The following is a 144179-nucleotide window of genomic DNA, read 5'->3' as shown; positions in this document are numbered from 1 at the left end:
CTCCAGAATAAAGCGCAGGTTATTTAATGGTAACTTCGGTCTGTAAAATGCCCCAACATTGGTGCAAAGGTGGGGCTTGGGGAGTGTCCCGCGTCCGGGTGGAGCGGGATGGGAGGGCTCTTGATATTTGGATCTAACGGGATGTCCGTGGCCGCTGTCGGGGTGGAGGTTGGGGTAGTCTGCGTCCTGGGGAGGGGCTTGCAGTGGGGGCTTGTCCCGGGCTGACGCACACACCCGGGGTATAAACAGGATGCAGGGCGCCGAGAGAGGTCCACTTGAAGGGGCACTTTGCAGGACACAGGGTGAGTACCAGAGATCGGGAACGGTCAGGGCAGAGGGAGAGGGAACCCGTCCCCCCACGCACCGTCACCTCCCCACACTCCCCACCCCACTCCCTCTGAGCTCCGGGGGATCTCGGTGCAGCGCCCCGGTTCTCTCCGGGAGCGGGCTGAACCGCTGGGTACTGGAGAGCAGAGGAACTCCTCCTGCGGCAAACGCCCGACCTTTTGGGTCAGGGGGCCGTGGTTCAGGGACAGAGGGAGCCACCGGTCACTTTGCCGCCTGTAGATTTGCCGTCTGTTAGATAACGTGCGCTGCATATTAGCAGGCAGAGATTCGAAGTTTGTAGTTGTGCAGTGTGTATGTGAGTGTGAGTGTGTGTTAGAGGGTGTGAGCGTGTATGTGTGTGTGTGAGTCTGTGTGTATATGTGTGTGTGTATATGTGTGTGTGTATGTGAGAGTGTGAGTCTGTGTGTGTGTGCATGTGAGTTTGTGTGGGTCTGTGAATGTGTGTGTGAGTCTGCGTATATGAGTGTGTGAGTCTGTGTGTGAGTGTGAGTGTGTGTGAGTGTGTGAGTCTGTGAGTGTGTGTGACTGTGTGTCTGCGTGTGTGAGTGTATGTGAGTGTGTGTGATTGTGAGTGTGAGTCTGTTAGTACGTGTGTATGTGAGTGTGTGTGAGTGTGCGTGTGTGAGAGAGAGAGTGTGAATGCCTGTGTGTGTGGATATTTCTGGGTATATTTACAAATGAGAACAGAAGAAAATAAGAAACAGAAGAGAGAGTAGGCCATTCGGCCCCGTGTCTGATCTAGAACATAGAACAGTAGAGCACAGGAATGGGCCCTTTGGCCCACGATGTTGTACTGAACTAGTAATTAAAAGCCTAATTATCTAAATCCCTTCTGCCTGCATAATGTCCCTATCCATCCATTCTCTGCACATTCACATACCTATCTAAGAGCCTCTTAAACACTTCTATTGTATCTGCCTCCACTACCACCCCTGGCAGCACATTCCAGGCACCCACCACTCTCTGTGTAAAAAAAAACTTGCCCCACACATCTCCTTTGAACTTACCCCTCTCACCTTAAATGCATGCTCTCTGGTATTAGACATTTCGACCCTGGGAGAAAGATACTGACTGTCTACTCTATCTAAGCCTCTCATAATCTTATAAACTTCTCTCAGGTTCTACCAGCCATCCAGTCTGACCATGGCTTTTGGAGGATGTTGCCAGGACTTGAGTTATAGGGAGATGTTGGTGAGGCTAGGACTTTATTCCTTGGAGCATATGAGACTGAGGGGTGATATTGTAGAGGTGTATAAAATCATGAGGGGCATAGACAGGGTGAATGCGCACCATCTTTTTCCTAGAGCTGGGGAATCAAGGACTAGAGGACATAGGTTTAATGTGAGGGGGGGAAAAATGTAATAGGAACCTGAGTGGCAACTTTTTCACCCAGAGGGTGGTCAGTATATGGAACGAGCTGCCAGAGGAAGTGGTTGAGGCAGGTACATTTAAAAGGCACTTGGACAGGTTCATGGATAGGAAAGGTTTAGAAGGTTATGGGCCAAGTTTGGGTAAATGGGACTGGCTTGGATGGGACATCTTGGTCAGCATGGACCAGATGGGTTGATCTATGGACCTGTTTCTATGGTTGATTTACCTCAGCACCACCTTCCTAGACTAACCCCATATTCCCTGATCCCCTCACACTCTGCCTCAGTGACAGAGTCTCCACATCCCTCTTGCGACAGAGAATTTCAGTCACTCACAACTCACTAGGTGAAGGAGTTCCTTCTCATTTCTGCCCTGAAGAGACAAAGGGCAGGAAGAAGTGACGAAACAGAGGGAGAGCTACAAAAAACGAGTGAGGACAGGAAGGGAAAAAGGTAACGACACCCACGTGAACAGAAGCGGTATGCACTTTGTACAGGACAGGAGGGTAACATGTCAAAGGTGTCCAGAATAGGAACACTGCTGGGCTGCAGTATAGAACATTACAGTGTACTGGTATTACTAGTAGGTGCATTAGTCTCCAGCAGTCCACACCATTGATCTGGAGCCATGAGTTCCAGTGCTCCCAATGGCAAGTCAAAAGAGTCAAATAGCACAGAATCAGGCCCTTCGGCCCATTAAGTCCATACCAAATATCAAGTACCCATCTGCATTTTGGAGCAGCTATTGTAAGAGTGGGCCAGTGTAGGAGTGGGAATTCTTTGGCTCGAGGCTTTGTCGAGGAGGCGCGGGTGAGTAGCAGGTAAGAGCAGGTGAGGTTTTTTATAGTAGTTAAGTAAAAAGACATCAAGTTATAACTAATTAACTAAAGTAGGGATGCAGGATCAGGTGATGTGTTGTAGCTGCTTGATGTGGGAGCTGGTGGACCCCATTGTGGTTCCTGGTGACCACAGTTGCAGCAAGTGTTGGTTGCTCGAGGAACTCAGGCTCAGAGTTGATGACCTGCAATCTGAGCTTCAAACACTGCGACACATCAGGGAGGGGGAAAGTTACTTGGACACTGTATTTCAGGAGGCAGTCACACCCATTAGATTAACTACTTTGAATTCGGTCTGTGGTCAGGGACAAGTAGGTGTGACTGTGAGTGAGGCAGGTAGGGGGATCCAAGAGGTAGTGCTGGAGGAGCCTCAGCCCTTGAGCTTGTCCAACAGGTCTGAGATTCGTGCTCCCTGTGCGGATGAGAGTGGGGGCTGTAGGAAGGATGAGCAACTGAACCGTGGCACCGTGGTTCAGGGAGCCTTTCAAGAGGGGCAGGGAAGGGAAATGTAGTTGTGATTGGGGATAGTATAGACACGGGAATAGACACAATTCTCTGTCGCAAGCATCAAGAGACCTGAAGGCTGTGTTGCCTGCCTGATGCCTGGGTTCGAGACATCTCATCTGACCTGCAGAGGAATTTGGAATGGGAGGGGAAAGATCCAGTTGTCGTGGTACCAACAACGTGGGTAGAACAAGGAAGGAGGTTCTGCTGAGAGAGTTTGAGCAGTTAGGGACTAAATTAAAAAGCAGAACCAAAAAGGTAATAGTCTTTGGATTGCTACCTGAGCCATGTGCAAATTGGCGCAGGGTCAATAAGATCAGAGAGTTAAATGCGTGGCTCTGAGATTGTCGTGGGAGAAGTGGGTTTGAATTCGTGGGACATTGGCACCAGTACTGGGGAAGGAGGGAGCTGTTCCAATGGGACGGGCTCCACCTGAACCACGATGGGACCAGGGTCCTGGTGAATCGCATAACTGGGGCTGTGGATAGGTCTTTAAACTAAATAGTTGGGGGGGGGGGGTTCAACAGATTGGAACAGTACGTATAAAGTAAAAGGGAAGGAGAGTGCAGGAGAGGTTACCAAAGTCTCCAGAATAAAGAATAAAACAGAAAGTTTAGGAAGGAATAAGAATTTAACTTCAGGTAACATGGAGACAAATTTGAGAAGAAGGGTAGTGAGTACAGGACTGAAGTGTTGTATTTGAATGCACGCAGTATACGAAATAAGGTTGATGAGCTCATAGAGCAGTTAGAAATTGGCAGGTATGATGTTGTGGGCAGCACGGAGTCGTGTTTGAAAGAAGATCAGAGCTGGGAGCTAAACATCCAAGGATACACATCCCATTGAAAAGACAGGCAGCTGGGCAGAGGGGGCATGGTGGCTCTGTTGGTAAAAAATAAAATCAAATCCTCAGCAAGAAGTGACATGGGATCAGAAGATGTAGAATCCTTGCGGGTAGAGTTAAGAAAAACAAAGGACTGCAGATGCTGGAATCTAGACCAAAAACACTATGATGCTGGAGGAACTCAGCAGGCCAGGCAGCATCTTCACGGAGGCTGCCTGGCCTGCTGAGTTCCTCCAGCATCATTGGGTAGAGTTAAGAAACTGCAAGGGTAAGAAGACCTTGGAACAGTAGCCAGGATGTGGGGTACAGATTACAACAGGAGATAGAAAAGGCATGTAAAAAGGGCAATGATACGGTGGTCATGGGGGATTTCAATATGGAGGTAGACTGGGAAAATCAGGTTGGCACTGGATCCCAAGAGAAGGAATTTGTAGAATGCCTATGACACGGCTTTTTAGAGCAGCTTGTGGTCGAGCCCACCAGGGTAATGGCAATCCTGGATTTGGTGTTGTGCAATGAACCAGATTTGATTAGGAAGCTTGAGGTAAAGGAACCCTTAGGAGGCAGTGATCATAATATGATAGAATTCACCCTGCAGTTTGAGAGGGAGAAGCTAAAATCGGATGTTTTGGTATTACAGTAGAGCAAAGGTAACTACAGCGGCATGAGAGAGGAGCTGGCCAGAGTTGATTGGAAGAGGACCCTAGCAGGGGTGACGGTAGAGCAGCAATGGCAGGAGTTTCTGGGAGTAATTCGGAAGATGCAGGATCAGTTCATCCCAAAGAAGAAGCAGCATTCCAAAGGGAGGATGAGGCAACTGCGGCTGACAAGGGAAGTCAAAGAGAACATAAAAGTAAAAGAGAGGGCATACAATATTGCAGAAATTAGTGGGAGGCTAGAGAATTGGGAAGCTTTTAAAAACTAACAGAAGGCAACTGAAAAAGCAATAAGGGGACAAAAGATGAAATATGAAGGTAAGCTAGCCAATAATATAAAAGAGAATACCAAAGGTTTTTTCAAATATATAATATAAAGAGTAAAAGAGAGGCAAGAGCAGACATCAGACCACTGGAAAATGACGCTGGAGAGGTAGCAATGGGGAACAAAGAAATGGCGAACGAACTGAATAAGTATTTTGTGTCAGTCTGCACTGTGGAAGCCACCAGCAACATGCCAGAAATTCGAGAGTCAGAGGGCAGAAGTGAGTGTAGTCGCTATTACTAAGGTGCTTGGGAAGCTGAAAGGTCTGAAGGTGGATAAGTCACCTGGACTGGATGGACTACACCCCAGGGTTCTGAAAGAGGCAGCTGAAGAGATTGTGGAGGCATTAGTGGTGATCTTTCAAGAATCACTAGAGTCAAGAATTTCTTTAGCCAGAGGGTGGTGAATCTGTGGAATTCATTCCTACAGATGGCTGTGGAGGCCAAGTCATTGGGTGTATTTAAAGCGGAGGTTGATAGGTTCTTGATTAGTAAGGGTGTCAAAGGTTACGGGGAGAAGGCAGGAGAATGGGATTGAGAGGGAAAAATAAATCAGCCATGATCGAATGGTGGAGCAGACTCGACGGGCCGAATGGCTCCTATATCTTATGCACTAATCCCATTTACCAGTACTTGGTCTGTAATCTTCTCTGGTGATTTTCAAGTGCTCATCCAGATACTTCTTAAATGTTGTGAGAATGTCGGCCTCCAACACCCCATCAGGCAGGGCATTCTAGCTGGGGAAATTAAATGCAAGTAATTGAATACAACTGGGATTATCAAGTGGTGTTATTAGTGGTATCAATGAAACTAATGTACTGGCATTATAAAAACTATTTGCTTCATTAATGTCCTTAACAAATAAAGTCTGCTGCTCCTTCCTGGTCTGACCCATTTGTATTTACTGTTACCTTCTGAAGGAAATAACTTCTCTGGTTCGAGAGGCAATGAGGGCTGTCCAATAAATGGTGGCCATGCCAGATGCTCACATCCTTGAGAAATAAGATATAGTAGCAATGAATCGGGGATAGTGACTCCCCAAAGTTAACACAAGGAGAATAGCAGCAAAGAGAAAAATACTTGCAAATGCCTAGGACAGATGATGTCCATTAAAGAATTTTCCAGATAATTCTGAGAACATTACAGATACCTGAGCTGTAATCTTCCAACGTCCCCACGTTGGAAGCCATTCCTCTGCATTAGAACATTGTGGATATCACCTAAATATTGAAGAAGGGTGAGAGATGGAAAGCAAGGGTTTATACATCAGTTTACTGGTCTGTAATTGATCGAACAACTTGAAAATTTTCAGATGATCAGAGACAGCCGACACGGATTTATAAGGGAGAGAGCAAAACCTAATAAATTAATTGAATTTTTTGAAGAATTGATTGAATTATTAGGTAAGGGAATATCTATGGTCATTTGTATGGAGATCCAGGAGTTATGTCATAAAACTGCTCTAAGACACTGTTAACCAAAGTCATGGAATTGAGGGCAAATTATTAACAATTATAAAATTGCTTGAGTGACAGGAGGAAGAGAGTCGAGTTAATGGGTACAATGTCACTGGTGACGTCCCGCAGAAAGCTACGTCAACCCTTTACCGTACAATAACAGCTTGGATCATGGGATAGAAATACTAGTGAGTTGATAGCACAAAGATTAACGTCAGCATAAACTCCATTCTGAGGAGCGTTTGATGTCTCTGGGACTGTACTCGATGGAGTTCAGAAGGATGAGCGGAGATCTCATTGGAATCTACCGGATACTGCAAGGCCTGGATAGAGTGGACGTGGAGAGGTTGTTTCCATCAGTGGGAGAGTCCAGGACCAGAGGGCACAGCCTCAGAATAAAGGGGCGTCCCTTTAAAGCTGAGATGAGGAGGAATTTCTTCATCCAGAGGGTGGTGAATCTATGGAATTCGTTGCCACAGAGGGTTGTGGAGGCCATCTTTGGGTGTATTTAAAGCAGTGATTGATATGTTCTTGATTGGCAAGGGAGAAGGTGGGAGAAGAGGTTTAAAAAAATCAGCCATGACTGAATGGCGGAGCATACTCGAAGGGCCGAATGGCCTAATTCTGCTCCTCTCTCTTATGCTCTTATTCTAGAAGCATAAAATGGCAAATAAATCTTAATAGATTGATTGGGAAAAGCCATGATAAATTAAAGGTAATGTAAATAACTTTAGCTGGACCTGGAAAAGACAGAGGATTTTCCAAACGGATAAAGTCTAGAAGATGTTGATCTCTAACAAAACTTTAGAGTCCATGTATACAGGTCATTACAATATCAGGGGCAGGCACAAAATGTAACAGTTTAATGAATACTGAGCAGGCTAGAAAACGAGGAAGAGTTTTAAAATTAGCAGTTAGCGTAACACTATTACAGCGCCAGAGACCGGGGTTCAAATCCCGCCGCTGTCTGTAAGGAGTTTGTACATTCTCCCCGTGTCTGCGTGGGTTTCCTCCGGGTGCTCTGGTTTCCTCCCACATTCCAAAGACGTACAGGTTAGGAAGTTGTGGGCATGCTATGTTGGCGCCGGAAGCGTGGCGACACTTGCGGGCTGCCCCCAGAACACTCTACGCAAAAGATGCATTTCACTGTGTGTTTCAATGTACATGTGACTAATAAAGATATCTCAATAAAAGTCAAGGTTATTTCCAAACAAAAGCCTAGTTAGAGCATCACTGGAACACTGTGGGCAGTGCTGGACTCCACATCTGAGACACAAGAGATTAGACTCGGTGGGTGCTGAAGATAGATTTCCCCAAGTGACTCCTGGACTCTCAAAGGTTGAACTACAAAGCCAGCCTTGACAAACTAGATTTGTACTCCTCGTGAAGCGGAAAGTTGTGAGATGATTTAATTGCAGCTGTTGAAGTGTTAAGGTAAATCAATAGAGTAAGCAGAGAGAAACATGAGTGTCAGACCAAGTTGTCTAACTGAGTTAGTCCCATTTGCCTGCATTTGACCCATATCTCTTTAAACATTTCCTCTCCATGTACCTGTTCAAGTGCCTTTCAAATGCTGTAATCGTACCTGCCTCTAACACTTCCTCTAACAGTTCACTCCATATATACACCACCCTCTGTGTGAAAAACTTGCCTTTTAATTTCTTTCCTATATCACTTTAAACCTGTGCCCTCTAGTTTTGGACTCCCTGATCTTGGGGAAAATACTTTGGCCATTCACCTTATCTCTGCCCCTCATGATTTTATAAACCTCTATTAGGTCACCGACTCTAAGAGAAATGGGAAAGGATGAGCGAATGGAGTTAGCTCACAGACTAACTGTGGGTGATTGTGTGCCTGTGTCTGTATGCACAGGGATGTAATAAAAACAGAGAACGCTGGAAACATTCAGCAGGTCAGGCAGCATCTGTAGAGAGTGAAACAGAGTTAATGTTACAGGTCAAAGACCCAGAACTGATACAAGTCCGTCTATCAGTGCGCTCTGGAGCACACCCTAGACACTTGATGAAATATGCGTAGACTGGCGCCTTGCCCGTACTGAGGGGGTGCTGCACTGCCAGGGGTGATTCAATAAACCGGCTGCAGATAAAGGATTCTAACACATCATTGTGGAGGAGAAAGTCCCGCCCGATGTTCTTGTTCATAGTTAAAATATCATTAAACTGGATTGCCTTTCATTGTCACTGGGTGGGATCTTGCTGTGCCCAAATTGACTGCTGTTTCTTTTATTACAAGAGTGTGGACACTTCAAAAAGAACTTTATTGGCTTTAAAACTCTGTTCTGATGGGTGCTCTTTAAACGTAAGTCTTTCTCTGTGTGTGGGTGTTTTTGTGTAGCTGTGGGCATGGTGTGCTGTACAATGGTCAGTGTTAACTTCCTGTGTCTAAAGAATAGGTCTTCCTCCAAGTGGAGATCGAATGACTGCTCTGCCTCCACATTATGGTAAGACCCGTTTATCCTTTCCCTGTACAATCTGGGCCAGTGGCTAAGACCCAGGATGGTTTGATCCTAATTTAGTTTTGTTATTTAGAACCCAAATGTGGAGGATCTGGAAGTGATAATGGAGTTTTTGGACGAGCAGCAGAGGACACTTGTATTGGAGCAGGAGGCTGCCTCCGGGTCAGGTGAGTGCATGAGCCACCGCCGGAAAGCTTGCCCTGCGTCTCACTCTGTTGCTGTAAAAATGTGCTCACACGCAGGCGTTCAGGCCCCAAGCCCCGTACAACACAGAACAGTACAGCACAGGAACAGGCCCTTCGGCCCATCACGTCTGTGCCGATCCAAACAATGAGAGAAAGGAAAAGAGAGATAAAGACACAAGAGCCGGCAGATGCTGGAATCTGGAGCAACAAACAATTTGCTGGAGGAACTCAGCGGGTCGAGCAGCGTCTTTGGGGGGGGGAGAGGAATTGTTAACGGTTTGGGTCGAGACCCTGCATCAGGACTCAACAATTCTTTTCTTCCCACAGACGTTGATCGACCCGCTGAGCTCCTCTGGCTGAATATTTGCTGGTGTGAGAGCAAGGAATAAGATCTTGCGTGATTCATGAATTCAGAGCTTTGATTGGCCTCTCACAGTGGAGAGGATGGGATGGAGGGAAGAGGAAAGTCCTGTGGATGAAAGGACCAGTATGGACAATGGGGCTGAATGGCCTCTGAGTTGTGTGAACCCCAATAACTGGCGAGAGAGGGGGCAGATTAACTGAAAGGACTCTTAGACTGACATTTAGACATTAAATCACTCTTGTCAAAGAGAGTGGAATAGGTTGTCCAACAAAGCAAAATAATCAACAAAGGAATCACACAATGAACAGAATATAGAATTGTGTGTCACCAACTTCTGATGAACAGTGTCCATGGATCTCTGTGCCAGGTGGGGAAGAAAAACCTTCAAAGGAAATCACATCCTTCCCAACCTCCATTTGCTCCCGTTGTCTATTCAGCTGATGTTTTCTGCTTCCTCCAGGGGCCTGTGCTTTGGGATTCTCTATGGAAAGTTGGCACCCTGGTTCCAACATCAACAGGAACTCAGCCTTTCAAGACATATTCCTTCCTTCGCAGTATTACAGCTTTAATCCGGTAAGGGCCTTGGAAAATGGAACAGTGGCAGAGTCAGGGAATCAGGGCTGGAGATGTAAGGATGGGCTGGCACGTTATCAGACTGGGGAAAAGGTATCGGAGAGAGAGAGAGAGAGAGAGAGGGAAAGAGAGTGAGGGTCAGAGAGAGATCGAGTCGGGGGGGTCAGGGAGAGAGCATCAGAGAGAGAGAATCAGAGAGAGAGAGTCAGAGAAAATTTGAGAGGGAGAGTCAGAGAGAAAGAGAGAGTCAGAGAGAAAATTTCAGAGAGAGTCAGAGAGGGAGGGGAGAGATAGGCAGGTAGAGAGAGAGTAAAAAAAGAGAGAGAGAGACATAGAGAGACAGAGGGAATCCAAGAGAGAGACAGTGTGAGAGAGAGGCAATGAGAGATAGAGAGAAGGTGACAGAGAGGGAGAATATGGAGAGAGGGAGAGTCAGAGAGAGAGAGTCAGAGAAAGACAGTGAGAGATAGAGTGGCAGAGAGGGAGGGATCAATATGTTGCTCGAGGGGTTTTCATAGACAAGGTGCTACAAAGCCCCCGAGAGCCAATGAAAGAGTGTAGAGATGCAGTCACTGATCAGCAGAGGAGCCTCCACAGCCCACATTGAGCTCCCACAGGCGGACAAGTGACGGTGAGCAGAAGATTTGCTTTATAGATGATGGTTGGGGAGAAATCTTGGTCCAGGGCACAGACGGCCACACCCTACCTCCGCTATCTCCATTCCCCCCCCCCCACCCTCAGCCCCCGCAATGCCTACCCACCCCAATCCCCACCATCCTCCACCCCCACTACTCTAATCCACCACCCTATCACCTAACCCCCCAATCCCCATCACCCCTATCCCCCAAACCCCCAATCCCCACCACCCAAATCCCCACCACCCCCATCCCCAACCACCCGTCCCCACCACCCCCCCACCACCCCAATCCCCACTACCATCCACCCCCACTCCCCCAATCCCCACCACCCCATCCCCCACCCACCCCAATCCCCACCACCCCTATTCATCAAATAGTACTTGGGATTCATTACATCTACCCCAAAGGGCCTCAGTATAACCCCCCATCCAGAAGATGTCACCTACAACAGTGCTGCAGTCCATCAGTACTGGGCTGTGGGGTGTCAGCCTGGAATATGCACTCGTGTCTCTGACCCTGGGGAGATGGAGAGGCCACACTATCAACAGCACTCTGACATAAATGGATGTGAGTTACTCTCCGTCTCCCTTCCAGTGATCAAAACATAATGTGTGCATGAAATCCTCTGCACAAAAGAAAGACTTATATTTCTCTAGCGAGGTCAGATACAAGCGTGGAACACCGCAGTGCAGACACTATCAGAGCAGTCCTTTTGAAGGACAGGGAGAGAACCAGGGTCAATATTAAATAATGTGACAGCACTGCAGAGGGTGCAGAGGAGGTTCACCAGGATGTTACCTGGATTGGAGCAGTTCAGTTACAAGGTGAGACTGGATAGGTTGGGTTTGTTTTCCCTGGAGCAAAGGAGGCTGAGGGGGTGACTTAGTAGAGGTGTACAGAATTATGTTGGAGATGGATCCGGCAGATAGTACAAAATCTGTTTCCTAAAAGCCCCTGGAGAAATGCATTTACCTCCCCTGCTTTCAAGAACAAGAGAGCATAAGATTAAGCTGAGAGGTGAGAGGTGTGAGGTGCAGCTAACTTGCGACCAGCAAGATCCTACGCACAACAAGGTAATGAAACCGGGATAACCTAATGTTTAGTGACCTTCTTCTTGTTGTTGCAGTGTGGGCACTCTATCAATGCTGAGTGTGTGTACAACGCTGGCTGCTCTCCACTGCCTGAATTCGGTCCGAGCTTGCCTTCAGAGTATGTGTTGAGAAGCACCAACAGCGACAAGAGTAAGGACTTTAGCACAAGAACGTGTAGTAGTTAGCACAATGCTATTACAGCACCAGCGACCCGGGTTCAATTCCGGCCTCTGTCTGTAAGGAGTTTGTACATTCTCCCCTTGTCTGCGTGGGTTTCCTCCAGGTGCTCCGGTTTCCTCCCACATTCCAAAGACGTACGGGTTAGGAAGTTGTGGGCATGCTATGTTGGCACCGGAAGCGTGGCGACACTTGTGGGCTGCCCCCAGAACACTCTACGCAAAAGATGCATCTCACTGTGTGTTTCGATGTACATGTGACTAATCTTATCTGGTAAGAATTCCAGAGATTCACCACCCCCTGTGAGAAGTTCTGACACAATGCTCCCTATTCTTGAATGAAGACACATAGAATCAAGATTCTACCCTTTCAGTATCGTACATGTTTCAATGAAATCAACCCTCATTCTACCCAACACCAAAGAATATAGATCTTTAGCTGCTCATGATAGGACAACCCTCTCATCCCAGCAATTAGCCAGTGAATCTCTGTTAAACTGTCTCCAACACCAGTATATCCTTCCAATCACAAACACAACACAGGCACCAGGAGCTGGATTGGATTCTCCGTGAAACCGCTAACTGAATCCCTCTTTCTCTCCCTCTTTCTCCCAAACCCCTGCAGGGAAGAGGAGGGTGAGGCTCTTCCAGTTCCTCTTCGAGATGCTGGAGGACCCACAGATGAGACACTGTATCTGGTGGATCCAACCCTCTGGTGGACTCTTCCAGTTCTCTTCCCAAAACAAGGAGAAGCTGGCAGAGATCTGGGGGAGAAGGAAGGGCAACAAGAAGACTATGACCTACCAGAAGATGGCTCGGGCACTGAGGAACTACTCTCGGACCGGTGAGATCACCAAGGTGAAACGCAAACTGACCTATCAATTCAGCCAGCAGATCATCAGCCGACTGCGGGGAGGCAGCAAGAGGTCTTTCACCTGCCCCTTCATCAACTGAGCTGCTTCCCGAGGGGCTCCCACCCCTGGAGGCATGGTGCCTCCTGAGTTCTCCCCTCCCAATGTTGAAAGGCGCTATATAAATGCAAGTTACCTTCTTTTCCCTTCTTCAAGAAATCTAGCAGAACTAAAAGGGCAGGGACAGAATCTCTTCCCACTGGTTGGGGATTCCGGGCCAGAGTCAAGGCTTTTGGAGTGAAGTTTGGAAACGCTTCCATATGCAAGGGGGTGGGGAGGTTGGGAGTTCTGTACCACAGAAGGCAACTTCTGCTGAGCAAGTTATTCATCCTCAAGCCAGGCAGTTCATACTTGGCCAAAACACCTTGAAACCAGAACATCCAGCCTTGAACCATAGAACACAGAACAGTACAGCACAGGAACAGGCCCTTTGGCCCACAATGTTTGTGCCATTGCAATTTGTGGGAGCTTGCTCTGCACAAAATGGCTGCTATGATTTCCATGCAACAACAATAGTAACAGGTAAAAATCCTCTCTTCCTCTTCTCTTTTTGCTCTCTTCTTTTCCTTCTCCCTACGAGTGGACTCCCGTGACATTCCTGGTCAAGATTCCATGTTTTTACAACAACAAATATTTATATAATGCTTTCACCAAAGTGAAACATCTCAGCACTGCAAAGAAAAGAAGTGCAGGACTTTTCTTTTAGCATTGGATTACTTTTGCAAAGGTTTGTCAGAGGATTCAAGGGTCAACGTTCTTCTTCCTGTGCTTTGAGAACCCGGTTGTGTTCTGCACCTAACCCACCCTGCTTCAGGAGAAGGTCTCAAAGAGATAGATAAGCACTTTGAAGTTCGTCGCCTGTACAAAAGGAACCAGGTGGGACGGGAAAAGTTGCCCAGTCCCACATCCTGAAACATGAAGAGGCTCAGAAAGGAGACCTTTCTTTCTCTGAGGCTTGGTTAAGGTATTGACTGGGGCAACCTTCTCTGTCAGATAATGGAGCTCAAATTTTAACTGGGAATGAGGCAAGTTGAAGAGCTTGAACTAACCTGTTGATCTGAGCTCTGTACCATTTTAACCATTGCCTCTGGATGAAGTAAGTTCCCAGCTCCCTTACAAACAATCACCTGGCATTGTGGACAGGGGGTGTGATTGGGGGGAGAGCAGGTTCAATGAAAGTGATTGCCAACCAGACAGGTGAATAGGGTTGAGGAGGGTTTGTGGTGATTGCAGGAGGGTGAGAGCAGACAGAAACTTTTCCTTCACTGGAATCTGAAATAAAAACACAGAGTGCTGGGAGTGCTCAGAAGGTCATGGGAAGAGGGAGCTAAAGCTTCAGCTCAGCAACCTTCCGTCGGAGAGTGGGGGGAAGGTGCTAAGATGCAGAGGAAGTGGGGAGGGGGAAAGGAAGGGGACAGTTTGCAACTGGGAGGGAGGCAGGAAATTGTCAGTGATGAAGGGTAAACGGGACACTTGGACGGTGAATGGAACCAGTCAGACACTCACAGTGGGTTGGTCCAACTTCTGGTGGTATGAGCAAGAGTTTCACGGGCACCTAACAGTGCCAGACCCATGGAACCTGCAGTGACCACCTCCCCTGAGTTTAACCCCCATCAGCAACCATCTGGTCAGCTCCCTATGCTCTGACTTTAACCTGTGACCTCCTTACACTTTCACCAAGCAAGGTTTATACCTCAATTCGTAACTAAACCCAAATCAACTGGGTCTATTGAACAGGTGGATGCCACTCTGAAGCAAAGGGTCCAATTTAAGGACGGCATCTCCTGATACGTTGAGCTAAGTCCTGGCTTTGAGGAAGTACGATCTATTTTTGGACTTGCTGACCGTCCATGGATTTTACAGCATGTACTGTCCATAACTTTCTGGAAATATAATAAATATTTTTCAAAACCCGAGTGTCAGATTTGAATGCATAAGGACTTGATTTGTCAAGGTGGACGGGATCTCCTGAGCTCAGGGATGGCAGTGGCACTCTGCATGTGGGAGCTGTGTCTGGATTTGTGCAGACGTTTGAAAGTCTGGAGACCCTTTGAACAAAATGAAAGAATTGTACTTGTCCACTGTTCTTCACATCTCCACATCCAATGAGGAGCAACTCTGAAATGCCACAATGTGGAAAATGCAGCAGCCTTATAAAAGGTTCCTTTAGATAAAGCTAGTTCCTAATAGTCATACAGCACGGAAGCAGGGTCTTCGGCTCACCAAAGCTAGTCCCATTTACCCACATTTGACCCATATCCCTCTAAATCCTTCCTACCCGTGTTCCTGTCCAAACGTCTTTTGAATGTCCTAATTGTACCCACCGCTACCACTTCCTCTGGCAGCTTGTTCCATACACCCACCACTCTCTGCGTGAAGAAGTTGCCCCTCAGGTCCCTTTTAAATCTCAGGTTTGCCAGCTCCTGGCCCTAACGACAAGGCCCCATCCTGAAAAATGAATCAAAATCAAAATTATTGTGTAAACATGTGTTGTATATATTTGAGGAAATCATTTTAAAATTCATACTTCCAAGTCCTTTCAGCTTCTCTCCTCTCCCTGTCCCTGTAATCTACCACAGACCTGTTCCCAAAGTCAAAGTCAAGTTTATTGTCATCTGCACAAGTCCTTGTGTGCACAGGTGCAATGAAAAACTTACTTGCAGCAGCATCACAGGCACACAGCATTAGAGACACAACATTCACAAAAAAAAGATAAATTAAACATAAATTATACAAGAAAGAACACAATTAGAACCAAAAAAAGTCCATTGTAGTGTAAAGTCATCACAGTGTTGCTATACTGAGGTAGTGATCAGGGTTGTGCAGGTTGGTTCAAGAACTAAATGGTTGAAGGGAAGTAACTGTTCCTGAACCTGGTGGTGTGGAACTTCAGGCTTCTGTACCTCCTGCCCGACGGTAGCTGTGAGAAGATGGCATGGCCCGGATGGTGGGGATCTTTGATGATAGATGTTGCCTTCTTGAATCACCACTGGTGGGGAATCAGAATCAGGTTTATTATCACTGACATATGTCGTAAAATTTGTTGTTTTGCAGCAGCAGTACAGTGCAAGACATAAAAATTACCATGTTACCAAAAAATAAATAAAATAGTGCAAAAGAGGTATAACGAGGTAGAGATAAGATAAGTCAAGATAAGATATCTTCATTAGTCACATGTACATCAAAACACACAGTGAAATGCATCTTTTTGCGTAGAGTGTTCTGGGAGTAGCCCGCAAGTTTCGCCACGCTTCCAGCGCCAACATAGCACACCCACAACTTCCTAACCCTTTCTTTGGAATCTTTTGGAATCCTAGTCTTTGGAATGTGGAAGGAAACCGGAGCGCCCGGAGGAAGTCCACGCAGACACTGGGAGGATGTACAAACTCCTTACAGACGGCGGCCGGATTTGAACCCGGGTCACTGGCGCTGTAAAGCGTTACGCTAACTGCTACACAGACCGTTCGGAAATCTGATGGCGGAGGGGAAGAAGCTGTTCCTGAAACGTTGAGTGTGGGTCTTCAGGCCCCTGTACCTCCTCCCTGATGGTAATAACGAGCAGAGGGCATGTCCCGGGTGGTGAGGGATGTGCCCTTCAATATCTCAGCTTTCACCATTTTGCTTCATTCCACTGTTGGTGACTGTGCGTTCAGTTGCCTGGGCCCTGAATGCTGGAATTCTGCCCCCCACCCCCCAAACCTCTGAATCAATCCCTCCATCCCTCTCTTTCTCTCTCTGTCGTCCTTTAAGATAATCCTTAAACGCTTTTGCCATTTTCCCTCAGATGCGTTGATAATATTCCGCTGAGATGACTAGAAATTTTTTTACGATTTTTTTCACGGTCTCCCTGTGACCACGTGCGTCTCCCCTGGGTGTTCCAGCTTCCTCTCACATCCCAAAGATGTGCGGGTTGGTGAGTTTGTCACGAACCAGCAACAAAAGAAACACACTGAGCATGATTCAGTGTTAAAAACTACTTTATTAATTACTACTTATGATAATACGTCAAATAAAAGTAAAAATGTTAGTATGTTAGAATTCAAAAATGTTAAACCTCGAACGTTAACCCCAAAACTAAACTTGTCGTGTGTGTGTGTGACAAAGTCCAAAACTCCCAGTTCCGGAATGGTTCTTAAAGTTCTGTTCCGCAAGCCATAAGGTGAAACATGAGCAAGGGCTTCTTCAACAACCACCGTTGTCTGAAGATAAGATGTAGATGTAGAAAAACATAGAGAGAGTACATACGAAATCCAAATGTTCCACGATGGAACCCAAACGACACTTCAGTGTTTACTCGGTAGTGACTTCCTCACCCCGAAAGCATCCGAATCGTGGTCGTCCACACACAAATACCTGTTTCCTTCTACAGGTCAGCAACAAAGTGAACTCCACCGGATTACTTCCAACTTCCATACATGGATTTCTATGGCAAACACAGTTATTGTTTCTCATCCATCGATAGAGAAAACAAGCAGGCTGGTGTCTCTCTCCCTTCTCTCTCTCTCCTCTTCTTCTTCTGACTTCTTCAACAACGTCATTACGTCCTTTATCTTCTATTGACGTAAGCACGCCCCACACACACATACACACACACTCTCTATCTTAAAGGGACTTTCACTGAGTCCGTAACAAGTTAATTGGCCACTGTAAGTTGCCCCCAGTGTGTGGGTGAGGGGTAGAATCAGGAGGGAGTTGATGGGAATTTGGGGAGAATAAAATGGGATCAGTGTAAATGGGTATTTGATGATCAGTGTGGACGGAGGAGCGAAGGACACATTTCCACCGTGTGTTGGAGAAAAGGCCCATAGCATTTATTTATTCCTTGAGATATAATCTGCATTATTCCTCTTTGAGCAGCGGGTGGCGCTGGTGAGTCATTTTCCACCTAGTCTGCTTTCAACATTTAATGGAACGTTTCCATTATATTCCATCCTTAACTTCAGGAACTATCTCAAAGTTTCAACATACCAGAATAGGCAGCTTTCTACAGCCTTAGACTTATAGTTTTGATTCCCTGAGGATTATTAATTAAGAATCTGATTCAGATATTCAAAATGATTACAATAGTGGTGTTTAAGAGGCTTTTAGACAAACACATAAAGATACAGGGACTGGAGGGACGTGGACCATGTGCAGGCAGAAGGGATTTAGTTTAATTTGGCATCATGGTCAGCACAGATATTGTGGGCTGAAGGGCCTGTTCCTGTGCTGTCCTATCCTATGTTCTACTGAAGGATTTAATTATTTCCTCCAATGAGAGCAGTGGGGGCAGTGGGAAGGGTGGGAGCCCAGAACAAGGGGGATTCACTAACATTCAGGCTAGGCTGAGGGGTGAAATCAGGACCCATTCACTCACCAAGTGGAGTGGGAATCTGGCACTCACTGCTCTCACCACCCCCCAGGTCAAAGGGTAGGGGTTAAGGGTACCAGAACCCTGGTGCTGAGATGGAGGTAGGATACAAGTCATCATGGACAGAAATCAATGCTGAAACAGGGTAGAAGGGCTGAATGGCCCCCCCTTCCTTTCTTGCGAGAGCTGCTGGTTTTTCTACAGTCGGCATTTCTTGTTATCATTTACTGCAGTCTCGATCCGTCTGGCTGCCCACACACGGTCCTCCTGAAGCCAGCTTTCTGGTGTTACACTGTTGCCCGTGGCAATGGACCACTTAGTCTGTCCAAACTGGCGTTTACCCCTCACCCAACCACCTACCCTGGATATCCAATGGCATTAACATCACCAAGTCCTCCTCTATCTACATCCTGGGGTCACCTTTGACCAGAAACTCAATTGGACCAGTCACCCAAACACCGTGGCTACAGGTATTGGTATTGGTTTATTATTGTCACTTGTATCAAGGTACAGTGAAAAACTTGTCTTGCATACCGATTGTACAGGTCAATTCATTACACGTTAAGTTAGTACAGAGTGCATTGACGTAGTACAGGTAAAAACAATAACAGTACAAAGTGTCACAGCTACAGAGAAAGTGCAGTGCAATAAGGTGCAAGGTCACAACAAGGTAGATCGTGAGGTCAGAGTCCATCTCATCATATAAGGGAACTGTTCAATCGTCTTATCACAGTGGGGTAGAAGCTGTCCTTAAGTCTGGTGGTACGTGCCCTCAGGCTCCTGTATCTTCTACCTGATGGGAGAGGAGAATGACCGAGGCAGGTGGGGTCTTTGATTATGCTGGCTGCTTCACCAAGGCAGCGAGAGGTAAAGACATAGAGTCCATGGAGGGGAGGCTGGTTTCTGCGACGCGCTGGGCTGTGTCCACAACTCTCTGCAGTTTCTTGCGGTCCTGGGCAGAGCAGTTGCCATACCAAACCGTGATACATCCAGATAGGATGCTTTCTATGGTGCATCGATATGTTATTAGCTCGTCGTGAGAATATTCAGCCAGCTGGCCTACTTGAGTTTCTGATCGCTGGTGACCGCCAGGATGTTTAGTGCTGGGACCCAGTGATGGGAAGTGCATTGAATATCAGGAATAGCTGGTCAGACTGCTCTTCCAGAACCTCAATGCCTGGCACCTGCAAGGCACAAAGTGAAACTCTCACTTTTCAGCCCGTGCCTGAACTTTGAGCAAAAAATACAAGATGCTGGAGGAACTCAGAAGGTCAGGCAGCATCTGTGGAGGGAACTAGACAAGCTATAAGCTCCAGATTCCAGCATCTGTGGTCTCTTGTTTCTCCATACCTGAGTATTAGAACATAGAACAGTACAGCACAGTATGGGCCCTTCGGCCCATGATGTTTTGCCGACCTATATAAACCTACTCCACGATCAATCTAACCCTTCCCTCCTACACAGCCCATAACCCTCCATTTTTCTTACATCCATATGCCTATCTAAGAGTCCTTTAAATGTCCCTGTTGTATCAGCCTCTACCACCACTCCCGGCAGTGCGTTCCATGCACCCACCACTTTCTGTGTGAAAAACCTACCTCTGACATCTCCCCTAAACTTTCCTACTCTGACCTTAAACAGATGTCCTCTGGTATTGGTCATTGCTGCCCTGGGGAAAGTACTGGCTGTCCACTCTATCTATGCCTCTCATAACCTTATACACCCCTATCATGTTGCCTCTCATCCTGCGTCGCTCCAAAGAGAAAAGCCCTAGGAGCCTACTGTCCAATGCTGGCTACTTCATCATCTGAGGTCTTAGAAGGTTATGTTCACATTCCACTTGAAGCACCAAATTCCAGAATTGAACACTTCACTCCCTGTGGAGTCATCCTCTTTGGACAGAAGGAGCTAGCTTGCCCCATTTCCATGTAATCAGCAGTCGGAGCACTCACGGAATCCAATACAAATGCCACGTGAAAGCCCTGAGCGGGAGTGAGACACCTTGGAACCTCACACTGCATCATTCCACAGCCGGCCAATAACACATTGTCCCACAGAGTTAAACAACTGTCGTTACCTCTTTGGCCCTGCACCCACCCAAATGAAGGCAGCCACACCAGCAAACTGCGACCATCAATTCACACAAATAGATCCGCGCTGGTCTATTTTAAACCGAGGCTATCCTGGTAACTGTAGCCAGCCCTGCATAAACACAGCCAAAGAGACTGCCTGCCACAGTAATGAGGCAGGTCCAGCAAATCCTTCGGCGCTGTACTGAGGGAGGGATGCCCCTCTGAAAGTGCCATTTCTCGGATAAGATGTTAAACAGACCCCATCTGCTTTCTCGGGTGATAGCGAAGGATCACCCAGCATCACTGTGAAAACAAGTGCGGCAGTTTCCCTTTTGTGTCCTGAGGCCAATATTTATTCCCCAACCAGAACGCCAAAACAAAATGGTCGCTACTGCATTGTTTGTGGGAGCTTGCTGTGCACTAATCAGCTGCTGTGTCCGGTATTGTCAGTGACTACACTTCAAAAACATGCTTCAGGAACCATACAGCAGAGGAATGGGTCCTTTCGGCCCAACTTATCCATGCTGACCACGATGCCTATCTACATTAATCCCATTTAGTCCAAAGTCAAAGTTGAGTCTATTGTCATCTGCACAGGTGCAATGAAAAACCTACTTGCAGCAGCATCACAGGCACAGAGCATCAGATAAGCAGCGTTCACAAGAAAAACAAACATAAATTATACACAACTTTTCCAAGAAAGAACACAATTAGAACCAAAAACAAAGTCCATTTTAGTGCAAAGTGATCAAAGTGGTCACAGTGCTGCTAAACTGTAGTAATTTGGGTTGTGCAGGTTGCTTCAAGAACTGAATGGTTGAAGGGAAGTAACTGTTCCTGAACCTTGTGGTGTGGGACTTCAAGCTTCTGTACCTCCTACTTGAGGGTAGCTGCGAGAAGGTGGCATGGCCCGGATGGTGGGGATCTTTGATGATGGATGTTGCCTTCTTGAGGCAGCGCCTCCTGTAGATACTCCCGATGGTGGGGAGGGATGTGCCTGTGATGTATTGGGCTGAGTCCACTGCTCTCTGCAGCTTCTTATGTCCCTGCACATTCGAATTGCCGTCTCAGACCATGATGCAACCAGTCAGGGCCCGTATCTCTCTACACCTTTCCTATCCATGTACCTGTCTTAATGCCTTTTAAACATTGTAATTGTACCCGCCTCCACCACCTCCTCTGGCAGCTTGTTCCAGATACTCACCACCCTCTGTGTGAAAAACATACCCCTCAGATCTCCTTTAAATTTCTCCCCCTCACTTTGCACCTGTGCCCTTGAGTTCTAGACTCCCCTGCCCTTGGAAAAACTCTGACCTATCCTACCTACACCCCTCATAATGTTATAAACCTCTTATAACGTCACCCCTCAGCCTCCTACATTCCAGTGAGAACAAACCCAGCCTGTCCAATCTCTCCTTGTAACCACAGCCCTCTGTTCCAGGCAACACCCTGGTGAGTCTATTTTGCACTCTCTCTATTGCTAGCACACCCTCCCCGTCGTGTGACGACCAGAACTGTACACAGTATTCCAAATACTTCATTGGGTGTTACTGTTATGGGCATCCTGTAAGGGACACAAAAGATGTCAGATGTTTGCAAGAGATCTTCCCAATTTGGAGTGACAAACAATGGAAAATTGGTAATTGGTAATCGGTTTATTATTGTCACAGGTACTGACGTACAGTGAAAAACTTTGTTTTGTATTCCCTCCATACAGATCATTCCATACACAAGTACATTGAGGTAGTACAAGGGAAAACAATAACAGAATGCAGAATAAAGTGTTACAGTTACAGAGAAAGTTCAGTGCAGGCAGACAATAAGGTGCAGGGTCATGACGCACGACGAGGTAGATTGTGAGGTCAAGAGTCCACCTTATCATACTAGCGGACTGCTCAATAGTCTTACAGCAGTGGGATAGAAACTGTCGAGCCTGGTGGTATGTGCTTTCAGGCTTTCGTATCTTCTGCCTGATTGGGGGGGGGGAGGTGGGGGGAAGAAGAACATCTGGGGTGGGAGGGGTCTTTGATTATGTTGGCTACTTCCCCGAGGCAGCGAGAAGTGTAGACAAGAGTCCATGGAGGGGAGATTGGTTTCTGTGATGTGCTGAGCTGAGCAAAGATTGGGCAAAAATGGAATTTTTCCATTGCTTTGAGTGAGGAAGATTGGTGTACATTTATGCAGGCAGATTTTAACCTTGACCTTACTGGGTGGTGGAGCCAGGTCAAGGGATCACTCCTGCTTCAAATTCCTCAGATATGAGACTGAAGTCACATACAGGCAGACAGATAAGGGCGGCGAGGTTTTACCCTATCATGATCATCAGTTAATCGGTCAGGGATTAAAGGCAACCTGACAACTTCATAAATAATTTTTGCTGTTGCTAAGATTTAATTTCAGGAATTCGGATTCACGATGAAGTACCCTTCATTCTAGTGTCCCCATTATCATCCCTGCCACCATCAGAATCAAAGTCACTCGGAGTCAGGTTTATTATCACTGACTTACATGACCTGAAATGTGTTGTTTTGAGGCAGCAGTACAGTGCAAAGAGATAAAATTATATAAATTACAAAAATAGGTAAATAGAGCAAAAATAGGAACAATGAGGCAGTGTTCATGGGTTCATGGACCGTTCAGTGATCTGATGGCGGAGGGGAAGAAGCTGTTCCTGAAACGTTGAGTGTGGGTCTTCAGACTCCTGTATCTGTACCAAATCTGAGATTCTGTCAACAACAGTGGTGTCATCGGTGAATTTATAGATGGCGTTTGAGCTGTGTCTAGCCACACAGTCATGAGTGTAGAGAGAGTAGAGCAGTGGGCTAAGCACACATCCTTGAGGTGCGCCTGTGTTGATTGTCAGCGAGGAGGAGACGTTACTACCGATCCGCACTGACTGTGGTCTCCCGATGAGGAAGTCGAGGATCCAGTTGCAGAGGGAGGTACAGAGGCCCAGGTTTGAAGCTTGTTGATTAGTACTGAGGGGATGATGGTGTTGAACGCCGAGCTGTAATCAATAAACAGCAGCCTGACGTATGTTTTCCTGTTATATTCCATTTTCTTTCAGTCAAGTGAAGTAGGTTAAAGGTAGTGAAAGAAAGAAAAGTTATTGAGTCCTGTAAAGAAACCCTGTGCCTTTCTCTCCTCCCCATCACCCCATCCCACCCAATCCCCATTTTGTATTTTGATTAATAAACTATTGTTCTGAATTAGAATTCCAAGGAGAAGAATTCCACAATGGTCACGCGCACACCTGGTTATCCTATGTTACCTGAGGGTCTTTAATTCCCAAGTATCACAAATCAAAAGTTAGGAATTTTAAACTTCTCAACATCTGTATTGTTCAGATTTAATGGTATCTGTAGGGATTCTGTTATTACACCTAATTCTTGATTCAAGGGAATTTACATATTTCTCCATTTCTTGATAACAGAGGAGGCCATTTGGCCCATTGGATCTATGTTAGCTCTGAGAGAAATCGCAACATTCCCCTTCTCCCACTTACTTTCCTGCAACCTATTCTCTCTCACACTCCCATCAACTCCCCGATTCTTCCATCGCCCAACACCAGGGGTAATTTACACCAGCCAATTAACTGATCAACAAGAACGTGCAAACTCCACACAGACTGCATCAGAGATCAAACCATAAGATATAGGAGCAGAATTAGGCCATTCTGCCCATCAATTATTTTTTAAACTCAGGAGAATACCTTCTCCTCATATCCCTTAACTCCCTTGCCAATCAAGAACCTGCTTTAAATACACCCAATGACTTGGCCTCCACAGCCCTCTGTGGCAACGAATTCCACAGAAACACCGCCCTCTGGCTGAAGAAATGTCTTTTAAAGAAATGTCCCTTTATTCTGAGCTGTGCCTGGGTTATTTCCGAGGCTGGGTTTGATGCTGCTTGATCAGGATCAAACCCGGGTCTTTGAATCTGTGAGGTTCCTGCTATGCCACAAATATTGGGGCTTTCAAAGTTAAAGGGTGGATATTTAACCTACAGTGTAAAACTAACCTCTTGGGCTCATACCCAGAGTCTCAATGGATTTTGTATTTTGTAAACAAAATTGGTGGCAATTTGAAACTACAAAAGACACAAGAGTTTTGAGAAGTTATCAACGTATCTGCAGATAATTCGGTGACAATACAGATTTAAGATTTCATCAGTCGGAGGCTTGGAACTAACCCATGTTTGTTATTTTATAGGAGTTACAAAGAAAATGCTCTCATCTAAGGGAAGAATAAAATCTTAAAGGAAAAAGATGTACACATTGGGATGCTGCTGATTATTAAAGAATAAACTTTTAATTGGGAAAACAAATGTAACATTTGACTAAACGTCAGTCCAAAAATGTTAAGTTTTGGGGAAATGGACGGCAGCAAAATATATTGGCAGAGTTTGGGACACTTCTGGGATTTAATTAATTAAACAACAAACTCCATATAAATGGAAGCAAGTGGGAATATCTGATCAAGGTTTGTAGAGTGGCCAGCTCTCTCTCTCTCTCTCTCTCTCTCTCTCTCTCTCTCTCACACACACACACACACACACACACACACACACACACACACACACACACACACACACACACACACACACACACACACACACACACACACACACACACACACACAGATTACAAGTTATTTCTTTTAGTTATATCACCATAGCTCTAGGAGACACAGTCTAAATTCTTAAAGAAGATATTGATATAGGCCAGAAAACAGACCTTGGTGTGACAGAAGAAAACGGATAAAGGTACCATTTAGATCCTTTTGTTTAACTAAGTGGCTTCAGAGGCGGTGCAGAGGAGGTTGAGGGGTTTAGCCTATGAGGAGAGATTGAGTTGCCTGGGACTATACTCACTGGAATTCAGAAGAATTACAGGGGATCTTATGGAAACATAAAATTATAACAGAGACAGATAAGAGAGGAAGGAAGGTCGTTTCCACTGGAAGGTGAGACTAGAACTAGGGGACACAGCCTCAGGGTTCGGGGAAATAGATTTAGGATGGATGCTGCCTTCTTGAGACACCACCTCGAAGATGTCCTCGATGGTGGGGAGGGTTGTGCCTGTGATGGAGCTGGCTGTGTCTGCAACCCTCTATAGCTTCTTGTGATCCTGAGCATTGGAGCCTCCACACCAGGCGGTGATGCAACTAGTCAGAATGCTGTCCACCGTACATCTGTAGAAATTTGCAAGAATCTTTGGTGACGTACCGAATCCCCTCAAACTCCTAATGAAGTAGAGCCACTGGTGTGCCTTCTTCATGATTGCATCAATGGGTTGGGCCCAGGACAGACCCTCGGAGGTGTTGATACCCAGGAACTGAAAGCAGTGGGAGGAGTGTGTGGGTGATGGGAGGATGGAGTGGGTGGGGAGGGGAAAGAGACAGGGTGATGGGGACCAAGATGGATCAGGAGGAAAGAGAAAGGAGAAAAGGGGCAGAGTGAATCTCTTCTACACCTTCTCAAAAGCCTCCACATCCATCCTGGAGACACAACTGCAGAGCTGTGGACACAGCCCAGCACATCACGGACACCAGCCTCCCCTCCATTGGTTCTGTCTATACCTCTCGCTGTCTTGGTGAAGCAGCCAGCATAATCAAAGACCCCACCCACCCGGGTCATTCTCTCTTCTCTCCTCTCCCATCAGGCAGAACATACAGGAGCCTGAGGGCACGTACCACCAGGCTCAAGGACAGCTTCTACCCCATGGTGAACAGTTCCCTCATACGATGAGATGGACTCTTGACATCACAATCTACCTTGTTGTGACCTTGCACCGTATTGTCTACCTACAACGCACTTCCCTGTAGCTGTGACACTTTACTCTGTATTCTGTTATTGTTTTTACCCTGTACTACCTCAATGCACTGTGTAATGAACTGACCTGTACGATCGGTACGCAAGACAAGTTTTTCACTGTACCTCGGTACGAGTGACAACAATAAACCAATACCAATCCAATACAAGAGATTCTGCAGATGCTGGAAATCTGGAGCAACACACACAAGATGCTCCAGATGAAGGGTCTCTGCCCAAAATGTCAAATGTCCATTTCCCTCCATGGATGCTGCCTGACCCGCTGAGTTCCTCCAACAGTTTGTGCGTGTTGCTGCACTTCCGTCCTGTCGTGTCGTGACCAGAACTGCACAAAATACTCCAAGAGTGGCCAATTGCCAAAGATATTTATGATGGAATCCATTATTAAGGAGATAGCAACAGGATATTTGGAAATCATAAGATAATCCAGGTCAACGTGGTTTTGTAAGGGAAATCATATTTGACAAAGTTCTTAGAATTTTTTGAGGATATGACAACAGGATGTATAAAGGGGAACGAGTACACGTAGCATATTAGATTTCCAGAAAGTATTTGACAAAGTGCCACGTTAAAGATTACTGTGATGGAAAAGACATCACAGGGTTGGAGGTCACAGAGCATCTGAGACATGGATAATGGAATGGATAACTAACAGAAAGCTGGGTGTAGTTTTTTTTCTCTCAATCAGTAATCTTGTGCTTGCCTTGGAGGTGTTGGGGAGAAGGTTCACTGTGCTGATTCTGGAATGAAGGGGTTGAAGCACGGAGAAAGGTTGAGCGGGTTGGGTGTTTACCATTGGAGTTTAGAAGAAAGATAGAAGGGAGATAGTTGGTATGAAGAGGTGAAGGGAAGGGGTGGTTATCTCCCCTCTACCTTCCTGTCCAGATGAAAGATCTCGACCCAAAACGTCCACAGAGGGAAATGAAAGCATGTACCACCAGGCTCAAGGACAGCTTCTATTCTGCTCTTATACGACTATTGAACAATCCCCTAGTACGATAAGATGGACTCCTGACCTCACAATCTACCTCGTCATTACCTTGCACCTTATTGTCTGCCTTCACTGCACTTTCTCTGTAACTGTAACACTTTCTTCTGCGTTCTGTTATTGCTTTTCCCTTGTACTACCTCAATGCACTGATGTGATGAGATGATCTGTATGGATGGCATGCAAAACAAAGTTTTTCCCTGTACCTCGGTACATGTGGCGATAATAAACCAATTTACCAAGAATGACAGATGACCTTATTGGAAATTATGAGATCCTGAGAGGATTTCTCCCAAGTTTGTCCAATCTCTCCCTATAGCTCATGCCCTCTAATCCAGGCAGCATCCTGGTGAACCTCCTCTGCACCCTCTCCAAAGCCTCTGCATCCTTCCTGTAATGGGGCGACCAGAACTGCACACAATACTCCAAATGTGGCCCACTGCCAAAGATAGTTAAAATGGCAACCTGTGCTGTAGCTATTGATGCTAAAAAGATAGAACTTGAAAATGTTTAAGCGAAAGGAAACTAGACCCAATTTATCCCATTATGGTTAAGAACTGAGTACCTCCAAGAATGAGATCATTAGGTTCAGACTCAAAGGGAATCAGAGGTGATGGGGATTGAGTGGGAGAGGTAAAAGTCAGCCACAATTTCAGCAGGGGGCTGAGTCGTCTATTCCTGCTGCAGTATATTTCTTACATTGTTAACATTTAACACTGAGCCAATTGGGAGGGCATTTGGATCAAAATCTTGGTCAAAAAGGGAGGCTTTAAATAGCTAGAGAAACAGGGTGGGAGGTGGTGAGGTTTCTGGAGGGAAGTGGTGGAGTCGTGTGGCTGAGCAGTTGAAGGAACAGCTGCCTGTGGGAGCATGAAGGGCTTTGGGAATGAGCAAGAGGAGCTCAGAGATCTGGGAGCGTTGTGGAGCTGGAGGAGATTACCATGATAGGGAGGGACTGAGGATTGAGTCCTCCGGAATTGCCTGGGAACTTCCACTAATCTTCAGGATTTAATTGGGTGAAAAATCAGAGCCGTTAGAAGTTTGTGGTTTTTGTTTAAGTTTTTGATTGAACACACAGAACACGGAACAGTACAGCCCAGGAACAGGCCCTTCGGCCCACCGTGTTGTGCTGAACTAATTAAGCTAATGATACTAATCCCTTCTGCCTGCACATGGTCCACATCCCTCCATTCTCTGCACATCCATGTGCCTACCTAAGAGCCTCTTAAACACCTCTATCAGATCTGCCTCCACCACCACCCCTGGCAGCACATTCCAGGCACCCACCACCTTCTGTGTAAAAAAACTTGCCCTTCACATCTCCTTTGAACTTGCCCCCTCTCACCTTAAATGCATGCCCTCTGGTATTAGACATTTTGACTTTGGGAGAAAGATACCGGCATTGATACTCTATCAGTGCTTCTCATAGGTTTTATAAACCTCTATCAAACTATCCTATCAAATAGTTTATTAGTTCTAAAGAATCTGAATGTGGGGAGATGGGGATGGAGTTAGGGCAGTAATAGAGACCCAGGACACTGCTGGGAATCTGAAGCAACAAACAATCTGCTGGAGGAACTCAGTGGGTCGGGCAGCATCTGTGGTTGGGGGCAAGACCCTTCATCTGGAGGAAAGGTAAGAGAGAAGAGCGCCAACCCCATCCCTTCACCTTTTTGTACCGGCTAGCTCCCCTCTATCTCTCAGTACAAATGAAACGTCCACTGCCCATTTCCCTCCACAGACGCTGCCTGACCCGCTGTGTTCCTCCAGCATCTTGTCTGAGGGCAAGATGGTGTCAGCAGACCAGAGGACAGAATCCTGAGCTGCCATTTACCCTGAACTTTGCTTCAGAGATGCTATCTGGCCAGTGGTGAATTTCCTGCATCTCTTCGTCTACATTTCAAATTAATTTGGGATTAACTTTCTCCCGTCGACTTTATCCCGTCGCTCTCAGATGTCGATTCAGCTGCCATGTGCCAACGCTCAGGCGGACACACGCTGAGCAGTTCGATTCTCAACCCGACCCTCCCAAAAATAATACAAGATCCTGAGCGGTTACAGTCAGTGTCTAAAAACAAGCGGCCTATAAATTCTCTGTCAGTGCACTGGGTCGCCAGGGATCCTATTGTCCCGAACGGGACACAGATCTCTTTGCTGCAGCCTGCCGAGTTTATATTTGGACTCCGACCGCATCCCTTTTCCAATTAAAGGCATCTATTTGTCAAAACAAAGCTTAATGTTACGCAACTGACCGTATGACTCGAGTCCACGAGGTAAAGCCAAAAAGATGCCGGGAAAAGGTCTGCATTACTGTGGCGCCTTACCCCGGGAAGACCCCCAAGCGCCTTGCGGACCAATGGAGTGCTTTGGAAGGGGTGGTCAATGCCGTGCAGTGCGAGAGGCAGCCGATCTGTGCAGAGCAAGATCCCACACTCTGCAATGTTTCAATAATCGAATGAGCTGTTTGTTTGTGGCTTGGGGTCAGGGGATAATTCTGTGTTCCCAGGATGGCAGGGAGAACTACCTGCCGTCCAAAATAGCGCTCCCTGGGGTAAAGATTAGAAACTGAATGGGGCTGATGCTTCGCCCGGCTGGGGTGTTCTAGAACCAGGGGTCAGAGTCACAAAGTAAGCTTTGCTCATTCAAATCAGAAATGTGGTGGGGGCTGATTCCATAGAGGCGTTCAAGAGGGTCGTAGGCACATGAATTTGCGGAAAATGACGGGACATAGACATTGTGTAGGCAGAAGGGATTGGTTTAGTTGGACATTTGATTACTAATTTAATTAGTTCGGCACAACATTGTGGGCCGAAGGGCCTGTTCCTGTGCTGTACTGTTCTATGTTCTAAATGTCTTCACCCGGAGGGTGGTGAGTTTTTGGAATTCTCTCTCCAAGGGATGCATGGGCTGAGTGTGTCCCAGCAGAGACTGATGATTTTTTAGATATTAAGGATGTTCATTTCTGGTCGTCTCATTATAAGAAGAACGTGGAAGCTTTAGAGAGGGTGCAGAGGAGATTTACCAGGATGCTGCCTGGATTGGAGAGCATGTCTTAAGAGGATAGGTTGAGCAAACTAGGGCTTTTCTCTTTGGAGAGGAGGAGGATGAGAGGTGACTTGATAGAGGTGCACAAGATGATAAGACGCATAGATCGAGTGGACAGTCAGAGACTTTTTCCCAGGGCGACAATGGCTAACATGAGGGGGCATAATTTTAAGGTGATTGGAGGAAGGTATAAGGGGGATGTCAGGGGTAAGTTTTTTACACAGAGAGTGGTGGGTGCGTGGAACGCACTGCCGGCAGAGGTGGTGGTGGGGGCAGATACATTAGGGACATTTAAGAGACTCTTAAATAGACACATGATAGAGAAATGGAGGGCTATGTGGGAGGGAAGGGTTAGATAGATATTAGAGCAGGATAAAATGTCGGCACAACATCGTGGGCCAAAGGGCCTGTACTATGCTGGAATGTTCTATGTTCTAACGAGGTTGGTATAGGAAAGTACCAGAGAGGTAGATTAGCCTTGATCCTTTTGAGCGGCAGAACAGGTGTGAAGGCTTCTCATTCTAATGTAGTGGATTAAGGGGAGAAGAGTTTCTGGTGGATGTGCTGTGGGTAGGTAGGGGTACACCTGTGTACATTGGTCGAAGTGCATGTACACTGTTACCTGTCTGTGTACCACCAAGAGTGCTGAGTTATCCGACCTGATAGGTTTGCTGGTTCAAATCACATCTTTGGATTATTTTATTTGAGGGGGTCTCCAGACAATTAATCGGTTTATACGCCCCACACAGCCACTGATTTGTCCCCGAGTGTGTGGGCTGAGATGTGGGGAACCTCCTTTGGAAAATTTGCGTAGACCTCAATATTGATGTAATATTGAGTTTTAGCTTCCTACAACAACATACTGAACAAAGGTCTCCAACAACCAAGAGCGCTCTCCTACATCCTTCAAAGGAGGCGAAGGCGCCATCGAAATGCAAACCCCTTTTAACCGCGAGGGATATATTTCTGTTTCACGTGGTTACCTTCAAACCTGTGTTACCCAAGCGACTGCAAATTCTGAAAATTCCTTCGGGAAAGTGCAAAGAGGTAAAGAAGCGAATTCCCTGTTTTGTTTTTAAATTTGCATCCGTTTGTGAAATGCAGCGGTTGCAAAAATCGAAACCTCAAAACAGACGGAAAACCTGGAAAACCTTAAATCTGGTTTCATACAAGCAGCCCGGCGAAGTTGAGGAAAGGGTTGTACAAAGCGAATTCTGGGGAAGGGGCAGTTAAAATCCAGCTGGAGATTTCAGTGGACTCTCTCTCTCTCTCTCGCTCGCTCTCTCTCACACACATGCACACACACACTGTGATACAGAAAATCACAGCGAGAGTGTGTGTGTGTGTGCGAGAGAGAGAGAGAGAGAGAGAGCACTCTAATAAAGTGGGATTTGCAGAGGGCGTTCCCAGCGTCGGGGGCTCTCCTTCCAGCAAGAGGCGGGCAGCTTTGACAGCACGATATAAAAAGGAAGATGGACAATTGTCTTTGATCTCCGTCTTTGCACCTCTCTGTGGAGGGTCATGTTGTGAGAGTGAGCCGCCTGGTACAGCAGGAAAACGCTGGGGAATTAACGCCAACCATGCCAGAACCAGTTAAAAAGACAGGTAGGTTCACACACCTGGCGGGGCGAGGGACAGGACAGGCGTCTCTCTCCGTCTACACCACCTTATGTACTGCTGCATCGAGTGTTTCTGGAAAGAAATGTTGTGGTCTAACTGAAGCAAGCCTGACTAACGTGTGTTCCACGCAGTGTAACGGCTGGCTATCTGGGCTAAGAACCGGTTAACTTTTCATGGACAGCGTTAGCAGCCAGGTAATGGGTTGTCACTGAGAGACAAGGCAGGGATGTACAAACGCCGAACAATACAGCACGGATACAGGCTCTTCAGCCCAACCAGTCCATGCCGACCACTGTGTCCACCCAGCTAGTCCCAATTTCTTGCGTTCGGCCCATATCTCTCCAAGCCCCACCCCTCCATGTACCTGTCCAAGTGCTTCTTAAATGATACTGTTGTACCTGCCTCACCCACTTCCTCCGGCAGCTCGTTCATACACTCACCACCCTCTGTGTGAAAAAGTTGCCCCTCAGGTCCTTTTAAATCTTTCCCCTCTCACCCTAAGCCTATGCCCCCTAGTTTTGGACTCCCCTACCCTGGGGAAAAGACTGTTACCATCCACCTTATCTATGCCTCATAATTGTAAACAGAAGGAGCTGAGGTTCCCATCAGAAATATTGAAGGCTGTTAGTTCTGACTCATCTCAGCACCCTGGTTTCATTGTCTGAAGAGCCCTTTCCAATCCGTGCCCTCACCTCCCCTCCAATCTTCTGATGCAGTTACAAACAATCTGCTGAAGGAACGCAGTGGGTCGAGCAGCATCTGTGGGGGGGGGGGTGGGGGGGACAGGAACTGTTCACTCTCCCCCACTGATGCTGCTTGACCTGCTGAGTTCCACCAGTACATTGGAGATACAAGAGACCGCAGATGCTGGGATCTGGAGAGACACACAAAATACTGGAGGAACTCAGAGGGTCAGACTGACTCCAGCATTTTGTGTGTTGACCCTCCAGCACCGTTTATTGCTCCAGAGTCCAGCGTGTGGAGTCTCTCGTGTCTCCTTTGCTTAAGCTTTTGGTCACCTTTGTGACCTGCCGTCGGATTTTGCTCTGATTGAGTTCCTTGGGGCCCTGTCCTACATTACAGGTGTGGTAACAAAGGCACGTTATTGCCTCTTCTGCCAACCTGTTACCCCACACATTCTTGCCCTGATATATAATCTCAGCAAAGTCACAAGAGCCCAGCAAAAACTTTTCTGAAAAAAATTGACCCTGGCAAAATCCTCCACAGGCATCTTTGCAAAATCTACTTAAGAGCTCGGCTAAAACTGCCATGCAAGATTTCAAGAACATTCAGATTCAGATCAGTTTATTGTCATGTACACCAAGATGCAATGAAGTTCCTTGCTGGTATATATGACAATAAACTAAACTGTCTTTTATCCCAATACCAGCCTGGCTGATGTGGAACTGCAACCCCGTTGGTTTCTCTGAAGTCCACGCTGCCTTGTTTTGCAATCCTTCCAAAGGCTCACCTCTCAAACTTCTGCTTAGCTGAAATCTGCCATGTATTTGCTTGTCATTCCTGGGAACTGGGGGACGGATAGAGTCCAAGAAACTCCGGAATGAATCAGAAGGAAGCGTGGGGAAGTGGCAGAGAAATGTAAGGAGCTTAGCAATGGGATAACGGAATCCTCCTCCCTGTCTGAGTGCCTTTTCTGCCTTCTGTTATCATCCTGTTGAGGTCCTTGTGTCTCTCTTTCTCACCTGTTCTGCTATGACTTGTGGCTGCAAAGGTTCAGTGTTAGGGACAGCGATCTCTTGGAACAAAGACATGCAGATGGTGGGTTATTGTCCACTGTAAATTACCCCTAGTGTGTGGGTGAGGGGTAGAATCTGGGGGGTGTTGATGGGAATGTGGGGAGAATGAAACAAAAGAGGATAAATGAAAGATTTATGTAACTGAATGGTTGATGGTTAGCACAGATTTGATGGATTGAAGGGCCTGCCTCTGTGTTGTACGTCTCTGTGCTCTATGAACACCTGTCAGTGTGGAGCACTGAATTTGGGGCAGCACAGATGGGGTGCTGCTTTGTTGGGGTTGCCAGTTGTAGGGTCAGACATTGAACTGACATTGAACAGATGTGGAATGATGCCAGGATCCAGTTTCAAAGAGGAATCGGTGACTTCTGGCCAATACCTACCCCTCACCAATTGTTATTAAAACAGATCAGTTGCCCATTTATTTCAGAAGAAATTTAATAAGAAACAAAGCAGGAGTAGGCCATTCGGCCCTTTGTTCCTATTCTACCATTTAATAAGGTCACAGCTGATCTTTTACCTCAGCGCCACTTTTCACTAAGCCAATCCCCTCAATTCCCTTAATATCCAACAACTTATGAATCGCTTCCTTGGGATCTTGCTCTTCACAGATTGTCTAGTAACTCTTGTATGCTTCAGAAATGTTTCATGGGTAGTAAATTAGTTTGGGATGTCCTGGGGTGTCTGAATGTTCCACAGAAGGTGGGTTTGCTTCTCTTTCTCTCTCTCTCTCTCTCTCTCTCTCTTTTTCTTCCCGTTCTCTTTCACGTTCTTGAGTTATTTCAGGGAGAGGAGGCAGCTGAGCAAACCCACCTCACCCAGTGGACAGGGTCAGTGCTCCTCAGTCATGGGGGTGCGGTAGCTTTGGGATTCCAATTTTAGTGGAGTGAATCAGGTTGGATTATGTGTCTTCTACTGCTTGTCAGCACCCTATCCCAAGGAATGGCAAACCAGTATGTGTTGTCCAGCTGCTGCCTGTCAGTACATCCCTGGCTGTTGACAGCTCTACAGGGCAAATGAAAAATGAGGACTGGCTTTGGGTTACAGGCTGTAATCCAGTGCCACATCCCAACCCCACCCCTTCCACACCCTTCTCCATGATCTGCCCATGGCTACACCCCCGAATCAGAATCAGATCTGGTATTACTGACTTAGATGACATGAAATTTGTTGCTTTGTGACAGCAGTACAGTGCAAGGACAGAAAATTTACTATAAATTTCAAAAATAAATAGTGCAAATAAAAAGGAATAACAAGGTAGTGTTCATGGGTTCATGGACCGTTCAGAAATCTGATGGCGGAGGGGAAGAAGCTGTTCCTGAATCGTTGAGTGTGGGTCTTCAGGCTCCTGTACCTCCTCCCCGATGGTAGTAACGAGAAGAGGGCATGTCCTGGGTGGTGAGAATCCATAATGATGGATGCCACCTTCTTGAGGCACCACCTCTTGAAGATGTCCTCGATGGTGGGGAGGGTTGTGCCCGTGATGGAGCTGGCTGAGTCTATAACCCTCTGCAGCCTCTTGTGATCCTGTACATTGGAGCCTCCATACCAGGCAGTGATGCAACCAGTCAGAATGCTCTCCACCGTACATCTGTAGAGATTTGCAAGAGTGTTTAGTGACATACCAAATCTCCACAAACTCCTTATCAAGTAGAGCTGCTGGCATGCCTTCTTCGTGATTGCATCAATGTGTTGGGCCCAGGATAGATCCTCTGAGATGTTGACACCCAGGGGCAACAAATCCCCACCCTGCAATATATCCCCACTCATCCTCTCATGCTTCATCACCATATCCCCGCCCTCCATCTTTCCCACCCTTCTACTGATGGGAAGCTATGGAGCTCAGGATTTATTAAGGGCATCAAATGTCTCTGACATTCAAGCACTAACAAAATTGTTGTAAAAACTAGGAAACAACTCACTGAATTGAAATCAACCCATTTAATCAAAGGCAAGGGAAGTACACAGATACGGTAGTGGGACACTCGACCCCTAAAATGTGCTCCACTGTTTAATAAGATCGTACCTGAACATACTGTATTATAACCTCAACTCCTAAAATCTTTCACCCCTTGCTTATTGAGAGTCTAACCACGTCTGCCTTAAGACTATTCCATTGCTCTCTGAGAAAGGGAGACACCAAGACTGATGGAGAAAAACTTTCACCACTTCTGTGTCTTAAATGAGTGGCCCCTTATTTTTAAACTGTGATCTTATACTCTTACTTTCTGCAGCCACTTCTTCCACTTGGAACTAATGGGTCACTGCAATGCAGGTTCAGCATGTGGACATCTCCACCTACATGCAGGGGTCTCTGGGCAGGTCTGCACCAGGCTGGGCTTCCCAAGGACCAAGGACACAATTGTCCTGGAATCGGCATTCCACGGGAATGGAATGTTGGGCATTCTGATTTGGGAGAGGGTATAAGCCATAGTTCTGATTTTCTTTGGTCTTGGCCATCATTGTGTCTGTGGGATCTCCTTGTCTACTGATTAGCTCACACTTAACATCACTGACCAAGAAAACGTCATTGGTTGTGGAGCACTTCGGGATGACTTGAGATGGTGGTAGGTGTCACAGAAAACCGAGTTCATATCTTCTTCCTCTTCCTTTAAGTACAGTACAGCACGGTACAGGCCCTTCAGCCCACATTGTTGTGCTGACCTATATAAACCTACTCCATGATCAATCTAACCCTTCCCTCCTACACAGCCCATAACCCTCCATTTTCTTACATCCATGTGCCTATCTAAGAGTCTTTTAAAGGTCCCTATTGTATCAGCCTCTACCACCACCCCCGGCAGTGTGTTCCAGGCACCCACCACTCCCTGTGTAAAGAACCTACCTCTGACATCTCGCCTGAACTTTCCTCCACTTTATTTCTCTCATCTCTCTCTTTTTCCACACTTTCTCTTTCACCCTCTCTCTCTCTCTCTCCATCACCCTTTTTCCCTCCGGTAATATGATCGATGTATTCAGGTGAGGAGACAAGCCACTTGAGTTTGGTGAAGCCCTGTGCTCCTGGAGCTATGGCAGCACTGAATTTGCCAGGGAGCTGGCCCTGTAGCCCGAGGGTTTGGGGACTGGAGTCCACCAACTAACCTGAGAGTGGTGGGCTGGATTAAGGCACCGCTAGTGGAGATTTCTCACTGCGACTGGATGTGTTGGGGTGTCACAGCTGCCTCCCTCCTAATACACCTCCTGTGGACCCTATTGCATTCCACCCTCTAGCCTGTGCCCTGAGTTCATTGAGAGATAAATAAGATAGGATAAGATAAGATAAGATTTCTTTATTAGTCACATGTACATCGAAACACACAGTGAAATGCATCTTTTGCGTAGAGTGTTCTGGGGGCAGCCCGCAAGCGTCGCCACACTTCCGGCACCAACATAGCATGCCCACAACTTCCTAACCTGTACGTCTTTGGAATGTGGGAGGAAACCAGAGCACCGGGAGGAAACCCACGCAGACATGGGGAGAACGTACAAACTCCTTACAGACAGCGGTGGGTGCATGGGTATGGGATCTTTGGCCCACTGATTTGTACACCAATTCAATCCTAATTCCATTTTATTCTCCCACATTCCCATCAACACGCCCCACTCATCTACACACTAGGGACAATTTACAGCAGCCAATTAACCAGCCAATCTGCATATTTTTGGGATGTGGGAGGAAACCGGAGCACCTGGAAGAAATCCATGTGGTCACGGGGAGAACGTACAAACTCCACACAGACAACACCTGAGATCTGGATTGAATCCGGTTTACTGGAACTGTGAGGTAGCAGTTCCACTAGCTGTGCCACTGTACCACTATGCTGACGTTAGCCAAGTCTTCGAGCATCAACCCTTTGATGTATTGCTACACAATGGTCAGTCTGGCAGGTGCACCTTGAAAAAACAAGATGCTGGAGGAACTCAGCAAGCCAGGCAGCATCCGTGGAGAAAAACACGTGTACAATTGCTTTTCTCCACGGATGCTGCCTGGCCTGCTGAGTTCCTCCAGCACCTTGTTGTTTTTTTCATCTAGATTCCAGCATCTGCAGTCCTTTGTTTCTCTGGCAGGGGTACCTCTACTTGTTTATTCACAGGGCATGGATGATGTTGGTAACTCTGGCATTTATTGTTCACCCCCACTTGAACTGTGGAGAGAGTGAAGGGTTAATCACACTGAATTACACAGAGGCCAGACAGAATAAGACCAGTAGATTTCCTTCCCTGAGGGTCATTAGTGAACCAGATGGGTTTTTACAACAATCCAGTTGTTTCATGCCTACCTTTTCTCAGTTTATGCCTCAGTTTTGAATCTGCACAGCTGTGGGACTGATGTGTAGTGAGACTGAGTCAGGGACTTGCTCATTGGTACAGAAATTATCCCTGGCTGGAGTTACCAGCCTTCCAGGATTATCCTGGGTCTCTGGCTACTGACCGTTAATCTCCTGGGCACAACTGGGAGCAAAAGCCAAGAGAAGAAGTCAGGAGAGGGCTTAAAAATAATTGTGCTTTTTTTCCTCCAATCACTTTGTACACTTGTTCACTGGAGAGATGGAGAGGTGGGGCCGGTGAGCATATCACTCAAGCAGAGCGTGAGTCATCCATCTGGATAAAAATGAGTCAACTTGCTTTTTAATTGGCCAAGATCAGGAGGTGCATCACATGGACGGAGGTGAACCAACCAATCATGACTGTGTGGCAGTGGGCTGATGAAAGAGGGCCTCAAGTGATGAAAGCTCCAGGAACTGGTCCCAGCAGAAAGGGTGATCTAACTCCCTGGGACTCATTCAGATTCCTGGAGCTAACTTGATGCCATGTTACAACAAGTTTATTGAGGCACTGGGGAGGATGTCAAAGAGAGCATGGGGTTTGTGCCAGAACTGAGGCTATAAATATCACGAAAGACTAAACAGACCAGGTTCCTTTCTCATAGAGTCATAGAGTTTTACAGCAGAGAAACAGTGCTTCAGCCCACAACGTCCACGCCAACCCTTCTTTCCACCTAAACCAACCCCCTTTGCCCACAGTAAGACCAGTAAATGCCGATTAAACACAGTGATTGTATTTGACTCCACCACCATCTCTGGCAACGAGTTCCAGATAGTGACCATTCCCTGTGTGAAATGAACTTTCCCCTCAAATCCTTTAAAACTGCTTCATCTCACCTTAAACCTATGCCCTCTGGTTTTTGACATCTCTATCATGGGTATAAGATTTTGACTATCTACCCCTCTGTCTCTTATAATTTTATATACCTCTATCAGCCTGGTCTCCTTTACTCCAGGGAATACAAGCCCAGCATATCCAATCTCTTGCCATAACAAAAGTCCTCCAATCCAGGCAACATCCTTGTGAATCTCCTCCGCACCCTCTCCAGCATAACCACATACTCCCTCCAGTGTAGTGACCAGAACTGCACACAGTGCTCCAAGTCCAGACTAAGTTACAACACAACATCCCAACTTTTATATTCTATGCCCCTGACTTATGAAGACAAGCATGCCATATGCCTTTTTCACCACCTACCTGTGTTGCCACTTTGAGGGAACTATGGACTTCAGCCACGTTCCCTCTGTTCATCAGCATTTCTTAGCACCTTGGCATTTACTGTATGTATCTGACCCCCATTTTAGGAACTCCATTTTAGGAACTTGCTCTTGTCAGGATTCAGTTCCATCTGCCAATATTCCATCCAACTTTCCATCTGATCTGTAACCTCTGTAGCCTTAGACACCCCTTCTCATCATCCACAACTTTTGTGTCAGCCGCAAACTTGCTAGTCATACCTCCTACGTTCACACCCAATAGTTAATGTATATCAGAAACAGCAGTGGTCCCAGCACCGATCCACTGGTCACAGACTTCCAATCAGGAAAGCATCCTTCCACCACTATCCTCTGCCTCCTATCACCAAGGCAACTTTGGATCAAATTAGCCAGCTCACCTTGGATCCCACGTGACCCATGGATCCCATGGATCCAAGCTTCTGGACCAGCCTACTATGAGGGACCTCATCAAATGCCTTACTAAAGCCATACAGACAACATCTACCTTTGTCTCCTTACAAGATCACTTAGGATTTTCTCCAGAAATTTTCCTACCACTGAGGTAAGGCTCACTAGCTCATGCTTCCTTGGTTTATCCTTGCTGCTTTTCTTAAATACAGGAATAATATTAGCTATCCTCCAGTCTTCTGGCACCTCACCTGAGGCTAACAATGATGCAAAATTCTCCATCAGCGCTCCAGCTATCTCCTCCTTTGTTTCCCATTGCAACCTGGGATGGATCTCATCTGACCCTGGGGATTCATCAACATTTCTACAACTCATGACATCTAACACCTCCACCTTAATGCTGACCTGGTCCAGATTATCCACATACACCTCCCTAAACTCACTGTCTTCCATGTCCTTCTCCTTAGTGAATACAGGTAAGGAGTATTCATTTAGGAACTCACCTACATTCCCTGGGTCCACATATAGATCATCCCTTTAGTCCTCAACTCTTACTCAGGCTATTCTCTTCCTCCTGAGCAACACACAAGATGCTGGAGAAACTCAGCGGGTCGGGCAGCATCTATGGAGGGAAATGGACAGTTGACATTTTGGGCCGGGACCCTTCACCTCTCCATTTCCCTCCACGGATACCAGCATCTGCAGTCTCTCGAATCTCTTACTCCTGATATGCTTATAGAATGCCACAAGAGAAGGCTGAAGAAAGACCTGACAGATCTTTAAATTCATCAACAGAAGCATGGAGTATACAAGCAGGGAACATGCTGAACCTTTACAAAAACACCAGTCACCAGTCTGGCCTCGGCTGAAGTGTTGTGATCACCACATTGTAAAAAGGACGTGAAACATTTGCGAGTGTCCAGCAAAGATTGACGGGAATGATTCATTGGATGTGGGACTACAGATCAGATGGGCTAGAATTGTTTGCTTTGGAGGAGAAGGCTGGGGGGAGATCCAATAGGAGTTTACAAGGGTTGGACAGAATGAGCAGTGGGGAGCTGTTCCCATTGATGGAGGTGAGGGGGGTCAAGGGAATAAACTAAATGGAAGACAAAATAAGAAAGACGTGAGGGTCATAACCCTTAATTCCCCTACTATGTAAAAATCTAACTGTGTCCTAAATCTATTTAATGAGGTAGCCTCTACTGCTTCCCTGGGCAGAGAATTCCACAGATTCACTGCCCTCTGAGAAAAACAGTTTCTCCTCTTCTCCGTCCTACATCTTTTCTCCCCAACCTTGAGGCTATGTCCCCTAGTTCTAGTCTCACCTACCAGTGGAAACAACCTTCCTGCCTCTATCTTGTCTATCCCTTTCATAATTTTATATATTTCTATGAGATCCCCTCTCATTCTTCTGAATTCCAAAAACATAGAATGTAGAACACAAAATAGTACAGCACATGAACAGGTCCTTTGGCCCACAATGTCTGTGCTCACCACGATGCCAAATTAAACTAATCCCTTCTGCCTGCACACAATCCATATCCCTCCACTCCCTGCATATCCATATGCCCATCCAAAAGCCACTCGAACTCCACTCTCTGCCTCCACCACCACCCCTGGCAGTACATTTCAGGTACCCAACACTCTCGGTGTAAAAAAACTTGCCACACACATCTTCTTTAAACTTTCCCCCCTCACCTTAAATGCGTGTCCTCTCGTATTCGACATTTCTACCCTGGGAAAAAATATTCTGGCTGTCCACCCTATCTGTGCCTCTCATAATTTTCTAAACTTCTATCAGGTCTCCCCTCAGCTTCTGCTCCAGAGAAAACTACCCAAGTTTGTCCAACCTCTCCTTATAGCTCATACCCTCTAATCCAGGCAACATCCTGGTGAACCTCTCCTGCACCCTCTCCAAAGCTTCCCCATCCTTCCTGTAATGGGGTGACCAGAACTACATACAATTCTCCAAGTGCAGCCTAACCAAAGTTTTATACAACTGTAATGTGACTTCCTGACTCATATACTCTCTGCTCCTTGCGATGAAGATGAGCATGCCATACACCTTCTTTACCACTCTACTTACTTGCATTGCCACTTTTAGGGAGCTATGGACTTGGACCCCAAGGTCCCGCTGTACATCAAAACTGTTAAGGGTCCTGCCATTAACTGTTTATGTTCCCCTTACATTTGACCTCCCAGTTAATCCAGGAGAAAGGTCCTTGCCCTGAGAGTGGTGACATTGTGGTATGTATCCCTACGGTGGGGGGGGGGGGGGGAGGTTGAGGAGGGCGGGGAGACTCCTCTCCCTTGACTATAAGACCTGACTCACTGATCCTTTGTGATAAATTCCGCAGAGCATGAAGGACTGTGAATTCAAAATGTGCAGCGGGTAATTCTCAACAATTAAAGTACTGGATTAATCTCCAGAGCCTACCATGGGCCCAAGATACACTGGCAATTCCATAAAATTTACACCCATCTGAAACTCATGATAATTTCAACAACTTGGGGGTCTAGCTCCTGCAATCAATTTTTGGAAACTATTTCATCCCCAGAAGTTCCCGAGGCACAAACAAATATATGTCCCTTTTCTGGGCAGTGTAACCCAGAGACCCAAGTTCAACTTCCGCTGCTGTCTGTAAGGAGTTTGTACGTTCTCCCCGTGTCTGCGTGGGTTTCCTCCGGGTGCTCCGGTTTCCTCCCACTTTCCAAAGACTTACGGGTTAGGAAGTTGTGGGCATGCTATGTTGGCGCCGGAAGCATGGTGACACTTGCGGGCTGCCCCCAGAACACTCTACGCAAAAGATGCATTTCACTGTGTTTCGATGTACATGTGACTAATAAAGATCTTATCTTTAAAAAAAACACTAATGATCTGGTTATTTATTGTGAGATCTTGCTTTGTGCAGTGTGCCCATAGTATACATCATTACAGCTCAGAAGTAAATATTCTGTTAGCTGCAGAGCCCTTACAGAGACTCTGAGGAGGTGAGAGGTGCCAGTGCTGACTTGAGGTCATACATGGAAGATGGATGGGCTGGGAGGAGGGAAAGGGCAAGGCAGGGATGGAGGAAAGGGGGAAGATGGGGAGGGGGACAAGAATGTAAAGCATTTTCTTTCTTTATCTTCCCTTGTTAATAGCAATGATCCCACAGTGGGATACGGAGCAGAGCTCAACTTTCTTGGCCCCATGTTGATGTGCTGTCTGTATCACAGGACATCTTCTCCTGCATCCATTGATATCTTGGCCAGCCTCCAACTGTCAACAGAACTGCGGACATCCCACTGGTAGACAGCAGCTGGGAGCATTGGTCTCATTTTCAGCTATTAACAGATACTAGTCGAAGGTGACCTTCCTTCTAGCTTCTCGGGTAACTTTCACTGTGCCTGCCAATTATGTGTGACGTGATCTGCCACATCGAGATGTGTGGGGTTTCATATTTGTGCTCAGTAAATGCTCGCTCCAGCTGAAATGCCAGCAGCAGAGAGGTTGTGGAGTCTTTGTTCCAACTGATACAGATCTGAGTTGTTAACTGCAGATTACACATCACATTGGGATGCAATGCATGGGTAACTGGAGACATGTTGATGTGAGGGATGTATTTGGGAGGAGGAGGTTACTTCTGGTTCACAAGTTATTGATGTCTGGTTGGTCTAAGGATTGTGACCGCAATATAGTTGAAGGAAGAGCATTGAGCAGGATACTGTACGAAGAGACTGCAGATGCTGGAATATGGAGCATTTCTGTCTCCCTTTAAGATAAGGTTTATTTATTAGTCACATGTACATCGAAACACACAGTGAAATGCATCTTCTGCGTAGAGTGTTCTGGGGGCAGCCTGCAAGTGTCGCCACGCTTCCAGCGCCAACATAGCATGCCCACAACTTCCTAACCCGTACATCTTTGGCATGTGGGAGGAAACTGGAGCACCCAGAGGAAACCCATGCAGACACGGGGAGAATGTACAAACTCCTTACAGACAGCGGTGGGAATTGGACCCGGGTCGCTGGCGCTGTAATAGCGTTGCACTAACCGCTACACTTCCTCCAAAGGAACCGTCAGCCTCTTCAACCTTTCCTCAGTTATCTTGTTCAGTTACTGATTACCAGTAAGGCTGAGGTTGAACATTTGCTCAACTACACAATGGCTATTCCCTCAATTCCCTCAAGGGTTAATTCCAGTAATCCAACGGCTAATGAAAATGAATTCAATCTGCGGGTAGATCCCACTAGCTTTAGAAATACCATCCAGTTACCTACTTAATTGCACAAATAATTTAATAATACCAATGGTCACAATTGCTCCAATCAATGATGTCCTCTTTGTACAGGATCAACAAACAATCAGCTAGAGGAATTCAGTGGGTCAAGCAATTCCAAGCCTTACTGGTAATCAGTAGCTGAGCAAGATAACTAAGGAAAGGTTGAAGAGGCCGACGGTTCCTTCAAGGAGGAGGGACCAGAGGAGGCTGGAGGGAGACAGAAGCAAAGTGTGTAACATTATTAGGGCCTCAGTGACAAATTTCCCTTAGCAGGGGGTCCATTAACCAAGAAGCAGAGATTTAAAATGATTGGTAGAAGAATTAGAGGGGAGATGATGGGAGATGTTTTCTAGAATCGTAGAGTTGTACAGCACAGAAACAGGCCCTTCAGCCCACCATGTCCATTCTAACATGTTTGCCTATCTACACTAATCCCATCTGCCTTCATTAGGACTGTATCCTTCTATACCTTGCCTATTTGAGTGTCTGTCTAAATGTCTCTTGTGTCTGATTGCACCACCTCCTCTGGCAGCAAGTTCCAGGTATCAACCACCCTCTGTGGGTAAAAAAAGACCTACCCATCAAGATCTCCTTTAAAACCCCTTCCTCACCTTAAACCAAGGCCCTTTTGTTTCTGGTACCCTGGGGAATAAGCTTCTGACGATCTACCCCCTCTATGCCTCTTATAACTTCATATGCTCAGCTCGGCCTCCTTCGTTCCAGGGAAAACAAGCCCAGCCTGTCCAATCTCTCCCCAGAACTGATGTCCTCCAATCCAGGCAGCATTCCTGGTGTATCTCCTCTGCACTCTCTCCAGTGCAGTCACAGCCTTCCTATCGTGTGGTGACCAGAACTGCACACAGTCCTCCAAGTGCAACCGAAGGAAAGTTTCGTAAAGTTGCAACACAACGTCATAACTTTTATATTCTGAGCCCTGACCTACGGAGGTCAGAATGTCATATACCTTCTTCCCTGTTCTTTCTTCCTATTTTGCCACTTTCAGGAAACAATGGACGAACCCCATGCACCCGACATTTACTGTATATGTCCTGGCCCTTCTTGACTTTCCAAAATGCATCACCTCATACTAGTGGGGAATAAATTCCATCTGCCAACACTCTGCCCGACTTTCCATCTGATCCATATCCTTCTGTGGCCCTAGGCAGCTGTCCTCACTATCCACAACACCACCAACTTTTATGTCATCTACATGCTTACTGATCAAACCTCCTACATTCACATCCAAGTCATTAATAGATATCACAAGCAACAAGGGTCCCAGCACCGATCCCCGCAGTGCACCGCTGGTCAGGAAAACATCCCTCCACTACCATCCACCACCATCTCCCAGCCAATTTCGGATCCAATTAGCCAGCTCGCCTTGGATCCCTTGTCTCTTCTGGGCCAAATTACCACGAGGGACCTTGTCAAATGCCTTATTGAAGTCCATATAGACATCATCTGCTGCCCTCCCTTCATCAATCTAATTAGTTACCTCCTCAATCAAATTAGTGAGACAGGACTTCCCCCACACAAAGCCATACTGACCATCCCCCCGATCAGCCCCTGCCTTTCCAAATATACCTACATAAATCCTGTCCCTTAGGATTTTCTCTAATAATTTCCCTACCATTGACATAAGACTCACTGGCCTGTAGTTACCTGTTTATCCCTGCTGCCCTTCTTATAATAAATAGAAATTAATAATCAACCAATAGATAGACAAATAAATAAATAGATAGATAGATAGATAGATAGATAGATAGATAGATAGATAGATAGATAGATAGATAGATAGATAGATAGATAGATAGATAGATAGATAGATAGATAGATAGATAAATGAGTAGATGGATCTTAAACAGTAAGGATGGTACATTAGTTTCTCTGAAGGACATTTGCGAACCAGATGTTTTTGCAACAATCCAGTGGTTTCAGGGTCATCCTTCCTGAGACTTGATTTTTATTCTAAGACTAATAACTAACTGAATTAAAAACCTTCACCTGCTTATGAGTGGTACATTCAGACAGCCGGTAGAGCTGCTGCCTCACAGCTCCAGAGACCCCAGTTCAACCCTGACCTCTGGTGCTGTCTGTGTGGAGTTTGCATGTTCTCCCTGTGACTGTGGGGTGTTTCCTCCCACGTCCCAAAGACTTGCGGGTGGGTTAATTGGTCGCTGACAATTACCCCCAGCGTGGGAGAGAAGAGGTCTCAGGGAAATAATGGAAGCAATGAGACTGATGAGAATGCTCTGAGAACCAGCATAAACTTGATGGGCCAAACAGCCTCCTTCTATTCTGAGAAAGACACCTCAGAATAATTGATATAAGCCCGTTTAGTTATACAACCATTATACTGCCCAATGAACCAGTCCCTTGAAGGTTGACCAAGTTGTTCCATTTCAGACGTGACAGAGGACCACTGAAATATGAATGGGATGATTGAGCAAACGGCATCAGAATGTTGTTCAGTCTGTTACAGAGATCTGTGGAAAGCATTGTGTGAAAGGTGATGGGTGACTACATGTTCTGGAACAGATTGAAGGTTGTAAGGGTAAATATAGATAGGGATGAACAAAACACTATGGAACTCAGCGTGTCTTCTGTGATTGGCTCAGGAAAATGTCATATGTGGAATGCAGTTGGGTCAGGCTGGAATAATGCAAGCTGCAATGTTAGACTGTGGCTGGGGTCAGTAGGGATCAGGGAAAAATTCCACAGAGATTTACCTCTCTGAAAGCCTGGGGCGCTAATAGTAATGTAGTGGTTATGTAGCGGTTAACGCAACGCTATTACAGCGCCAGTGACCTGGGTTCAATTCCCACTGCTGTCTGCAAAGAGTTTGTACGTTCTCCCCGTGCCTGCGTGCGTTTCCTCCGGGTGCTCCGGTTTCGTCCCACATTCCAAAGGCGTACGGGTTAGGAAGTTGTGGGCATGCTATGTTGTTGCCGGAAGCGTGGCGACACCTGCGGGCTGCCCCCAGCACATTCTCAAGTAACGCAAAAAGACGCATTTCACCGTGTGTTTCGATGTACATGTGTCTAATAAATAAATATCTAATATCTAAATATCAAATGTGCGGAGTCACACGTCATGCCTGGAAGGTACAGGCTGTATAAACTGACAATGCAGGGTGGTCTCGTCAACTAATCCACAGGGAGGGAGAAGGAAAGACTTGCATTTTCGTGGCACCTTTCACCACCTCCTTTGCAGCCAATTCAGTACTTTTAAAGTGTAACTTGCAAGAAACAGGGCAGCCAGTTTACATACAGCAAGCTCCCTCAAACAGCAATGTGACAACGGTCAGCTAACTGAGTTTCTTTTGGTGGCATTGAGGGGCTAGTCAGTGGCTGTGCAGGCAACAAATACATGGAAAATTAAAGAAGTAAAAATTAAAGTTTGTTGCCAGAAGGCCCTAAGTTATAGCGAGAGGTTGGGCAGGCAAGGACTTTATTCCTTGGAGCGTAGGAGACTGAGGGGGGACGTTATAGAAGGTGTATAAAATCACAAGGGACATAGAGAGGGTGAATGCACACAGTCGTTTTCCCAGAAAAAGGGAACCAAAAACTAGAGGCCACAGGTTTAAGGAGAGAGGGGAAGAATTTAATAGGGATCTGAGGGGCAACTTCTTCATAATATGTATATGGAATGAGCTGCCAAAGAAAGTAGAGTCAGGTAAAATAACAACATTTAAAAGACTTTTGGGATAAGTATATGGATAGGAAAGGTTTATAGAGATATAGGTCAAAGACAAAAGGGACTAGCGGGTGGGTCAGCATGGACGAGTTGGGCCGAAGGGCCTGTTTCTGTACTCTATGAGTCTAAGACTAAAGTAGTTCATATCTACAGGAACACTTATTTTTTGGGATGGACCAATCTGCTAGTTAGGTTTTATTATGCATTATGGTTTTAATTTCTAGAATTAACTGCTACATTGGAACGGTTTGTGCTTATTTCCACGTGTAAACTGTTATAGTGTTGCTGTGGAGCAGATTCCATTCTCAGTGATGGTCAGAAGTTGTAAGTAGTGCTACTAGTCAATCTCAGTCCACAGAGTATTAATTGGGGTCACTTGGAGGAAAGGGATTCTCTATGGATTGCTGCCTAACTCCACATTTATCCCAATGTCTCTGACACAGGAAAGTTAAATGTCGAGGGACCAGGATCCCTCAACGCCAAGATCCAACGGTGACGGAGAGCTTGGCCAATGAATCTACTACAGGCCCAAGCATAAGGTTAGGAAGGACCCAGTGCAGGAGAACTTTGGGAACTAGACATCTAAAGTTCTCCCTCAATGGGTCTTCCTGCCATCTTGAGCACACAGCACCTCCCACATCTCATGGATCAAGGTCCTCATGTCCTATATCTCAAAAGAACCAAGTCTGCACAGAGCGACACTCTGCAGCTGTGGTGTGAGTGTGGTGTAAGGTGGTAAGACAGGAAAATTTGTTGGTTAATTACTTCTCGTGAGCAGGTGTGGACTAAGTTGGCTATTTGGAGGAAACAACCCTGGTGTGAAACAGGGTGCTAACCCATTGAGATTTCTGAATAATAAGATACCAGACGGAAGAAAAATTCAGGGCAACACAGTGGCACAGCTGGTAGAGTCACTGCCTCACAGCTCCAGAGACCTAGGTTCAATCCTGACCTCGGGTGCTGTCTGTGTGGAATTTGCACGTTCTCCCTGTGACCGTGTAGGTTTCCTTCTGGTGCTCTGGTTTCCTTCCACATCCCAAAGTCATGCAGGCTGGTGGGTTAATTGGCCGCAGTAAATTGTTCCTCATGTGTGGGTGAGGGATGGAGTTTGGGGAGAGTTGATGGGAATGTGGGAAGAATAAAATTGGATTAGTATAATGAGGCAGCAGAGCACAGTGGGCTGAAGGGACTGTTTCCATGTTGTTGACTCTATGAATCCTGAGCTGTAAGTACTTGGTAGTGTCATAGTCATACAGCACAGAAAAAGGCCCTTCAGCCAACTTGTCCATATCAACTAAGATGCCCACCTAAACTGGTCTGATTTGCCTCAATTTGACCCATATCCCTACTTGGCAGTTTACTCATTTCTATCTCACTTAGAGCTCAGGTATTTAAGATAAGATAAGACAAGATCTTTATTAGTCACATGTACATCAAAACACACAGCGAAATACATCTTTTGCGTCGTGATTTTGGGGGGCAGCCCACAAGTGTCGCCACACTTCCGGCGCCAACATAGCATGCCCATAACTTCCAGGAGAATGAGGGGTGAGAATGGGGCGTAATCTGGGAAGATCGTTTCTGACATCCTGTACCCCAGCCCAGAATGGATCTCCAGAACAGTTGGACACGATGCAGTGTGACAATGGCTTCTCTCCCACAGTGTCGGCATTTACCAAGAAACCAAAGACCCTCGAGGTGACAGCTGGGAGCCATGCAGAGTTTGTGGCTGAAGTCGGCAAGGCAGATGCTAAAGTGAAATGGCAAAGAGACGGCAAGGATATTCAAGCGAGTGAAAAGCACAATATTACATCGGAAGGGGTGCAACACAAGCTGATAGTGAACAATGTGACGAAGGAGGACGCAGTGGTGTACGCAGTCATCAGTGGCACATCGAAAGTCAAGTTTGAACTCAAAGTCAAGGAGGAAGGTAAGAGTGAAAGGACCAACTCATCTCATTCATTCCCTTTGTTCAAATATCATGGTTTGGTTTTCTTACTTTTCCAGTTTTAACAAAGTGTCCTCAACCTGAAAATTTAATGCTGTTTCTTGCTCCACAGACGCTGCTTGACCTGCTGAGTACTTCCAATATTTCCCGATTTTGTTTCAGATTCCCAGCAGTTTTTTGACTTTCAGTCAGAGTCTGACTGACTGAAACACTGCCAACCTTGCTTGAGATTCTTGTTGTTACAAAAGCAGTGGTATCACATAATATTTAATAGTACAGGGAGCTCAGACAAAGGGTGACAAGTTCCCAACAAAGCACCTTGACTGTGGGCTGTCTGGAGACTTCAATGGCAAACATGTTCTGTTCTTTGAAGGGATTTGCATCATTACAAAGCAGTTTTGTTCAGATCCAATACTAAAGTGTATGAGTACCCACAGATAGGAGTAAGACTTCCATGAGTGACCCTCATTCCAATTCACTCTTGTATCAGGCAGGACCCAAACCCTGCACTTACACCAGTTTTTTTTTGTAAAACAATGTGTTTTACATTCATCATAAGATTTCAGCATTGCCGGCAAAGTCAGTGTTTATTGTCCTTCCCTAATTACCCTTGAGTAGGTGGGGGTGAGCTGCCACCTGGTGAAGGTGCTGTTGTGAAGGGAGTTCCAGGATTTGACCAGAATTGGGGGAAAGTCAATATATTGCCAGGTCAGGATTTCATGTGAATCGGAGGGGAACCTGCAGGTGGTGGTGTTACCCCGTTTCTGCTGCCCTTGTCCTTCTTGGTGGTAGGCTTGGTGGGTTTGGGAGGTGCTGTTGTGGGTGACCACCTCCATTTCACTAAAAGTTTAGCGTAACAAAGCCTTTTATTAAGTTCTATCGTACACCCTGGTATCCATTACTGTTGAACTCACGGACAACGAGTTGTCCAGTTCTGGCCTCTTGTGCGTCCCCAAAATATAATCACTCTGTTATTGGCAGCTGTGCCCTCAGCTGTCCAAGTAATGGAATTCCCTCTGTAATCCTCTCCATCCCTCTTACATAGATATGAACATACGAATTAGGGGCAAGAATAGAACAGTCAGCTCCTCGAGACTGCTTTCCCACTCAGTAAGATCAGGAGTGAACTGACTGTAGCCTCAACTCCCCATTCCCACCCACCCCCAATAACATTTCACCCTCTTACTTATCAACAGTCAATCTATCTCTGCCTTAAAGACCTTACGCCTTGAGGAAGAGGGTTCCAAAGATTAACATCCTTCTGATGTTTTAAATGGGTGGCCCCCTTATCTTTTAAACAGTGACCTCTCTTGCTACCTCTTTGAGCTCACCTGGTCTTAATGTGGTTTGGTGATTAAACTTAAAAACATAGACCAGTACAGCATAGGAACAGGCCCTTCGGCCCACAATGTTGTGGCAAAATAATTAAGCTAATGACATCTCATCTCCTTCTGCCTGCACGTGGTCCACATCCCTCCATTCTCTGCACATTCATGTGCCTTTCTAAGAGACTTTTAAATGCCTCTCTTGTATCTGCCTCCACCCCCACCCCTGGCAGCACATTCCAAGCATCCATCACTCTCTGTGTAATAAAAAAACCTGCCCACACATCTCCTTTGAACTTACCCCTCTCACCTTAAATGTATGCCATCTAGTATTAGACATTTCCACCCTGGGAATGTCTACTCTATCTATGCCTCTCATAATTTTAAACACTTCTATCAGGTGTACCCTCATCCTCCGCTGCTCCAGAGAAAACAACCCTAGTCTGTACAACCTCTCCGTATATCACCTGCCCTCTAATTCAGGCAGCATCCTAGTGAACCTCTTCTGCACCCTCTCCAAAGCCTGCACATCCATCCTATAATGGGGTGACCAGAATTGAATGCAATACTCCAGATATGGCCTGACCAGAGTTTTATAAAGCTGCAACATAACTTCCTGAGTCTGAATTTCTTTGATAAGACTCTTTGGGCCATTTCACTTTGTACAGTACAAGTTATTGCAAGTGAAAGAAAATGAGCTCTCAAAGTAAACGATCCAGTGTGTGTTCTATATCAAGCCGCACTGCCTGGGCAGGATTCTCCTCCACGTCCTTCCTGAATGCTCAAGGTCACCATCTGCCATGACATTCAAAGCTGGGGTCACGTTAATGAATTCCAAGCTCCCAGATGGAAAGCTGTGCTGGGTAACTGGACGGTTACCAGCGAGGAGGTCAAGGGCCATAAATCATAGGTGAAATTGAAACACTCATTCAGATGTTGGTGTTTCCCTAATGGAATCGGGTCCTGGGAAAAGGTCCCCTTACTGTGTTCCTTTCTCGTATATATATTTAGATTCACCTTAATTGTGTCTGTGCTTTTCATCTTAACAACTTCCTGCAATGTAAATATAGAATCTCAGAACACTGCAGCACAGAGGAGGTCATTCTGCCCATTGTGCCTGTACTATCTTTTTGAAGGAGCTGTCGTGATTCGTCCCAGATCCCCCATTTTTATCCATAACCTTATGAGCTTCCTGACCACCAGCACTTGCTCATGCCTCTCTCGGTTATTCATGGAATCAGCTTCAGATCCTGACAAATCTCTGCGTGAAAGTCTTGATGCAGGGTTTTGACCCGAACCGTCAACAATTCCTTTCCTCCTACAGATGCTGCTCGACCCACTGAGTTCCTCCAGCAGATTGTTTGTGGCTCCAGATTCCAGCGTCTGCCGTCTCTGGTGTGAAACATTTCTCTTCCCTTCCCCTCCAACGTTTTCCCAGTGGTTTTAAATCCATGACCTCCAAACGCTAGCCCACGCACCAAAAGGACTTGTTCAGTCGACTCTACCAGAGCTTCTCATCACTTTAACCCTCCCACCTTGTTTCTGGTTCACTTTCCCATGCTCCCCATATCCCCAGTGCTCTCCTGTCTCCCGAGTAACATCTGTTCCCCAATCCTACCCCATTACTCCCAGCTCACAAAAATTGCCTCCACGCTGTAGAGCCAGTGCTATGACTGCAACAGCATGATCCCTTCCTCATTTTGGGAAGTGTCACTTTTCCCAAACCCAGAGCCCAGCCTGTTCCTGATGGTGAGGGAGGATGGTAGACACCTCTCCTGAAAATAATCTTTCCTATTTTGAATACATGCCTGGTGGGAAGCTGAGACCGAGCTCTTACCCTTTCCCAAGCTCAACTGGGCTTACGGATAAACCCTGCGTCTGGTTAGTGATAATCCCTGGTTTAAGGTTCCCACATCTCTAGAAACTCAATATGTAATCATTCAATGTCAGGCCTGAAGTTCTGGGTGATGTTTTTCTATTATTGGAACCAGCTTGTTTGAGCTTGATGGTCCCAGTGAAGAAGTTACCAGACGTGACAGCATTGCACTCATCTTTCCCACTAATCTTGTCAGCAGCTACTAGATCACATCAAAGTAAACAGGCCACTAAATACTTCAACAGCCCATCCACTGCTTTAGACTAAAAGAGCAACTGGAACTCTCGGTACTTGGATCAGGTCAGGAACATTGAGGATTTAATCTTTTCCCATGCAGTTAATAGATAGGAATGAGGTTGAAAGGCAGGCACCTCCATTTAAAGAGAAACAGTAGGGAGATTTTATAAGAACGTGCCAATTATAGACTTGGATGATTTAATATCCACTGTGGCTGGAGACCAAAATGATTGAGTCAAGCTACCCTATTCAAGGAAAAGAACGTATCATCAAATTATCAATAATCAGAATCAAGTTTATTATCACTGGCGTATGTCATGAAATTTGCCGTTTTGTAGCAGCAGTACAGTGCAAGACATAAAAATTACCATAAGTTACAAAAATAAAGAAATAGTGCAAAAGAGGAATAACGAGGTAGTGTTTGTGGGTTCATGGACCGTTCAGAAATCAGATGGTGGAGGGGAAGAAACTGTTCCAAAAATGTTGAGTGTGGGTCTTCAGGCTCCTGTACCTCCTCCCCGATGGTAGTAATGAGAAGAGGGCATGTCCCGGCTGGTGAGGGTCCTTAATGATGGATGCCACCTTATTGAGGCACCGCCTCTTGAAGATGTCCTCAATGGCAGGGAGGGTTGTGGCCGTGAATAACCCTCACATCTCAACAATAGCTCAATAATAAGAGTCATAGAGTAATACAGCATGGAAACAGGCCCTTTGGCCCAACTGGTCCATGCTGACCACAGTGTCCACCAAGCTCGTCCCATTTGCCCGCTTTTGGCCCATATCCTTCTAAACCTTTCCCATCCATATACTTATCCAAGTGTCTTTAAATGATGTTATTGTACCTGCCTCAACCACTTCCTCTGGCAGCTCGTTCCATACTTCACCACCCTCTGCGTGAAGAAGTTGCCCCTCAGGTCCCTCCTAGATCTATCCCTTTTCACCTTAAACCTATGCCCTCTAGTTTTTGGCTTCCTTTCCCTGGGAAAAAGACTTGTGTGCATTCACCCTCCCTGTGCCCCTCATGATTTTATATGCCTTCGTAAGGTCACCCCTCAGTCTCTTAGGCTCCAAGGAATAAAGTCCTCGCCTGCCCAACCTCTCCCTATAGCTCAGGCCCTCAAGTCCTGGCAACATCCCCGTAAATCTCTGCACTCTTTCCAGCTTAATGACATCTTTCCTATAACAGGGTGACCAAATAGCAAACATTTACGAAGCTACCTGGAAAAACCAATGGATGTGTTGTTTTTGATGCTCTTTACAGATGGAAAAGGGACTCCAGGAAGTCCAGCCGCACCAGTAGCTCCCACAACACCAGCAGCTCCTGCAGCACCAGCAGCTCCCGCAGCACCAGCAGCTCCTGCAGCACCAGCAGCTCCTGCAGCACCAGCAGGTGAGGGAAATAATCAATTAACTAAATCAAAAGACAAACTGCTGGAGGAACTCAGCGAGTCGAGTAGCATCTCCGGGCAGCAGCTTCCTTTTCACTCCAACCCCTTTTTCCCTGACAATCCTGCTCGACCCGCTGAGCTCCTCCAGCAGTTCGTTTGTTGCTCCAGATTCCAGTATCTCTTGTGTCTCCAACGTAACTAAATCTTCTGGATGAGGATTCTACTTACGGTAGAGATTAACGTGTGGGTGCAGAAGTGATTAACCCAACAGTCACACCACAAATGTATTAGGCAAGATTCCTCTCTCCGGCTAAAATACATCACAAGATTAACAAATATTAGTCAATATCATGGATCATAGGAGTAGGTAGAATCAGAAGGAAAAGTATTCCCTGGCCAGTCTCGGACCCAATGGAAGATGGTCGTGGTTGTCAACATCCTAGCCCCAGAGTGTCCTAGACCCAAACATCTTCATCTGCTTCATCGGTGACCCTCCTTCCAGCATAAGGTCAGATGTGGGGATGTTTGTTGATAATTGCAAAATGTTCAATTCCATTCATAACAGCTCATCTAATGAAGCAGCCCATGCCTGCCTGCAGCAAGAGCTGGGCAACATTCTGCCAAGTAACAAATACCAAGCAATGACCATCTCCAACAAGAAAGAATGTAACCATCTATTCTTGATATTCAATGACCAGACAAGTTTTCCACTGTACCTCGGTACAAGTGACAATAATAAACCAATACCAACAACCCAAGGGTCAACATTGGGCAGAAACCTAGATGGACCAGACTCACAATATTGCATCCAGCTCAGCGCTGGAGGCTTGGTGTCCTCCAGCGAGTGACTCACCTCCAGACTCGCAAGACTTTTCTACCTTCCACAAGGCACAATCCAGGAGGACAATGGAACACTCTCCACTTGTCTGGATGAGAGCAACACCAGCAACTCTGAAGAAGTTCAACACCATTCAGGGTGAAGCAGCTCACTCAATCAGAGAATGCAAGAAACAGAAGTAGTTGGCCATACAATCCACCATCCGACAAGATCATGACTAATTCTATTCCCACTTTCCACATCCCTTGAATTCCTCCCTGTCCAGTGTCATTCTTAAGTAACTGGGTATCTGTATCTCTTGGTGGAAAATTCCAAAGAGTCCCAGCCATCAGAGAATCAGAATCAGGTTTATTATCACTGACTTATATATCATGAGATTTGTTGTTTTGCGGCAGGTAGTACATTGCAAAGACGTAAAATTACCATAAATTACAAAATAAATAAATAGTGCAAATAAAAAGGAATAACGAGGTAGTGTTCATGGGTTCATGGATTGTTCAGAAATCTGATGGCGGAGGGGAAGAAGCTGTTCCTGAATCGTTGAGTGTGGGTCTTCAGGCTCCTGTACCTCCTCCCCAATAGTAGTAACAAGAGGAGGGCATGTCCCGGATGGAGAAGGTCCTTAGTGATGGATGCCGCCCTCTTGAGGCACTGCCTCTTGAAGATGTCCTCGATGGTGGGGAGGGTTGTGCCCGTGATGGAGCTGGCTGAGTCTACAACCCTCTGCAGCCTCTTGTGATCCTGTGCATTGGATCCTCCATACCAGGCGGTGATGCAACCAGTCAGAATGCTCTCCACCGTACATCCATAGAAGTTTGCAAGAGTCTTTAGTGACATACCAAGTCTCCTCAAACTCCTAATGAAGTAGCAAAGTAAGGAATATATCCTTCTCTCTGTCAACTTCCTGATCCAGAGCCTGTGACTCCCAGTTCCAGACTCTCCAACCAGGGGAAATAAAACCTCAGCATTATCCTGTCGAGCCCCCTCAGAAACTTGTGTTTCGATGACATCACCTCTCATCCTTCTGAAGTCCAAAGAGCACAGTCCAGTCACTCCTCAGAGGCAGTCCTTCCACCCCAGAATCAATCATTGAACTCATGTTTTGTACCTTCTCTGTGCTTGGGTAAGGACAACCAAGGGTTTGTGAGATACACTGGGTAGGATCTCACCAAAGTCCTGAACAACCTCAGCAAGGTTTCCTTTAGCCCTCCAACCCCTTTACAGAAAGGTCCAACTCACCGTTCGCTTCCTCATTGCCTGTGGAATCTGCCTAACAACATCCTATAATAAAACCAGAACATTCAACTGGCCCGGCAGCACCAGTGAAGGGAGGGAGAAGGAGTCTTTCAGGAAGAAGTTTCCAAGTTCTGGTGAAAGATCTTTAACCTGAAATGTTAACGCTCTTTCACTCTCCACAGATGCTGCCTGGCCTGATGAGTGCTTCAAGTATTTTCTGTTTTCGGTTCAGGTTTCCAACATCTGCAGTTTTTTGTTTTACGTATCATCTATCCCTGTGGACTTGCTGTATATCCAGGGTGGAGCTTTTATCTTTGCATTCTCAGAAACTTGGAAATTGAAATGTTATCCCAATACTTTTTCACACTGGGATTTTCCCACAGAGAGGTGCTGACATCCAGCTCCCCACCTGAAATGCACAGGGTCTAATATCTGCAAACAGTGGGGGTGAACAGTAGGGACACGGGAACAGATTCATGACCAGAACTTTAGCCCCAGACTAAATGATCCAAAGACACCAAACCCCACTACAGAACTGAGATTAAAAGTTCTGGAATGAAACATTATGTTTGGTAAGGTGACCCTTACACTGTCTTAACAGCAAATGTCGTTCACCAGAAGGTGTAAATAGAACATAGAACAGTACAGCACAGGAACAGGCCCTTCAGCCCACCATGTCTGTGCCAACCCATGATGCCAATCCAATTAATCCTCTCTGTCTGCACATGGGGTCTGTCTCCCTCCATTCCCTCCATGTTCATGTGCCTGTCTAAATGCCTCTTAGACATTACTAGCTCTTCCACCACCCCTCGGGCAGCCCGTTCCAAGCACCCACCACTCTTGTGTGAAAGAAACTTGCCTCACACATTTCCTTTAAAGTTGGGTGAGGGGGTAGAAGGGTGGGTTAGCAAGTTTGCAGACGACACAAAGGTTGGTGGTGTTCTGGATAGTGTGGAGGACTGTCGGAGATTACAGAGGGATATTGATAGGATGCAGAGCTGGGCTGACAAGTGGCAGATGGAGTTCAATCCGGAGAAGTGTGAGGTGGTACACTTTGGAAGGACAAACTCTGTCTTGGAGTACAAGGTTAATGGCAGGATTCTGGGTAGTGTGGAGGAGCAGAGGGCTCTGGGGGTTCATATCCACAGATCACTGAAAGTTGCCTCACAAGTGGATAGGGTAGTTAAGAAAGCTTATGGGACGTTAGCTTTCATAAGTCATGGGATCGGGTTTAAGAGCCGTGAGGTAATGATGCAGCTCTGCAAAACTCTGGTTAGACCACACTTGGAGTACTGTGTCCAGTTCTGGTCACCTCATTATAGGAAGGATGTGGAGGTGTTGGAAAGGGTGCAGAGGAGATTTACCAGGATGCTGCCTGGTTTAGAGAGTATGGATTATAAGGAGAGACAAAGGGAGCTGGGGCTTTACTCTTTGGAGAGAAGGAGGATGAGAGGAGACATGATAGAGGTGTACAAAATATTAAGAGGAATAGATAGAGTGGACAGCCAACACCTCTTTCCCAGGGCACCAATGCTCAATACAAGAGGGCATGGCTTTAAAGTAATGGGTGGGAAGTTCAAGGGAGATACCAGAGGGAGGTTTTTTACCCAGAGAGTGGTTGGTGCATGGAATGCGCTGACTGGGGTGGTGGTGGAGGCAGGTACATTGGTCAAGTTCAAGAGATTGTTAGATAAGCATATGGAGGAATTTAAAATAGGGGGAATATGTGGGAGGAAGGGGTTAGATACTCTTAGGAGTGGTTTGAAGGTCGGCACAACATGGTGGGCCGAAGGGCCTGTATTGTGCTGTATTCTTCTATGGTTCTATGGTTCCCCCTTCTCACCTTAAACCTATGCCCTCTGGTACTTGATATTTCTACAGTGGGGGAAAAGACTATCAACCCTATCTGTGTCTCTCATAATTTTATAAACCTCTATCAGGTCACCTCTCAGCCCCTGATGCTTCAGAGAAGACAAATCAAATTTGTCCAACCTCTCTTTATAGCTAATACTCTCTAATCCAGGCAGCATACTGGTGAACCTCTTCTGCACCCTCTCCAAAGCCTCCACATCCTTCCTGTAATGGGGTGACCAGAACTGCACATGTGACCTAACAAAGCTTTATACTCAATGCCCTGATGGATGAAGAAAAAGCAACGCCTCATGCCTTCTTTACCACCTTATCCACTTGTGTTAGGCTGTGAAGTTGCACCCCAAGATATCTCTGTACATCAAATCTTTGGAATTTTCTACCCAGCAGGCTGTGAATACTCAGTCATTGAGTAGATTTTTTTCCTCAGGAAAGGAATGAAAGGATATGGGAATTGAAGGTAGTTTGATGGGGAGTGGCTGGACATGCAATTTGATTGAACGGTAGAGCAGGCTACTCCTGCTCTGAATTATGTTCTTCTGAGCAGGGAAAAAAACTTGCTATCCATGCAGTTGTTCTGTGTGACTCCAGACACAGCAATAAGGACAATTACTAATCGCCCTCTGAAACCACACTGGAAGCTATCCTTGTTCAACAGTTAAGGATGGCAATAAATGCTGGCACACCAGTGATGCCACAAGCCACACACAAAGTGCTGGAACAACTCAAGAGGGTCAGGCAGCATCTGCGGAGGGAAATGAAACAGTCGATGTTTCTAGTGAGGCCTTCATCTGGACCCTTCATCTCCAATCCTGATGAAGGGTCTTGACCTGAAACGTCAACTGTCCATTTCCCTCCAAAGATGTTGCCTGACCCACTGAGTTCCTCCAGCATCTTGTGTGTTGCTCCAGGTTCCAGCATCGGCAGTCTCTTGTGTCTCCAGTAAAGTCCCACATCCTGGTAACGAGTTTCACAGAAAATCTCGGCTCTTCACCTTTTATGATTTGCGTTTCAAGGTTTTTTTAGTTCTTGTTTTCTTTTCGACACACACCCAACGAGCCATGAGCTAAAAACCCCCAAACTAGAATGAAGTGATCTCAGTAAAAAATCATCACTTCGCACTGTCAGTAATACCAGATGGAGAAAAGTTGACTTACTTTACAATTGTGTGTCCACCGGTGCTGATCAAACAGATGGCTGTTTGTGAATAAATAAAATAATTACACTGGTGACCAATATATTTTCAGAGCAGAAAGAGGATGTTACCACTGAGCCCAGCAGGCCTGAGTGGACCTCGTCCTGTTGGTACGCCCCAAACTTCATTAACCCTTTGTGGAGCCAAGTCAGAGTACAGCAGCACACCTCGCTGTGTGCCACTACGTTTGACTAACAGGATTCCCATCTGTTTTACTAACAGGAGTCCTCTCTGTCACTGGATGAAGCTGGTGTTTCTCCGGCTTGTTTTGCTTGTTCTTCACATGTGTCTTCACATCTCACAGCATCCGTCAGACCTTTACACTGTGGAAATCAGCTCCTGTTTGCAAACAAGAGTGAAGGGATATTAACCGCACTGAATGCTCGATCCTGGTTCAGTTGTCTCTAACCGTGTATCGGATTCTTTTTATCACACAGGTTAATGCAAGGTTTGCAGACTGATGTACCTTTTGATTTAGTGTCACAAGTGAAAGATCAGGCAGAGGGTAGAAATCCACTTCACTGAGAGAGAACAGAGATGTTTCCCACCTGTTGTACCCCCCCCCCCCCGATGCTGAGATCATGGAGCCCAGTTTTGGGAGGGGAACCCAATGGATACTCAATGCTCAAGTGCTCGTCCAGTCCCAGTGGCCACAGCTGGAATCAGAAAACGTGGAGAAGTTCAAGGGCTGAGGATGGGAAGGAGAGGATTCGCTACTTAAAACGAGAGTGATGATTTTCACTTTATTACCTGCCTGGACAGTGAACTTACCTGCAATTCCATGCAGTGCCAGACCCACAGAGGGAATTTCTGTTCCCACAGCTGAGCGGACTCTGTTACAGCCTTTAGAACCACTCCCAAAGTATTGGAAAATCAGGCACGTTCTCCAGTGGCAAGCAGGTAGCCAGCTGATGGTTAAAAATCCAACATGTGTGACTCCTTCCTAGCTCCAAAGACAGGTCTGACTTAAGACCTGAATAGACGGCATTGATCCTGAAGTTCAGTTCTGGATTTACTTTTCCCCCGAGTTTAACCACAGAAGGAAGTAAGGACCGTTTCAAAGTGACTCCAGGCATGTAGTGTGAAAGGTCCTGGTATTCAGGCTGAGCATCCTCTGTTCTGTTGACCTTCACCAATAAGAACATAAGAAATAGGAGCAGGAGGAGGCCATCTGGCCCATCGAGCCTCCTCCGCCATTCAATAAGATCATGGCTGATCTGGCCGTGGACTCAGATCCACCTACCTGCCTTTTCCCCATAACCCTTAATTCCCCTACCATGCAAAAATCTATCTAACTGTGTCTTAATTCTATTTAATAAGGTAGCCTCTACTGCTTCCCTTGGCAGAGAATTCCACAGATTCACTACTCTCTGGGAAAAGAAGTTTCTCCTCATCTCCATCCTAAACCTACTCCCCTGAATCTTGAGGCTATGTCCCCTAGTTCTAGTCTCACCTACCAGTGGAAACAACCTTGCTGCCTCTTGTCTATCCCTTTCATAATTTTATATGTTTCTATGAGATCCCCTCTCATTCTTCTGAATTCCAGTGAGTATAGTCCCAGGTGACACAATCTCTCCTCATAGGCTAACCCCCTCATCTCCAGAATCAACCTGGTGAACCTCCTCTGCACTGCCTCCAAAGCCAGTACATCTTTCCTCAAGTAAGGAGACCAAAACTGCACACAGTACTTCAGGTGCGGCCTCACCAGTACCATGTACTGTTGCAGCATAACCTCCCTGCTCTTAAATTCAATCCCTCTAGCAATGAACTCTCTGAATTTGGGTTAAGGATCCTCCATCACGAAAGTAGGTGAGTGGGCCACAGGGACCCCCATTCAGGAAGTGCAAAGCCAAACTCCCCAGGCACTTGCAACAAAGACCCTCCAGCTTCTTCTTGAGAAGGTTTGTTTTGTGACAGGTGGACAGTGAACTATCAGTGTCCAGGCTTTGGTTAGACCTGTGGGTCTGGGTGATGATACCGGTCCTAGTGCCTGTGGCCAAAATCACAGCGGACTCAAGGCTGTTCCCAATGTATAGACTGCTCAGCAGCTTATGGAGAGGGGGCAGGGCCCCAACCGTGAATAGGGACGAGGTATCAGACAGTTTCCACCACTCCAATCCCAGCCTAGTGAAAACAAATCCTCATCCAGAACCTCATGAACCCGCTGCATGTACCCGTTTACTACCCACTAAACTCACTGCAGCAAGTTGAGGCTGGTACGCAACCTTTTAATTGGGAAAGTTAACTTCCTAAGGTGTCTCCTAGAAAGGGAATAAGTAAAACGTATTATTCTTGCATGTAACTAATGCTTTTCGTTTTTACTTTCATCTTTCTTGCCCTCTATTTCTCTTTCTGAAACTGATTTGAGTCTAAGTCACATGGTTTCCTTCCCCGTGGATCAATCCTCCAATCCCATTGGTTGAGGAAGTCCACTGTTGCTTGCCTGTTTTACTGGGTTTGCAGACTCCCTGTTCCCCTTGCCGTGGTGACACCAGCTCACACTCCCAGCAAATTACACCTCAAACATTTTCCCATCTGCGGGTAAGGAAGAATATTTCATCCAGTGCAGAAAGCCACGGGAACCATAAGTGTTGTCGAACTAATAGAAGTGCCCAATACCATGGTATAGAGCATATTCTTTTCTACTGAGGATTATGGGTAAGAATAGCCACCATTTAAATCTGTGCTCCTTGGTGCACATGATATCTGTTCATTACAGGGTTAGCAGATCTTACAGTGTTATTTGTCAACCAGTTCTACAATCCACCTGGTGAACATCAGACAGGGCAATCATGGGTGGTCAGTCCCTCTACTGCACTACTGGCATTTGGGATTTATACTTGGATGCTTGAGCATTGAGAAAGGACAATTATAATGTCCCGGGAAGAACTGGAGTCATCCATTTTGGCTTTCATCCAACTTGGGAAAGAATGCAGCCTATCCGAGGCAAAGTTTAGAGAAATCATGTTCAAATCAGGGAGGATGCTTTTGCTCTGCTCTTGGCTTGCACATAAAGGAAGGCTCGCCAGCAAACATAGCTGCACATCAGAGTGCTCCCAGCGACTGTAGCAGGCAGCGACAGAATTCCTGGGGCACTGGACAGCATTAACATTCAGACTAATTGCTTCCCCCATCTACCCTCTTGCCTGCCACCTTGGTCCATTCAAATAATCATCAGGTGAAGGAATTAGCCAGTAGAATGCCCACATATCACATTTGTGGCACGTCACACGATGTACCCCACTTAACCTGGCCCAGTTATGATGTGCAGTTCCTCCACAGTAAGGTAAGTTTCACCATCTTAGACTAAGTAGACCCTTGTGTTAATCTGGTCCCCACCAGTTGACACATGGTTTGGGGACTGAGTGATAATTTAATTTCTGCCTCTAGAAATATTCTCCCCAAATGACTTCCGATTTATACTTAAGCTGTCACCTACCCTGCCTGATGTCTGTGCTTGTGTATGTGGGTATTTGAGTCTAAATGTCTGTGTGCATGTGTGCATCAGAGTCGGATTCTGAATCAGATTTATTATCACTGACTTAAGAAATGTGTTGTTTTGCGGCACTTTTTTTTGCACTATTTAGTTATTTTGTAATTTATTGTAATTTTATGTCTTTGCACTAAACTACAAAATAAATAAATAGTGAAAAAAAAGGAGTAACGAGGTGGTGTTCATGGGTTCATGGACCATTCAGAAATCTGATGGCGGAGGGGAAGAAGCTGTCGTTGAGTGTGGATCTTCAGGCTCCTGTACCTCCTCCCTGGTGGTAGTAACGTGAAGAGGGCATGTCCCGGATGGTAATGGATACCACCTTCTTGAGGCACCACCTCTTGAATATGTCCTCGAAGGTGGGGAGGGTTGTGCCTGTGATGGAGCTGGCTGAGTCTACAACTCTCTGCAGCCTCTTGCGATCCTGCACATTGGAGTCTCCATACCAGGCGGTGATGCAACCAGTTAGAATGCTCTCCATTGTGCAGTTGTGAGTGTGTGAGTGAGTGTGCAATATGTATATTTGTATGTGTTTATCTGTGTGTGTGTATGTGTGTGTGTGTGTGTGTACATGTGTCATGTATATATCACCTGTAAGTCCATGTGTATTTTGTGCCGTTAACTCTCCAAAGGCCAGTCAATGCCTTCAGAACATGCTCCTGTTGCTGAGACGGAAGAAGATCAGTCAAAGCTTACACCACCATCACCAACAGGAGGTTAGACATCGTGTGACCAGTAACAATGTGCGTGTGTGTGTGTGTCCCTATACTGTGACATCATGGATTAACTAATTACTATGGTGTGACTAATTACATATTACAGTGAAAGTGAATGTTAGCTGCTTATTTTTAAGATTGAATTACATTTATTCATCTTCAGATGAATAAATTTGACCAGATTGAAATAATTATTTGCTGGGTCAGACCCTCAATAAACCTTAAATAAGATAAAAGTTTTATTTATTTCATTGGAGGTTTGAGGAATTCTTTATCCAAATGTCCTCTGCACTATGACTTCTGATAAATCACTTGGAGGACTGAGCTGCCCAAGGGTGACAAAGAGGGACATATAAGCAGAAGGCTTCATCCAATGGATTAAACCGGTGAATCGTTCCGCTTCCCATGCTAAAGTTTCACAGTCATCAAGTTGTAAATCAAGTGATTTACAATGCTGCCTGGGCACCTCTCTCAGAGGACCACCCGATGGAAGAGGTGGAGGCAATGTCCATCTATCTGTGGCTGGTTTCCACTCCGAAGAAGGTGGACTTGTTGTTGAAGGACTCTTGGATGTAAACTGGATCTGAGGAACCAACAGAATGTCATTGGGAGTGTTTGTCTACCAGGCGTTCGATGCCAGGGTGGAAGGCTGTTGAAGAATTTTCACCAGAACTTGATCTTCTCTCTCTCTCAAATTAAAGCAACTTGCATGTAGAGAAGTGGGGAATCCATTAGCAGCACATTCTGGTGCATCGAGTCTTCCAACTGTCTCTGGACTGCAGCTGCAGTTTGATTGACGGGACAGATGGTGACACAGGAAAGTCTGGCACAATGGCCGGGAATGAGCAGTCATGACCACAGTATATTTAGTGACAGTGAGGGGATTAGGTTTTCCCTGCTTAGAGCCATGCCTGGACACATAACTTATGTTTATAATAAGGTTAGACACCTGACCATGTAATCAATTGGCAGCACAAAGGTAAAGATTGCAAGATTAGGGGGACGGTCATTAATGACAGAGGCGTGTGGGAACTTCTAGCAGAGGGTGGTGAATCTCTGGCATTCTCTGCCCCTGAGAGCTATGGAGGCTGGATCGCTGGGGCGATTTAAAGAGGATGTAGATAAGTGTTTGGAGGATTGGGGAATTGAGATCCATGGGGAATTGGCACGGAAGACGAAATGACACCTGGAGCAGATCAGCCATGTTGAGAGGTGGGGCAGGCTTGGGGGGTGTGAGTGACCCTCTCCTGTTCCTGTTTTCTAACCTAGGACCAATCTTGTCTGACATAATGATGTTTTAATCTATCCAACATAAACATGGGCCACCATTTGTGCTGGCGACTATATCTCCACACATGTTGAGTACAGTCGTAGCTGTGGGAGCTGTAATACAAATCATTAATGAACAATAACACTCATTAGACAAGAGTGTGAAATGAGAGGGTTTTGTCTTTGCCTGTTAGATTAATCTGAGAGAATCATCTGATAACAGTTTATAAGATTGTGAGGCAGAGGGAGTGTAGACAGCCGGTATCTACTTCCCAGGATCAAAATGTCTGACACCAGAGGGCATGCATTTAAGGTGAGAGGAGTAAAGTTCAAAGGAGATGTGTGGGGCAAGTTTTTTTTTTACACAGGAAGTGATGGGAGCCTGGAACGGGCTGCCAGGGGTGGTGGTGGAGGCAGATACGATAGAGGTGTTTAAGAGGCTCTTAGAGAGACCCATGAATACGCAGGGAATGGAGGGATGTGGACACCGTGCAGTCAGAAGGGATTAGTTTGGTTAGGTATTTAATTATTAGTTTAATTAGTTCAGTACAACATTGTGGACCGAAGGGCCTGCCCCTGTGCTGTACTGTTCTGTGTTCCAGTCCCACTGAAGACAACAAAGTCCAGAGTATGGAGCCAGACTTTGGATTCTGCTGTCTTCAATGGGACTTGGCAGGGAGAATATAGAACATAGAAGCACAAGAACAGGCACTTTGACCCACCATGTTGTTCTGAACTGAGTGCAACCAATGACTGATCACCACAACCAAAGGCCCCTTTTCTCCCTCTTAGTATCCAAACAATCTAGGGACTCTCAAAATCAAAGGTGCAAATGGATTTTTGGTACAAAGGCTAACACAAAATATTTACTTATGCACAATTCTTCTGTTGTTAAAATAAGAATGAAAGAAAGAGGCAGAGACCAATCTTCAATTGTGATATTTGCTTGCTGTGAACTAAAATCTTGAATCAATGACACAACTTAATCACTAGAGTTCATCAAATCTCTCAAAAGAAATGATTCGTGCACTCCTGTGCTCTGCGTTACATTTACAATAGCATTCACTTTTTTGACTTCTGTGTGTGTTTGTTTAGTGTTTGTGTCCGTGCATTGTTCAAAGGTTGCCTTGTACACTGTGTGTTTGCAGAGGGAGAGGCAGAGGTCCCAGCCACCAATCCCCGGCCAGGTAATGCTTATAGAACATCTACTTGCGAATCCTTGCTTGGTGACATCAATTAGCGGGCAGCAATTTAAAACAAAACTCTATTGAGATAATCTTAAATCCTCAGCAGATTGAACTGATGTGTTTTCCCCAATTATAATTCTTTTCTTTTAGCAGAAGGAATCCCTAGTGCTCAGCTCTCCAATGATACCCAGGGTAAGTATTGCTATAACCACTCATTCTCATTATGTAACTGGGCAAGAGGAGCCCAGTGGGTTAAAGTGAGGAGATCTTCCATCCCCTTTAGAATGTGACTGGGGAAGCAAACACTTCACTCTCCCCCATTTATTGTTTAAGTGCTGGGTGACGAATCGTCCAGAGCCAATTGGCTTGTTTCTCTCAGCCTGCCTGCACGAGGCTGTGCTAACATGTAGGGCTAACTGCTGCTTGCTTACGTGCCTTGGCACTAGTGTCCAACCCTGCCGCGGCAGCTTGCTTGCATTGGAGCAGCACTGGTACTTTAGAGGAGATGCCAAGGGGAGGCCAGACCCTCAGCACAGAGGAGGAGGGGTTCTGTGTGTGTGAGACAGAGCGGGACGGGATTGGATGGGACGGGTCACAAGCAGGTGAGGGCACCAGGGGAGTCCCAGGCTACTCCAAGCCAATGACAAGGTTGGAGGCCCTTCAGCCCACCACGTCCATGCTGGCAGCACCATCAGTCACAGGAGCAGGAACAAGGCCTTCAAGCCTGCCCCACCATTCAGTGTGATCGTGACTGATTTCCCCTGACCTCAACTCCTCTTCTGTGCCATTTCTCCATACCGCTCTATTCCAGGATCTACCAAATACTTATCCAGCCCCAGGCTAAGAGGAGACCTGGTAGAGGCTTATCAAATCATGAGAGGGATCGATATGGTAGACATTCTCCCAGGCTGGAAACGTCAGATGCTAGAGGGTTTGATATTTCCATGCCAGAAATTTAAAGTGAGAGGGGGCAAATTTAAAGGAGATGTGTGAGGCAGATTTATTTACACAGAGAGTGGTGGGTGCCTGGAATGGGCTGCCAGGGGTGGGGGTGGAGGCAGATACGACAGTGGTGTTTAAGAGGCATTTAGACAAGCACAAGGACAGGCAGGGAATGAGGGACGTGGATCATGTGCACCTGATATACCATTTAAATTGGCATCAGGGCCAGCACAGATGTTGAGGGCCGAAGGGCCTGTTCCTGTGCTGTACTGGTTTGTTTTCTGTGTTCTCTGTGAGGAGAAATGCCCATGTACCTCAGTTTTAAATGACGGGTCGCTTATCTTGTAGATATGAATCTTCCACTGGTGAAAACTTCCCAACATCACCTTTGCATTCCTCGACTCCCTGTACCCCTTCAACTTATTCTCTCCCACACATACCCATCACTTTTGCCATTCACATAAACTGGAGTAATTTACAGCAGCCAATTAATCTTCCTGCATGTTTTGGGATGTGGGAGGAAACCGGAACACCCGGGGGAACCTCACGCAGTCACAGGGAGAACGTGCAAACTCCACACAGACAGTGCCCAAGGTCAGGATCAAACCTGGGTCCCTGGGGCTGTGAGGCTGTGGCTTTGTGATGGGATTACTGGACCAGACTGGAACAGTATAAATAGGAGTCCCATTATGAGAAATAACACAATCCCCAAAGTAAAAGCAAGATGCTGGAAATCAAATTTCAGAAAGAAATTCAGGTAAATAAATTCAGCCTCTGTTGTGTCGCCCACTCTCATGATGCAAGTTGAACTCTTTTTCTGAACTACTGTTTCATTGAAGTCCTTTATTGCACATGAACTTCCACCCGACATCTAATAGATAGATATAGATATTTAGATATTTATTTATTAGATACATGTACATCGAAACACACAGTGAAATGCGCCTTTTTGCATTACTGAGAATGTTCTGGGGGCAGCCCACAAGTGTCTCCACGCTTCCAGTGCCAACATAGCTTGCCCACAACTTCCTAAACTGTACGTCTTTGGAATGTGGGAGGAAACCGGAGCACCCGGAGGAAACCCACGCAGACACGGGGAGAACATACAGACTCCTTACACACAACAGCCGGAATTGAACCCGGGTCGCTGGCGCTGTAATAGCGTTACGCTAACCGTTACACTACTGTGCCAGCCTCACTTAAATGAAGAACAATCATCGTCTGGGCAAACTATAGGAGGATATAAGGGAAACCTCCTTGGAGCTAGAAGAATGAGGGGTGACCTTTTCCAAACATACCAGATTCCAAGGGGTTTAACAGGGAGATGTTGAGATGTAACAATGGGACAAGATAAGAGCTTGGCCATTTAACACTGAGGTGTGTAGAAATTTTTTCACTCAGAGGGAGGTGAATCTCTGGAATTCTCTACTCCCCAGGGTGGTGGAGACCGGATCATTGGATATATTGAAGGTACAGATGGAGAAGTACTTGGAAGATCGAGGAATTGAGGGTTAAGGGGAACTGGCACAGAAGGGGAGTTGAGGCTGGCGTAGATCAGACATGATTGTCTTGAATGATGTGGCAGGATTGAGGGGCCGAGTGGCCTACTCCTGCTGGAACCTGGAACTTGGGACCTTTAGGGGCAGTGGAACCAGAGCTAGTCAGGGCCTGGGAATGCAATTGAAGAGAGACAATAATTAGCAGGGACATAGGGTAAGAGTGGGGGGATGGATCTGAATGGAAAGTTTTACAGGGTCCAGCACAGAACTGATGAGCTGAATCACCTCCTGCGTTGTAACAATGCTACTGATCTATCAAATTATTGTAATGGTTGGTGTTCTGTGCAGGCACACAATCCTACCTTGACTCTATGACTTATTAAACCACAGCTGAGACCACAGTTTGTAAGTGGATTTAAAAACTGACAGAGGATTTGTAGTTGGTCCCTAGGCTCATGCACTTTTCAAGGTGTTTCCAGTGCACTTGTACTCTGGCAGTTTCACTGGATCTCTTCCTAAGTTTGTTCCCCACACTGTCATCTTGCATGGTTCAAGTTTTAAATGAGAGATGCATAGGTTTCAATATTCAGGTCCTATCTCGGATCCTGCTTTACTGAGGGCCCACTATCATGTGTGGCTCGGTTCTAGTCTGTTCCTGCCAAAACCAGGCAGCCTCCGATAACTTCATATTCCTTAGATGTTTTCCAAGTGCGTTCAGTCTGTTAAGTATTTCATTTTATGCAGAAATCTGTCTGCTAGCTTCTTCCCACCATTGTCACTAACACTTAAATACTTACTGGTGATAGGCATTTTTATATTCAGAGATAAGGAAATAGTGGAATGTTTTTGACTTCAGATAATCTGAGAGTTGCTGGCAAAACAGTGCAGGTTGCCCAATCTTAATTGGCCTCCAGATGGTAGTAGCGAGCCACCAATTGAACTGCTTGGGTTCATGAGGTGGGTCAGAATCAGGTTTATTATCACTGACTTACTGTGAAGTTTGTTGTTTTGCGGCAGCAGTACAGCTTAAAGCCATAAAAAATACAATAAATTACAAAATAAATAAATAGTGCAAAAAAATGAATAACGAGGAGGTGTTCATAGGTTCATGGACCGTTCAGAAATCTGATGGCGGAGGGGAAGAAGCTGTTCCTGAATCGTTGAGTGTGGGTCTTCAGGCTCCTGTACCTCCTCCCCGATGGTAGTAATGTGAAGGGGGCATGTCCCGGGTGGTGAGGGTTCTTAGTGATGGATGCCACCTTCTTGAGGCACCGCCTCTTGAAGATATCCTCGATGGTGGGGAGGGTTGTGCCCGTGATGGAGCTGGCTGAGTCTACAACCCTCTGCAGCCTCTTTTGATCCTGTGCATTGGAGCCTCCAGACCAGGCGGTGATGCAACCTGTCAGAATCCTCTCCACCGTACATCTATACAAATTTGCAAGATATAGAAGATGCTCCCACAGTGCGAATGGGGAAGGATTCCCACGGTGTTTTGCTAAGCTGTGTAATGCAAGTCAGTGAAAAATCAACCATAGGGAAAAGTCAGAGATGTTCCATGTGTTGTACAGACTGGGTTACATTCTGGGAGCTCTGCGCAGAGTCCTCAACATGGAGGGGCCTGTAGATACACAGGGTCCTAGCTCAGTTTTTAAGTTCCCCCATACGTAACCTATAGATATCACAGACCACTTGTGTAGGTGCACCCACCCAGTCAAGGACCTGCCCCATCTATGGCAGAGTCTGTGGTTCCCCCATTGGCCTCAGCAGTCAGCTCAGAAGGCACGGATCCAGAGTGGGAGCGAGTCACCCTCCATCCTGAGTGATCCTCGAAGAAGGATTTCTCAGGACCCAACAGTCATGCTTCCTTCAGCAAAACAAAAGGAGTTAAAGTTAGGATAGAAACTGAGGATGGAAGTAAAATCGTTTCACTTTGATCAGCAGGTCCTTTTTGGTTCTGAACTTCACATTAACTTTAGAGTTCATTGCCAGAGCCACAAATTCCCTTGTAACAGGATGGAACAGGAATTTCCAGAAATGAAAAGATAAGATTTCTTTATTAGTCACGTGTACATCAAAACACACAGTGAAATGCATCTTTTGCCTAGTGTTCTGGGGGCAGCCCGCAAGTGTCGCCATGCTTCCGGCACCAACATAGCATGCCCACAACTTCCTAACCCGTACGTCTTTGGAATGTGGGAGGAAACCGGAGCACCCGGAAGAAACCCACGCAGTCATGGGGAGAACGTACAAACTCCTTACAGACAGTGGCCGGAATTGAACCTGTAAAACTGTAAAAGCATTATGCTGACCACTACATGACCACTACACTACCAAGACTTCTCTTTGAGGTTCTGTTGAAACAAAGAGTCCTGGAGAAAAAACCCTGGCGCTATTGTAATATAGTGTGGCGTTCAAATTTCCTTTAAGCATTTATCTGAATCATTTTGTAGAAGTTTTGGCTGAAATTGATTAAGAAACCAGCCCCGTCTGACGTAGGGTGGGGATCGACGGACTGAGCAACCGGTGAGGTGTGGTGGAGTGGACGGGGGTGGGGGGTGGGGGGGGGCGGAGAACGGTGTGAGAGATCATGTGATCTCAGCCTGTGGGCAGCCCGTGTTAATTCTGACATTTTCTGTGTATCTTGAACATTCGTTTGACCAGTATCTGTTTCCAAAACAGACGAGAAGCCTCCTGATTCTGCCACAGCGAGGAAGGATTCGGGTATGTCTCTGAACCCACCCAACACAACACATCACCACACTGGCAACATAGATGGCAATGCATCCTAGAATTGGCACTGATTCAATTCACACATTTCCCATGGATTCAGTTGAAACATGGTGCAGGATGTTCTCCGTGTAACTGCACTGTGGAGTATAATGGAAGATCACTGGGACCTGGAACATCTTTACCGTGGCAGTCAACGCTCTAAGCTGAACCAAAGCATGGTATGTGACAGTGTCAGCCTAACCTCCTGACACAGCTTCTTAAGGTAACAATGATCCCACCAACATTAAAGTAACAGTTACACATAGTGGCCAGTATCCAGAAACCACACACAACAATATATCAACACCACACAAATACCCCTTTAGAAGAAAATAAAGAGTGAGCCATGTAGATATATATATTCACATTAAGAATTTATACAATCTAGCATGTTCAATAATGACCTTAAGGCATGTTCATATTTCTCAGCCTTCTGAAAACTCATGCCATTCCTGTCTTCTGCCTTAACCTCATTTTGGCTTAACATAGAACGTAGAACGTGAACATAGAACATGAATGTAGAACGTAGAACATAGGATGTAGAATATAGAATTTAGAACATAGAATATAGGATGCAGAACGTGAACGTAGGACATAGAATTTAGAACGTAGGATGTAGAACATAGAATATAGAACATAGAAGGTAGAACGTAGAATATAGAGCAGCACAGCACAGGAACAGGACCTTCGGCCCACCATGTCCGTGCTGACCATGATGACAATCCAAACTAATGCCATCCACCTGCACGTGGTCCATATACCTCCACTCCCTGCCTGTTGATTTGTCCATTTAAATGCCCCTTAAATGTCGCTGTCATATCTGCTTCCACCACCACCCCTGGCAGCCTGTCTCAGGCACCCACCGCTCTCCGTGTAAAAAAGAACTTGCCTCACACATCTCCTTTAAACTTTCTCCCTCTCACCTTGAAGCTATGTCCTCTAGTGTTTATCATTTCCACCCTGGGAAGAAGACTCTGCCTGTGTACCCTATCCATACCTCTCATCATTTTATAAACTTTGATTAGGTCACCCCTCAGCCTTCGATGTAGAGTTATATAGCATGGAAACAGGCCCTTCGGCCCAACTCATCCATGCTGACCAAGGTTCCTTCCTGAGCTAGTCCCATTTGCCTGCGTTTGGTCCATATCCCCCTGAATCTTTCCTGTCCACGAACCTGTCCAAATGTCTTCTTACTGTACCCGCTTCTACCATTCCCTCTGGCTACATGTTCCTCATACCCACCACCTTCTGTGTGAAAATCTCACCCCTTGTTCTGAAGGAGACACTCCCTCAGGACCTTCCTGTCGGTTGTACATCTGATCATTTTATTCATGGACAACCTGGCCCGCAACTTCCCCCAGACCCTTTGGAAAGGCCTGTGCACTTGGCATACTTCTTGCCCCTCCCCTTTCTACATTGTGTCAGAGGCCCACATTATCCACAAGAACCCGGCTATACTAATCCAGTTTACCAGCCCTTGGTCTGAAGCCTAGTATGTGTTGCCAGTTCAAGTGCTCATCTACATATTTCTTCAATGCTGTGAGAGTCTCTGCCTCCACCAGCCCCTCAGGCAGTTCCAACCACCCTCTGGGTGAAGAATTCCTTCTTCAGATCCCTTCTGAACCTTTTACCTTAAGTTTATACCCTCTGGTCTTAGACACATGAGAAATGGTTTCCACTGTCTACCCTACCTCCGTCCCATCCTGTACACCTCCATCAGGAACCCCCCCCTCAGCCCCAAGGAAAACAGACCCAGCCTCTCCAATGTCTCCTCAGAACTGAAACACTCCATCCCAGGCAACACCCCGGTGAATCTCTTCTGCACCCTCTCCAGTGCAACCACATCCTTCCCACAGTGTGCTGACCGGACTCCTCAGTGCCCTTCTGCTTCACCTCTTGCCTTGTGGACTTCATCTCGGCTTCCCTCTTACACATTCCCCATTGGTCAATTACCATGACAAGCCAATGACAGGCGGAGGTGAGAGGAGGCCTGATCGGTTTATAAAGTGATGGGAGGCATAGATAGAGTCGACCGTCAGAGTTTTTCTCCCAGGGTCGAAATGTCCAATACCAGAGGGTGTGCATTTAAGGTGAGAGGGAGAAAGTTCAATGGAGATACGTGGGGCAAGTTTTTTTTTAACACAGAGAGCGCTGGGTGCCTGGAATATGCTGCCAGGGGTGGTGTTGGAGACAGATACGACAGAGGGGTTTAAGAGGATCTTGGATAGGCACATGGATGTACAGAGAAGGGAGGGATATGGACCTTGTACAGGCAGAAGGGATTAGTGACATTAGCTTAAATAGTTTAGAACAGCATTGTGGGCCGAAGGGCCTGTTCCTGTACTGTACTGTTCTATGTTCTATGTTCTATTCCCCCCTCAGCCTCTTTCTTCACCAACGCATCACAAAGTTGGCCCTACCCTGCCTGAGTGACAGCACTGAATCAGGGGTCTTCCAGCCTCGATCACCGGAGCGTAGACCCCCCCCCCTCTTTCTGGCCGCTGAGAGCTCCTCAGAGCAATGTACACGTGAGCAGAAATATTAGGAGCAGGAGTAGGCCACTCGGCCCATCAAGTCTGCTCTGCCATTCAATAAGATCGCGGCTAATCTGACTGCAACCCCAACTCTCTGCTCCCGCCACCTTTCACTCCCTGTGTCTGTCCTGTCAGTAAAACAGTGTTGTCACACCACAGGGCCAGAGTCATCTCCAACCAGCGCAAGTCACAGTCCTTGGGGATGAGGCTGGATGCTAAAATGCTCTGAGATTCATCACAGGCAGAACGTTCAGCCCCTCAAACCTGTTGCACCATTCCACAGCGACCTGGCTCCCCTGCACCTTAACCTCAACCTCCAGCTGTTTGACACGTGACCCTGAATCACCGCTTCCCTTTGCTCACCTGGCACTCCCAGTGAACCACATCTGCACCTGCAAATTGTTCCTTTGCTTAGTTTCTGCAGACGGATGCATTGCCACCTAGGCTGGCAGTCCCTGCGTGATTACTCACGTGTGAACCTCAAACCGTTCTTTTTTTATATTCCATCCAGGTTGGTGTCGTGTAACACGAAATGGTCCTTTGTCATTTTCATCCGTGTCATATTCCATAACCAACATTACCGTGACTGAAACTGGATCCTATCCCATGGCTAACCCACGTTTTAACAGCACAAGCTTAAGGAGCTTGGAAGAGGAGAGCATAAAATAACCAAAAGGCGATATTTCAGTATTACCTCTGTGTACTGTGCAGACTGTAACGGGCTTTCTTTTACTTTACGACTGCAGTGTGGTCCTGTGGAGAGGGATCTACAGAAGAGGCTGAGAAACTGGATGATTCCAAAAGGTCGACTCTGTTCATTGAGAGGCCCCAGAGTGGCACTGTCACTGTTGGTGAGTTTCCAGTGCTGGGTTCTAGAGTCATAGAGCGATACTGCCCTTCGGCCCATCACATCCATGCCGACCTCTTTGCCCATCTACACCAATCCCATTTGCCCACGTTAGGACTGTCTCCTTCTGTGCCCTGCCTGGTTAAGTGTCTGTCCAAATGCCTCTTAAACATGGTGTTTGTATCTGATTCCACCCCCTCTTGATGGATTTGATGAGGAGACCTCACCCAACTAAATAAGTTGGTTCACTCTCAACAGCTCCTGCTTATCTCCTGGGGTTTTTGCTCCACTTTAGCCCCTGGTGTTATTAGCTGCAACTGATCCCTCCAGAGGACACTTGCCAGAAACTTCGACCCAGAGGACGTCCACTCTTTTTATCCATTCAGCTGTACATTCTCTTGGTTGCTTTGCTTACAGTTTTACTCCCACCGGTCAATTACCCTGACGAGCCAATCCGTTCCCTTCCAATCCTGTTGTTCCTCACACCAGAACATGATGGGCAGCAGGAGACCCTCTCAGAACATAGAACCAGTCTGATCCTTCGGCCCAACACGGTCCATGTTGTTTACCTGAGCTGGTCCCATTTGCCTGCATATGGCCCATATCCCTCTAAACCTTTCCTATCCATATACTCGTCAAAATGCCTTTTAAACATTCCCTCTACCATTTCCTCTGGCAGCTTGTTCCACATATCCACCTCCTTCTGTGTGGAAAACCTGCCCCTCGGACCCCTTTTAAATCTTTCCCCTCTCACCTTATACTTTCTAGTTTTAGACTCCCCTGCCCTGGGAAAACAGACTGTGACCATTCACCTTATCGATCCCCCTCATGATTTTATGAACCTCTATAAGGTCACCCCTCAGCCTCCTTCGCTCCAGGGAAAACAGTCCCAGCCTGTCCAGGCTTATAACTCAAGCCCTCCAGTCCCAGTGACATCCTCGCAATTCTTTCCTGCACCCTCTCTCACTGCCATTTCCCCATATCCCTTAGTAACTTTGGTGGTCAACAATCAATCAATCTTGGATTTAAAATTAACAATTGAGCTGGCATTGATTGACATTTGAGGAAGCGCCTTAATACATGATATAAAGATAAAGATTTCTTTATTAGTCACATGTACATCGAAACACACAGTGAAATGCATCTTTTGTGTAGAGTGTTCTGGGGGCAGCCTGCAAGTGTCGCTATGCTGACTTGGATGAGATTGTAGGTGGTCTGGTTAGCAAGTTTGTAGATGACACGAAAATTGGTGGAGCTGTAGATAGCATGGAAAGTTGTGTAAGGACACAGCAGGACACAGACCAGCTGGAAAGTTGGGCAGAGTTGGTGGCAGATGGAATTTAACCCGGAGAAGTGTGAGGTAACGCACTTTGGGAAGTCAAATTCTGGTAGGACATGTAGAGTAAATGGCAGGGAACTCAGGAGCATTGATGTACAGCGCTGTAAGTCCATAGCTCCTAAAAGCCGTGACATACTTGGATCAGATAGCGGCAAAGACATTTGGTGGGCTTGCCTTCATAGGCTGAAGAATTAAGTATAAGAGTTAGGACGTCATGTTGCAGCTGTACAAGACATTTGTTAGACTACAGTGAGGGTATTCTGTCAGTTCTGGTCACCACACTGCAGGAAGGATGTGGTAGTGACAGAGAGAGTCCAGAAGAGATTCACCAGGACGTTGTCTGGAAAGGAGGACTGTGGTTATAAGGAGAGAATGGACAGGCTGGGTTCATTCTCACTGGAATGTAGAAGACTGAGGGGTGACCTTATAGAGGTTTACCAAATTGAGGGGCATAGGATAGATTAGTCTTTTTCCCAGGGCAGGGGTTCTAAAACTAAAGGGTATAAGTTTGTGAGGGGGGAGAAATATAAAGGAGATCTGTGGGGTAAGATTCACACAGAGGGTGGTGAATATCTAGAACGAGCTGCCAGAGGAGGTGGTGGAGGCAGATACAGTTACAATGTCTAAAAGGCACTTGGACAGGTCCTTGGAAAGAAGTGAGTCGAGGGATATGGGGCTAATGCAGGATCACTGAAGGGAGGCATTCGGCTGTGGTCCAAAGTACTCATTTCCATCTGTGGGATTCAAGGATCGTTTGATTTTCTGGTCTGTCCACTGTCCTCCACGGCCTTCAGAGTCAGGACATCAGCTGCCCACCTTGTCCGTTCTAAAGCTTCCAGCCAACAGCGGGTCATAGTAACAGGAGAAGCCATTCGGCCCTTCAGTTCAATCCTGCCATCCAGTTAGGCCATACTGGGCCAATAATTAATCCTATCTTTCAGTCATTGCCCCATATCCCCGATACCCTGACCTATGAACATTGAAAGCAGCAGTCAGGTTGAGAGTTCCAAGACACACTACACTTTGGATGATGAAATGGCCAGAAATTCATCCTCAGTTACACACCAAACCTGCCTTCAGTGAGCCTGTGGGTTGTACTCCACTTCAACTGACAGAACCAAACTTCACACGTGAGTGCAAGTAAAATGTTGCTCATTTTACGCATGCAACCAATTTCTACCGCACATCCTAACTGAAGGATGCAGCCTTGTTCTGTTTTCCCCAGACCTCTACTGAACTTTCCAATGATACTCCTCTGAACTGTCTAACGTCAAACTACTTCTAAATTGCAGAAGGCTCCACCTTCCCTGATTTGTCCAATATCATGCCTATTCCAAATAAATCGCAATCTCTGAGTTTTCCAGTGAGATCATTTCTCTGAATTGCCTGATGCATTGCTTCTTCCCAAGTGGCTATCCGACACTGAGCCAAAACTCTGACGGTCAATGTGAGTACTTGGAGCAGTGAAGGAAAAAACCTGAGCAATTCTTCCCCTCCTAACCAAGGGTACTGATGGCAACCCCTCTCCGCCACCCTGGACGAGACCAGCCCGATTGGAGGTGGACCCTGTGATCTTCCAGACCACTGTGGCTCAGCAACTCACTACCTCCTGTCAATCGTCAGCAAGCTCTTCACTTGACCCTGGAAAATCCTGTTCCAAACAGCCTTCTCTTGCACCGGGCTCCTGATGCTCTCACATAAGCAAGTAAGAAACAGGAGTAGGCCACTCTGCCCCTCTAGCCTGCCCCACAATTCAACATAATCATGGTTGACCTGCCCCGGGTCTCATCTCTACTGTGCCAGTTCCCATGGCCCTCAGTTCCATGATCTTCCTCTTTAGATACCCCCAGTGATACGATGTGTACATTTTCTTTCTGAAGGTGGGGACATCACCTTTGTGGCAAAGGTGGAAGCCAAGGATCTACTACGGAAACCAAACGCCAAATGGTTTAAAGGCAAGTGGCTGGACCTTGCAAGTAAGGCAGGGAAGCATCTACAACTGAAGGAATCCTTCGACAGAATCACCAGGGTAAGATGGTTGTCGGTTTGTCCTATTGATTTCTGTTTCTCATGATATCTTTGTAAAGTGAAACTCCTTCTTGGTGTCCTCACCAGTATGTATCCCACAACCACTGTCTGGTGAGAACATTAGAACACAGAACATAGAACAACACAGCACAGGAACAGGCCCTTCGGCCCACAATATTGTGCTGAACTAATTAAACCAGTAATTAAAACCCTAACTAAACTAATCCCTTCTGCCTGCACGTGGTCCATATCCCTCCATTCTCTGCACATTCATGTGCCTTTCTACGAGCCTCTATTGTATCTGCCTCCACTACCACTCCTGGCAGCCCGTTCCAGGCACCCACCACTCTCTATGTTAAAAACTTGCCCCGCACATCTCCTTTGAACTTACCCCCTCTCGCCTTAAATGCATGCCCTCTAGTATTAGACATTTCCACCCTGGGAAAAAGATACTGGCTGTCTATCCCATCCATGCCTCTCACAATCTTATAAACTTCTATCAGATCTCCCCCCAGCCTCCGCTGCTCCAGAGAAAACAATCCAAGTATGTCCAAGCTCTCCTTATAGCTAACTCTCTAATCCAGGCAGCATCCTGGTGAACCTCTTCTACACCCTCTCCAAAGCCTCCACATCCTTCCCGAAATGGGGCGACCAGAATTGGATGCAATACTCCAGATGCAGCCTAACTTATAAAGCTGCAGCATAACTTCCTGACTCTTGAACTCAGTGCCTCGACTAATAAAGGCAAGCATGCCCTATGCCTTCTTTACTGCCCTATCAACCTGTGCAGCCACTTTCAGGGAGCTATGGACTTGGAATTGTTTGTGGGATCTTGCTATGCAAAGTCTCCCCACCACGTTTCCAACATTACAACAGTGGCTGCAGTTTGTAAGTGCTTCATCGGCTGTAGAATACTCTGGAACGTTCCAACAAGGTAACGTAGCGATGCACGTCTTTCTGTTTATGTTGTTAACGAAATACAGGGGGATTCCATTAAGTTTCTGTTAATTCTGTTAAAACACACTTGGACAGGTCCATGGATAGGATAGGTTTAGAGGGATATGGGCCAAACGTAGGCAAATGGGACTAGCTCAGGTGGGCACCTTGGTCAGCGTGGACCAGTTGGGCCGAAGGGCCTGCTTCCATGCTGTATTACTCTATGACTCTGATATTCATTCAGAAGATGTGGGATAGGATTGGTTTTTAAGTATCAGAGGACTCAATCACTCAAATTTCCAGGGCTGGGATTTGAACTCATGATCTAGGTCTCTGGTTTGCTCCACCAGCGTGCTTAATGTTCCGTTCAGACCACCTCAGAGCACCTCACAGCCAATGAATCACTTCTGAGGTGCAGCCACTGCAGGGGAATTGGCAGCATCCAACTCAATCACAACAAGCTCCCACAAAGAGCAGCAACAGAACATTGAGTGAGGGGTGGCTGTTGATTGGGACAGAAAGAGCAACACAGTTCCTAATTTTGACCAGTTGAAGAAGAAGCGTCTTCTCCTGCAGAGTGTTCAACATTCCAAGGATGCTGCTCCATTAGTGGAGGGAAAGGGTGGGGGGAGTTATCACAGTTAGAGGAGCCCGCCCCCATCTGCCAGTGGATGAACCAAGTCCCCACTTGAGGGTAGACCTCTTCCTTCTGCTTCTACGGCATTCTGATCTCCTGTGGGGCTGAGGACCTTTGTCTCAGGGTCGTTGTTGGTCTCTAGTCTTTCTGCTTGGAAAATTACAGCTCAGGAGGTCATTCAGCCCGTCATGAATGTGCTAGTGAAAAGACCTCTCTAGCCTCATCCTACTCCCGAGTTCTTGCTCCATAACCCTGTGGGTTACAGCACGTTGACTGCACGCACAGGTGTCTCCAGTCAGTGTCTCAATGAGGTCCAGACCCCCTGAGTGAAAAGATTTCTTCTCACCCCACTCTGCCAGTCACGTATGCCCCTGATTTTGACCCATTTGTGAAGGGAAATGGAGTGAGTTTGAAGAGGGAATTGACAGCTGAAATTTTGGGGTATGAAAGGGTGTGTCGTGCACAGCGAGTTCTCCTGTCTGGTGTCTGGAGTAGCAGATTACTGTCACTCATTCAGTCACTTAGACGCACGGAGTGGTGTTGGTATTGGTCGGTATTAGTTTATCATTGTCACATGTATAGAGATACAGTGAAAAGCTTTTGTTTGCGTGCCATCCGGGCAGATCATTCCATACATAAGTACATCAAGAGGGTAAAAAGAAAAACAGAACAAAGAATATAGTGTTACAGTTACAGAGAAAGTGCAGTGCAGGCAGACAATAAGGTGCAAGGCTATGACGAGGTAGATTGTGAGGTCAAGGGTCCATTTTATCCGATGGGAGAGGGGAGAAGAGGGAATATCCAGGGTGTGTGAGGTCATTGATTATGCTGGCTGCTTTCCCAGGGCAGCAGGAGGTGTAGACAGAGCCCATGGAGGGGAGGCTGGTTTGCGTGGTGGACTGGGCTGTGTCCACAACTCTCTGCAGTTTCAAGCATCAAAGGAACACAGCTGTTTATTGTGGCAATTAGTCTTCAACTGAGCTACCAACACAGTGTAAACAGTGTCACGGGATACAACTGGCTGACAACTCATCAACTTTACACGAGTGCTTTCCTCAGCAGGCAATGGTTATACACCACGGGACAGAAAGGGACAACACAACTCTGCCCGATACATCACGGGCACATCCAGACCCTGAAAGAGGATCCCAGGAATAGGAACATACACATTAGCAGAGGAAAAGCCACTCAGCTTCTTCAAAAACCTCTGCCATTCAATGAGACCGTGGCTGATCTGATTATTGGTATTGGTATTGGTATTGGTATAATCTCCACATCCTTGTCTACCCATGGTAACGTAGCCATGGAAAAAGGCCCTTTGGTCCATTGAGTCCACACTGACCATCAAGCATCCACTTCCACTGATTCTATTTTATTCTCCCACATTCCCATCATTGTACCTGGATTCTACCTCTCACCCACAAGCTGAGCAATTTACACCGGCCAATTAATCTATCGTCTCCACTGGGATGTGGGAGGGAACTGGAGCATTTGGAGGAAATCCACTCAGTCACAGGGGGAACGTGCAAACTCCACAAAGGCAGCAACAAACACTCTGACAAACTTCTACAGATGTGCTGTTGAAAGTATCCTGACTGGTTGCATCACGGTCTGGGACGGCAATTTGAATGCGCAGGAACATAAGAAGCTGCAGAGAGCAGTGGACTCAGCCCAATACATCATGGGCACATCCCTCCCCACCATCGGTAGTATCTACAAGAGGTGCTGCCTCAAGAAGGCAACATCCATATCAAAGGTCCCCACCATCCGGGCCATGCCATCTTCTCGCAGCTACCATCGGGCAGGAGGTACAGAAGCCTGAAATCTAGTAAGTCTTTCATTGCACCTTGCATACGTGTACTTGTGTATATGACGATAAACTCAAACATAAACTATAGACCCAAGGTCAGAATTGAACCTGGATTGCTGGATCTGAGAGGAAACAGCTGTGCCACTGTGTACCCTGAATCTTTCACCTCCTTGCTCAACAAGTATCCCCTACTTCTGCCTTAGAATTATTCAAGGACTGTGCTTCCACTGCCTTTTGAGGAAGACTGTTCTAAAGACCCAAGATCCTATCAGAGAAAAAAAATCAGTTCATCACTCTGTTAAATAGGGATCAGTGACCTCTAGGTCTGGATCCAGCTTCTCGATTCCCCACCAGCGGTTCCCCCTCCCCAAACACCTTCCCTTCTTACCCCAGCCCTGGAGCTCCCCCAGCAGGTGTTACGGAACCTGCAACACTCTGTCACATCTGCAAATTGGTAAATTGGTTTACTATTGTCACATATACCGAGGTACAGTGAAAAACTTTGTTTAGCATGCCATCCATACAGATCATTTCATCGCATCAGTGCATTGAGGTAGTACAAGGGAAAACAATAACAGAATGCAGAATAAAGTGTTTCAGTTACAGAGAAAGTGCAGTGTAGGTAGACAATAAGGTGCAAGGTCATAATGAGGTAGATTGTGAGGTCAAGAGTCCATCTTATTGTACAAGGGGACTGTTCAATAGTCTTATAACAGCAGGATAGAAGCTGTCCTTAAGCCTGGTGGTACATGCTTTCAGGCTTTTGTATCTTCTGCCCGATGGGATGGTGGAGAAGAGAGAATGTCCAGGGTGGGTGGGGTCTTTGATTATGTTGGCTGCTTTACCAAGGCAGCGAGAAGTATAGACAGAGTCCCCTCCATGGAGGGGAGGCTGGTTTCCGTGATGTGCTGAGCTGTGTCCACAACTCTCTGCAAAGGGTCTTCACAGTAGCTCTCTGCAAAGCCGTTGCAAAGGATATCAAGAGGGAGCAGGGAATAATAAAACCAACATCCAGCCCTTTCCAAACAAGTGCCTCACGAGGAAGCCTGAGATTCCAGCCATCCTTCCCATTCCTGGAGCAGAGTTCACAGGGGTTGGACCTTCCACTCTTTATTCTACTGCTCTTTTCTCCAAATAACAACTGCGGGACACATGCCAGTGTAAATTACTCTCAGCTGTTGAGTCACAGGCCATGAAAGGAACTTGGGAGTTATACGACCAAGTGGATAAATGCTGTCATACTGGACTATTTTTAAGTTGTGTCCTGGTATCACTATCTGCATGCCAAGTTCCATCCAGATACTTCCAAGTGCATTTAGAAGTTTTTGTAGAATCTTTTCCTGTTTTGGTTCCGTCATTCCACAAGTATTAATTTAGATAGAATGACTGCCATTCCTCACACCCACTCACTGTTCTAATCTAGAGTTTATCTCCCTGACCTCAGCTCAATGAGACCTGACTCAATGTTGGGTTTGGGTCTGATGGGCTAGTCCTTCATAAATAAATGTGCTCGTTTCCAACGTCTGCAAATCTTTCCCTCAAGAGTCAACTCAAGTCAACTCGAGTTTATTGTCATGTGCACAAGTGCAGTGAGGTACAGGTACAATGAAAAACTTGCTTGCAGCAGCATCACAGGCACATAGGTACAGACCACACACAGAACATGAATTATATGTACATTATATATAAAATGTGAAAAAAGAGGACTCTGCAAAGTCAAGACAGTGCAAAAAAAAACAGACACAATCAGAGACAAGTCTATGGTACTGCAAGATGTGGTCCGTAGTGTTCTGTTGCTGAGGTAGTGATTAGGGTTGTGCCATTTGGGTCAAGAGCCAAATGGTTGAAGGGAAGTAGCTGTTCTTGAACCTGGTGGTGTGTACAGAAGCCTGAAATCCCACACCAGCTGTTCAGAAGCCTGTACAGAAGCTGTACAGAAGCCGTACAGAAGCCTGAAGTCCCACACCACCATGTTCAGGAACAGCTGCTTCCCTTCAACCATTCAGTTCTTGAACCAACCTGCACAACCCTAACCCTACCTCAGCAACTCTATGGCCACTTTGATCACTTTGCACTAAAATTGATTTTTTTCGTTCTAATTTGTGTTTTCTCGTAAAAATTGTGTATAATTTATGTTTTCCTTGTGAATGCTGCTTATCTGATGCTCTGTGCCTGTGATGCTGCTGCAAGTAAGTTTTTCATTGCACCTGCGAACACATGGACTTGTGCAGATGACAATAAACTCGACTTTTAACTTTTTTTGACTCAGGCTCTTTGTACCCAAGCTCGCCTCGGATTGGAAGCTCCAGAACTTTAACATCCTCCTCCAAAATCTACAAATAAACATGGTCAGCCGGAAATCAGTGCTGTGATTAATTTACCTGGGGATTTACCCTGACTCTCTGGGTAAGGGGAACATCCAACACAACATTTAATTGGATCCGTGAAACTAGCACATTTATTTATGAAGGACCAGCCCCATCAGACCCACACCCAACACTGAGTCAGGCTCATCGAGCTGTGGTCAGGGAGACAAACTCTCATTTTGATTAGAATAGTGAGTGGGCAATGAGGAACAGCAGTCAATTTTTTAACTTCAATGCTGCACGACAATCTTTGCACCATTCTGCTGTTTTGTGCTCGTTGCTGTATTTATTACTGTATTTATTACCATGTACACTGCTCACTCTGTGAGCTTCACCCAAGCAAGGAATTTCATTGCACCCTTGTGTGTCTGACAATAAAGTAATCTGAATCTGTGTGTTTAAACTGAGTCCAAAATGTCCCCAGAATCAGAGTTTATGGCAGAAGTATTTGTGTTAAAAATTCCACAGTGTTGTGGGTGGTTCACTCTAACTTTGGACAATTTATTTCAAAGGAAAATCAAATAAGATTGCATGAATTCTGAAATAAAAACAGAAAGTACTGCCCAGCGGGTCAGGCAGCATCTGTGGAGAGAGAAACAGAGATATTGTTTCCCATTTACCAGTTCTGGCGAAGGGTCTTTGACTTATTTCACTTTCCATCGACTGGCTGAGTGCTTCCAAGGAAGCTAACACAACTGAGCGGAAACTTACCCCAATGGTCAACAAAATCTTTCATTTCTGGAGGCACCAGGAGCAAGCCCAACTGTGAGCCACTTTAACCTGCACGCTGTGCTTCACCTCCCACTGAGAGCTGACCTCTCACAGCCTTGTGGTACAAAAATCATTCCTTTTTTATTGCAGATTCACACTTTTGAAATGCAAATCATCAAAGCGAAGGAAAACTATGCCGGAAACTATCGCTGTGAGGTGACCTGGAAGGACAAGTTTGACAGTTGTACTTTTGACCTGGAAGTCATAGGTGAGGAACATTTTGGTGAATCTTCCAACTACAGGTTGAAACTCTTTAGTCCAGCAGCCTTGGGACCCGACTGGCGCCAGATCACAGAAAACACAGACCACAAAAATTGCTCCTGGTCATCTTCTGAGCAGGAGAGCTGTGCTTTTTAACACTGTTCTTTTGGACACTCCCCGGGGTTACATAAAGGTTCCAAGAACTGTTCATAACCCAAAGTTTCTGTTAAGTCAGAGTAGCTCTTGGCTGGGATTGCAAAAGTTGTACTGGTAGGTTAGTTAGCTGCAGGTTAGTACAGATCTTTGTTAAGTTTAGATCTTAGTTAAAATTAGTTAGTTAGTATAGATCTGCACCACAGATTCAAAACACGTTGGACTGTGGGAGACAACCTGTAATTTTATACTTCTTAAGTTTTCTTTGCTGCTAACAATTTCAGGAAGGCACAGGTGTGAGAGAATGCCAGGAATTGAGTAGTCAGGCAGTGAAATTCAAGTGGGCCAAGGAATGGCAAATGGAGTTTAATTCAGATAAATGTGAGGTGTTGCAAAGTCAAATCCAAGTAGGACTTTCACAGTGAACGGCAGTGCCCTGGGGAGCGTTGCAGAATGGAGGGAACTTGGGAGTACAGATACATGGTTCACTGAAAGTGGAGTCACAGGTAGACAGGCTGGTGAAGAAGGCTTTATACTCAATGCCCTGGCCTTCATCAGTCAGGGCATTGAGTATAAAAGTTGGGAGGTCATGGTGTGGTTGTACAGCACACTGGTGAGTCTGCACTTGGAGTACTGTGTTCAGTTTTGGTTGTTGTGCCATAGAATACAGAATCATATAAATCTATATAATTTCTCTCTTTCTCCCCCCCCCTTTTCTTTAAAAAAAAGAAAATGTATACATGCAAAAAAAAAAAGAACTCTCTGCAAAACAAAACCCACACTCTGCAAAATAAAGTTATCCCTCAGACTTTGTGGCATGATGTTGTGCCGACCTATATAAACCTACCCTATGATCAATCTAACCCTTCCCTCCTACACAGCCCATAATCCTCCATTTTTCCTACTTCCATGTGCCTATCTAAGTCTTGTAAATGTCCCTATTGTATCTGTCTCTACCACCACACCCGGTAGTGCGTTCCATGCACCCACCACTCTTTCTGTAAAAGATCTACCTCTGACATCTTCCTACACTTTCCTCCCCTGACCTTAAACTGATATTGGCCATTGCCGCCCTGGGGAAAAGTCCACTCTGTTTATGGCCCTCATAATCTTATACATTTCCATCAAGTCGCCTCTCATCCTGCATTGCTCTAAAGAGAAAAGCTTTAGCTCGCTCAACCTTTCCTCACAAGACATGTTCTCTAATCCAGGCAGCATCCTGGTAAATCTCCTCTGCACCCTCTCTAAAGTTTCCACATCCTTCCTTTAATGAGGTGACCAGAACTGAACACAATACTCCAAGTGTGGTCTAACCAGAGTTCTATAGAGCTGCAACATTACCTCACAGTTCTTGAACTCAATCCCCTGACTAATGAAGGCCAGCACACCCATAAGCCTTCTTAACCACCCTATCAACTTGCACGGCAACTTTGAGGGATCTATGGACTTGGACCCCAAGATCCCTCTGTTCCTCCACACTCCTAAGAATCCTGCCATTGACCTTGGACTCCATCTTCCAAAGTGTATCCTTTCACACTTTTTGGATTGAACTCCATCTGTCACTTCTCTGCCCAGCTCTGCATCCTGTCTATGTCCTGTTGTAACCTACGACAACCTTCTACACCATCCACAACCCCTTCAACCTTCGTGTCATCCGCAAACTTACTAACCCATCCACCCACTTCTTCATCCAAGTCATTTATTGGAAAAATGTCATTAAACTGGAAAGAGTGCAGAAAAGATTTACGAGGATGTTGCCAGGACTTGAGCGACTGAGTTATGGGGAGAGGTTGGACAGGCTGGTCTTTATTCCTTGGAGTGTAGGAGACTGAGAGGTGATGTTATAGAGGTGTATAAAAAATCATGAGGGGTATAAATAGGGTGAATGCATTCAGTCTTTTCCCAGGTTGGGGAATCAAGAACTAGAGGGCATAGGTTTAAGCTGAGAGGGGAAAGATTAAATAGGAATTTGAGAGTCAACTGTCTTACTCAAAGTATGGTATTCATGTGGAATGAGCTTCCAGAAGAGGTTGAGGCAAGTAGAACAACAACTTTTAAAAGACAGTTGGACAGGTACGTGGATTGGAAAGGTTTAGAAGGTTTTGGGCCAAATGCCAGCAAATGGGACAAGCTTGGATGGGGCATCTTGGTCAGCATGGACCAGTTGGGCTAAAGGGCCTGTTTCCGTGCTGTATAACTCTATGAACTCTGTGAGTGGAATTAACCTAAACAGCTCAGAGAGTGGCACGGGTCTTAGACCAGAGTTGAGTTGAGTTGCTCTGAGACCACTTTGCCCTGGGGTGGGCTCCGGTGTTGCATCGCGCTGACCCGAAGCGGTTCGTGGTGCTTTACCATCCATGTGCCATTGGATATTGGGTTTGTGGTGAACACACCTAAATCACCGCACTGCACTGGCCTCTGCACCAACTTGTTAAAAGCAAGTTTTTTGATGAGGCAGCATAGAAGGTTGAAGAAGAGAGTGCAGTACATGTGGTCCACATTGATGTTCAGAAGCTGTTTGATAATATCCCCCATCAAATGTTGGTTAGCTAGAGCAAGAGTGGTTACAATCTGCAACTCACTACTTGTAGAGGTGTTGGAAACAGTCAGTCAGGGCTTTCAAGAGGGGGTCCGACATGCACTTGGGGGACAATGATTTTCAGGGCGATGGGGAAAGAACATAAGGTCATATACATAGGATTTATCACACAGGAACAGGCCATTTGGCCCAACCAATCCATGCTGGCATCTATGCTTCACTCAAGCCCCCTGCCATCTTTCCTGTGGTAAATCTATCAGCGTGACCCTGTGTTCTCTTCTCCCTCCTATGCTTGTCAAACTCCCCTTAGCAACATCTAAACCACTTGGCCTAACCACTCCCCATTGGAACAAGTGAAGAGTTCCTTCTGAATCCCCAGTTGGATTTCTCTCTGACTGTCTTCTACTGACAACCTCTTGTTCTGCTTTTGCCATGTGGAAACATTCCCTCTGCTCCCACTCCATCATTGTATAGACCTCCACTGGCTCCCCCGCTCAGCTTTCTTTTCTCAAGAGACCCAGCCTGTTCATCCTTTCCTGAGATATATTCCCTTGCATTTCTGGTATCATCCGTACAAAAGTTCTCCAACCCTTCCCCAGTGTCTGTGTATCCTGCTTACAATGACAATCAGGACTGTACACCATGCTCTGGGTGAGATTGAACACAGGTTTAGCATAGCTTCCCTCTTTTCCAATTCTATCCCTCTTGAATCAAACTGTGGAGTTTGGATTATCCTACTTTGTGGCACTGTTAGCCTGTGGTGCAACCTTTAACGATTGGTGTGGGTGATCCCTTGTTCCTCTGTCCCATCTTAGACCTGCAAGTAATGCGACCTCCCTGTTCTCCCTACCAATGTGTACCAGCTGGGATTGATTAGACAGACACATGTGGTCAGCACAGACTCGAAGAGTGAATGGTCTTTTCCTTGCCATTATGAAAGAAATGTTTACAATTTATGAAAGGATGTAGGCAAAAGGCAGGTAACTATAGGCCAGTTAGCTTAACATCTGTAGTCGGGAAAATGCTTGAAGCTAACATTAAGGAAGAAATAGCGAGACATCTGGATAGAAGTGGTTCCACCAGGCAGATGCAGCATGGATTCAGGAAGGACAGGTCCTGTTTGACAAACTTACTGGAGTTCTTTGAGGATATAATGAGTGCAGTAGGTGTTGTACACTTGGAGTCCCATGTCCACATCAGCCATGATCTTATTGAATGGCGGAGCAGGCTCGACGGGTCAGATGGCCGACCCCTGCTCCTGTTTCTGATATTCTTTTGGCATTTCACTCGTATTTTTTTGCTTTCAGAAGTCCCAGAGGTTCAGCAGATTGATATCCGAGCTGCCTTTAAACGCAGGTAACTACAACAACACTTCAGCAAGATTCCAATCTCTCCTTATTCCCCGAAGTGCATTCAACCCTCTTTCATAGAATTGACAGCCACGGCCATTCCCCCCATCTGCTCCCTGGTACTGTTTCTGCTCTGCACCAGCCTTCTCCCATCCCTCCATCTCAATACGTTAACATATCCTTCTCTTTCCTCTCATTAGCCTTAAATACACCCATGACATTCAGTTTGATGGGAGCCAGATACACACACTGTGTGATTAAAGGATAATAAAACTCCCTTCATCTGCACTCTCAGGGCTTTGCTGGTGGTGGACAAATGGATTTTCTGAACTGTCAGATGTTATTTTATTAATAACCCAACACACATTTAATCCCCTCATTTTCAAGATGTAACTCAGTACAAAAATGCATTTTCCAGTGAACCTGGTAAGTTTAAAAGGAGCACAGCAACCAGGTCCCTGATGTGAGAGGGAGAGTGGGAACTGTGATCTCAGAGAGGGAGAGTGGGAAACAGGCCCCAGGGAGTGAGTGGGAACTGTGGCCCCAGGGAGTGAGAGGGAGAGTGGGGACTGTAGCCCCAGGGAGTGGGAGAGAGAGTGAGAACTGTGGTCTCAGAGACTGAGAGGGAGAGTGGGAACTAGCGCCCTGGTGAACCAGATGCAGAACCACCGTGGGTTCTACATCGTCGGATTATTGGAGTTTTACTGCACCCAGTTAACTTTTGGAAGTCCCTCTTTAAACAGGCAGCACATTCAAGGTCCCAGCAACTGGCTCCTGAAAAGTAATTTTCATTTCCTTCCTGGTTCTTGGTTTGAACCTGTGTTTCCTGTTACTGGTTCACTGGAAACAGTTACCTCCCCTTTATTGCAAGCCTGGTGGGCGCACACTTTGAATCTTTCAGGCATGTTCAGATGGAGTAACGATCTTTTCTTTAAGGAGTTAATTGTGTGAAGACCACTAAGCATTAATGCAGTCTATGAGTCTTGTATAGTGCCATGCTGATTGATAAGCAGATGTTACATTTTTTCTAATAAACGAGGTTTATTTACATATTTACAATTTTAAGCAGAATATTTACGTGGTTCTCAAATTAAAAATGACCATTCCAGTCTGGGATGCACTCCAGCCCCTGCGATGCCCACTGATCCCGAAAGGCCCCCAGAAATCTAGTAGACACCAAGAGCTCCCCCTCTTCCAGGCATGGACGTATCCTTGGAAGAGGAGCAGGCAGTCGGCTCGGGCGGAATCCACTGCCTGGAACTGTGAATGGTAACCTTGTCCAGGACCAGGAGCAGACCAACGAGGGGATCCCCTGACTGACACCCCCCCACCCTCCCCCTCCCCGCATCCTCTGTGCAGGGTGCCCAAAGCTCAGGGGAGTGGGGCTGAAGTGCAACCAGAACTTGAGGAGCAGCCCCTACGAATACTCAAACAGGAGCTGCACCACGTTGTGGTGTGGTCAGTGCGTAGGGTGATGATTAGATGCCTAAACAGGAGGTATTGAGGCTTCTTCATGTGGTAACTGGTAAAAAAGAGGAGCAAAGTCAACCATCCATGCACCATCTTCAAGGTATAGGAGGAGAGCATTCAGTGCCCCATTCAGTCTTGACAGTTCCAATGGGCCGCCTGCATCAACTGCTCTTTCCCAACTTGCTCCACTCTTTGTGTGAGGAATGCCTACTGATTTCTCTTTTAGTCAACGCTGGCTCTAGAAAATCCCACTTCTTCACAAAGAGCAGAGGATACACGATGCAGGAAGCAGCATCGTGAAACGTCAGATGGAGAGGTATTCTTCTTGTCGTCTGGACCAGCTGCAGGAGTGGTCACTGAGAAAGGCGCAAAGCTTACTGCTCCTCCAGGGAGCAGAGTGAAATAGTGCAGGAACACAAAGAAATGCACTTAGTCCTGAAATAAGGAGGGAGCGCTGAGAAGTGTGAGCTTCTAGAAAATGACACTACAGGAACCACAAACTGCCAAAACCCAAGATGCGGAGCCAGGTCAGAAACACCAAGTGCCTTGCTTCATGGGAACTCAGAACTGCTGTCTACAGAGCTGGAGGATTCACTAATTATTTAACGCTGAAGTAATAAGAACATCTGTATGGAAGTCTGTAGACATGTATTGGAACATCTGACTGTGAAGATTACCTTCAGTGAACATCCCACATCTAGAGGCCAAGATGTCGATTTCCTATCATTTGTAGAAAACTTTTGGGATCAGTATTCTGAGCCCACATGATGCATCCAGATATCTCGTACCCATCTTTGGAAGGAGGATAATTGAAGACCACTTTTTGGGCGACTTTGATATGAATCTCAACAGAAGAGCAGGAAGTTTACCAAAAGGCCAAATGAAAGATCAGTGAAGAATCTGTTCCAATCAGTGAGACGATGGAGTGAGCTATAAGGAAATGTCTACCTCTTCAGTAGGAGAACAGAGGCAATTGCGTCTATGATGGTCACACCAGATTGGATACAAGATAAGCAACAAGGGAAGCATCCAGCGAATTTATGATTGTTGCTTGGGGAGGGTCTTGGATGGTTGATTGATGGGTGGGTTAAGGTTCAATTTTGATTGGTTGGTGGATGGATGGATCAAAGTCCACTGGTGGGTCTTGAGAAGTGGATGAGTGGTCAAGGTTGGTTGATGGACAGGTGGGTGATTGGGTGATGAGTGGGTGGGCCAAGGGTGACTGGTGGGTGGATAATGGATCTTGGTGGATTGGTAGGTCATGATTTATGCATGGGTGATTGAATGGGTCTTGGTTAATCTTGCTTGCCCAGTTGCCTGGTGGCATTTAAGGGCTTCTGATTGGCTTTTCTTTGCTAATCGACATGACCTGCAAGTTCACCTCTAAGAAAATCTATTGTTTTTGTCTCAATCATAGGGCGGCGCCAGTAAGGTAAGGAACTCTTTCATTCTTATATATTTTGGTAACTCTTAGGGAAGGAGAGAATCTCTTATTTCCCTCTTAGTATCTTTCTGTGGGTGATGTGGGAGAGTAATCTTATAAGTAATCTTCAGTTTAATTAGCATCTTGTGTCTTGTCTTTCCCTGGGTTGGTGATGAAGAGACCTGTCTGCTTAACGTGGTCTCCCCGCTGCCATGTATGACTTCCTTGTTATCTCATGACATTAACCAAAAATTAGTGGCTACTGCCTTGAGCGGAGTCGTATTCTCTTGACACTTGACTCTTGAAGCGACGAGGTTTCATTGCCTGTCTTGTGACTAACCATACTTTGTTTATTGACTGCAACATTGAGCACAGGTGCACCATGTCTGGGTACAGGCGATTCAGCCGCGAAATCACTCCGTGAGTTTCTGATCATGAATCTTTATTGGTCAATATGTTGGACGGTTAACTAATCTTACTAATTTTCTTTTTTTGAAGTTTGTGTACCATAATGACTGAATTATGAGTACTCTTCTACACTTTATTGACAAGATGCTGATCTTGCACATCAATACCTCCTGATGTAAGGAAGAACTGAGAAAACAGATGTGACTTGTGTACCAGGTTTCATGGTAAAAGTTGTGCTCAAACTTGTGCAATCACATCCAATGATTTTCTTCTCACCGTTATGGTCTCTCACGATGCTCCAACTAACACTCGGGACACAGCCGCTTGCTGTGGTCAGTTTTTTGATTGCATCTCTTGAGTGCTTGGAGGTATTTTCTTGTCTAGATATCTTCGTGGAAGAGGGTGGAGTCTTTACATCGGCCAGCGATGAATAACAGTTACCAATGGGATGTAATAAGTGTCTGTATACAAACACATCATAATCCGGCCAAGTTGTTCAGGGGCTCCCTCATGTTTTTAATAAATTAATTGGTAATGCCAGCAACCCTAATTACCCTGACCTCAATGGTTTGTGGGGCTGTTACAGAGGGCAGTTAAGGAGCAACCGCTTGGGGTGTCTGGAGTCAAATACTGGGCAGACTCAAGGCAAGGATGGTTGCTTTCCTACCCTGATGAATACTGGTAATTGGTTAACTATTGTCCCATATACTGAGATACAGTGAAAAACTTTGTTTTGCATGCCATCCAGAGAGATAATTCCATACGTCAGTGCATCGGGGTAGTACAAAAGGGAAAACAATAAGAGAATGCAGAATATAGTGTTATCGTTGCAGTGCAGGCAGACAAATAAGGTGCTAGGGCATTGACGAGGTAGATTGTGAGATCAAGAGTTCATCTTTATCGTACAAAGGTTCGTTCAAAGGTCTTATAATAACAGGTTCGAAGCTGTCCTTGAGCCTGGTGGTACGTTCCTCAAGCTTTTGTATCTTCTGCCCGATGGAAGAGGGGAGAAGAGGGAATAACTGGGGTGGGAGGGGTCTTTGATATTTGTGAGCCAGTTATTTTCTTCTGACGATCTAATGGTTCAATGCAATTAACTAAATTTAATTTTCTGACTGCTATGGTGCAACTTGCAGTCTTGTCATCAGTACTGGTCATTCGATTGCTAGAATATAAACGTTTAGAGAGAGAAGCAGAGGTCATTTTATCAGAACTAGGAAAAGTCAGAAAACAAGTTTTAACTTGCACAGAAAGAGAGGTGGGGAAAACAAAAAGCATTTGTAATTGGTTTATTATTGTCACAAGTACCGAGATACAGTGAAAAACTTTGTGTGCCGTCCAGTCAGACCATTCCGTACATCAGTGCATTGAGGTGCTACAAAAGGAAAACAATAACGGAATGCAGAGAAAGTGCAGCACAGGAAGACAATATAAGGTGCAAGGGCCATGACAAGGTAGACTGAGAGATCAAGAGTTCATCTTTAGCGTATAAGAGGTCTGTTCAAGAGTCTTAAAACAGCAGGATAGAAGCCATCCTTGAGTCTGGTGGTATGTGTTCTCAAGCTTTTGTATCTTCTGCCTGATGGAAGGTGATCGGGGTGGGAGGGGTCCTTGATTATGTTGGTTGCTTTCCCAAGGCAGCGGGAAGTGGAGACAGAGTCCATGGAGGGGAAGCTGGTTTCTGTGACGCGCTGGGCTGTGTCCACAACTCTCTGCAGTTTCTTGCGGTCCTGGGCAGAGCAGTTGGCAGTGATGGAGTGGAGTCTGAGAGACTGCTACTACAGTACTTGGTAGTGAACTGCTGCTCCAGTCACCACCAAGCCTCCTTTCCCTTTTGACCTGCTTGCTTGTTAGCCATTTTCTCAGTTTGGAGCAGAAACAATTGGACCTTACAGCTGTTTCAAGTCCAGGAATACATGGGCATCATGGAACTCCATGAATCACGAGGCTTGTAGGATTATGATGTCTTGTACCTCTGTAAATGCATGTGACAGTATTAATTCTCAAAAATTTTAACAGGTACAACATGTGGCGTTGGAGTGTAGTGCTGATGAGGTTTGAGCAGGCAGTAAAGTATAATTTATTACTTTTGTTTTGAAAATTTATTGAAAACAGCTGAATATTAAAAGTTGAAGGCAGATTTTGAACGTGGATTGACGACGGTTATGTATTACCAAATTAGGAAATCAACTAGACTGCCTCAGAATTGAACTTAGATTTATATCTACATACATATGTTGTTTTAGTTTTGTCTTGGGTAAAGATTCAACATCACTCCCTTTGCATTGTGTGAAATTTTAAGAATTCTGGTGGTTGAGCTAATATTGGAGACAAATCTCTTTCAAGTGCAATTGGATGAACTTAAATGAGTTGGTTTCTCTTCAGCCTTGCTCTGAGTGAATGTTCTATTTCTTTTACAGTTTCTTATTGACTAGATTCCTAGCAGCTTGAACGTCTTTTTCTTTTTCTCTCTTTGTTAAAAGTGGAGGCGATGGTCAGGATGATGCAGGGGAACTTGATTTCAGTGGATTATTGAAGCACAGGTAAGATATTAATGACGTTGGTGAGGGGGTACTTGGACTATTGTGTTCAGTTTTGGTTGCTCAGCTATAGGAAATATCCTATTGAGCTGAAAAGAGTGCAGAAAATATTTACAAGGATGTTGCCAGGACTCGAGGGATTGGCTTATAGGGAGAGATTGGGCAGGCTGGGACTTTATTCCTTCCAGTATAGATGTACTGTATATAAAATCATGAAGGGCATAGATAGGGTGAATGCACTTAGACATTTTCCCAGGGTTAGAGAATCAAGAACTAGAGGGCATGGGTTTAAGGTGAGAGGGGAGAGATATAATAGGAACCCAAGGGGCAACTTCTTCACACAGAGGGTAGTGAGTATATGGAACAAGTTGCCAGAGGAAGTGGTTGAGGCAGGTACAATAACAACATTTAAAAGGCACTTGGACAGGTACATGGATAGAAAAGGTTTAGAGGGATATGGGTCAAACACGGACAAATGGTACCAGCTTAGGTGGACATCTTGGTTAGCATGGACCAGTTGGGCTGAAGGGCCTGTTTCCATGCTGTATGGCTCTATGACTCCCTGACAAGGGTGTTATCAAGCAGGACCTGTCACCGGGCCACATCAGGAGACAGGAGAAGTGGACTTGGTCAAGGAGCATCTTAAAGGAGGAAGGGGCAGTTTGGGGAGGAGGGAGGTGGGGAATTCAAGAGCTTTGGATACCAGTGGCTTAAGTCCTGGCACCAGAAGCAGGAAGATAAAATCTGGGAATGCTGGAAGGGGGTAGAAGTGGAGGAGTGCAGAGGGCTGTGGGGGGGGGGAGAAGCGTGCAAGGTGGAACTGAATCCCTTGTCTTCATCGCCAGGGAAATTAAGGAAGAAAGCACGGAGCCTGACTTTGATGTGTGGGAGCTGCTGAAGAACGCCCAGCCACACGAGTACGAGAAGATTGCATTTGAACATGGCATCACTGACCTGAGGGGTCTGCTGAGGCGCTTGAAGAGGATAAAGCGAGAAGAGAAAAAAAGTGCTGGCAAGTACCTTGAAAGACAAAAGGACGCGGAGACTGCTTCCCTTCTCCATTGACTGTGGGTCACTGCGAATAAATCATAGAACATAGAACATAGAACATAGAACACTACAGCACAGTACAGGCCCTTCGGCCCACAATGTTGTGCCGACATTTTATCCTGCTCTAAGATCTATCTAACCCTTCCCTCCCACATCGCCCCCTATTTTTCTATCATTGCACCAAGAAACTTGCTCCCTACCTCTGCTGAGCTTCCTGAAGGACCTGCCTACTTTGTCCCGTCCCCCTGCCCTCTCCCCACAGCCCTGGCACTGTTGCCGTCAACTATTTGTAGAATTCTCTTCAGAAAGTTTCTGTAGAATCTGTTTCCATTGTCCTTTAGGGAAGCACGTCCAGATCACAGCAACTTGCTGCATCTATTTAAAAAAGAAACCCTCTCCTCATCTGCCTCTTGCTTCTTTTGCCGATTATCCTACATTTGTGTCCTTTGGATACTGATCCTCCTGTCACTGCGAACTCTCCATCAAAACTTCTGTAAACCATTAAATCTCCTCTTAACCTCCTCTGTGGTAAGGAAGACTATCTCCACTTCTCCAGTCTCTCCCCCAAGAACTGATGGCTGAGCTCTCCTAATGTTATGGTAAATTGCTTTTTCACCCTAACTGTCGATACAGGAGAATTCCTTCTCTCGGAATGTCTGGCAGTGTCTTGTAACACAACCACTCATTCAGAGAATCAGGAGTGACAAATGCACTGATGTAAAACTTCCTCTCTCTTGTGTGCAGTACAGTAGTACATTGTACTCTGCATCTGAAACTCAGTCCTGTTGACTTAAAGAGATCTGAATTCCAGAATCAGAGTACAACGTTATATTGCACTTAGTGCTATAAACTGGCGAATATCTCTCATTGATAAATGGAAATATTGGTGTTGATTTTAACCCTGTGGACATGTGGCTAATGGTTGCCTGAGGACAATGGAGCTGAATCTTCTCAGAACCCAGCCAATGGTGTCACCTATCTGCAGGGCCTTGAAAATGAATGAAGAGTGTGTACAGACAAAACTTCTAAAACGGGGCACCCAAAATATTGTCCAGTGCTCCAATCCTTTAGATCAGTCAGATCCCCTATTTACAAACGCTTTCAAATCTTCAGTAAAGTAACATGTAAAAGTTGGCTTTGCTTCACATTGTTCTCTTACTCACATTTCCTTCCTGTTGTGCACAAAGCTTTTGCAAAGATTCTGGATCCTGCCTATCAGGTGGAGAAGGGCGAAAAGATAAGGTTTGTGGTGGATTTGGCAGATCCAACCGTGGACCTGAAATGGTATCGCAATGGGCAAGAAATCCGCCCTGGTCCAAAGTAAGTGTTTGCCTTAAACTTTTTATTTATTAGTTAAGTGGACTGAAATTATAACATCAGCCCTGATGGAGTGAATGTACTGTATTATGACCTCAGGCTATTCCCATTTATTCCATCCAGGCCTCTTAATTTTATAAAGTCTCCTCTCAGCTTTCCATGAAATAGATTCCATGGAATGCCACATTACAGGAAGGATGTGGAGACTGTGGAGAGGATGCAGAAGAGGTTCACCAGGATGTTACTTGGATTAGAGAGTATGAGCTACAAGGAGAGGTTGGACAAATTTGAGTTTGACTCCCTAGAGCATCGAAGGCTGAGGGGAGACCTGATAGAGGTTTTTAAATTACGAGAGGCATAGATAGAGTCAGAGTCTGTTCCCCAGGGTGGAAATGTCAAACACCACAGGATATGCTTTTAAGGTTAGAGGGGAAAAGTTTAAAGGCGACATAAGGGGCAATTTTTTACGCAGAGAGGGGTAGGTGCCTGGAGTGGGTTACATGCAGTTTGGTGGAGTTTAAGAGGCTTTTCGATAGACACATGAATATGAAGGGAATGGAGGGAGATGGATGATACACAGGAGGAGGGCATTTAGTATAAATTGGCATCAAGATCGGAACAACATCATGGGCTGAATGGCCTGTCCACTGCTGGACTGTTCTGTGTTTTGTTCTATGAAATAACCCTATCTTATCCCACCTTCCCTTGAGGCTGCACTCCCTCCGGCTCCAGGTTCTCATTCACACGATACACCACCCTGCTCTGAACATGTCACTGTCCATACATGATCACTGCATAAGAGATTGGTGGATATTGAGCCAACGGGATAACCACATGAACCACAGCAGTCGAAGAGAGAGACAGCACCCTTTCGGTCACATTAAGTTATCTGAGAGGCTGGTGGCCACCTTAAGAGATGTTCTATGAAGAAAGGCTAAGCAGTTTGGGTCTGTGTTCCCTGGAATTTGAAAGAATGACTGGGATGTTATTCAAAGTCAAAGTCAAGTTTATTGTCATCTGCACAAGTCCATGTGCGCACAGGTGCAATGAAAAACTTACCCGCAGCAGCATCACAGGCACAGAGCATCAGGTAAACAGCATTCACAAGAAAAACATAAATTATACAAGAAAGAACACAACTAGAACAAAAAAAGTCCATTGTAGTGTAAAGTGGTCACAGTGTTTCTATACTGAGGTAGTGATTAGGGTTGTGCAGGTTGGTTCAAGAACCCAATGGTTCTGCTGTTCCTGAACCTGGTGGTGTGGGACTTCAGGCTTCTGTACCTCCTGCCCGGTGGGAGCTGCAAGAAGATGGCATCAACGATTCAGGAACAGCTTCTTCCCCTCCGCCATCAGATTTCTGAATGGTCCACGAAACCATGAAAACTACCTCGTTATTCCTTTTTTTTCGCACTACTTATTTGTTTTTGTAATTTATAGTAAATTTATGTATTTGCACTGTACTGCATAACAACAAATTTCACCTCATCTAAGTCAGTGATAATCAACCTGATTCTGATCCTGATTCTGGCCCAGACGGTGGGGATCTTTGATGATGGATGTTGCTTTCTTGAGGCAGCATCTCCTGTAGATACTCCCGATGGTGGGGAGGGGTGTGCCTGTGTGTATTAAATCCTAAGGGTAGATGTTGAGATGTTTCCACAAACTAGGGAACATAGAAGGTAAGAAGCTGGTCATTTAAAACTGAGGTGCATAAAAATTCTCTGAAGGAGGTGAATCCCTGGAATTCTCTGCTCCTGCTGGGTGGTGGAGCCGGATCATAAGATAAGATAAGATATCTTTATTAGTCAGATGTACATCGAAACACACAGTGAAATGCATCTTTTGCGTAGAGTGTTCTGGGGGCAGCCCACAAGTGTCACCACGCTTCCAGCGCCAACATAGCACGCCCACAACTTCCTAACCCGTACATCTTTGGAATGTGGGAGGAAACTGGAGCACCCGGAGGAAACCCATGCAGACACACGGGGAGAATGTACAAACTCCTTACAGACTGTGACCGGAATTGAACCCGGGTCACTGGCGCTGTAATAGTGTTGTGCTAACCATTACACTAGGTGGAGATGGATAAATATTTGAAAGATCAAGTTGAGGGTTATGGGGAATTGGTACAGGATAGGAACTGAGGCCAGCATAGATCAGCCATATTAAATGGCAGGGCAGGCTTGAGGGGCCGAGTGGCCTACTCTTGCATCTATTTTCTAGCGGCCACAACATGAATGAGATGATGGTTTCTGTCGTGCTGAGGAAGGGTGGTCGTGTTGGGGTGGGAAAGAATGGCCTTGATATGGGCACTGGAGGAGCAAACGATGATCGGGGACAGTGGTGGAATTGGGAAATCAGATGTGGACAGTTCCGGTCAAACTTGTGCCAGACTGAACTGCTGAGGCTGCATCTAATGAAGCTTCCCTTTGTCATCTTGAACAGGTATATCTTTGAACACAAGGGGACGTTACGTATGTTGACGATAAAGAATTGTACCAAGGCAGATGATGCAGCATACCAGGTCTCGGCTGGGGAGGAGAAGTGTACAACAGAATTGTTCGTTAAAGGTGAGCACCTTCCAAAACCTCCTCTGTAAGTTGACGCTGCCCTCCTGTTCACAGAGAAACTGTCCAACAGATCCACGCCCAAATCTACCTCCACCTCCCCACCTCATCTCACTCCATGAGCATCTCCCTCTGCCCCCCAAGGGCATATCTGACTTCCCCTTAGGCCATAGAGGCCATTCAGCCCATCTAGACCCTCTCTCAACATGGAGAGCAGAGTAAGGTTGCCCATCTTTAATTAGGGTGTCAATCAGAGGCCAATCTTATTGGTGGGTCCGGAGTTACAGAAGGCTGGTCTGGATGAGGATGGTAATAAACCTTCTTCGCTGAAAGGTGTTCGGGAACCAGACGGGTTTTTAATAACATTATGGTGATTTCGTTCATCACCACCATAACTAACACTGGCTTTTTTTAAAATTGTGGATAATTTAATTTCCGGGTGCTGTGGTAAGGTTAGTCCAGATTTCTGGATACTGGTCAGTAACTTAACCGCTATGTCACCCACCAATGTACACAAGTGTCACAATGAGGTTACAAGGTTAACACAAGTTCAAGATAATACTTGTTCGGCTGAACACAAATAAAGACAATGAAACTCCTCCAAACTAAATGAAAAAAAACTTAGAAGAACAAATTCAAGCTCCAGTTATAGTCATTCAGTACTGAAACAGGCCCTTCAGCACACCTAGTCTGCCCCGACCATCAACCTAATCCCATTTCATTCTCCTCACAATCCTATCAACTCCCCCCAGATTCTACCCCTCACCTACACACTGGGGGCAATTTACAGCAGCCAATTAACCCACCGACCTGCACGTCTTTGGGATGTGGGAGGAATCTGGAGCACCCGGGGGAAACCCACCGGGTCCCAGGGAGAACATGCAAACTCCACACACACACAGACAGCACTGGAGGTCAGGATTGAACCTTGGACACTGGAGCTGTGAGGCAGCGGCTTTACCAGCTGCACCACTGTGCTGCTCCATCAACAAGCATTGGGGGTCACCTGATTCTTGGTTATATCACCGAGGGCACTGAGTATCTCACCAAAATCGTGGCTGAGTCAGAACCAGATACTTACCGATGTGGGTCTGAAGTCCTGTCGCTACAGGGGGATCAGAGATGAATGTGAACGATGAGACTCGGGGGTAGGAGCAGGCTGAGCACTGAATGCCTCTGAGCCTCTGATCCTCACCCACTGTCCTGTGTCCTTGCAGAGGCTCCCATCCTAATCACTCGAGAGCTGGAGGATATGAATGAGCTGGTCGGGGAAAGAGTGGAACTGGAATGTGAAGTGTCAGAAGAGAATGCACAGGTGAAATGGTATGTGAGCCCGCTCCTATCAGATCAAAAACAGGAGGGACTTCAACAATAGTCATTTTTCTGTCTTTATGTCCTGCACTGTACGGCTGCCGCAAAACAACACATTTCACGACATATGTCAGTGACAATAAACCTGATTCTGAGATACTTTAAACAGGATTGGCCAAACCCTGAGGGGCACAGATAAGATAAGAGAGATGATATAAGATAAGATAAGATCTTTATTAGTCACATGTACATCAAAACACACAGTGAAATACATCTTTTTGCGTAGAGTGTTCTGGGGCAGCCCGCAAGTGTCACCATGCTTCATGCCCACAACTTCCTAACCCGTACGTCTTTGGAATGTGGAAGGAAACCAGAGCACCCGGAGGAAACCCACGCGGACATGGGGAAAACGTACAAACTCCTTACAGACAGTGGCCGGCTGGAATCGAACCCGGGTCACTGGTGCTGTAAAAGCATTACACTAACCGCTACGCTACTGTGCCTGCCCTAAGGTAGACAGTCAGAGCCTTCTCCCAGGGTGGAAATGTCAAATACTGGAGGGCATAAGTTTAAGGTGAGAGGGGGAAACTTTTGAGATTTATATGAGGCAAGTTTTTTACACAGAGTGGTGGGTGCCTGATACTGATATTGGTTATCTTATCATAGATCATCTTATCATAGATTGTGAGGTCAAGAGTTCATCTTAGTGTACTAGGGAACCGTTCAATTGTCTTATAACAGTGGGATAGAAGCTGTCCTTCAGCCTGGTGGTATGTGCCCTCAGGCTCCTGTATCTTCTGCCTAATGGGAGAGGGGAGAAGAGAGAATGTCTAGAGTGGGTGGGGTCTTTGATTATGTTGTCTGCTTCACCAAGGCAGCAAGAAGTGTAGGCAGAGTCCATGGAGGGGAGGCTGGTTTCCGTGATGTGCTGGGCTGTGTCCACAACTCTCTACAGTTTCTTGCAGTCCCAGGCAGTGCAATTGCCATACCAAGCCGTGATGCAACCAGATAGGATGCTTTCTATGATACATTGATAAAAGTTGGTGAGTGTCAAAGGATTTAGACCCTGTGGCAATGAACGACTGGCGATATGTTTCCAAGTCAGGATGACATGTGACTGGGAGGGAATGTTGGGGTGTCAGTATCCCTGTCTCCTTCTTCCCTTTCCTTAGTAGGTTTGGGAGGTACTGTCACGGTAGACTGGGCAAGTAAGTTGTGTAGGTGGTATACACTGCAGCCGCTGTGTGTCAGTGGTGGAGGGGATGCTGATCAGCGAGGAAAAATTGGTGGGAAAATCAAAGTCAAGTTTATTGTCATCTGCACAAGTCCATGTGTGCACAGGTGCAATGAAAAACTTACTTGCAGCAGCATCACAGGCACAGAACATCAGATAAGCAGCATTCACAAGAGAAACATAAATTAAACATAAACTAAATACAATTTTTACAAGAAAGAACACAATTAGAGCAAAAAAAAGCACAAAGTCTATTTTAGTGCAAAGTGATCAAAGTGGTCCCAGTGTTGCTATACTGAGGTAGTGATTGGGGTTGTCCCAGTTGCTTCAAGAACCGAATGGTTGAAGGGAAGCAGCTGTTCCTGGAGCTGATGGTGTGGAACTTCAGGCTTCTGTACCTCCTGCCCTATGCAAGCTGTGAGAAGATGGCACGGCCCGGATGGTGGGGATCTTTGATGATGGATGTTGCCTTCTTGAGGCAGCGCCTCCTGTAGATACTCCCGATGGTGGGGAGGGATGTGCCCATGATGTATTGGGCAGAGTCCACTGCTCTATCCAGCTTCTTAAGATCCTGTGCATTTGAATTGCTGTACCAAACCATGATGCAACCAGTCAGGACACTTTCAACAGTACACCTGTAGAAGTTTGTTCGAGTGTTCAGTGACATGCTCAACCTCCTTAACCTTCTAAGAAAGTAAAGACACTGGCGAGCCTTCCTTTGGGCTATGGACCCCTGCTTCAGAGGGTCAGGACAGAAACGGGGGGGGGGGGTGAATGGAGTCTCCCTGTGCTCTACACCTCTCAAGCTCTGTGAGCATCTGGAAGAACCTTCTCATTAATACACCTTGTGTGTGTATTTTGGAAATGCAGTAACTGGTTTACTGACCTCATCGGCCTTTGGTCTTTCTCTTCAGGTACAAGAATGGAGTTGAGCTTGGCGTTTCGTCCAAGCACCGCTTTAGGACAGAGGGAACAAAGCACTGGCTTATCATCCCAGAAGCATCCAAGGCAGATTCGGGAACATATTCCGTGAAAACCACAGGGGGACAGTCCACAGCAGAGCTAAAAGTCGAGAGTAGGTATCACCTTCCCAGGGAAAGGTTTCAAATGCGAGCTGAGCAACCAAACCTGCAGGGAGACTGGGAATCATGGAACGTCATGGTGTTTGCATGAGTTAATTTGGTCCATTGTGAGTCTGTCAAACAAATGATGGCTATCCTGCTTAAATCCACTTCCTCCAGGGACACAGGAGCAAAGCCTGACTTCTCAAAGTGTCCAGGCTAAAACATCTGGATTAAATGCAACATTTTCTTCCATTCTACATTCTCTTAATTGATTTCCTTCATCTTCACCCTGTCCAGGAGTCTCCTAGTGTTGGACACCACCATTCCATCTCCCCATTCTAAAGAGAAACAACCACAGACCACAGAGTCTCTCCTCATCTCTCCCGTTCTCCAGCCCTCCACACCCTCTCCAGTGCCACCGCATTCTTCTTGCAGTGTGGTGACCAGAAACTGTAGCCAGTGCTCTTGCTGTGCTGTGCTGCCCTAGTCCCAGTGAGACCATACTATAAGACCATAAGATATAGGAACAGAATTATCCTATTTGGCGCATTGGGTCTGCTCCGCCATTCAATCATGGCTGATTTTTTTCCCCTACACTTGTATTCTGTGTGTAGACCAATAAAAGCAGGTATCCTCCAGTAGGCAGAAGTGTCACAGAGTTATACAGCATGGAAACAGGCCCTTCGGCCCAGCATGCTGACCAACATGTCTCTTCGAGCTGTTCCCATTTGCCCACGTTTGGTCCATATCCCTGTAAATGTTTCCTATCCATAGACCTGTCCAGATGTCTTTTAAACATTTTAATTGTACCCACCTCTGGCAGCTTGTTCCACACACCCACCACCAAGTGTGATCAACTTGCCCCTCAGGTCCCTTTTAGATCTCCCCTCTCACCATAAACCTGTGTCCACCAGTTTTAGACTCCCCAGTAGTGGGGAGAAGACTGCGGTCATTCACATTGTCTATACTCTTCATGATTTTATAAACCTCCAGAAGGTCATCCCTCAGCCTCCTGTGCTCAAGGGAAAAGTCCCAGCCTATCCAGCCTCTCCTTATAACTCAAGCCCTCCGGTCCTGGCAACATCCTTGCAAATATATCCCACAGACTTCCCAACTTAATGACATCTTTCCTATAGCCGGGCGACCAGAACTGCACACAGTGTGATCTCACCAATGCCCTGTGCAGTTGCAACGTGATGACCCAACTTGTATACTCAGTGCCCTGACCAATGAAGGCCAGTATGTCAAATGTGTTCGTCACCACCCTGTCTACCTGTGTCACCAGGGAGTGGCCATGTGGTATTGAGGTAGAGGATCAGCTATGGTTATAACGGGTGGAGGAACAGGGCTGAGTGACCTACTGCAGCTCATGTTTTCTTTGCTTCTGTTAATTACTCCTGGGACTGTCTAGCATGCCGCTCACTTGTGGGAAGCAGAATGCGACAGCCCACCACAACCCTCTCCAGGGCGGCTGGAGGTTGAGTGATAAACATTAACCTTGCCAGAAATGGCTCCCTTCCTGAAAGTGATTGATTTAACAGCCAGGAACACACCGATATCCTACGGTCAGATCTTGTCACGGGTTTTCAAGTTCAATCACTGGTCAAAGCCACCAATCCTGGCCCATCCGCACCCCCTCGGTGACCAAAATGTGCCAGAAGTCGCAGGTAAGCAGGGTTTGTGCAGTGTTCTGGAGAGGAGAGCTACTTTGAGGAAACCTCCCAGCTATGGGAGCCTGTCAGTAAAGTGCCACTGGTTCCTGAGGAGAGATCACTGCTGTCCTGCTAGTTCTGGGCCAGTGATGACTCCAGGTCCACATCAAGTGTGTCTGATTTCTGAGTCCTGACTTAACCAGGCACATTGTCTTAGCATGACCGACTACCACAGTTCTCTCCAATAAACGGAGCCCAGCTGTTTAGAAATGAGTCGCAATTATGTACTGTGCAAGATGGCTGACGTTGACTCCTTCTTCCTAGTGAGACCCCTCAAGATCCTGCAGAATCTAACAGACCAGGTAGTCCAAGCCGGCACCCAGGCTGTGCTTCAATGCGAATTGTCGTTACCCAATTTACCTGGAAAGTGGTACAAAAATGGACAGCTCATCTACCCAAGTGACCACGTGAAGATCTTTCACAAAGGAAAGTGAGTTGCACTTGGTTTGGCCAGTTATTGGACCTCCCCCTCCTCGGGGGTATTGGAAGGTTTTGTTGGGCAAGAATGTGAAGCTGAGGGAGGGAAGTGGAGCTGTGGTGAAGATCAGCCTTGATCTCATGAAGTGGTGTATTGGGCTCCTCCTACAACAGACTCTGAGATATACCGTTGTTGACTAATGGAGGGTAGGGCAAAAGGGCAACATCCCATGTCCTGGGTCTCTGGTAATTTGGTTTATTATTGTCACATGTACTGAGGTACAGTGAAAAACTTGTCTTGCATACCGTTCATACAGATCAATTCATTACACAGTGCATTGAGGTAGTACAGGGTAAAACAATAACAGAATGCAGAGTAAAGTGTCACAGCTACTGAGAAAATACAGTGCAGGTAGACAATAAGATGCAAGGTCATAACAAGGTAGATCGTGAGGTCAAGAGTCTATCTTATTGTACTAGGGGACCATTCAATCGTCTTATAACAGTGGGATAGAAGCTGTCCTTGAGCCTGGTGGTACGTACTTTCAGGCTTTTGTATCTTCTGCCCGATGGGAGGGGGAAGAAGAGAGAATGTCCGGGGTGGGTGGGGTCTTTGATTATGCTGCTGCTTCAGCGAGGCAGCGGGAAGTGTAGACAGAGTCCATGGAGGGGAGTCCTGAAGAAGGGTCCTGACCCGAAACATTGACCGCCTGCTTTTCTCCACGGATGCTACCTGGCCTGCTGAGTTCCTCTAGCATCACCGTGTTTTTCAGGCTGGTTTCCATGATGCCCTGGGCTGTGTCCACAACTCTCTGCAGTTTCTTGCGGTCCTGGGCAGAGCAGTTTCCGTACCAAGCCGTGATGCATCCAGATAGGATGCTTTCTATGGTCCATCAATAAAAATTGATGAGAAACAAAGGGAACATGCCAAATTTCTTTAGCCTTCTGAGGAAGCAGAGGCACTGGTGAGCTTTCTTGGCCATATGTGGTTGGACCAGGACATGCTATTGGTGATGTTCACTCCTAGGAACTTGAAGCTCTACCCTAAGTACAGTGGTCAGCATGGGCTGAAGGGCCTGTGTCTGTGATGCATGACGCTGACTCTCTCTGACCATTTGTTGGACTCTTACCAGCGTTGATGTACAGAGGGATTTTGGGGTCCAAGTCCATAGTTCCCTGATAGTGGCCACACAAGCAGATGGGGCGATAAAGAAAGCATATGGCGTGCCTGCCTTCATTGGTCGGGCCATTGAGTACAAGAGTCAGGAAGTCATGTTGCACCTGTATGAGGCCACACTTGGAGTTCTTATGTGCAGTTCTGCTTAGCCCATTACAGGAAGGACCTGGAGGCTTTGGAGAGGGTGCAGAAGAGGTTCACCAGTGTGTTACCTGGATTAGAGGGTATGAGCTGTAAGGAGAGGTTGGACAAACTTGAGTTGTTTTCTCCGGAGCGTCAGAGGCTAAGGGGAGACCTGATAGAAGTTTATAAAATTGTGAGAGGCATAGGCAATCAAAATCTTTTTTTCCCAGGGTAGAAATATCAAGTACTAGAGGGCGTGCATTTAAGGTGAGAGGGGGAAGGTTTAAGGGAGATGTGCAGGCCAAGTTTTTTACACAGAGAGTGGTGAGTGCCTGGAATGTGCTGCCAGGGGTGGTGGTGGAGGCAGATACGACAGAGGCATTCAAGAGACTTTTAGATAGACACATGGAAATGTAGGGAATGGAGGGACATGGACCATGTGCAGGCAGAAGGGATTTAGTTTAATTTGGCATCATGGTTGGCACAGACCTTGTGGGCTGAAGGGCCTGTTCCTGTGCTGTACTGTTCTATGTGACTCTGAGTTCTCCTATCGCGCTTGCCGTTGCTCCTGGTCCACCTGCCATAAAGCAACATGCCCAAAACTCCATGACAGATGCCTGAATCTTGTAGCGGGTCTCTTCACCTCTCCAGATACCACTGAGGATCAGCGGCAGGAAGGTCCTGATTCAACCAAAACATCCTGGGGGTTGGTGGTTAATGGTTGAGTGGGTGAAGGTCGGAGGAGTCAGAGGCAAAGGACACGGCCACAGTTCCTCAACCTCCATCCCACCAACTGTTCACTGGCGAAGGTCCCGAGGATTGACTGTCCCGATGGGTTCTGGTACAGACCAATCCATCCTATGGGAACCTGAGGAACTCCTATACATAGCCTGCTACAATTTCTCACACAAAGTGGAGACTATAATTTGAACATGGCTTCCTTCTGAAATTAAATAAATCGGCCAAATTTGACTAGCTTAGGTGGGCATCTTGGTCGGCATGGATGAGTTGGGCTGAAGGTCCTGTTTCTGTGCTGCATTCCTCCATTTATGATTCTACAACATTGAATTTTCAGCATAGAAACAGGCCATTTGGCCCATTGGCTCTGTACCAGTACCTCTGGTCCATTCCAGCATCCTCCCACACATCTCCATCCCCCTCCCACCTCTGTTTCTCCAGCTTCCTCGAGTGTACCTACTGTTCCCCTCCTGTATGTGTGAGCTCCGCATTTGCAGAGTTCTGAGTGAAGACACTTCTCCAGAATTCCCTCTGGGGTTTAATTGTGACTCTCTTACAGTGATGATGCCTATTTCCGGAACTCTTTCTCCTCCTCTTCATCCCTAGCCCTCCCCCAGTCAAGTGCAAGCATCTCTCTGTGGATCCTACCCAGCACCTCATCATTTTGGGTGGTGATCTGGTCACCTGACAGCCTTTATTTAACTAGGGTGAAAGGTCCTTTTCAATTTTCCCCCAATAGGAAGAATCACACTTTGAGTATCACCTCAGTTTTGCTGCATCTTCCACAGAATCCTCTTCCTTCTAATGATGCAGAGGCCATACATCATCATCAGGACCTGCAGAGACCACTGATCCCTCAGTGCTCCAAGGACAGTCCAACCAGGGTTCAAGTTGAACACATTTGTTGGACTTTATGCTTTGTTACTTTGTGTAAGAACTTGATGAAAACCTAAGGAGTTGTTTTGCCTTTGAAGAGTTCACAAGCTGGTGGTGGATAAGATGGCTTTGGACGACGATGGAGAATACACCTTCGTTCCTGAAGGCTACTCGATGCACCTGGGAGCTAAACTCCGAATGATCGGTAAGTGAAACTACTGAAACCCTGTGAATTAGACGTGGAGAACACAGGTACCCACTGTCCTGCTGTGGAATTATCCACAAAGTGATGCTGTGATCTCACTCCCTGTATTACTTGAGGCTAACACCTGCAGATTTTTGATTGATGGGGAGCTGCAGGGGTTATGGAGTACAGTTGATGCTAAGGATCAGGTTAGATGTGATCCAATCGAATAGCTGAGCAGGGTCTCAGTGCTAAACAGCCAACACTAGTTCCTATTTCTAAGGTTCATATCCTCTGCTTTTCCTACACATAAGCTCCATCTACCACTTCATTAATGAGAATAAGGACACCTGCATTCCTGTAGCACCTTTCACATCCCTTTCAGGACAATCTTAGCAGTTTACGGCCATTGATGTACCTTTCTGAATTGTGGTCACAGTTGTAATGTAGGAAGCATAGCGGCCAATGAGAAGACAGCCAGCAAGATCCAACAACCATAAACGAAACCAAAAAAGTACAACACAGATATTGGAAATCTGAACTAAAATCAGAAAATGCTGGAAACACTTGCAAGTCAGTCAACATCTGTGGAAACTAGCAGTTAAGGTTTCAAGTCCAAAACCTTTTGCAAATTCTGATGAAGGGTTAGGATCTGAAATGCTCACAGTTTCTCCCTCCACAGAGGTTGCGTGACTCACGGAGTGTTTCCAGCATTTTCTCCTTCTGATTCTCCATCCCACAACCTGCCGTGCATAATCTGTTCTAACAATAATGTTGTAGAGAATAAATGAATAGCTTGAGAACATGTACCACCAGGATCAAGGATAGCTTCTACCCAGCTGTTATAAGACACTTGAACAGACCTCTTCTATGATAAAGATGGACTCTTGATCTCCCAATCTACCTCGTTATGACCTTGCACCTTATTGTCTACCTGCACTGCACTTTCTCTGTAACTGTAACACTATATTATGCATTTTGCTTTTTGCTTTCATACTACCTCGATGTACTTATGTATCTGGATGGCACGCAAACAAAGCTTTTCACTGTATCTCGCTACATGACAATAATAAACGAATTACCAATTACTGTCCCAGGTATGGGACATTAAATCTTTTATATTAAACTGGTAAATTGGTAAATTGATTTATTATTGTTGCATGTACATGAACTAGTTTTGCATGCCATCCATACAGATCATTTCATCACATCAGTGCATTGAGGTAGTACAATAACAGAATGCAGAATAAAGTGTTACAGTTACAGAGAGGGTGCAGTGCAGGCAGACAATAAGGTGCAAGGTCATAACGAGGTAGATTGTGAGGTCAAGAGTCCATTTTATCATGCAAGGTGACCATTCAATAGTCTTATAACAGCAGGATAGAAGCTGTCCTTGAGCCTGGTGGTACGTGCTTTCAGGCTTTTGTATCTTCTGTCCAATGGGAGGGGGGGAGAAGAGAGAATGTCCGGGGCGGGTGGGGTCTTTGATTATGCCGGCTGCTTTACCGAGACAGTGAGAAGTGTAAACAGAGTCCATGGAGGGGAGGATGGTATTCTGAGCTGTGTCTACAATATCCCTGTGAGAACAAATGAAACCTCAGTTTATTGTCCCATCTGAAATAAAGCACCTTTTACAACACAGAAATCTCTCAACCTAAACCTTTGTGCACAAGTCTCCAGAGTGGATTTTCTGACTCCCAAGTAAGGGATTAACCTCGTCCTCCCTCCCACTCAACCAGACTTTAGAATCTAATGTCATCTGCAAACTCCTGACTACAACTGTGACAGCCCCTTCCCTTGGCTTTACAGGGAGCAAGAATGCACAGGGTACAGTAGTGTAGTGGTTCAGTTAACTGGAGAAGCAACCAGACTTCTGGATCATTGATCCAGGGACCCAAGTTCAAATCCCAGCGTGGTGACTGGGAGATATGAATTCAAGAAATTAAATAAATTTATAATTTTTTTTAAAGCTACTGGATTTTCACAAAATTTCCTGCTGAGTTCTAGAATATTCTTCAGGGAAGGAAATGCTGAGGCTGCATTTGGAACATTGTGTTCAGTTTTGGTCATCCTGCTATAGGAAGGATGCCATTAAGCTGGAAAGAGTGCAGAGGAGATTTACAAGAATGTTGCCGGGACTCGAGGGACTGAGTTATGGAGTGAGGTTGGGCAGGTTGGGACTTTTCTCACTGTAGAGTAGGAGACTGAGGGGTGACTTTATAGAGGTGTATAAAATCATGAGGGGCGTAGGCAGGGTGAATGTGCACAGACTTTTTCCCAGGGTTGGGGAGTCAAGAACTAGAGGTCACAGGTTTAAAGTAAGAGGGGAGAGATTTAATAGGAACCTGAGAGACAACTTTATCTCCCAGAGGATGGTCAGTATCTGGAATGAGCTGCCAGAGGAAGTGGTTAAGGGAGGTACATTGACAACATTTACTTGGACAGGTACATGGATAGGAAAGGTTTAGAGGGATATGGGCCAAATGAGGACAAAGGGGATTAGCTTAGATGGGAATCTTGGTCGGCATGGACTGGTTGGGCCGAAGGGCCTATTTCATTGCTGTACGACTATGAAGTCTGTCATCCTGACCCGGTCTGGTCTGTATGTGACTCCAGCCCCACCAATGTGGTCTTTTCACTGCCTATCCAGTTCAGGTGCAACTGGGGATGGACGATAAATGCTGGCATTGCCCACATCCCAAGAAAGAAGTAAAAAATATGCAAGCAATCAGCTTTGATTTATTCTAAAAGAAGTCCTTTGTTCTTGCGTTTGTAATACTCCCTACCCTCCACTGACCAGCACGGCTCTGTTTTATGAGCAATCTTCTCCAAGCACATCAAGTGAGGGCCAACGACGGGTCCATTTTGTCTCGGCGTCTCTAGGCAGCAACAACAACTAAACTCCAGATCATTGAGATAAACCAAGAGCTGGGACGGAGATCCCAGGGTTAATCCAAACACTCGCCCTGAAGCACCGGTGATAAGGATGAGGGTTGGAAAGATGGCTGACAGTCCCAAGCAAGCAAGTAAGATAGGGTCCCATCAGAGATGGGAGGCGGGCCATTAGAAATAGCAACATTTTGGGTAACCAATAGCAGGAGTGAGTAGTGGGTCATGTGATAAAGCCAACCTGTCTCTGTGCTGTCTAAACCTGTTGGCTCCAATGATGGGACGACGGGCAAGTCACTGTGATGGGGAATAAGGATTGTGCTAACCCACATCTCCGTGTATAACTTACCTTTGAAAAATTGGTTCCACTAGATCCTCCCAAGCTCCACCTTGACAGCCTGGGAAAGTCGCCTGAAATAGTGGTTGTGGCAGGGAACAAGCTACGACTGGACATTCCTGTCACGGGAGAGCCAGTGCCAAAGATCGTGTGGATGAAGGGTGACAAAGTAAGTCCCTTCCTTATCTCCTAGGTCGTCCCGGCACCCAGTGATCTAACGCTGACCTTCCCTGATGGAGTGTTCACAATGGGTCCCCACACAACTAAGACATCGGAGAGCTGTCCGTGGTGTTGCATTTCACTGGATGCAATTTTCAACACTTTGTGTAAAATAAATTTGTTTACCTACTTATAGACTGCGGGATATTGTTGACGAGGCCGGCACATCGCCTGTCTGATTCTCCCTGGGAAGGTGGGGGGGGGGAGGGGGAGGTGGTGAGTCACCTTGTTTAACCGCTGCAGTCCTTCTGGTGAAGGTGCTTCCACATTGCTGTTGGGGAGGGTTCCAGGGTTTAGACCCAGTGATGATGAAGGAACAGTGATATATTTCAAAGTCAGGATGACGCATGACCCAGAGGGGAATCTGAAGATGGTGACGATCCCACGCTCCTCCTGTCCTTGCCCTGGACGCTGCAAGCAATGGATTGGTGAGCTTCCATCAAAGGCACTCCTGATGCAGGGTTTCAACCCAAAACATCGATAATTCCTTTCCCCCCAACAGATGCATCTTGATCCACTGAGTCCCTCCAGCAGATTGTTTGTTGCTATCAAAGGCCCATATTGGTTAGGACAATTGACAGGCATCATTGGCCACAGTGTAGTTGTCTATCCCCAGTCATGTCCTCAGCAAGCTCTGGAGCCTCGTTGACCCTGCCCATGTTGGATTGCCTACCACCCAACTTCTGTTCCTACCAAGATGGTAATATAAAGGGTTCTTTCTTCTTGGGTCTGTTTCCAAAACCCCAGGAACTTCACCCCTAACCCTTCCTCTCTGCAAAAACCCACCCCCTACCATCTCTTTGTCGACTTGTACCCTTCTCGCTCCTAGGTTGCTGACTGTGTTACCACCTACCAGGCTGTGCTGAAACCCGGGCTCAGGTCTCGCCCTCAGGCTTCTGCTCGACCACACCACAGAAGCAGCCCAGAGTAAAGCCACAAAAGGCCTTTTCCAGGACTGTTCCCTTTCCCTTCTCTGCAGCCCACGAGACGATGAGTGATGCCCACTCCCAACAACTGGGGTCCCATCTGTCCTGTTAGAAAGGAAACTGCTTTCCTACGTTAAAGACATTATGTAAATTAATAAAGGAGAAAGCCATTTTAATATACCTTTCAAACACCAGGACATCCCCAAGAACTTCAGAAGTACTCTGTAAAGTGTCTCTCAGCAGTCTGATAGAGGAATACACTGTGCATAGCAAGCTCCCATGAACGTCCTGGTGACTGTGACCAGGTCACATGTTATTGGTCACAGGATGAGTACTGGGCCAATGAGAACATCTCCCTGGGTCTCCTTTGAAATAAATCCATGGGATCACCTCCCACCCATAAAGGCAGACAGGCCCTGGTTTGTCGAGTAGTACGACACCCCCACAGTTTTGGGCCAGGGGCGCGGGACACGAGTTATAGAATCGTACAGCACAGAATGAGGCCCTTCGGCCCACCATGTCACTGTTGTACCTCCCTACACTGGTCCCATTTACCCACACTATGTCCGCGGCCTTCTATGCCTTGTCGATTTAAGCACTTGTTTAGATGCTTCCTAAACGTGGAGAGTCTCTGCCTCCACCACCCCCTCAGGCAGAGCAATCCAGTCTTCCAAAAATTCCCCCTCACATCCCCTCTAAACCTCCCACACCTCACCTTAATCCTATGCCTTCTTGTCTTGGACAGCCCTCCATGGGAGAACGATTCTTAATATCGACTCCATCTATCCTCAATGTAATTTTATGCACCTCTGTCAGGTTCCTCCTCAGCCTCCTCCACTCCCAGGGAAAACAAAGCCAGCCTGCCCAACCTCTCCTTGTAACTGAAACACTCCATCCCAGGCAACATCCTGGGGCATCCCCCCTGCACCCTCTCCAGTGCAGTCACATCCTTCCTATGGGTAGGCACGGTAGTGTAGCGGTTAGCGTAACGCTATCACAGCGTCAGCGACCCGGGTTAGATTCCCGCCGCTGTCTGGAAGGAGTTTGTACGTTCTCCCCGTGTCTGTGTGGGTTTCCTCCGGGTGCTCCGGTTTCCTCCCACATTCCAAAGACGTATGGGTTTGGAAGTTGTGGGCATGCTGTGTTGGTGCCAGAAGCGTGGCGACACTTGCGGGCTGCCCCCCCAGAACACTACACAAAACATGCATTTCACTGTGTGTTTCGATGTACATGTGACTAATAAAGAAATCTTATCTCATCTATAGTGTGGTGACCAGAACCAACGTTTTATAAAGTTGTAACATGACCTCCCCGTTCTTATATTCCATGCCACAGCCAGTGAAAGCAAGCATCTCATATGCCTTCTTCACCACCTTATCTACCTGTACTGCCACTTTCAGGAACCTGTAGATTTGTACCGCAAGGTCTCTCTGTTCATCAACACTCCCTAGGACCTCACCATTTACTGTGAACATCCTACCCTCATTTGCCTTCCCAAGTTCCGTCACCTCACATTTGTCAGGGTTAAATCCCATCTGCCAGCGTTCCACCTGACGTTCCATCTGATCTACATCCTGCTGTTACCTTACGCAATGGTCCTGGCTCTCCGCAACACCACCAGTTTTCAGAGTTCATGCTGCTGCTTTGTTTGCTGCTAAGCTTTCTGCTTGTCTCAGCGCGCTGTTGGTCCCCGCAGGTAATCCTGGAGACGGGGAGCCGGGTGAGGGCAGAATCATTCCCGGATCACACCGCAATGGTCATCGATGTAGCCGAGAGAGATGACAGTGGGACCTACAAGATTATGGTGCAGAATGAAGCAGGGGAGGACAGTGCCCAGCTGAAGATAAAAGTTGTCGGTAAGTGACAGCAACAGAGACAGTGTCAGTGGGCCAACAGAGGCAGTGTCGGTTGGCCAACTATCGTTGACATCTTGGAATGCGTGAGGAGAAATGTTTTTGCTTTACATCAGAAGACTGGAATAGCTTGGTCATTGTTGGAATCGAGAGATGTTTGGACCCTGAGAGATCAGAGAATATGAGGATTGTGCACCTGGAGTAAAATGCAAAGTAGAGCCCTTATCCTAATGAATGGTGGAGCAGGCCAGAGAGATTGGATAGTCTGCCTTTGCTCCTATTTGTAATGTTTTTATGGCCTCTACAAACGTTCGTGGATGTTTCTGAATAAGCGGGTTAAAATTTCAGCTGTGCAGTGAGTCGGGCTGTCTGATGAGTGATGACTCAGCTTCACTCCCAGGATTGGGAACAACCTGGAGATGGAAGGGCCTAGAAGACACAAAGCTGAACACCTTGACTGTCTGGGAGGGAGAGCCAAGACCTGCAGCAGCCAGAAGTTTTCCTCTTCCATGGTTATCCCAACAATGTCTGGACCTGGTGGTATTGACAAGACCATTACCCATTCCAAAGCTGCCAAGGGTGGGTATTGATCTCCAGCCTTGCCAATGGCACCCACATCCAATCCTTCTGGAATGAATTTCTATCCCTCCTTCACTTGGGAACACCCCAATGTGATTAGAGTGTGTTCAGAAGAAGTACTTTTGCACTACTACCCCTACGTCCTCACCTCTCCTGTCCCCTCTAACTCAGGAGAGGTGGAACCCATGTCCTTTCACCATTTTGTACAGAAATGTCACTACATTCTTGCCCATTTGTTGAGTAGGTTTTTGGATTTTAGGGGAATCTTGAGATAGATATTGCAGGAAGGCATTGAATAGCCAAGCAGTTTTAAGGAGCCAAAATGGTTTGGTCCTGGTCCTGTTTCTAATGTTATTAGAAAATCCAGAAGGATTGTCCTCCATTTTGTTTGTTGATCGTTCTGGTGAAGTATTGTTCCGCTGACACAGTTTCTTAACCAGAACCAGGCAAGGGTAAAACCGGAGATTCTCCAGAATGATGCCAGTTCACAAAAAGGGTGGCTACTGTCAGAACCTTCTCATTGGGCTTCCAAAGGTTGGGGGGATAATGATTCAGAAATAGGCAACTCCAGACTCTACACATTTTTGGAACGTCCAGTGGCTTTCCAGTAGGAACTAATGAGCCAGGGAATTTCTCATTGGGAAAGGACTTGGATAAGCAATTGAAAGAACAGATAAAAGATTCAGAGGAAGGGTAGGTGACTGAAACAGAAAGGATTGTCAATGTTCACAATGCTATGGTTCCAGATGTGTGATTTTCTGGTTGATGCAGTTAGACAGCATCTCGCATGCATTACAATGATCTTCATTGGTTCTGCGGCCCTCTGTATATTATAATATCCAGCAAGAAAATGTATTAATGCCCAACATGTGAGAGCTGGTAACATCCCAGGGATGGATTGAGTATATTACAAGTAGACAGCAGGACCATCCCCACAGAACAAGATAGGGCTTGGTTCGTGAACTCACTAATGTTGGATCCCTCCTCCTTTCCCCATAGATGTTCCAGACCCTCCTGCAGCACCGATAGTTACTGAGGTGGGAGGAGATTGGTGCTCAATGATGTGGAATGCTCCAGACTACGATGGAAGCTCACCGATCTCAGGTAACCTGGGACATCACCGGAGGTTAGAAAGGAGATGGGAGAGCACGTCAGTCAATATCAGGCCTTACATTTCCTACAATGACGTTCTTGCTTCAGGATGTTCCAAAAGTACTTTACGGCCAACAAAGTAATTCGACAATGAGTACTCAGTGGCATAAGACAGCAACCAAACTGTGCACAGCAAGATCCCACAGTTACCAAAGACATAACAACACAGAACAATACAGCACAAGAACAGGCCCTTCAGCCCATGATGTTGTACTGAACTAATTAATCTAATGATACCCAATTAAACTAGTCCCTTCTGCCAGCACAAGGTCCATATCCCTCCATTCTCTGCATATTCATGTGCCTTCCTAAGACATTCTTAAACACCCCTATCGTACCTGCCTCCACCACCACCAGCACATTCCAGGCACCTACCACCCTCTATGTAAAAAACTTGCCCCGTACATTTCCTTCCCCCAAACTTTCCCCCTCTCACCTTAAATACGTGCCCTCTGGTTTTAGACATTTCAACCTCTTCTCTTTACCTCTCGTTGTCTTGGTGAAGCAGCCAGCATAACCTAAGACCCCACCCACCCGGGTCATTCTCTCTTCTCTCCTCTTCCATCAGGTAGAAGATACAGGAGCCTGAGGGCACGTACCACCAGATTTAAAGACAGCTTCTACCCCACTGAACGGTTCCCTTATACAATGAGATGGACTCTGACCTCACGTCACTTGTTGTAACCTTGCACCTTATTGCACTGCACTTTCTCTGTAGCTGTGACACTTTACTCTGTACTGTTATTGTTTTTACCTGTACTACATCAACGCACTTTGTACTAACTCAATGTAACTGCACTGTGTAATGAATTGACCTGTACGATCGGTTTGTAAGACAAGCTTTTCACTGTACCTCGGTACAAGTGACAATAATAAACCAATACCAATACCTTGGGAAAAGATATTGGCTGTCTATCTGTCCCTCTCATAATTTTATAAATTTCTATCGGGTCTCCCCTCATCCTCTGCCACTCCAGAGAAAACAACCCAAGTTTGTCCAATCCCTCCTTATAGCTCTAATCCAGGCAGCATCCTGGTGAACCTCCTCTGCACCTTCTGCACCTACACCTCCTCCCTCACCACCATCCAGGGATCTAAACTGCCCTTCCAGGTGAAGCAGGCATTCACCAGTACCTCCTCCAATCTGGTCTACTTCATTTGGTGCTCCCGATGTGGCCTCCTCTACACCGGTGAGATCAAGCATAGACTGGGTAGCATTTTGCAGAGTACCTAAGCTCTGTCTTTGGCTGGTCTACCCTTTCTTCTTTCGTTTCTACCTATCACCCACCAGCCACTGTCTCACCCCTCTTTATACTGGTTCTCCACTCTCAGTCCTGATGCAGCATCTCAACCTGAGACGTCGACCATCCCTCTGCCTCCACAGATGCTGCCCGACGCACTTGAGTTCCTCCAGCAGTTTGTTCCTTGCTCCAGGTTCCAGCATCTGCAGTCTCTTGCGTCGCTACACAAGTAAGCTGTCCGCCTGTGGGCGGGGGGCGATGCTCACGGTGCAGGCTGTGTGGGGGGTGATGTAGGTGGGTGTGAGAAGCAGGGCTACAGGGATGGGGTGGGTCCATGTTAGCAGGGCAGGGCATGCTGTGTTCATCAGGGAGCTCCTGTCATTCACCGTGGTCCATTTTCCATTACGTCCAGGCTACGTCATCGAGAGGAAGAAGAAGCAAAGTTCCCGATGGATGAGACTCAACTTTGACCTCTGCAAAGAAATGACCTTTGAACCCAAGAACATGATTGAAGGGGTTCCCTATGAAGTGCGGGTCATTGCCGTCAATGCCATAGGGATGTCCAAACCCAGCGAGCCATCAAAGGCATTCATCCCTCTCGGTAAGGTCGAGGGAAGGGAGGGTTTCTGAATTTTTTATTCCCAAACATGAAACCTAATCCAAACCCTCCCGAGCATTGACCTATGGCACAGTTGATGACTCCTTCCCTCCAGTCACACTTCCCAGTGCTACTGCCAGATTTATCCTGCTCCCTACGAACACACCAAGGAGTCCACCTTGTTGTCAGATAAAGTCAGAGAGTCATACAGCACAGAAACAGGCCCTTCGGCCCAACTCGTCCATGCCGACCAGAGTGCCCACCTTAGCTGGTCCAATTTGCCCACATTTGGCCCATATCCCTTTAAACCTTTCCTATCCATGTTGCTGTCCAAGTATATCGATGCCGGGGTGGTTTCTGCTCCGTGCCATGAACCAACTCGTAAGACCCACAGCTGGATTTCTGTCCACCTGATCTCTGGGTCAGCACTGGTGTCCATTTTAAGCTTGCTCCTTTCCAGCTTTGAACATAGAACAGTACAGCACAGGAACAGGCCCTTCAGCCTACCATGTCTGTGCCAAACAATGCCAAATTAAACTAAATCCCTTCCGCCTGCAGATGATCCACATCCCCCCACTCCCTGCATATTTGTGTTTCTGTCTACAACCTCTCAAACACCACTATTGCATCTACTTCACCACCACCCCTGGCAGCCTCCTCCAGGCACCCACTGCTCTCTGTGTGTAAAATACAACTTGCCCAACACATCTCCTTTGAACTTTCCCCCTCTCACCTTAAGTGCATGTCCTCTAGTACTTGACAACTGAGAAAAAGATTCTGATCATTTACCCTATAAGCCTCTCATAATTTTATAAACTTCTATCAGGTTGCCCTCCCCCACCCCCCACCTACAACACTCCAGAGAAAACAACCCAAGTTTGTCCAACCTCTCCTTATAGTTCATACCCTCTAATCCAGGCAGCATCCTGGTGAACCTCTTGGGTACGCTTTGCAACGCCTCCACACCCCCTGTAATGGGGTGACCAGAACTGCAGATAATACTCCAAGTGTGGACCAACAAACAATCTGCTGGAGGAACTCAGTGGGTCCAGCAGCATCTGTGGAAGGAAAGGAATTGTTTACAAGACACAAAAAGGAATTGTTTACAATTCCTTCCACCCCCCCCCCCCCCCACAGATGCTGCTCGACCCACTGAGTTCCTCCAGCAGATTGTTCATTGCTCCAGGTTCCAGCATCTGCCGTCTCTTGTGAGTCCAAGTGTGGCCCAACCAAAGTTTTATCCAGCTGTAACATGACTTCCTTGCACTCACCTCCCTGACCAATGAAGGCAAGCATGCCCAATGCATTCTTTATCACCCTACCTACTTGCTATCATTTGGGAAAGGGTTTCCCCTTTCCCCTCCCCATTCTCTTACCGATGATGTTATACCAAAGGGCCTCTCGTCTCTCCTGTGTGTTTCATTCTCCAGCACCAACCAGCGAACCCACACTCCTCGCTTGCGACGGTGTGACAGACACCAGCGTATCCCTCAAGTGGCGGCCCCCTGAACGCATCGGCGCAGCAGGCCTGGATGGCTACCTCATCGAGTACTGTCTGGAAGGAAGTAAGGCCATGGTCTCTTTTGTTTCTTTATTAAATAAAAAAATAAATATATAAAATAATTCATGCACCATACGTCCCAAACTGTGACCTGTAGCTGAATCATTTGGAGATGTTTTAACACAATACAGATCATTTGAGAGTTTGAAGTAAAAACAGAAAATTCTGGAAATACTCAGCATGTCAGGTGTCAACAGAGTTGATGTTTCAGGTCAAAAAGCCTTCTAACATTTCCAGCTTAGTTTCTTCAACTCTTTGCCATGGCATCTTCTCACAGCTACCGTTGGGCAGGAGGTACAGAAGCCTGAAGTCCCACACCACCAGGTTCAGAAACAGCTACTTCCCTTCAACCATTCGGTTCTTGAACCAACCTGCACAACCCTAATCACTACAGTTTAGATATCTTTATTAGTCACACGTACATCGAAATACACAGTGAAATTCATCTTTTGCATAGGGTGTGGCAACATTATGATCACTTTGCATTAAAACATTTTTTTTATTGTTCTAATTGTGTTCTTTCCTGTAAAAATTGTGTATAATTTACTGTATGTTTAATTTATGTTTTTCTTGTGAATGCTAATTACCTGATGCTCTGTGCCTGTGATGCTGCTGCAAGTAAGTTTTTCATTGCACCTGTGCAGACTTGTGCACATGACAATAAACTCGAACTTGACTTGACTCTTTGGGATGGGCAGCTTCAGATTTCCAACACATTCTGTGAGGGATTTCCTCCTGAGATTGCTGTGAATGTCCTGATCTAATGTTAAAGTTCTGCCCCCTTGTTCTAGATAGAATTCCTCTTGTCTATTCCATAAAATAGTTTTCAAGTCGAGGCAAGTCAAGTCGAGCTTATTGCCATGTGCACCAGTATGGTGAGGTACAGGTATAGTGTAAAGCTTGCTTGCAGCACCATCACAGGCACGTAGGTACAGACCACACACAGAACATAAATTATATATAAACTATACAAGATAGTGAAGAGAGAGAGAAAAAAGTGTATAAAGACAAGACCTCAGTGCAAAAAACGACACAATCAGAGACAAGTCCGTGGTAGTGTGATAGGTGGTGCATAGTGTTCCGTTGCTGAGGTAGGGTTCGGGTTGTGCAGGTCGGTTCAAGAACGGAATGGTTGAAGGGAAGTAGCTGTTTCTGAACCTGGTGGTGTGGGACTTCAGGCTTCTGTACCTCCTGCCAGACGGTAGCAGCGAAAAGAAGGAATGGCCCGGATGGTGGGGATCTTTGATGATGGATGTTGCCTTCTTGAGGCAGCGCCTCCTGTAGATGCTGTCAGTGGCGGGCAGGGCTGTGCCTGGGATGGACCGGGCTGTGTCCACCACTCTCTGCAGCCTCTTGTGTTCCTGTGCGTTGGAATTGCCGTACCAGGCCATGATGCAACCATGAATTTTAAACACCTCAGTCAGGTCTGTGTCACCTGTGCTCAGAATTTAACCCCGTCAGCCCCACTGTCACTTTGTTGAATCTCCCCTCACAAGCCAAGTTCTCCCTCCTCCTAAGGTGTTTACTTTTGACTCTCTCTATGATCCTGCCCCTCCGCCCCATCTCCAGAATTCCCCCCGGTTCTACCACCCTGCCCTATATCTGTGTTTCAGTGATTCCAGCCTCCAGAACATCCTTGCTTCTCATAGCTCTCCCTGGTAGCTCTTCATGGCTCAGGGTCCACATCTGTTTGTTAGCATATCTGTGAAGGAGCTCGGAAGGTTTGGCAATATTAGATGCAAGTTATACTCTTTTGGACTGGCAATGACACTTCCTTTCCTTGCCTTGCCTTGCCCAGTGGATGAGTGGATCGTGTCGAACCCTGAGCTGACTGACAAAACCAAGTACACCATAAACGGACTCCCAACCGGTGAGAAGATCCATGTGAGAGTGAAGGCCGTCAATGTGGCTGGTGAAAGCCCCCCTGTCTGTCTGGCCCAGGCCATTCTCGTCAAGGAGGTGGTAGGTGAGCAAACGTCTCTACCTGAGGATGAAAGTGTGAATTGGCCCCGACGTTCTGGCTGATTTTTTTCTCAGTGTCACTGTAGGCGTGAGATCAGTAAATCGGAACCGTGTAAAGTCAAGGGAGTTTGTCAGCGATGTGTCTGTGGCCGACTGTAGGTGCTTGATGCAGAGTCTGTGTGTGGAATCAGGCCTGTCCATGAACATGGTGCAGCTACTTCTGTTGTAGCCACAATGGCTGCCACTGTGTGAGCCATCCGTGCCCATGTGTGTGGGTATCTTCTGTGGGCAGGTTTGCTTGTGGTCTGTGTGTGTGTGTGTGTGTGTGAGTGTGAGTGTGTGTGTGTGTGTGTGTGTGTGTGTGTGTGTGTGTGTGTGTGTGAGTGTGTGTGTGTGTGTGTGTGTGTGTGGCATTGTGTGAGAGGAATGTGTGTGTGTAAGTCTGTGTGTGTGTGTGTGTGTGTGTGGTCTTTGTGTGTGTGTGTAACAGTAGTGAGGCTGTGTGTATGTGCGTGTGTGAGAGCAGTGGGACAACGTACGAGTGTGCTCCGCTGTCTGTCACTCAGACACAGCTATCATTCCCTCACTGCCGTGTGCTCTATCATCCTTCCCTTACAGAACCTCCCAAAATCCGTCTGCCGAGGCAGCTGAAGCAAACGTACATTCGCAGAGTTGGGGATTCTCTGAATCTCCTGATCCCTTTCCAGGTACGGAGAGCGTTACGGAGTGCGGGTCTGTGTTGTTAATGACTTCAGCCATTCACCCCCATCGCTGAGAAATGTCCTGGGCTGGGTCCCGGCTTTGTGCCACAGCCTGAAACAGCTCACTCCACATTTGTTTCAAGAGTATGTCAGCCCACCATTCCCCAGTGCCCTCCCATCACCTACAAGTGACAACTCAGAAGCGATGGTACACTCTCGCCTTGCCTGAATGAGTACAGCTCTAACAACTTTCAAACTCAACACCATCCAGGTCAAAACAGTCGACTTGATCGGCACACTGTCCACCATCCCCAACATTCATTCCCTCCACTGCTGGCTGCAGTGTGTACACCTACAAAATGTACTGCCGTTAATTCACCCAATCCGCCCCCAGACCCACCCAGAAGGTCAAGAGCAGGAGGAACAAGGGAGCAGCACTACCTGCAGGTTCCCCTTCAAGGCATAGAAATAGAAACATAGAGACATAGAAAACCTACAGCACAATTCAGGCCCTTTGGCCCACAAAGTTGTGCCGAACATGTCCCTACCTTAGAAATTACTAGGCTTACCCATAGCCCTCTATTTTTCTCAGCTCCATGTACCTATCCAAAAGTCTTTTAAAAGACCCTATCGTATCCGCCTCCACAACCGTTGCCAGCAGCCCATTCCACACACTCACCACTCTCTGAGTAAAAAACTTACCCCTGACATCTCCTCTATACCTACTCGCCAGCACCTTAAACCTGTGTCCTCTTATGGCAACCATTTCAGCCCTGGCAAAAAGCCTCTGACTATCCACATGATCAATGCCTCTCATCTTATACACCTCTGTCAGGTCCCCCCTCATCTTCCGTCGCTCCAAGGAGAAAAGGCTGAGTTCACTCAACCTATTCTCATAAGGCATGCTCCCCAATCCAGGCAGCATCCTTGTAAATCTCCTCTGCACCCTCTCTGTGGCTTCCACATCCTTCCTGTAGTGAGGTGACCAGAACTGAGCACAGTACTCCAAGTGGGGTCTGCCCAGGGTCCTACTGAGCTGCAACATACATCATCCTGACTCAGAACTGTAGCATCATTCCTTTAGACATTGATTAACCTGCATAGATCAACGAGCAGAGGCGTGATAGGTGAACAGGACTTAGTGGGAGTTAACACACAGCGACAGCAGAGTTTAGAGTGACCTCAAGTTCATGGCGGCTGGGTGATGCTGGGTGAGCCAGAGGAAGTTGGAGCAGTCACGCCCAGTGAGGCCACAGTCCACAGCTGGAGGTGGGTGTGTCGGAGTCGGGTCACACAGTGATACCTCACGGTCAACCTTTATTCCCAGGGCAAACCAAGGCCAAAGGTAGGTTGGACAAAGGATGGCAGTCCCTTGGATCAAAGCACCATCAGCATCCGCAACACAGATTCGGACACAGTGTTTTTCATCCGCAAAGCTGAGAGGAAGCATTCCGGCAATTATGAGCTCACAGTGGAGGTGGAGAAGATTGAGGACAAGGCCACAATAGTTATTCAGATAGTAGGTATGTAAACCGTATTCCACCATTGCCTGACCACACCAAACTACCACCTGATCAGTTGATATTCGGGACTATTAGTAGCGGGATTATAAGTTGGCTCGGGATCCAGTTTTGAGGATCTGAGCCTTGTTGGCAAGATGCGTTTATTGTCTACCCTTTGAGAAAGCGGTGGTGAGCTGCCTTCTTGAGCCACCGCACTTCTACTGGTGAAAGTGTCCCCACAGTGGACTTTGACCCAGTGACGTTATGAGGACAGGTTGAGTGAGCTAGGGCTTTTCTCTTTGGAGAGGAGGAGGATGAGAGGTGACTTGATAGAGGTGTACAAGATGATAAGAGGCATAGATCCGAGTGGATGGTCAGAGACTTTTTCCCCAGGGCGAAAATGGCTAACACGAGGGGACATAATTTTAAGGTGATAGGAGGAAGGTATAAGGGGGATGTCGGGCGTAAGTTTTTTACACGGAGAGTGGTGGGTGTGTGGAACGCACTGCCGGCAGAGGTTGTGGGGGCAGATGCATTAGGAACATTTAAGACACTCTTAGATAGACACATGAATGATAGAGAAATGGGGGGCTATGTGGGAGGGAAGGGTTAGATAGACCTCAGAGCAGGATAACATGTCGGCACAACATTGTGGGCCAAAGGGCCTGTAACGTGCTGTAGTGTTCTATGTTCTATGTTAACTAGAGGATATACCTTTAATAGGCTTTGAGGGAAAATGAGGAAAAATATTTTCCCCTAAGGCAGGTGTGGAAGTCAGTGAAAGGAGGCGGAGCTAGAAACTCCCACATTTAAAGCATGCTGTCTACCATCTCCGGGGCTCTCATGGTTTTACACACCTCGGTTAAATCTTCCCTCAGCTTGCTTTATTCCAAAGCAAACCCCCACCAGTCAGTCTCTCCTCAAAGCTAAAGTTCCCCATCCCTGGAAACATCCTCATAAAGGAGATACAAGAGAATGCAGATGCTGGAATCTGGAGCAACAAACCATCTGCTGGAGGAACTCAGCAGGTCGAGCAGCGTCTGTGGTCCTGAGGCAGGGTTTCAACCTGAAACATCAACGATTCCTTTCCGTCCTCAGATGCTGCTCGACCCACCGAGTTCTAACTTGTTGTTCTAACATCCTCATAAATGTCTTTACAAGGTACTTGGATAAATACATGGATAGGAAAGGTTTAGAGGGATATGGGCCAAACACAGGCAAATAGAATTAGCATAGATGGGCATCTTGGTCAGCATGGATGAGTTGGGCTGAAGGTCCTGTTTCTGTGCTGTATGACTCAATGACTCTATAAACCTAGAACATAGAACATTACAGCACAGTACAGGCCCTTTGGCCCACAATGTTGTGCCGACATTTTAGTTGAGTCACTTAGATATAGAGGGCTATGGACCAAGTGCTTGGCGATGGGGTCAGTGCAGAAGGGTGCCTGCTGGTCAGCATGGATGAGTTGGGCTGAATGGCCTGTTTCCGTGCTATATTATTCAAAGATTCTTTTGATTCTATCTCCTCTGAACCCTCTTTAGGGTCTGTCACACCCTCCCTGTAGTGTGACCAGAACTCTATACAATCCTGGATGAGCAGGCAAAGAGCTGTAGTCTACAGGGCTGCAGACCACGATCTGGGAAGTTGGATTAGTTTGCTCTTTATTGGTCAGGAGGGACACAAAGGGCCAAGTGGCCTCCTGCTGTGCCGTAGGTTTTGGATTCTTGGTTAAGCAAACAATCTGCTGGAGGAACTCAGCAGGTTGAGCAGCATCTGTGGAGGGGAAGGTACACCAGGTATACCCATTGCCCTGATGCAGGGTCTCGACCCGAAACGTCGACAGTTCCTTTCCCCCCCCACAGATGCTGCTCGACCCGCTGAGTTCCTCCAGCAGATTGTTTGTTGCTCCGGATTCCAGTGTCTGTGGTCTCTCATCATCTCCATTGGATTTTAGGTTTCTTGTTGGCAGCAACAAGTGTAAGCTTCTGATCTACACCGCAGCTGAAGGAAGGGTGAAAGAGCAGGAATTATAGAGTCAGGCCCTTCAGCCCAGTAAGTCTAGCCTTCAAAACCTTGGCAGTTCAAGAGCTCTTCCACCTAACAGTCGTGACAGTCTCTGCCTCCACCACCCCCTCACGGAGTGTGTTCCATGATGGGAAGTCGGGGATGCAGTAAGGAAGGTCTGAATAGTGAATAAGGAGAGAAGACTAACCCACTGCCCCCTTCCACAGAGAAACCCGGCGCCCCATCCAGCGTGAAAATCGTCGACGTGTGGGACACCAACGTTGAGTTGGCGTGGACACCACCAAAGGATGATGGGAATGCAGCTATCACAGGGTACACGATTCAGAAAGCTGATAAAAAGACCATGGTAAGTCTAGGACAAGAAGATAAGGTAAACCTTACCTATTAAGATAAGATAAAACATCACCAATAGCCTATCCTGGTCCAACCACATAGACGCCACAGCCAAGAAAGCTCACCAGTGCCTCTCCTTCCTCAGGAGGCTAAAGAAATTCAGCACGTCCCCATTGCTTTTTATCAATGCACCATAGAAGGCATCCTATCTGGATGCATCACGGCTTGGTACAGCAACTGCTCTGCCCAGGACCGCAAGAAACTGCAGAGAGTTGTGGACACAGCCCAGCGCGTCACGGACACCAGCCTCCCCTCCATGGACTCTGACTACACTTCCCGCTGCCTCGGTAAAGCAGCCAACATAATCAAAGACCCCACCCACCCCGGACATTTTCTCCCTCCTTCCATCAGGCAGAAGATACGAAAGCCTGCAAGCACGTACCACCAGGCTCAAGGATGGCTTCTATCCCATAAGACCATAAGACATAGGAGCAGAATTAGGCCATTCAGTCCATCGAGTCTGCTCCACCATTCGATCATGGCTGATTTATTTTTCAACACCGTTCTCCTGTATTTTCTCCATAACCCCCTTAACCCCCTTATCTATCAAGAACCTATCAGTCTCTGCCTTAAGTACACCCAATGACTTGGCCTCCACAGCCCTCTGTGGCAATGAATTCCACAGATTCACCGCCCTCTGGCTGGAGAAATTCTTCCTTATCTCTGTTCTAAAGTGATGGGGCAACTTCTTCACACAGAGGGCAGTGGGTGTGTGGAACGAGCTGCCAGAGGAAGTGGTTGAGGCGGGTATGATAACAAATTGGAAAGACATTTGGATAGGAAAGGTTTAGAAGGACTGGGTCAAATGTGGGCAAATGGGACCAGATTAGATGGGCATCTTGGGTGGCACGGATGAGTTGGGCATAAGGACCTGTTCCCGTGCTGTGTGACTCTAAGTGGAACAATTTCAGATAATACAGGTCTCAGAAATGCAGTGTACCAGGAGGAAGGTAGTGGCAGAAGTTCAAAGGGCATAGACAAACTGAACGTGACTGTATGGTGAGTGCATTCCAGAGTAGCAAGATGGAGAGGGGGTATAAACTTAAAAATTGTTTCAAGATGACAGTGATAGAAATCCTTGTTAAATAAAGCTCTTGACTAGAAACTCACTCCCAAACACACAGTATGTAAATGCCACACCTGAAGTTCAGGGAAGATCCACTGTTACTGTTACTGATGAGTTATGGATAACAACATCCTTGGCTCTATAAAAACTCAATGAGATTTGCCCATTTGGGCCCAGGGTTGAGGCAGTTCTGTGCTGTGGAGGGATTGGGGATGTTCTCCTTGGAGCAGAGAAGTTTAAGAGGAGCTTTTATTAGAGGTATCTTAGTCATACAGCACAGAAACAGGCCATTCAGCCCAACTCATCCATGTCGACCAAATGCCCATCTGAGCTAGTCCCATTTGCCCATGTTTGGCCCATATCCCTCTAAACCCTGCCTATCCATGTACCCATCCAACTGTCTTTTAAATCTTGTTAATGTACCTGTCTCAACCACTTCCTCTGGCAGCTCGTTCCAGAAATGCACCACCATCTGTGTAAACAAAATTGCCCCTCAGGTTCTTATTAAATCTTCCCCCTCTGACCTTAAACCTATGCTTTCTAGTTCCTGATTCCCCAGCCCTGGGAAAAAGATAAGGTAAGATATCTTTATTAGTCACATGTACATCGAAACACACAGTGAAATGCATCTTTTTTGTGTAGAGTGTTCTGGGGGCAGCCCGCAAATGTCGCCACACTTCCGGCACCAATATAGCGTGCCCACAGCTTCCCTATTTATGCCCATCACCTCTGTAAGATCAGCACTCAGTCTCCTACGCTCCTAGCTTGTCCGACCTCTCCCTATAATTCAGTCCCTCGAGTCCTGGTAAATTGTTTCTGAACTCTTTCCAGTTTAATAACATCTTTCCTATAGCAGGGTGACCAAAATTGAACACAATACTCCAAGTGCAGCCTCACCAGTGTCCTGTAACATAACCTCCCAATTTCTGTACTCAAGTACCCTGAGTGATGAAGGCCAACATGTTAAGACCCTTCTTCATCACCTCGTCTACCTGTGACTCCACTTTCGGGGAACAATCTACTTGTACTCCTGGGTCCCTCTGTTCTACGCCACTCCCAGGGCCCTACTTTTTAATGTGAAAGTCCTACCCTGATTTGATTTTCATGAAGGGTTTTGTATATTAAGTAAAAAGAAACACCTCTGTTGACCAGAGGGTTGTTAATCAAAGAGTGCAGATAAAATGTTTGGCAGAAATTCCAAAGGAATTAAGCAGATTTCTTAGCGCTATGAGTTGGTGTGATCTGGGACATGTAGCCTGATAGGGCAGTGGATGTAGATTCATAGAACATAGAACATTACAGCACAGTACAGACCCTTCAGCCCACAATGTTGTGTCAACATTTTATTCAATGAGAACTTACAGAGTGAAACTAGGAAAGAGAACTAGGATTCCTCGTTTTAGTTCAGATTCCTAGTTCTATTTCCTATTTCCTAGAACTAAGAAATATCCATGGGATGGGGGAGGAGAATTGGATTGCATTCAAAGAGCAAGTAGAGTCTTGATGAATAGTTTCCTTCTGTGCTGTGTGTTCAGTGATTCAAGGCCACTGGTGTTAATGTTAACCTTATATTCAGAGCTTCCCCTGCTGCCACAGTCTAATAGTTGCTGCAGTGATAAACCAGAAGAACAAAGCTGGCAGCAACATGATGAAATGGTGACTGTTACCTTCTCTCTACAGGACTGGTACACAGTGGTCGAGCACTACCACAGAACCAACTGCTTCATACCCGACCTCATCGTGGGAAATGAGTACTACTTCAGAGTCTTTGCCGAGAATATGTGTGGGCTGAGCGATGAGGCAACAGTAACGAAGAACTGCGCCATGATCCTGAAGCAGGGTCTGTTCGCATTCTCCCGCACACAGATTCCTTCACTGAATCTTTGAAGGGTTGCTCTGCACGTGAAGATTTGCCTCTCCCCTCTGAACTACACTCCCATCTAGAGAGGATCCCCACTGGCAAAACCTTCCCCCATTACAAGACCATTCGGCTCATCAATTTTGCTCTGCCATTCAATTCTGGCTGATTTTTTTTCCAACCCCATTCTCCTGCCTTCTCTCTGTAACCCTTAACCCCCTTACCGATCAAGAACCTATCAATCTCTGCCTTAAATACACCCAATGACTTGGCCTCCACAGCCGTCTGTGGCAATGAATTTCACAGATCCACCACCCTCTAGTTGAAGAAATTCCTCCTCATCTCAGTTCTAAAGGGATATCCCTTTATTCTGAGGCTGTGTCCTCAGATCCTGGACTTTCCCACTGATGATCCTCTCCACGTCCGGTCTATCCAGGCCTTTCAGTATCTGGTAGGTTTCAATGAGATCCCCCCTCATCTTTCCGAACTCCAGCAAGTACAGGCCCAGAGACATTAAATGCTCCTCATATATTAAGCCTTTCATTCCCGGGATCATCCTTGTGAAGCTCCTCTGGACCCTCTCCAGGACCAGCACATCCTTCCTTAGATACAAGGCCCAAAATTGCTCACAGTATTCCAGATGTGATCTGACCAACACCTTATAATGGCAAATACTAATAACAAAGCTCTTTGTTGGATATTCAAAGTTATCTATCAGTCATTTAGAGTTCCCATTTTCAACACTCATCTGTTCTATGTCTACAGTGTCCTGCCACTGAGATTAATAAAATTCAACCTCAGAAATAATATGGGAATGGGGAGAGCCCACTCGACATCACTTGGCTGTCCTACAATTCAACAGATCATAGCTGATCTGTGCTTTAAATCCATTTACCCAGCTTTCTTCTCTACTGCATCCAACAACAAACCATCAGCCTCAGTCCTGAAAGCAAATTGGTAAATTGGTTTATTATTGTCACATGTACGGAGGTACAGTGAAAAACTTTGTTTTGCCTGCCTTCCATACAGATCATTTCATCACATCAGTGCATCGAGGCAGTACAAGGGAAAACAATGACAGAATGCAGAATAAGGTGTTACAGTTACAGAGAAAGCGCAGTGCAGGCAGACAATAAGGTAGATTGTGAGGTCAAGAGTCCATCTTATGGTAAAAGCTCCAGCTGACCACCAGCACCCAGAACCTTTACAGGGAGTGGGGGTTCCTGCTCTCTGATTTTTTCCTCTGAACTAACCCTCTTCTCATTTTCAACCACACATAGTGACAATGTTCAAATGATTAAGTAATTACTTTATCAACCAAGCTTGGTGATCAACTGCCAAAGCTCACTGAAATTGATTTTATGCACATAATCTATATGCTTCCATCTCCACTTATGGCATTTTACTGGAGAAACTCCTGTTTTACTGGGAGAGATTGCTGTGGTTTGTGTGTTCCCTGCTTCCACTGAGAAATCAACTTTGCTGCACAACAGTCAGTTGTTGAGTTAGAAGCCCTGCCCACTGCTAGCTTAATGGTTAAGGCAGTGTTGGCAATAAAATGCTCTTTTACAAGTGATGCCTCTTTGTTTGGGATCCTCCCTATCAGAGATTTATTGTAACCCCTTACAAAGTTTATTTATTGCTTTAAATGAATCAGAATCCGATTCTCTAAAACCCTTTCTTTCTCCTTTCTTGCTTCCCATTCTTCTCTCAATTCTGCTTTGCCCAGACAGAAACAGCTTTGGTTGTTCACCAGCCTTCCCACCCTCTCGCAGCCAGCTCCACTAGCAGTTGTGTCATTCAGTCTCCAGTGGCCTTCCTCCCCTTTGCAACCTAACACTCGCTTCATTTCCCACTTCAGGTCATGAACCTGAGGCTTTGATTCTCTCTCTCCCCTCTCTCCTCCCTCTCTCTCCTCTCTCCTCCCTCTCTCCCCTCCCCATCTCTCTCCTCCCTCTCCCCCCTCTCCCTCCCCCTCCTCCCCCTCTCTCCCCACCTTCTCTCTCTCTCTCTCTCTCTCTCTCTCTCCCTCTCTCCCTGTGGTATTTTACTTTTAGGATTTAGGCCATACTTAGGCAACCTGTCCTCACAATTTAATCCCTTCACCACCAACATTATTCCGGTGAACCAGACACCACTCATTCCAAGACAGCAGTGCAAACCCAGTACCACCACATCATAAAAGGCTGTCGTCCTCATTTCAGATACACTAGTTTTAAGTTCAAGGTTTTAAAATCATCAGCACTTGGCTGTCATGGTGTGGGTTGGTGTTGGGTTATGTTATAATGGCTTGGCAAAATTGCTATAGTTAACTTTACATAGTTTTGTTTCAGCTATGCCCCCAGTGTCTGGTCTCAGTAATGTTTCTCGCAGTTGGAGGCAGAAGACACAGCTCACCAAGGTGTTGCTGGGTCATAAGATTGGATAGTCCGAGCTCTCCAGTTTGGCTTCCCACTCTGTATAATCCATTGTAACTGGTACCATGTCTCATTTACCACCACCTTTCTAAGCTGAGATGGTGTGATGTTGGTTTTCTTACTTCCCATCACCACCACCTCCATAACCTCCAGCAGTCTCTCCCACATCTCCATGTTCCTTCCAGTTTGACCTTTTGATCATCCCTGAGTTTCATCCCATGTTTTTGGCCTAAATCTCCACAATTCTCTCAACAAACCTCTCCACCTTTCTCACCTCCAAGGCTTGAAGGGTTAATTAGTTTCCTTCCCTACTGTAACAATCCTACAATTTCTAAGGCACTCCTTGAAATCTAACTTTTTAGCACAAGCTCTTGGTCACAGTATGATATCCCTCATGTGATTCACGTCACTATACTTCCTTACAGCATAGAAGGTGGTCGCTTGGCCCATCAAGTCACTGCTGGCTCTCAGACCAATCCCATCAGTTCGATTCCTCCTGTGAACAATTCCCTCTCGCATGCACAGTGTTGAATTGTCTTTCACAAGCACCCTGCAAAGCATGCTGGGCCGTTTCACTACATGACGTCGCTGATCTTTAATTCAAAGTCCAGTGGGTGAATATTCTAACTCTTGTCATCTGTTGTAGGTCTGACGCTAAAGTCTCCTCAGTACGATGACTTTGACTTTAAAGAGATGCCAAAGTTTACTCACCCTCTTATCGACACAGTCGCGGTGTCTGGATATAATGCAACGCTGAACTGCAGTGTGAGAGGCAACCCTAAGGTACTATCACCCTCTGGTCCTGACATCCAAAGTCTTTAGTACCATGGCCCTCTATCTTCATGTACCTTAGCTCTGATTATCATTGAATGCTTCTCCAACAACAAAGACCCATATGGAACATAGATCATAGATCATAGAATTGTACAGACAGTCTGCTGGAAGAACTCAGCGGGCCTGTGGGAGGAAAGGCACTGTCGACGTTTTGGATCAAAACATTGACAATTCCTTTCCCACCACAGACACTGCTCGACCAGCTGAGTTCCTCCAGCAGATTGTGTGTTGCTCCAGATTCCAGCATCTGCAGTCTCTTGTATCTCCATAGAATTGTACAGCATGGCCCTTCAGCCCATCATATCTTCAGCCTATGATGCCCATCTAACTAATCCCATCTGCCTTCATCTGGTCTATATCCCTCTATTCCCTGCCTGTTCCGTGAGTCTGCAAACGTATCCTTCACTTTCAGGAGCCAGTGAGTTACGGATAAGTTTTCTGCTGTTTCTGATCTCCCTGGGAGTTGGGCACCAGATCCCCAGTGTCCGGGTCATGCACCCATTCCCCCAAACCAACACCACTATCTGGTCAGTGTCATGTTGCAATGTCTGGGATCCTGCTGTGCACAAATTAGCTGCAGCACTTTCCTGCATTGCAGTAGTGACATAGAACATAGATCATAGAATTGTACAGACAGTCTGCTGGAAGAACTCAGCGGCTCTGTGGGAGGAAAGGCACTGTCGACTTTTCAGATCAAAACCCTAAGGGTGGGACACTCGAAGGCTGGGAAAGTTTCTGGAACAAGTGAAGGTGTGCTCCACCTCTTTCCTCTATCTGATTGGCTGTTGCATTGACCACATGACAGGAGTTAGGCCCTGTGATATAGAGTTACAGAGAGTTATCGAGACATACAGGGAAACAGGCCCTTCAGCCAATCGAGTCCATGCCGACCATCAACCACCCATTTACACTAATCCTACACTGATCCCATTTTATTCTCCCCACTTTCCCAACAACACCCCCCCCCCAACCCCAAGGTTCTACCCCTCACCTACACACTAAGGGAAATTCGCAGCTACCATTTAGCCTACCAACCTGCAGATCTTTGAGATGTGGGAGGAAACCAGAACACCCGGAGAAAACCCACACAGTCACAGGGAGAACGTGCAGACTCCACACAGACAGCGCCGGAGGTCAGGATTGAACCCGTGTCTCTGGCGCTGTGAGGCAGCGACTCTACCCACTGCGCTGTTGTCAATGGATGCTCCTGCTTATTCTTCACACTCTGTACTGTTTTCATTCCATTTAGCCTAAAATAACCTGGATGAAGAATCGAATAATCATCGAAAACAACCCTCGATATCGGATGTTCTCCAACCAGGGCGTCTGTACCCTGGAGATCCGCAAACCTAGCCCATACGATGGTGGCCTGTATACTTGTAAAGCGATAAATGCCCTCGGGGAGGATGAAGTGGAGTGTAAAATGGAAGTCAAAGGTGAGCTCCCTGGAACAGTGATGTTCACTGATTTCAGCATTTCATCTTCACCTTTCTGAGTTGTATGTTAAGAGTTGAGATTGGGTGAGACAGGAGGATTGGGTAGGTGTACCAATTGAGGTATTGAGTACAGGAGTCAAGAAGGTATGATGCATCTCTATAGAACTCTGGTTAGGCCGCATTTAGAGTATTGCGTGCAATTCTGGTCACCTCACTATAGGAAGGATGTCGAGGCTTTAGAGAGGGTGCAGATCAGGTTTACTAGGATGCTGCCTGGATTAGAGGGCATGTGCTATCAGGCTGGACAAACTTGGGCTCTTTTCTCTGGAACGGCGGAGGCTAAGGGGTGATCTGTTGGAGCTGTATAAAATTATGAGGGGCATAGATAGGGCGGACAGGCAATATCTTTTTCCCATTTTTGAGCGATCCAATACCAGAGGGCATACATTTAAGGTGAGAGGTGGTAGGTTCAGAACAGACGTGAGGGGGACGTTTTTTACTGAGAGAGTGGTGGATGCCTGGAATGTGTTGCCTGCTGGGGTGGTGGAGGCAAATTCATTGGGAGCTTTTAAGAGGGGCTTGGATAGGTACATGAATGAGAGGAAAATGGAGGGATCTGGGCGTTCTGTAGGTCGGAGGGATTAGCTATGTCAGCACAACATTGTGGGCCAAAGGGCCTGTTCTGTGCTGTACTGTTCTATGTTCTTTGTGAAGGGAACATGGTTGCTGAGGATCTAGACCCCTAATCCAGATAATCCCCTCCAAGGAGAACAGAGGTGGACTCCCCTTTAATGTCCCCAAACACCCTTGTCTGTGCTACGTGGGCTTTTATCTTCAATGCTCCAACAAAATAAGTTGTCATGGTATCGGCATGCCAGTGTATCAATCCTGACTGTCACTGGATGTTTCGGTGTAGGAGCTAAAATAATTCTAACCACATATTCTCTCTAGAGGGTTAAAAGCAGGCCACACAGAGGTGAGGCGTGGGTGTCATGAAGAAGCAGGCAGGTAATGAATGTTTCGAGGGCAGCTGTTGGTATTTTTGTGAGATTGTGGTGTTGGAAATGTGAAAATTTTGTCAGCGGACTTGGAACTTGGGTTGCACCAGAGCACAGAGTTTCTATTGTGTGTCAAGAACGGTAATTTGGCGGAGGGGCCCAGTAAAGAGGTCCAGTGTCTTTACGAGGTGGTTCACCACCAACTTGGCAAGGAAATGCAGCGGCAGAAAGAAGAAAAAAATTGCATGAGGGTTTGAGAGAGAGGTAGCATGAGCACAAGGCACAGGATGGCTTCAGAAGTGCACTGAACTGCAAGGAGAACAGAAATAGACTTCAGGAGGGTGTGGACAACTGATGGAGTGGGGGAACACGAGGCAGGTGAACCTTAACCAAAACATATGAAAGCAAGGAAAGGCAACATAAACCAGAGGGTACAGGAAGAGAGATCTGGGGTATTTGTGTATCGATCATCGAAAATGACAAGGCAGCTTGAAAAAGTGCTCAAAAAAGCATACACAATCCAGGGCTTTATAAGTAGAGACACGAGTACAGGAGCAGGAAGTTGTGGCGAAGCTTTGCTTGTGATGGTGGGTGTTTGAGCATTAGCCCTCGTGTACATTGTATGGAGAAGTAGTATGGATATTTCACTGTGTTTTAAATGTTATACAAAGGGTCCCCACCAATATCATCAGTTACAGGAGTAGGCAAGCCTGCAAGGGAAGGGTATTCCATATTTAAATGGCTGGAAGATCTAGGCTGGCTGGGCAGTATTATCACAAGTTGTACTTCCAACAGGTCGATGGGTTTTTGAGGGCGTCTCTTTAGAGTCTTATTTTATTCTTGTGCATGTGGAATATTTACCAAACCAATATGTCATCTTATATTCACCTAAGACTCGGGTAATTTGTGCTCCAGGCCGGCACTTCCTGACCCTGCTCTCGTTTAAACTCGGCAGCGACACTTGTTATTCGCTACCCTTGTTTTATACACCGCTCTCTATCGTTTACAAGATCTGTCCAGCCCACACCCTGTGCTCAGTGACATCCCTCAGAATAAACGCTTGCCCTAAATCCTCGCTTTTCTCAACAGAGATTTTCAGTTGCTGTGACAATCATTTTATTTGTACATTTGAAGAGTTAATTGTTTTTAAACTTGTCGGATAACGGAATCTCTCTTTAGAATGTATAATTCCAGTCTGGAAAGTCATGCCCATCTTTTGTGGTGGCAGTGGGGACCCTAGTGCTTGGTATCTGGCCCCATCATCCAGTCCACTGGATAGGAAGCCTCTTTCCCCCTCTTTGTTCCATAGATTGACATTGTTCTGGATAACATAGAAGACAAAATGAAATATTGCTGATGAAAGTTTATGCAAGGTTACTTTCTTTTATTGCCAGCATCACTGCCCCACCGTTCGGTGTTATGTTGTCACACTGTGATCTGATTTGCTTTTCTTGGTGTGATGTGTGTGTTTTTTTTTGAAAACGGTAAGCTGGTGCCTTATAAACGGTTACCGATGTGGTGAAGCCTTGGATGGTTATAGCATGGATCATCGCACATGTTAGATGTCTGCATCGTCACACTGTACTGCATGCACCAGAATGCATGCGGGGCAGCACTCTATTGGAGTTGAATACATCACTGTGTTGGTTGAATCCGTTAGCACTCAGTTAAATAAAGCTGTGCACAAGAGGAATGACAAGTGATATTGCAATGAACTGTCCTTATGGTTTCCAGTTTCTGATCTGCTTCCCAGATAAACTGAGTCCTAATGAACTCTAACAACCATTTGCGTGTCTGTGCTAAACCCTTTGGAACAGAAGCAGGACTAAAGTTCCCTGGGAGCAAAGGACTTTATGAAAGTTACCTTGTACACCCCAAGTCCATAATCAAATCACGTACGAAACACGCACATGTGAGTTTGCACATTGGTGTCAGCGATGGTCTTGTTGATCAGAGTCTATGGAGCTGTGACAAGCGTGACGTCGTCTTGGGATAACAGCATTGTTGGGAAAGGACAATTAATGAATGAACTTCCTGTAGGTCTGGAGTCAGGCTGGGTGAGGGCGATAGGTTTCCTTCTCTAAAAGTCAGACAGGTTTGCACAATAGTCCCTATCGCATTAGGTAGCTGCAGTCTGGAGAACAATTTCCAATTATAAAGCAAATAAGTCAATTTGGGGAATTAGATGCAACTAACACCCATATTTCGCAAGTTCATTTCAACCTGTAACCTGTACAGTCTTTATTGAACTCTTGCCATCAGACTCCTAAGCTGTGGATCCCAAAATTGCAAGGTTTATGACATGAATAAAGGTCTGTCTTTGAGTTGACAGCTTGGTTGCGGTAAGGGAAGATCACAATTTGGAATTACGTTCAAGGCCAGATCACGGTTAGAGGTCGAGTGTGATTTCCAGATATTATGGAAGGATACAAAGTCTCAATGGGATGGACGGCCCTCTGTTCCTTGTGCTGCAGATGGTGGGTTAACTTAATTACTTATCAAAGTGGGAAATAAAATTTTAATGTTTCCAAAAGGTTTTACTTATCATTGGTGTAGAAGAGAGGACTGCAGCGATAGGTAGGGGCTGTCAGTGGGTGAGACAGATGGAGAGAGGTGGTGGGAGAGGCTTGTGTCGAGTGGGAACACTTCACAGACTGTTGGGTCAAACGGTCTGGATTTGTGCCGTAATATTTTGAGTCTGTCGATGGGGTATCTCCAAAGGGTCCATCCAGAAGATCAACCCTCTGGAGATAGTTTCAGCACTTCCACAGTGTTTACCCACCAACTGCATCTCTCCAAAGGTTTAGACCCTTACTAATCATCATCGGCTCTTTGACAAACATCCATGCTTCTTTTGATTATGATTACATGCTTTAAGCTAGGAACTCTGTTTAAACCCTTAACATCTCACCTTACTGCATCTCTTTCACCGGCAGTGACCCTTTCTCCTTGTTGCTCCTGCTTGCAGTTTGCTTTGGTTGATTCTGCCTCATGACTGATGCCATGTTTACCAGTGGAACAACAAACTGTTGTCTCCATCATTGTGTGTTCTGACTTTACTTTGCTGAAGTTTCACAGTGTGTCTCTTTCTCTCCTTAGTTGCGCAGTAAGGATTTGTGATTTATATATGTTCCTCCAGGTAAGCTTTCATATGAACCAAAGCATATGAAGCTTATGTCATTACCTCATTTGTGTTATGAGGCCTGATTTTCCTCTTGATTTTACAGCAGAGGGTGGAAAGTGCTAAAACGTCATGGAGACTGAATCAGAGCCTTTTAATCTATCTTGGCTACCTCTGCCCTTTCAAAATCCTCCAGAAAATGTAAATTTTGTTGCTCTTTAACCCAAATTGATGTCTGCCTGTTCCGGACCAATTCCAGTTGGCAGTGTCGTACGAGAGTTGGGCTTGTACCTCCAAATAATGGGGAAGAATGCAGCAAATGAAAAGACTAATAAAATGTTCATTAACCTTAGTTACCCACGGGTTGACATACACAGAGTTTATAAAGAGCAGCTCTTCCCATGGTTCAAGGACAAGGAGGAGATGGTGTTAAGGTGATGAGCAAAAGGCAGGTGAGAATGTGAGGAAAGCCTTTGTTTAGGCAGAAGAGTGAAAATCAGGAACTCGTTGTCTGTGAGGGTGGTGGAAATAGTCAATCAGGGCTTTCAAAGAGGAATTGGACAGGCATGTATGGGAAACTGATTAGCAGGGCCATGTTCAAAAGAACAGGGCACTTGGACTGACCGGTTTCTTGTACAGAGAGTCAACGTGGACAAGTGTCCTCTGTGCCATAGCACAATTCTATGACTAGCTCACCATTGTGTAAAGCTCAGCTTACACTCCCTCAGGAGTAAGTGTCTCCGATTCTGGAAGTGGGTGTTTGGAGAGGTGAATGCACGTTAACCAGAATGAGCCTGGGACCAGGAGTGTGCAAAGGTGGGGTCAGCAGGAGCAAGGGTCCTCGAGTCCATGTTAATCGTGAAGCAGATTATGTACGCACACATACGCACAGAAATAATACTTCAAGTGGCCCTCCTGTAGGAGTCAAACTCTAACTCCTGTGCAATCCTCTGACTATGATTATGAGGTCAGGATTTGAACTCCCTTGAATATACAGTCGTAGAGCCATACAGCAAGAAACAGGCCCTTTGGCCCATCATGTCCATGCCAACCATCTACACTAATCCCATTTGTCAGCCCTTGGTCCAGAGCCTTGATGTCCTGTTCAGTCAGGTGTTTGCCTTAATCCTTCTTAAATGTTGTACGAGTCTGATATGGTAGATCTAATTGAAGGTTTTACAGTGATTAAAAGATCTTAAAGCATAGACAGAGGGTATATGCTCTGAACTGGTCTAGAACAAGGGATCAAAACCTTAAAGACAGCCAAGGTGTTCAGGAATGGTCAGGAAGTTTGTCCCCACGCTCCTCCCCAAAAAAACAGCAGGGAATGGAGGGATCTGGGTGGTGAGCAGGCAGAAGGGATTAGTTTAATTTGGCGTCGTGCTCGGCACAGACATAGTGGGCCGAAGGGCCTGTTCCTGTGCTGTCCTGTTCTGTGTCCTGTGTTTTAGATAATAGAATTTCAAAACTGAGAGAGATTTTTATTGGCTGAATGCTTTAGGGTTCTGAGGCAAAGGCAGTGACCTTGTTGAATGCCCAAGCAGGCTTGAGGGGCTGATTGGCCTCACCCATTCACTTTGATTAAGAGAAATGCAAGGTTTTGTGAAATATTTGATTGGCATCCTTTAATATTATTTCAACGGTGACCTTATTTTGAAGCTTCAAGTCGTTAATAGACTTTCTTGCCTGACCATGAGTAGGTCAAGTCATAGAGTCATACAGCACAGAAACAGGCCCTTCGGCCCAACTGGTCCGTGCCGACCAAGATTCTCATCTAAACTAGTCCCATTTGCCCATGTTTGGCCCACATCCCTCTAAACCTTTCCTATCCATGGACCTGTCCAAGTGGCATGTGAAATCACCCTGAGCAGCTTTGCAGAGCAAATTTCACGTCAGTACATCTCTGCTTTGAGCCCCAGTAATTACACAAGGACTGTGGTAGGTGTACACCCCATGGGCAGACACAGCCAACCCCTTCCCCCGAGTATATCCCAGTCCCCTTCCATGGTGGCACTCAATTTGGCACATTTAGCACTTGAAGCCTTGCACTTGAGAGGGGAATTGGTTTCACTGCATTGTAGTATTGTGTGTGGCCTGCCCTTCATTGTCACAAATAATGAGGTATCTGCTGATGGAACCAGATGATGTGGTAATATCATCATCTGCATCACCATTTTAACATCGATTTGAAACTAATGGCAACCTCCAGCACTTTAACTATTTCCAATCGGAACATCATGGAAACTATACGGAACCTGTTTTGGTGCAGGTGGCAGAAGTTGGATTTGGAGGCTTGTCTGATCTTGGTAAGCTGGTAAACTTTTTGATAACGGTTGTTCAATACTCATTGTTCAGTGGATTGGGTGCTGTTTTTCCTTACTTCTACCCCTATATATTGTTATAAATCTTGTGTATTCTGCACACTTTCCCTTCATTTGAACAAGTCAAATTTCAAAGTCAAGTTCATTGTCATCTGCACAAGTCCACGTGTGCACAGGTGCAATGAAAATCTTACTTGCAGCAGCATCACAGGCACAGAGCATCAGATAAGCAGCATTCACAAGAAAAACGTAAATTAAACATAAATTGTACACAATTTTTACAAGGAGGAACACAAGTTAGAACAATAAAAAAACAAAGTCCATTTTAGTGCAAAGTGGTCACAGTGTTGCTAAACTGTAGTGATTAGGGTTGTGCCGGTTGGTTCAAGAACCAAATGGTTGAAGGGAAGTAGCTGTTCCTGAACCTGGTGGTGTGGGGACTTCAGGCTTCTGCACCTCCTGCCCGATGGTAGCTGCGAGAAGATGGCATGGCCCGGATGGTGGGGATCTTTGATGATAGATGTTGCCTTCTTGAGGCAGCGCACCAGAGTGCAGGACAAGGGCGGTTCTGCACCATTGGAGGTCTCATAGTCTTTCATTGAGAGGTGCCAGACTCTCAGGTGGATGCACCTTTCTAAGAACAGGAGGGTCCTTCCCACTATCCCAGCCAATGTTTAATCCTCACTCACTAAAACAACCTCACAACACTGAACATACTACAGAGACGTCATTGGCTGTAAAGTATTTGGGGTGTCCTGTGGTTAAAAGGCTGATGTATATATATATATATATATATATATATATATATATATATATATATATATATATATATATATATATATGTAAGTTCTTTGCCTTCCTTCCTCGGTTCTGCCCCTCCTCCCACACCAGTACATGATTTCCTCATTGTTCTTTCCTGTCAGTCTGTTTCTGATTCAGTTCTGCAGGCCTCTCTAGTGTATTTAACAACATCAGCCAGATTCCATGGTGCCAGTACACAACCCTGCCCCACCTCCACCCAGCCTATTGAGGAATCATTCATCTTAACTCACGGTCCATTAAATGGACCAATCAAAATAGCCTTCAACCTTGCAGCACCAACAGCTGTGTGAATGTTGCCATAGATTTGGGCCCATTAACTACTTGGAATTGGTGGTGAAAAATGTTGAATACGCATACATTGACGATCGCAGAATGAAGTTTCAACCCCTTTATTTCTGTTGGTGTTTTCAGAATCAGAATCAGAATCAGAATCAGGTTTATCATCACTGACATATGTCATGAAATTTGTTGTTTTGCAGCAACAGTGCAGTGCAAGACATAAAAATTACTGTTACCCAAAAAAGAAATGAATAGTGCAAAAGAGGAATAACGAGGTAGTGTTCATTGACTGTTCAGAAATCTGATGGCGGAGGAGAATCAACGACCTTCACATAATCTGGTCAGAAGTGAGGATATTGGCTGATGATGGCACAATATTCAATTCAAGCTGCAACTCTTCAGCAGATGAAACAGTCCATTCCCATGTTGAAGGACCTGGATACCCTTTAGTATGAGCTGATGTTGCAAGTAACACTGCAACACGTAAGTGGCAGGCAATGACCATCTCCAACAAGAGAGAGTTCATCCACTTATCCTTGACATTCAATGGCATCATCATTGCCAAGTCCCCCACCATCAATATCCTGGGGGTCACTATTTGATAAGAAACACAAGTGGACCAACCACATATATACTGTGTGGATCAGGGACTGGGTATCCTGGATTCACTTCCTGACTCCCAAAGCCTTTCTACCACCAATAAGGCACAAGTCAGGAGTTCCTTATAGATGGTCTCTCCACTTACCTGGATGAGTACAGCTCTTATAGCTCTCAATACCACCATGGAGAAAGCAGCCCACCTGATCGCCACCTTAAGCATTCACCCCCTTCCCCTCTGCTGCAGTTTGTACCGTCTACTAACTGCACTGCAGTTACCTATAACCAACCTATGCTAGTTGCCAACAGTATCTTCCAGACCTGCTATCTCTACCAGCAATATGGACAAAGACAGCAGGTGCAGGGGAAGACCACCACCTCCAGATTCCCGTCCAAGTCACGCACCATCCTGACTTAGACATATATCACCATTCCTTCATCGTCACTAAGTTTAAATGCTGGAACTCCCTCCTCAACAGTACTGTGAGAGCACCTTCACCCAAAGAACTGTGGCAGTTTAAGAACGTGGTTCACCACAACCTTCTCAAGAAAATTAGGGATGGACGATAAATGCTGGCCTCGTCAGCAATGCCAACGCCTTGAAAAATAGGGATAAAACAAATCTTTCCTCATAGGACACCTCCCTCATCCAGTTATCAATTTACTCACATACTCTGCATCACCCCTCAGTCAAGCATGTCCTTCCTTAAACAAGGAGATCAAAACTACACCAAGTTCTCCATATCTGCTCTCTCCAATGCAGCTGTGTCAAAAGGCCAACATCTCATGTGCCGCTTATTGCAAGTTAACCTTGTGTTTCTCCTACTTGGACATCCAGAGCGCTCTGAACCCCAACATTTAATGGTCTCGCACCATTTAAAATTCACTTGTGTTTTTATTCTTCCAACCAAAGTAGATAACTTCACTTTTCACTTCTTTACACTCCATTTATTACATTTTGCCCACTCACTTAATCTATCCCCTTTCCATGCTCTTCACAACATACTGTTCCACCTACCCTTTCATTTTCAGCAAATGTAGAAGTATTGCACCCAACCCCTTCATCAATGCCTTGTTTCCTACATTACAGCAACAGTGTGCAGATTTACAGCTTTGGCTCCAAAGCACTTTGCAGCCCCAGCTCTTACAAAAGATGCCAACTGATGTTAACTTTCTGGTACAAATTCTAAACCAATTTATAACTTCTAAAGCTGCAATCATCACAGTTAAAATCTGATCATCAGCTTCAGCTTGAATCATGGTGAATTTAGGGACAAGTTGACAGCTCTGTTGAACTTGCCCATCAGTAGGTTTTAATTAAATCTGAATATCACTTTGAAGTAACCATGAAGACTAATGGAAAAAAATTTGTGTCAGAAAATTAAGATATTACACAGGTTCAGTTGAAAACTATTTTGCTATATGTTTGTTTTTTAAGTAATTGTAAAAAGTTTTAAATATTTTCAGGAAGAAGTGCTGTGTAAGTGGGGAGCCAAATGGTTGTAAACTCTTCTGTAAAGTGGAATTGGTGCCTGAATTACTTTTGCTGCACCATCTGATCTTGTTGAACAATTTCTGATTAAACAACTTGCCATGTGCACACCAGGTCTTTCGGAAAACTGATCCCTTGTTTCTTATCGTACAGGTGGCTTCCAATTTCGTGAGCTCATGCTGCAGGGCATGCCACTGAGCATCATTGACTTATATGTGGGCTCAAAGAATGTTTTACCCCAAAAAGAGTGATGGTCACCATGACGTTTGTCGTCAACTGTTTGTCTCTCTTCTCAATCAGAATGCGGTTGTAGTTTGTTGCTAGAGTTTGGCAGTGCTTTCAATGCTCAGAAGCTTGCAATGTTTTGGCTTTGAACTGTCAATAAGCAGCTTATACACTGACCAGGACTTTGAAATGTTTTAACATACCAATGCATCAGTGTAACAAGATGGCTTTTTTTTTGGGTGGAGATTGGGGGAAGGGATTAAGTTTGTTTCCAATCACATTTCAACTAGCCATTAACAAGATATGAAATAGCAAATTAAGCCTTGCATGCTGAATTGAAAGACTGAGAGAATGTTGCAATGACCTTATAGCCTCTTCATCCGACCCTAGCCCAAAGCTATAAACTTTTTGTATGGTGTGTGTTAACAACGTCTAAACATTAATAGGCTGCCTCTGTCAAATATGTTAGTTTGAGGATTTCTTTAAGAGTCAGCCCATGGTCTGAATGTCCTGTGTTAACAAGGCTTCT

The 144179-nt window shown here is 46.2% G+C and overlaps 1 protein-coding gene across 1 annotated transcript; it reads left to right on the top strand.

Annotated features, from left to right (window-relative positions):
• Nucleotides 1–66414: 66414 nt before the first annotated feature.
• On the top strand, nucleotides 66415–143676 carry mybpc1 (myosin binding protein C1). The gene is made up of 27 exons (XM_052029789.1): nucleotides 66415–66511; nucleotides 71012–71071; nucleotides 74400–74504; nucleotides 77720–77868; nucleotides 84478–84595; nucleotides 88588–88636; nucleotides 94414–94473; nucleotides 95316–95482; nucleotides 96708–96840; nucleotides 99286–99410; nucleotides 100625–100730; nucleotides 102867–103027; nucleotides 104993–105158; nucleotides 108158–108264; nucleotides 111505–111638; nucleotides 114311–114470; nucleotides 116046–116150; nucleotides 117852–118040; nucleotides 119468–119602; nucleotides 121397–121564; nucleotides 122179–122267; nucleotides 123589–123784; nucleotides 125998–126137; nucleotides 128931–129090; nucleotides 132172–132308; nucleotides 133609–133795; nucleotides 143579–143676. Exons 1-27 carry the CDS (start codon nucleotides 66415–66417, stop codon nucleotides 143674–143676), a joined length of 3501 nt encoding a protein of 1166 aa, XP_051885749.1.
• Nucleotides 143677–144179: the final 503 nt, after the last annotated feature.

The sequence above is a fragment of the Pristis pectinata genome, chromosome 15, assembly GCF_009764475.1.
Source record: "Pristis pectinata isolate sPriPec2 chromosome 15, sPriPec2.1.pri, whole genome shotgun sequence".
Lineage (NCBI taxonomy): Eukaryota > Metazoa > Chordata > Chondrichthyes > Rhinopristiformes > Pristidae > Pristis > Pristis pectinata.
This window is presented reverse-complemented; position numbering and strand designations above follow the sequence as displayed.

Excerpts from the sequence above, each read along its gene's own strand:
- mybpc1 (XM_052029789.1), top strand. The coding sequence starts at position 66,415 with ATGCCAAGGGGAGGCCAGACCCTCAGCACAGAGGAGGAGGGGTTCTGT. Across the intron at positions 114,471-116,045 it reads GCTGAAGATAAAAGTTGTCG|ATGTTCCAGACCCTCCTGCA; the intron begins GTAAGTGACAGC and ends CTTTCCCCATAG. Across the intron at positions 126,138-128,930 it reads AAGCTGATAAAAAGACCATG|GACTGGTACACAGTGGTCGA; the intron begins GTAAGTCTAGGA and ends TTCTCTCTACAG.